At 45.6% G+C, this 112,264-nt stretch overlaps 2 protein-coding genes across 2 annotated transcripts; both read left to right on the top strand.

The window, feature by feature from the left end:
* The first annotated feature begins 7,832 nt into the window (after positions 1 to 7,832).
* On the top strand, positions 7,833 to 26,022 carry LOC144119756 (uncharacterized). Its single transcript, XM_077652299.1, has 5 exons — positions 7,833 to 7,852; positions 8,319 to 9,024; positions 23,599 to 23,654; positions 24,122 to 24,812; positions 25,902 to 26,022. Coding segments are annotated over exons 1-5 (1,458 nt in total). The 5' UTR covers positions 7,833 to 7,849; the 3' UTR covers positions 25,904 to 26,022.
* A 15,502-nt stretch (positions 26,023 to 41,524) lies between these two features.
* Positions 41,525 to 111,854, top strand: LOC144119757 (uncharacterized). The gene is made up of 11 exons (XM_077652301.1): positions 41,525 to 41,641; positions 42,104 to 42,821; positions 59,409 to 59,464; positions 59,933 to 60,623; positions 77,244 to 77,299; positions 77,768 to 78,458; positions 86,641 to 86,654; positions 96,372 to 97,093; positions 110,264 to 110,300; positions 110,763 to 111,435; positions 111,780 to 111,854. Coding segments are annotated over exons 1-11 (3,663 nt in total). The 5' UTR covers positions 41,525 to 41,638; the 3' UTR covers positions 111,782 to 111,854.
* The last annotated feature ends 410 nt before the right edge of the window (positions 111,855 to 112,264 follow it).

The raw sequence follows: 112,264 nt of genomic DNA on the forward strand, positions 1-112,264 counted from the left end.
TTACAGAGGCAATTGCGCTTAGAAACTATCTACTCAGACTATTCAGACTCGTGACGTTGTCACCGAAAACAGCGGGTTGTCACCGCAAATAATTAAATGGCAGCAGAGCAAAGCCTCTGAGACCGGTGTTAAAAAGTGTGAACGCCTGTAATTACCGGCAAAGTCTGCATGCAATGGTTACACCTGTATTGCGCTTCTTTGCCTTTTCTTGGATCTGAAAGCTCCACTTTGGATTAGAGGGGTCTCTTTGTTATTACAATTCCGTACCCTATCAATAAAACCAACTTCCATTTATCATCAATGTCCCCTTAAATACACGAAACTGTGTTTAAAGAATGGTTCGTTTCCGGTTTGGTCACGTTATCGCAATTTAGAAGTGCGTCTTGAGAACAATAGTGCTTATGTTTTCATTCAGCTGCATGATCAAGCATTTCCTATAGTTTTCCTTTATCTTCCTTTGCTTCGCGGAGTTGTCCGAAATCAAACGTTTGCACTTGTGGAGGTGCAAGTGCAAGTGCTGTTGTTGTTGTTGTTGTGAACAACAGTTCACAATTGGCAGCGAGAGCCTAGAAATTGTGCCGGAATACGTCTACTTAGGGCAGGTAGTGACAGCTGATCCGGATCATGAGAGGGAGATAACTAGAAGGATAAGAATGGGGTGGGGCGCATATGGCAAATTCTCGCAGATCATGAGTGGCAGTTTACCAATTTCCCTCAAGAGGAAAGTGTACAACAGCATAATCTTACCGGTACTCAACTACGGGGCAGAAACGTGGAGGCTAACGAAAAGAGTTCAGCTTAAGTTAAGGACAACGCAGCGAGCCATGGAAAGAAAAATGATAGGTGTAACGTTAAGAGATCGGAAGCGGGCAGAGTGGGTGAGGGAACAAACACGGGTTAATGACATCCTAGTCGAAATCAAGAGAAAGAAATGGGCTTGGGCAGGGCATGTAATGCGAAGGCAAGATAACCGCTGGTCTTTAAGGGTAACGGAGTGGGTTCCAAGAGAAAGTAAGCGTAGCAGGGGGCGGCAGAAGGTTAGATGGGCGGATGAGATTAAGAAGTTTGCAGGCAAAGGGTGGATGCAGCTGGCAAAGGATAGGGTTAATTGGAGAGACATGGGAGAGGCCTTTGCCCTGCAGTGGGTGTAGTAGGGCTGATGATGATGATGGTGATGATGATGATGATGATGAAGTGCAAGTGCAAGTGGGTTGCGCACCCGTCTAGGCTGCTGGTTGGTTCGAAACCCACCGCCGGACACCCGCCGCTAAAAATCGGTACAGGCGTCCCCCGGCCGGGCGTCCGGCTTTCTCTTGGGGCGTTCGCTTGGGAGAAGCTCGCTAAACCCCGCTGCGACCCCTCAAGGACCAAGCGCAGTTTCGAAGGACCACGTAGCTTGGTAAATGTGGTGCCCTTCAGCCAACGCGGTTCGAATGAGAGAAAAGCCTCGATGCGCTGTCACTGGGCGCGCGCACGCCCTAGCACAACGGCATCTCCTCGTAAAGGAGGGCAAAGTAGCCCTTTCGCTGATAAGGTAACTCCCTAAGCACCACGGTGTCTCCGCGACGACGCCTCCCCTCTCGTGAGATGCACACACAGTAGCCTGCAGTTCTTTCCACATAACGCAAAATTCTCGCTGAACCTTGATCCGCTGGCACGTAGCAGCATCAGCCTCATCATGTATACTGGTGCCTCGCGCCCAGAAGTTCGAAACCGTTAATAGATTACTATTCTCCGCAGCAAAAAAAAAAAAAAAACAATAAACACGGTGTGGCCTTTTGTGCTGGCAGATCGGCCCTCGTAAAATTATGCCTGCACAATGCTCAAAAGTTTTTCTTGAACAGGCAGATAGGCTGAGAGCAGCAGTGTTCATCGAAGCGTCCTTCTCAAGTCTGTGCAAGAGAAATTCTATCGGGTCCCACGCGGCAAGCAGTTGGCGCAAGCGTGCAAGGAAGAAGATTGTTGCGATCCCGTACATTCGCCTTCCAATCTATCAGACTACATACTATTAACACTCCTTTTCCCGTCAAAATTTTGCTGTATCCAGCAATTAACCGCCTGTGTGTTGGCCACTCCCCCGTAGTGGGTATGTGACAGCAACGTCGGAGGCCTTCCTTCCTTCATAGAACATCATATTGGCTGATACAATTAGGTGAACTCTTTCATGTCGACGTTATTTTCTCTGCCTTCGCCAAGCTTTGCCCTCTGTGCGCCGCCGTCGAAAAATTGGTAGGGGTTTAACTTAGTTAAACCGATCAGACATGCGGAAGCAGATAGTGATTATTCAATTGCTGGAGCCACTTAAACGTCATCTCAAGGGCTTGACGCGTTGTATTTTATAGTTTAGTGTCCGTATAAGCAGAATTGCTCATTCTGTACTTAACATTCATGAATGGCGGTGTGCCCTGATTTCACTACCAGCGCAGTGGGGCAGCGGTTCAGTGATGCGCCACTGCACTCGCAGGTGGCTGCTCCTATAACCGCCACCCGTAGCAATTTTGCGACCAAAGTTGTTAAGGTATGCACAGATAGTACCCGGTTGAAAACCCGGCGTAGTGAAGCTTTCGCTTCAAAAACAAGCAGACGCAACAATCTGATCCATCAGTACAGTCTGTGGCGTCAAGCATGTTAACAAATGTGTTGAATGCTGTAAAATTCCAGTCACCAAAATTCTGGCGAGGTGCGAGTTGAGTTTCCCCTTCCGGTGGCGATGAGAGGATACTACTTGATGATGAAATCGGGGTTTCTTGATGACCCGGTGGTTCTACTCGCAAACATTCACATTACTCAAGGAAAGGAGAAGGTTAACTATTTATTTACAACATAGGAAAAAAACGAGAAGAAACAAAGCAAGGAGAAAACTATTTACATGACTAAATCGTGGATCAGACGAATTCAGCCTGCGCTCAACCCAGAGCGCTTGGTTTTAAACCCTCTGTCTCCGCCCTTAGCGGGGACAGCAACCAATAAGATAACAAACGACCCATCTCGCCAATCAGTGGTCAGGGAAAGGAAAATAAGGATTTTCGCCAACTAATCACAGATTGGGGAAAGAGTGCTGATTAAACATTTGGGAAAGGAGAGGTTGCAATCAAATAGACAAACAGCACAAACGCGACCACCCTGTCCCACGGCGCCCACGGCCCAGCCGTTACCACTTTCTTTCGCACACGCGACAAAACGATCCCTAAAGTGTTTACTGAATACACCGCACGAGACGAACACAGTCGTTACGGGAATAGTGGGTTTCCGGTCACTCGGCTAATACTCCGCCGTATCTCGTGCGCCCCCGAAACCTCGTCAACCCCTTAACAACCACATGTCGACAGCTGTACATGGTTAGCGTTTTTCCCGGTGGGTCATCCCCGTGACGGCGCGGCGTAAACGAGGACGTCCGCCGCACGAAGGGGAGGCAGGAACGGGACGGGCCCCTTTGTTGGGGACTTCCGACCCCACTGGAGCGGCCTTCCTTGCGAACACAACATCAACGAGTTCGCGGAAAGGTCAGCGAACTCCACAGTGCGGCCATGCTTACATGGGCCAAACCGGCCGCTGATTAAACATAGGCCTTATGGAGCATAACGGTTATTTTAACCGAGGTCGCTATAATCTGGCAGACCACTGCAGTGAATGTGATCAGCTAGGAAAACGTAAGCTTCGGGCGCCAGAAATTTGAGAACACCACTGTTTTTTTTACACGCCTGAACACTCTCACACGCGAGCTAAAAGAAACGTATTACATAGCAAAATCAGTTGACACGTGCATCAGCACCCCTTCAGTCACCCTAACAAGCCATAAAATAGCTTTCGTTGATGGCACTTGATTTTATCTCCTGTATTTCTTCTTTTGGTTCCGATATTCACTGCTTTGTAATACGCGTGTAATCCGCTCCTAATTAGGAAACCTGGTGCTGCTTCATTCAATATTGGATTCTTGTTTACTTTTGTACCTTCGCCTCTTTTGTACATACATTGCTAATTTTTGCCAAATAAACGTTCAGTTGCGGGTGAGCGTTTGTGTCGTGCTGTCGTTTTCTTCCCTGCGTCTTCATCTTCTCGCTCGTTAACCAGGAACACCTACCAACAAGCCCAACCTGCCACGTTAACTCAATCGTTTGCCCTCGTTACCAGAGCGTTTTTCTTGTGGTTCAGAACCACATTACGAAACGTATCTCTGAGGAGTTACTGCAGAAAAATAGACATTTGATCTTCTTGGTAAGATGTCACACTGAATCTACCAGCGCGAATGAAAAGTACAAAAAACGAGACAGAAAAAGCGCTGCTCTTGCGATTGAAGTTTATTGAAGCATACATAGATGACATAGCCAAGCCAAGCAACACTACAGAACACACAATAACCAATTTTTTACAGAAAATGACATGACATGAACACCTCCGTAACTGCTCTCATGAAGAAAGTAAGCCACGCTGCAAGATAGCATGATGTACAGTTCACTGACAGATTCGTCACCTAGTCGCAAGATATGCCTATAGCCTCAAAGATTTCCCGGCTAATCTGCAATATATGAACAGGGAAAAAGGTTGTAGCGGAAAGTTAGCGGTAGCAGCCTTTATACGCTTTAGAGTGATCGACCAAGTTGATTCTCTGTCATTCCCTAAATACCCCTCGTGCTCTACTTAATGTAAACTAATACACCTGCCAGCTCGTCGACCTACCTTCACCCTTCGGCAACACAACGGCATTTGATAAACCACATTCATTTTGCAAGGGCGCTTTAACTCATGTTTCGCCCGACAGGAATCACTCAAAGCACATTCGCTGCTTAATGCTCAGCGATGTCACAAATTCTAGAAAACTTATACGAAGCAGTGAACACCAGTGCCACGGCATACCTTTTTCGACATTTACACAAATTACGCGACAACATACGTACTGTATTTGATAGAAAAAACCGGTCAACTCGTTGTGTTTGTTAGCCGTGTAGGAATGCAGTTATGGCTGCTCATAAGCTGCAAATTCCTGTAAGGTAAGAAAAATCCTTGCACTCACCTGTCGGGACATTTTGGTCCGTAGGAGTGCTGTAAGAGTTCCACAGTGCGTCTAAGATGCGAGCCCCGCTGCTAGGCTATTTTTGGAAAAGGAGCTGCAGGATGCAATGCCGCCTGTCTTTTTGGCTCCTCGCTGTCCAGCTCTAGTTAGTTCTCGCAAATCTCTGCAGAACAGCTTCATACCTTTTAGCAATTTATCGCCCCCTCTAGTAGTAACATGGCTGGGAAATTAGCCGAGAAGCATGTTCTTGGCAATTACACCCGTGCTGTGAAAGTATACATTCATCAGGACAGAGTCCAGGGTGGACACCGCAATTCCTTCCTGTGCGGAGATTCAAAGAAGGATGCTCGCGCAGGCTTGTAACATAAGCACTACCTTCGTACGATGTATCCTCGAAATTTCCGATCATGGCCGGCGTCCGCACGCGGCTAGATAAGGGAGCTTGGGCGTTGGTGCTAGAAAAATCGGGGCCTGTGCGTTACAAACAAGGGAAATAGGTAACGGTTTGCATGCGGCAGTGCGACGACGACAAATAGGTCCGGCATTATTGTAAGATAAGGCCAACGCCGCTGCAGTTGAACAAAATTTGCTTGCCATTGAGCGTTCGCCAATAAGAGGGGTTGCGTCTGTGGAGGCGCTATAGAGATACATGGAATATTAGTTAAGTGCGACGGACAACAAGGGCAGTCAGACAGCAAACAGACTAGATGCCAATGTTAGCAAAGTGTATTACAGCCGACAGCCTGTATTATAGGAATATTATCGAAGTGGCATCGAGTTCACCTGGCTGCAAGTTAGCAGGTGTCTTTGGTTGCAGTTTTTCGCGTTATAGTAGCAGCATATGCTGACATGAAAGCTGTTGGCACGGTGCTCCAGCATCCTCGCATAAAAAACATCCCAGCCGTATCTGAGAGGCGCGTGTACTGCTGAGAAATGCGGCGGCTCTTCGCCTATTCGACGCGTCGGGTTTCCTAAATTAGTATCAGACGTCTCGCAGTTCTTGTAGAGAAGGAGTTTAAAAGCTTCTTCGGGGGTGCCTTTGAAGAAGTCTCCAAACTCATCACTCTCAGATGTGGGGTCGTCAGCCTTGATGAGGAAAACTAAGATGTCTAAAATGATACGTTTATGGTTTGTTTGGGTTTAACTTGCCAACGTGACTCAGGCTATGAGGGACGCCATAGTGAAGACCTCCGAAAAATTCGACCACTGGCGGTGCATACGATTTCGTGGTGGTCACGGCTGCTCAAACGCCCATGCATGCTAACCCAGTACTCGATATCCACTGTATCTGTGCCGGAGAATGTACCGGGATCTGAAAAGTGGCAAATGATGACCGTAGGGACTGCGGATGTTCGTGTGGTGTATATGACGTTCGAAACAGGCAGCAGAGCTTGGTAACTGAAGGCACCAGCGGACTTCAGTGTTAGGGCTAGCATGAGACTGCTCCTCTACACACAATATACTAAAATAATACGTTTGCACAAGGCAAATATATACAATGAAAGCGACGGCAAAAACACTGCTAAACAGCTATAATAAAGAGCGCCGAAACCAAGCAGGCACTTCATCCTCTTCTTTCTTCAATCCTACGGCCGTGATAATATGCAGCAAAGTATCTAATATAAATACTGTTTCTAGAAAGAAGACGGCGCAATGCACGGATACACAGAATAGGAACACAATCGCGCACCGACTCGCCCAGCTCTCCTCTCAACTGGTATCATAATATATGTTTGCTTTCAAGGAATGAACATATGCTGGCTATATGAACAGAACACACCTGCTTGAGTTCTTCATCAGCACTGGCATCAGACTGAAACGAGTGCAGTTTTAGCTAGTTTTTATAAAAAGTACAAACACGTTGATATCGGCGGCGATTACGTCGTGAGATGTCAATTGAACCAAACTTCTTTGACTCCTGCCCCTTCAGTCCCGTTCCTGACTTCGAGGCGGACACAAAACACTTGCTATGCACAAGCCACTCTTTGCTTGCTCTCCGGCAGAAACACGTGCCCTGATGCGGACCACACCAAAGGCGTCCACGAGAGGTATAAAATTGGATTTTTGGGCCGTACCACTGGATGTTACCGGACTTTATTATGGAGTGCAATGTGCACATATATTTGTAGATACTTTATTGCAGGAGGCACACTGTCGCAATGAAAAAACCCCAACTGCTTTCTGTTTAATTCAACTTTGTTTTTCGCCATTTCCTTCACCAATGTCCACGAGAACTCCCAACCTCCGGTGCTAATCAAGGTAAACCAGCGAGAACAGGACACTGGAAAAAATTGACGGAGAGGAACAACAAAAACAAAAACCCTAAAGGTTTTCAGCAAGAGAAATATTCCTTAAGGGAGGAGTGAACTGCGAAATAATGTGTTAAATTACAGAAAAAAACTAAATGCGTGCTAGAGCATCAAGGGCAGAGAAACAGAAATCTTTATATTCATCGCGTGTAAATGAAAAAAAGTTAAGAAAATAAGAAAAAATTGAGTATACCACACCGACACCGATGGAGCGCTTTTCGAGAAGCTGTCTTGCATAGGATCGGAATTTGAGTACTGAAATCGTCGCTGCCATGGCTTGCGTCCTTGTCAAGGTGAGGGCGGGGTACTCCATTACTGTTCGGAGCGCGTACGGTCTCTCAGTATGCAGACTCTACAGCGCAACCTTGCAGAATAACAAGGTCATTAAAATTCGAACCGTTCTTTTATTTCAGCTGAAGTTTCCTGTTGCCGCTTTCTTGCGCAAAGCACGCTGGAGCTCCATTTTGTATAAAAAGCCCCACCAACCAAGACCACTCAGCAGTTGGCTCAACCGCAGCTGAAAGTCACCATGGTAAGCACAACCCTTTGATTGCTTTAGATTCCCTGTATCGCTTGTGAAGAAACATGGCAAACTGATTGAGATAATCCATTATGCCAGAAACGCGAGCTTTTTATCCAAAAGAGCGGCCCCTAATATCTAAACCTAGGTCCTCACTGATTTTTGCAGGAGCTGTATACATCCTTCTTGAATGCATATTTCAATTATGAAATTTATTCGCCGCTGCTGGTAACACCTGGTTAAGCAGTTAGGACATATAATTATTTCTTTCTATGTCGCTACCAGACGGGCGTTGTTTTAAAAGATAAGCTTTCCAAGTTCTTATTTTGCCAGCTACGCAGTCTGCAGCCAGGTGATCTAGGTAATATTTTAATGTTTTATACGAACCTCCCCAGAGCTAAACAGCATCCCAAAGTTCGCAGTTTCCGAGTTCAAAGAAGATCCCTGCAAACAGAAATATCCCAATTTTTTTTTCCAGATCCGTGCTTGCGTCCTCTTGGCTCTTGCCACCAGCGCTCTTGCTGGCTACACCGGCTACGGCCTGGGGTATGGCCTTGGCTACGGCGGCCTCGGCTACGGCCTTGGATACGGAGGCTTGGGCTACGGCCTCGGCTATGGAGGCTACGGCTACGGTCTTGGCTACGCTGGCTACGCTCCATCTGTGGCCACCGTTGCCCATGCTCCAGCTGTCGCCACTGTCGCCCACGCTGCCCCAGCCGTCGCTAGCTACGCTGTCGCCCCAGCTGTGACTCGCGTTGCCGCCTACCACGCTGCCCCAGCTGTTGCTACCTACGCCGCTGCTCCAGCCGTGACCAAGGTGGCCACCACCTACGCCGCTGCCCCAGCCGTCACCACTGTCGCTCACGCTGCTCCAGTCGCCACCTACGCCGCTGCCCCAGCCGTCGCCACCGTCGCTCACGCTGCTCCAGTCGCCACCTACGCCGCTGCCCCAGCTTTCGCTGCTGTCCACGCCGCTCCAGCTGTTGCCACCACCACCGTTGCTCACGCTGCTCCAGCTGTCGCTGCCTACCACGCCGCTCCAGTCTACGGCTACGGTGTTGGCACTCTCGGCTACGGTGCCGGCCACTACGGTTTCGGACATGGTCTCCTCGGCTACGGCCTGAACTACGGCTACGGCCTCGGCTCTCCATTCCACTACGGCGCTCTTCTCCGCAAGAAGAAGTGTGAGTATGAGTTTATATCTGCGTTAATACGACAAAATATAGGTTGGTCCGCAAAACTTTCCGGCTTTGTTATGAAACTCCGTCATCGGACGACAAAGATCGCGCACCCTTGTGACGTCATCAAAACTTGTCCACTTCAAACTGCCCGCACTGACTGGTGGCAGCTCAATGCAATTGCCATCTGTGGACGTTGGCGCTGGGCATGTACCATATCGAAGCTTGGAAAGAGCAACCGGGGTCTCAGCCTCATCAGAGGCAGCGTTTTACCCAGCCACCTGCCTAGGAAATGGCACATAGCTTAACCGCTGCACAACTGTGTCAGTAGTGGTATGAGAACTCCCAGCAATCTATAAATGCGATTGAGATGGTCGGGTAATCGCCAGCGCGTGACCCCGACAGGACGAATCTCAGGGAACCGCAAAATGTGAAAATCTGAGGGCCAACACATTTTTAAATAGTCCTAAACTCCATTAGTGGGAATTTTTCGGTAGATTCAGGTCGATTGTTCAGTCAGATTAGGATGATCACGTAAGATACTCCAATAGGAGATACTTGAATACTCTAGGAGGTGTTGAGTAATGCATACTATGTAACGCAAGCGAGCCGGTTTAAACAGGAGTTTTAGCTTGTAAATCTCAAGTACCTCAGACCCTGATTTTCAATATCATAGCAGGCAACATAAACGCTGAGATATTTTTTAGGAATGTGGTTAAGAATCACCCCGAATTCTTTCTCACGCCTTTCGCTGACACATAGCGCAGGAAAGGCATCTAATCGTCACTCTAATAGGAACGCTGCTGTTCCGCATGAGGAACTTCGTGACCAACGCGTCAATTTTAAGACAAGTTATTTTGCTGTGTACCCTAACTATTAACCTTGTAAATGCAGATGAATGCGTTTGTTTGCTTTGCTGGTAGCTCTTATAGACATAATGGTCTAAAATATCTACTGCACTTACGGTTTAGGATCAAGTTTTTCTCAGGGTTGCATACTACAAATGCTGTCGGCTTATGTAATGTCTAACAATGAATTTTTTTTCCTTCGTTTTCAGAATTCTTCCAGCTGCAACTCATTCGACTAACAAAAACACAAGTTATGGCTGCCTGTTCTCTCTATGCGTGAGCTTCGTGCAAGGCGCTGAAGGAGAAATAAAATTATTTTCTACAAAACTACATTCCGTGTGTCTAAGTTTTTCGCTCATATTGCACCTGTATTTATATCATTTGTTCTTCATATCTGAACTCAATTCTGCTTTTTCTTCTCGTGGTGTGCAAGAGTGTAGCGAGAAAGTGTCTTGACGCTACATTAAGGGTCGAAAAATTCTTGGGGGTCAAGGGTCGTTGTTACGTTTCTTTTATCCCATGAAAAAAGATCACAACCACACTGTAGGGACAGCTTGGTTATACGTACCGATTCTGCCGAAGCTTGCGTCATGTCGACCAAGGCAATTAAGTTATTTCCTCAAGGCAGTGGACATCGGTACATCAGTCACTTGGCATCTTGAAGATGGTTGCTTGGCAGAGTCCGCTGAGCGTTTTGGTAATAAGCGTACACAGCGACAATACATAACAAAGAAAACATAGAAATTGTGATCGGTACAATAAACAAAGCAAAATAATCAAATAAATATAAGCCGGGAAAATGAAATAGAACTGTGGCTTTACATTTATCACTATTTATTTTATACCTGGAGCATAGAGAGAAGCCTACATTAAGCGGTCATATTCAGCTGATGTAGAACTAATATCTTTAAGAGCGAATGTTGTTATAGGTTTGATTTACCTATCTAGCCCTCAATTTTTTCGTGAAATCAAAAGCTTGAGCCGTAGGAGCTTAATTACTTGACTAATTGCTTTAGCTTACCTAGCTTACCTCAAAAATAAAATTGCAAAATAAAAGTTCATATAATCCTTTTCAACTCAATTGTATAGACGCTACAATGGCTAGATGGCAAATTTAGAGAGGAAAATCTATCTCTCCACGTGTGAGCGAGTGAAGGATAAAAGGAAGTGGCGTGTGGCAAAGTGGCTTGGCAGGTTATGATGAGAGCTGTTGAATGTACCACCAAAAGTTGGCGGCCACGGGAAGATCCACACAGAGGGTGGCTACCGTGGAAGGAGGAGGTTCTGGTGAGGGCGTAAGAATGCGCCACCTGATGGTGGTACCACGGCAGAATGTAAGGTCATGTGGATACAGAAAAGGTATAGCAGCTTTCGTTCAGTACACATCCAACGCCGGCAAGTAAAGCTGTACAAATTTTTAAGGTGCTCAAAATATGCCTTTACTTGATCCTTCAAAGTATCAATAGTAAAACTTTGAAAATGCCAGTGCTATATGAATATCGAATTATGAAATTTTACTTTCATTAAGCAACACTTTTCATCTAACTACTTATGTTGCAGCTCTAAAACTTGTGGCTGCTGTTTATCTAAGCATGTGAATCTCGTTGACTAAACACAGCCACTTTCGTTATTTTGAATTGCGTTACAATATAGTGGTTATACAATTTCTCCACTTCTTCGAAAACAGTTTCGTTTATAATTAAAATTTTTTGAAGCAAATGCGTCTGCTTCTTTTGATTACGTACTACATGAATTTCATAAAGTTAAAGAAACACATCGAGGTGAATATAAGGTTGTTTGCGGAGGAAACATTCCTTGAGTGCACGAACAGTCTGATTTCAGAAACGGCTGTTTTTTCAGATCGATTGTGCTTTCGCAACTATAAATTGCGCCTCCAGTTTTGCCTTTACTGGAGGCCGTCCCTAGGGGCCTTTCTTCAACTATAGTAGGATACAAATTAAAAAAACAACAGTTGTTAATACCGCGACACGGTCCGCGGCACGCTGTATTACTCCGCTAGCCAGTCACAAAAGTACACGAAATCAAATTTTTAATGTTTGACATTATTAAACATGCCAGGTATCAATATTCAATAGTTTATAACTTTTTCTTGTGATTAGCTGTTTGTTTAGGCGACAAGAGAAGCTTTATCAATGTACTCCTTTTTTGTCGTGAAGGAATTCAGTGCGCCGGTCACTGCAGACCTTAGTTGTATCTCACTATACCTCTCTTGCTTTTTGGGGAAGATTAGAAATGTCTGAGCTTGTTATCAGGGTTACGACTATGCTGCTCAGAGCCTTATTACAAAACATTTAACAAAGGACATTTTGGTTTGCTCGTAGCGTGTTTTTATTTCGCGAATTGACAAAAAAACGAGGAGTCTCTGTCTTCGTACTGTGTTCGAAAAATAAAACGCTGCAAGAAGCGTTCTTAAACTACTAAATCTTCGGTCTGCGACAAGCTACAGAGAAAAACGATTGCTCTACAGCTATAAAAAATATTTTCAATGAGCCAAAGCAGAAATTTAGGCATTTATACTTTAATTCCAGAATGTTATCTTTGACTTAGATGAAACAGTTTTCGAAGCGAGTTTTATTCTTGAAAGAAAAAAGGAAAGTGCCAACGCATCCTGCTTGACCCCGCAGCCTATTTAAAAGTGAATTATACCCCTGCCACACTAGGATATTTAATGTCATTCGATTCGAATGACATTAGCGTCTATAATGTCAGTAATCGGCTCCTACACAAGAACGCTTCATGTCATTAGCTTCGAATGACGTTCACCGTAGAATGAGTTTGAAGCACTTTTTAGCGTTCTTCTAGCGCCGCCACGTTGGCTGAGTGGTTATGGCGCTCGGCTGCTGGCCCGAAAGGCACGGGTTCGATCCCGGCCGCGGCGGTCGACTTTCGATGGAGGCCAAAATCTAGAGGCCCGTGTGCTGGGCGATGTCAGTGCACGTTAAAGAACCTCAGGTGGTCGAAATTTCCGGAGCCCTTCACTACGGCGTCTCTCATAGCCTGAGTTGCTTCGGGACGTTAAACCCCCATAAACCATAAACCATCATTGGCGTTCTATCTCGAACTCAATATCTACTCAGGATACCTGACACGTAGCTGAAACAAACAATTCGAGAAAATTGGTGACGGCCTAGTTCTGCTAGGCCAGCATATACGTGGCGTAAATAAATGAAATGAAATGAAACACACTCTCGCGATGTGCATTGCACATCGTTGTCTTCATCAACTAATACCACAATCAAACTAATGTACACACTCTCGCGCTGTCCACTGCACATCGTCGTCTTCAGCCACTAATAATACAGTCGAACTGAAATAGTCGCCAGAAGTGCCGACGACCCAGCAAAGCAAAACCATGATCTAACCAGGCTAAACACATGCTTTTGCACCTCTACTAGGTTTCACTAAGTTAACACGCTATCACTTCTTTGCCACAGCTTTCATCGTTTTTTTTCTTTAAAGCATAAAATACTTTTTCGTGCTATTCTCGGAAAGTTAAGGCGAACATCGTTCGAATTTAAAGCTGAAGATGAGGGGAGAATGTCGTCCCGAGAATAAGACTAAGCTTTCCCGAATTTTTTTTAAACTCTTGATTGAAAGGTTTAATGCAGAAAAAATCTTATGCTCCAAACGGGACTTGAACAAATGGTTGCTAGTTTTATTTTACTTAAGGCTATAACAGCTTTTGCTGCAAAAGCAGACTCCTGTCGACTGGCTCGAACTGGATCACTATCACTGTCGCGTGCCGACGGAAGGAAGTTTATTGATGTAGATTACAAAGATTTAAATAATAGGCGTGCGTTGCAGAAACCACACCTACCGAAATGATGAAGCAAGCTGCTGCAGTCGCAGGTAACCTCGATGCCGCCCTGTAACCTGGCAGGCAGGTGTTCGAAGATTAGGTAAAGCATAATTGCTCATATCATAACTAGAAGCCAGTTCGACACTAAGAACAGCATTGCTAAAGTGCGGCGCCAATTTGTTATGGAGCGAAACATAAGAAAAAAATCAAATAAAAGGCATCCTACGAGAGTTAAATTTCATTAGCTTACGAGTGCACAATATCCTCGAGAGATGCACCAAGAAGGACTCCTTCAAAACTTTGTGACCGGCGCTTTTTTTCGCCCCCGCATTTTTGTGCGTTTCCCGCAGGCCTTCGCTTCGTTTGTGACAAACTTTGCGTGTGGCCAACTCATCGGCTGCAGAGAACGTCCATAAATCTACAGCAGCGAACGCTAGCGTTCATTCAGCTTTCATCCAGCTGACCGACCTCGCATGAAGCGCGTGATGCCATTGCAAAATAAATTGTACGGGAAAACAGAATTCAGTCAACTTACACCCCTTTAGTGCAGCACACAGCTGGTGCTGTTTCGCACGTTGTGTTGGTCGAAAACGGGACTTTTAACACGCAAACAATTGCACAATGTCTCAACGTGTAGGCTGCAGTGAGCCAAAGAAGCGTAAGTTGACCACATGCTCAGCCGGAGCGCAATGTTTCGCAGAACTTAGATTAATCTAAAAAATTATCACCACTCTGCATTTCTGCACCAGTGGCCTCCAGCAGAACGAAGGCGCGCTGTCTTTTTTTCTTTATTGAGAGCTGGTGGTACAAGCACACGGTACTTCTCAGATATTTCAGCATATCGCCAATCATATCCAACTTTCCACTGCGCGGAAATTACCGAATTCAACGCGCTCGCGACAAAGTTGACAAGTTGACGATGTGCGCGCACGTGAGTCTGTGCGTGCTAAAAAAGAAAAAAAAAACAGAAATTTTCCAGTCTCAGTACAATCGTGGCCTGCGAAAAGTGGCTCAATTAGATGAATTCACTAAGAAAGACACCGCTTCACAGGCCTACTAGCAATCACAGGAGAAGGTGAATGCCATTCACAGATCGCTGTTGTGAACTTCTTACATACAACACCCACACGTAGCCTAATTGCACAAAGTTAGTGCCTAATAACGATGATGATGTCCTCAGGCTTAATGGTACATACCCACGGTGGGTGATTTGCCAGGGTGCATTGCGGATACAGACGCACAAATAGAAAAAGATTGCAGTATTTGGATAATTATGTGTCTAACAATGGAATGTGTTCAAAAAAATGAAAAAACAACGGAAAAGAAAAAGCAGTGAACTCTAAATCTAGCAGAGGAATAAGTCTGATGTAATTATTCAGTCGTGAATATAAGCCCACACTGGTTACAGGGAATACCCCTTGGCGGTATTCAAGCGAGGGGGATATCCAAGTAAACTTTACGGAGCGATGCGAATCCCCGGGAAAAGATTAAAAAGTGACCTACGGACTCAATTTCGCCACAACTTTCATGAAGAGAGAGAGAGGGTTTATTGATAAGAAAGGCAGAGAGGTTGGCCTGAAAAATAAATATCTGGCCTGCTACTCTGCTCTGGGGGACGTTCTCTATAATGGGCACAACTTGCCTCCTTTCGGAATTGACGAGGAGGGCGACGGCTAGGTACTGGGCCCTGCCAGACACCCGCCACATCCCCCTTAAACGGCTAGATCCGACGATGACCTTTTCAGTTCTTCGCTGAATACCTCGCCCTATTGCATGCGTTATCCGTAGACTACGTTTAAATGTCGCATTCACGCGCAAATACTTGCACTTAATAGGACAAACGGACTCCCCGGAATGTACCACATGTGGCGCGCTAGAGACTATAGAACATGTTTTAGTGGCGTGTCCAGCGTATGCACGTGAAAGACTCATAATCGCATCTGCTCTGAAGCCTATGGACACATCGCTCCTCTCTGAGGATTTTATCCTCGGCGCTTGGCCAGATAGTTTTAGAACTGTAAAGGCAACGCGAGCGCTCTCACGCTTTTTGAGCGACACGGACCTTGTCTCGCGTTTGTGATGTCAGAAAGTGGGCCTTTTTTTTTAAGTAGTTTTTCATCTGCCTCCTCCCATCATCATCGTTCCCCACTCATGAAGGTTGGTGATAGACAACACAAATCGACTAAAATAAAGATTTAGTCCCGGTATTCTGCAGCGCAAGAGGGTCATGGACACCTCACATCGCCTTGAACTATGCATCCGCACAGTACGAGGAAATGCCAGTCGCTTAAAATCCGCCGAAGCAATTCAAGGTTTATGGCTCAAGCTGTGGAGACATTTGAATTATTGAAAGCGTGCTATAGTCGAGTGGACTGTATCTGGGAGGAACGAGGCAATAGATAAACCGAGGGTGGACCAAATATCGAGCGCGAATTCCTGCACTCGGCCTTTCTCCTCCTCGTCTGTTCAGTGCTCATTTAATTGTGAGACTCTCCCAGTTGGTTTCCACGCTCGGCGCGCTGCTTACTGCATATTTCGGAGCCTATTGACGGCGAGACATCTTCCCTCGCGAAAGCGCTGTGGACACGTCCAAGCCGTAGTTGCACTGATCAAGGCGTGGCGTTCGCCACGTGAAGTTCGCGTTTACGCAATTTTCTGTCTTATAATAGGTATGTTTTCGCCAAAAATGAGATATTTGTTATCACATGACGTCAACCAATTAGTCTGGCATGACCTAATGCATTTTTAAGTGTTCTTTTAAAGCAACTGGGCCGTTGCAACATGTCACGCATGCGACGTGAACATGACGTGAAGCGCTAGCAGCGCGGGAAAATGTGTCGAAGAAGACAATGTGGCGCCACGGCATACTGCTCTAAAACGCTGCGACTTTGCCCACGGGCGGACACCACCGCCACCGTTCTGTCGACTACCCCGTCGACGCGGCAGCAATAAATGTGGCCGCGGTAGAGCAGTCCACCGCTATACGTTGGGCGCGACCTAAGATCACACTTTTTTTTCTGGGGGGGGGGGGGGGGGGGGGGGGCTGTATTTCTCTTTCAAAACTAGATATTTTTAAAGTGCCTAAAACATGCGTCTAAATGGCGCCGTCAGTGATTCAATAATAAAATTTGGAGCATAGAGACATTCTAGAAAGATATATTTATTAATTTTTAATTTTGATTAGGCAACATGTTTGAAGCAACTACTTAATATATGAGCAATGAATCTTGGCAAAAATCAGCGTAGCTTAGAAACTGATATAAAATAATTCCTCATACCGTTATATCGGGCTCAATTTCTATATGCTTATTATGCAACTTTTGCACTTGCTATCAACACAAAAGCGCTCGCAACTAACAAAACCTTTTATCGAACACAATTTTGTGAGTTCAGTACATGCACCAAAGATTCAGTGCAATAAGAGAAAATAATCGAGGTGAATGTATATATTGGCCTTGGAAGAAATTTAGCTTAAATAGACGCTTAAAAGTAGTCCATACAATTAAGGTCCAGAGTAGAAATCTATTCTCTGCTTTGTTTGAATATGTTGACGTTTCTCCTGCACAACAAAAAAACACAATAATTACCGAGGCGATTTCACTTAGAAACTATCGACTCAGCCTATTCTGACTCGGGACGTCGTCTCCGAAGACGGCGGGTTGTCACGACATTGAAGTAATGGGAATCAGAGCACAGCCCCTGAGATCGGTGCTAAAAGTGTGGACGCATGTAATTACCGGCAAAATCTGCATGCGATGGTTATACCTGTATTTCGTTTCTTGGCGTTTTCTTGGATCTGAAAGCTCCACTTTGGATTAGAGGGGTCTCTGTTACTATAATTTCGTACCCAATCAATAAAACCAACTCGGATTTATCATCAATGTCCCCTTAAATACATGACACTGTGTTTTAGATTGCTCCGTTTTATGTTTGGTCACGTTATCGCCATTCTAGAGTGCGCCTTGAGAACACTAATGCTGATGTTTTCATTGAGCTGCCTGATCAAGCATTTCCAGGAGTTTTCCTTTATCTTCCTTTCCTTCGCGGTGTTGTTCAAACCCAAACGTTTGCACTTATGCAGGTGCAAGTGCAAGTGCAAGTAGGTTGCGCACCTCTCTAGGCTGCTGGTTGGTTCTAAACGCACCGCCGAACACCCACCGCTAAAATCGGTACAAGCGTCCCCGGCCTGGCGCCCGGCTTTCTCTTGGGGCGTTGGCTTGGGAGAAACTCCGTAAACCCCGCTGTGACCCTCAAGGGCCAAGCCCAGTTTCGAACGACAACGTAGCTTGGTAAAGGTGGTGCCCTTCGGCCAACGCGGTTTGAATGCGAGCAATGCCTCGATGCGCTGTCACTGGGCGCTCGCACACCCTAGAACAACGGCATCTCCTCGTCATGGAGGACAAAGCAGCCTAAGCGCCACGGGGTCCCAGCGACGACGCTTGCCCTCTCGCGAGATGCACACACAGTAGCCTGCCGTTCTTTCCACTGAGAGCACGACTCTCGCCGAACCTTCGTCCGCTGGCACACAGCAGCATCAGCCTGATCATGTCTGCTGGTGTTTCGCGATAAGAAGTTCAAAACCGTTCATGAATTGCTCTTCTGCGCAGCCAAAAAAAATTAAACACGGTGTGGTTGTTTCTGCCCTCAGATCGGCCCTAGTAAAATCATGCCTGCACTGTGCTTAAAAGCTTTTATTGAAAAGGCCGCTAGCCTGAGAGCAGTAGCGTTCCTGGAAGCGACCCTTTCAAGTCTGTGCGAGTGAATCTCTATCGGGTACCACACGGCCAGCAGTTGGCGCAAGCGTGAAAAGAAAAAGATTGCTGCAATCCCGTACATTCATAGAACTTCACATCTGCTGAAACAATAAGGTGAACGCTTTCATGAAGACATTATTTTCTATGCCTTCGCCAAGCATTGCCGTTTGTGAGAGGCGGTCGAATAATTGGTAGCGGTTTAACTTTGATAAACCGATCAGACATGCGGAGGCAGGTGGTGATTATTCAATTGCAGCAGGCACTTAAGCGCCATCTTAAGGGCTTGACACGTTGTATTTTTATTGTTTAGTGTCCGTATAAGCAGAATTGCTCATTCTCTATTTAACATTCATGAATGGCGGCGTGTCCTCATACCACTAATAGAGCAGTGGGGCAGCGGTTTAGTGATGCGCCACTGCATTGGCAGGTGTCTGCTCCTATAACAGCCACCCGTAGCGACCGAGCGACCCAAGGTGTTCAGGTATGCACAGATAGTACCCGGTTCAAAACCTGGCGTAGTGAAGCTTTCGCTTCAAGAACGAGCAGACGCAACAACCTGATCCATCAGTACAGTCTGTAGCATCAAGCATGTTAACAAATGTGTTGAATGCTGTAAAATTGCAGTCAACAAAATTCTAACGATGTGCCGTTTTTCTTACATCGGCCAAACCGGCCGCTGCTTAAACATAGCCCTTATGGAGCATAACAGTTATTTTAACCGAGGTCGCTATAATCTGGCAGACCACTGCAGTGAATGTGACCAGCTAGGAAAACGTAAGCGACGAGCGCCAAAAATTTGAGCACACCACTGTTCTTTTTACAAGCCTTAACCAACTCACACGCGAGCTAAAGGAAGCGTATTACATCGCAAAATCAGTTGACACGTACATCAGCACCCCTTCAGTCACCCTAACAAGCCCTTAAATAGCTTTCCTAGATGGCACTTGATTTTATCTCCGGTATTTCTTCTTTTGGTGCCGATATTCGCTGCTTTGTAATACGCGTGTAATCCGCTCCTGATTAGGATCCCTGGTGCTGATTCATTCAATATTAGATTCTTGTCTCTTGTACCTTCGCCTCTTTTGTACATACATTGCTGTTTTTTACCGAATAAACGTTCAGTTGCGGGTGAGCGGAGGTGTCGTGCTGTCGTTTTCTTCCCTGCGTCTTCATCTTTTTCTCGCTCGTTAACCATGACCACGTACCAACTTTCCCAACCTGCCACGTTAACTCAATCGTTTGCCCTCGTTACCATTGCGTTTTCCTTGTGGTTCAGAAGCACATTACGGAACGTATCTCTTAGGTGTTACTGCAGAAGAAAAGACATTTGATCTTCTTGGTAAGATGTCGCACTGAATCTGCCAGCGCGAATGAAGAGGACAAAAAACGAGACACGAAAAGCGCTGCTCTCGCAATTGAAGTTTATGGAAGCATACATAGATCACATATCAAGCCAAGCAACACTACAGAACACACAATAACCAAATTTTCCCGGCAAATAATATGACATGAACCCCTCCGTAAACAGCTCTGATGAAGAAAGCCAGCAACGCTGCAAGGTAGCACGATGTACAGTTCCCTGACAGATTCGTCACCTAGTCGCAAGATAGGCCTATAGCCTCAATGATTTCCCGCCTAATCTTCAATAAATGAACAGGCAAGAAGTCTGTAGCGGAAAGATATGTTTAGCAGCCTTTACGCCCTTTACAATGATCGCCCAAGTTGATTATCTGTCATTCCCTAAAGACCCCTCGTGCTCTACTTATTGTAAACTAATACACCTGCCAGTTCGACCTACTTGCACCCTTCGGCAACACAACGGCATTTTATAAACCACATTCAATTTGCAAGGACGGTTTAACTCAAGTTTCGCCCGACAGGAATCACTTACTCAAACCACATTCGCTGCTTAATGTTCAACCATTTCACAGATGCTAGAAACCTTATTCGGAGCAGTGAACACCAGTGCCACGGCATACCTTTTTCGACATTTACACAAATTACACGACAACGTATGTACTGTATTTGCTTGAAAAGACCGATCAACTCGTTGTGTTTGTTAGCCGTGTAGGAATGCAGTTATGGCAGCTCATAAGCTGCAAATTCCTGTCAGGTAAGGAAAATCCTTGTACTCACCTATCGGGACATTTTGGTACGTAGGAGTGCCGTAAGGGTTCTACAGTGCGTCTCAGATGCAAGCCCCGCTCCTAGGATATTTTTGAAAAGGCAGGTGCAGGAGGCAATGCCATCTGTCTTTTTCGCCCCTCGCTGTCCAGCTCTAGTTAGTTCTCGCAAATCTCCGCACAACAGCTTCATACCTTTTAGCAATTCATCGCCCCCTCTAGTAGTAACATGGTTGGGAAATACTCTGTTCGTTAGCCGAGAAGCCTGTTCTTGGCAATTAGACCCGTGCTGTGAAAGTATACATTCATCAGGACACAGTCCAGGGTGGACACCGCAATTCCTTCCTGTACGAAGATTCAAAGAAAGATGCTCGCGCAGGCTTGTAACAGCAGCACCACCTTCGTACGCTGTATCCTGAAAATTTCCAATCATGGCCGGCGTCCTCACGCGGCTGGATATGTGCTGAGGCAAAATGGAGTGGCTGGATAACGGATCTTGAGCGTTGGTGTTAGAAAACTCGGGGCCTGTGCTTTAGAAACGAGGGAAATAGGTAACGGTCTCCATGCGGCAGTTCGACAAGGACCAAGAGATCCGTCATTATCGTAAGATAAGGCCAATGCCGCAGCAGTTGAACAAAATGTGCTTGTCTTTGCGTGTTCGCCAATAAGACGGGCTGCGTCTGTCGAGGCGCTATAGGGATACGCGGAATATTAGTTAAGTGCGACGGATAACAAGAGCAGTCAGAGAGCAAACAGACTAGATGCCAATGTTATAAAAGTGTTTTATAGCCGACAGCCTGTATTATAGGAATATTATCGGAGTGGCCTCGAGTTCACATGGCTGCAAGTTAGCAGGTACCATTGGTTGCATTTCTTCGCGTTCTAGTCGCGGCATATGCTCACATGAAGGAAGTTGGCACAGTGGTGCTGCATCCTCGCATAAAAAAACGTCGCAGCCGTATCTGAGAGGCGCGTGTACTGCTGAGAAATGCGGCGGATCTTCGCCTATTCGGAGCGTCGGTTTTCCTAGATTAGTATCACACGTCTCGCAGTTCTTGTAGAGAAGCAGATTAAAGGCTTCGTCGGCGGTGCCTTTGACGAAGTCTCCAATCTCATCGCTCTGAGATGTGGGGTCGGCAGCTTTGATGCGCAGAACTAACATGTCTAAAACGAGAGGTTTATGGTCTAGTTCGCTTTAACTTGACAACGTGACTCAGGCTATGAGGGACGCCATAGTGAAGCCCTCCGGAAATTTCCACCATCGGCGGTGCTTACGACTTCGTAGTGATTTTGCACGTAGCAGGCGAGCTCGTTCCTATCTGGAGATTGGCGATTGACGGGTTTACTCAACATATCGGAATGCATCAACTTGCAGACGCCCCAGCTCGTTATTTCGTCTTTGTGACTTTTAACCCGCACGCTAGCCATGAATTTCAAATAGAATATGACGTACGCCACCACGAGTGTGGGATTCCACTAGTCAGGGCTGCTCACACGCCCATGCATGCTGACCCAGTACTCGACATCTACTGTATCTGTGCCGGAGAATGTACCAAAATCTGAAAAGTGCGAAATGACGACCGTAGCGACGGCGGATGTTCATGTGGTGTATATGTCGTTCGAAAAAGGCAGCAGAGCTTGGCAACTGAAGGCACCTGCGGACTTCAGTGTTAGGGCTAGCATGAGACTGCGCCTGCACAACAACATATTAAAATAATAAGTTTACACAAGGCAAATATATACAATGTAATAGACGGCCAAAAACAGTGCCAAACAGTTATGATAAAGAGCGTTGAACCCGAACAGGCACTTCATCCTCTTCTTTCTTCAAACCTACGACCGTGACAACATGCGGCAAAGTATCCAATAGGTATGACGATTCTAGAAAGAACACCGCACAAAGCACGGATACACAGAAATGGAACACAATCGTGCACCGACTCGCCCAGCTCTCCACTTAACTGGTATCATGATATATGTTTTCTTCAAGGAATGAACAAATGCTGGCTACATGAAATGAACACACCCCCTTGAGCTCTTCATCAGCACTGGCATCAAATTGAAAAGAGTGCAATTTTAGCAAGTTTCTATAAAAACCACAAACGTCTTGAAATCGGCGGCTATTACGTCGTGAGATGCTAATTGAATCCAACTTCTTTCACTCTTGCCCCTTGTGCCCCGTTCCTGTGTTCGAGGCGGACTCAAAACACTTGCTTTGGACAAACTCCTCTTTGCTTGCTATCCGGCAGAAACACGTGCTCCGGTGCGGACCACCCCCAGGACGTCAACCAGAGGTATTAAAATGGATTTTGGGCCATGCAATTGGATGAACTGGACTTTCTTAGGGAGTGCAGTGTGTACATATATTTGTAAATACTTTAATCCAGAAAGCACACTGTCTAAATAAAAAAAACCCAACTTCTTTCTCGGAAATTCAACTTTGTTTTTCGCCATTTCCTTCACCAATGTCCACGCGAACTCCCATCCTCCGGTGTTACTCAAGGTAAAGCAGCGAGAGCAGGACACTGGAAAAAATTGACGGAGAGGAACAACAAAAACAAAAACCCTAAAGGTTTTCAGCAAGAGAAATATTCCTTAAGGGAGGAGTGAACTGCGAAATAATGCGATAAATGACAGAAAAAAAAAAACAAAATACGTGCTAACGCATCAAGGGTAGAGAAGCAAGAATCTTTATACTCATCGCATCTAAATGAAAAAAAAGGTAAGTAAATTAGAAAAAATTGAGTATATCACACCGACACCGATAGAGCGCTGTTCGAGAAGCTGTCTTGCATACGATTGGTATTGAAGTACTGAAATCATCGTTCCTATGACTTGCATCCTTGACAAGGTGAACGCGGGGTACTCAATTACTGTTCGGAGCGCGTACGGTCTCTCAGTATGCAGGCTCTGCACCGGAAACGTGCCGAATAACAAGGTCATTAAAATTCAAATCCTTTTTTTTATTTCAGCTGAACTTTCCTGTAGCCGCATTCTTGCGCAAAGCACGCTGGAGCTCCATTTTGTATAAAAAGCCCCACCAACTAAGCCCACTCTGCAGTTGGCTCAACCGCAGCTCAAAGTCACCATGGTGAGCACACCCCTTTGATTGCTTTAGATTCCTTGTATGGCATGTGAAGAAACATGACAAAATGACTGAGATAATGCATTACACCAGAAACGCGAGCTCTTTATCCAAAAGAGCGGCCCCTAATATCTAAACCTAGGTCATCACTGATTGCTGCAACAGCGGATAACATCCTTCTTGAATGCATGTTTCAATTATGAAATTTATTCAGCGCTGCCAGCAACACCTATGAAAGCAGTAACGACATATAATAATGCCTTTAAATGTCTCTACTAGACGGGTGATAATATAAAAGATAAACATTCCAAGTTATTATTTTGGCAGCTACGCTGTCTGCAGCCAAGTGACGTAGGCATAACATACTTTCTATACGCGCCTTGACAGACCTAAACAACCACCCACAATTCGCAGTTTAGGAGTTAAAACAAGCCCTCTGCAAATAGAAATATCCCAACAAATTTATTTTCCAGATCCGTGCTTGCGTCCTCTTGGCTCTTGCTACCAGCGCTCTTGCTGGCTACACCGGCTACGGCCTGGGCTATGGCCTTGGCTACGGTGGCCTCGGCTACGGCCTTGGCTACGGAGGCTTGGGCTACGGCCTCGGGTACGGAGGTTATGGCTACGGTCTTGGCTACGCTGGCTACGCTCCATCTGTGGCCACCGTTGCCCACGCTCCAGCTGTCGCCACTGTCGCCCACGCTGCCCCAGCTGTGACCACCGTCGCCCACGCTGCCCCAGCCGTGGCTAGCTACGCCGTCGCCCCAGCTGTGACTCGCGTTGCCGCCTACCACGCTGCCCCAGCTGTCGCTACCTACGCTGCTGCTCCAGTTGTTGCCGCTGCTCCAGCCGTCACCACTGTCGCCCACGCTGCCCCAGCCGTCGCCACCGTCGCTCACGCCGCTCCAGTCGCCACCTACGCCGCTGCCCCAGCTTTCGCTGCCGTCCACGCCGCCCCAGCTGTTGCCACCACCACCGTTGCTCACGCTGCCCCAGCTGTCGCTGCCTACCACGCCGCCCCAGTCTACGGCTACGGTGTTGGCACTCTCGGCTACGGCGCCGGCCACTACGGTTTCGGCCATGGTCTCCTCGGCTACGGCCTGAACTACGGCTACGGCCTCGGCTCTCCATTCCACTACGGCGCTCTTCTCCGCAAGAAGAAGTGTGAGTACGAGTTTATATGCCATTAATACGACATAATATAGGTTAGTCCGCAAAACTTTCCGGCTTCTTTGTTATGAAACTCCATCATCGGACGAGAAAGATCGCACGGCCTTGTGACGTCATTAAAATCTGCTCATTGTGGCAGGTGGCATCGTGCACGCCTAATGGTGTTCAAAACATCCGCCATGACTCGTGCCAGTTCAATGCAATTGCCACCTGTGGACCTTGGCACTGGGCATGAACCATATCGGAGCTAGGAAAGAGCAACCGGGGACTCAGCGTCACCAGTGGCAGTGTTTTAGCCAGCCACCAGCCGAGTAAATGACACATTGCTTAACCGCTGCACAAGTGTGCCAGTAGTACTATTAGAACTCCCAGCGATCTATAAATGCGATTGAGATGGTTGGGTAATTGCCAACGCACGACCCCGACAGGACGAATCGCAGAGAACTGCAAAATTTGAAAATCTGAGGGCCAACAAAATTTTTAATAGGTGCTACATTCCATCAGTGGGAATTGTTCGGTAGATTGAGGCCGATTGTTCAGTCGGATTGGGGTGATCACATGAGATAATAAAATGGGAGGTACTTGAATATCTTAGATGTTGATTAATGCTTACTATATATCGCAAGTGAACCGGTTCAAACAGAAGTTTTAGCTTGTAAATCTCAATAACTTCAGACCCCGATTTTGAACATCATAGCAGCCAGCATAAATGCTATATTTTTTTAAGAATGTGGTTAAGAAGCACCCCAAATTTCAGCACGCCCTGTGCTGAAACATAGCGCAGGAAATGCATCTAATCGACATCCTAATAGGAACGCTGCTGTTCCGTTCCGCATGAGGAACTTCGGGACGAACGCGTCAATTTTAAGACAAGTTCATTTGCTGTGGATCCTAACTATTACCCTTTTCAATGCACATGAATGCGTTTGTTTGCTTTGCTGGTAGCTTTTATAGACATAATGGTCTAAAATATCTACTGCGCTTATGATTTAGGATTAAGTTTTTCTCAGTGTTGCATACTACAAATGCTGTAGACGTCTGTTATGTCTAACAATGGATTTTTTTAATTTCCTTCGTTTTCAGAATTCTTCCAGCTGCAACTCATTCGACTAACAAGAATACAAGATATGGCTGCCTATTCCCTCTATGCGTGAGCTTCGTGCCCGGCGCTGAAGGAGAAATAAAGTTATTTCCTACAAAACTACATTGCGATCAAGTCTCAAAGTATTTAGCTCATATCGCACCTGTATTTTCATCATTTTTTTTCTGCATATCTACATTCAACTCTGCTTTTTCCTCTGGTGGTGTGCATGAGTGTAGTGAGGAAGTGTCTTGACCTTACATTAAGGGTCGAAAAATTCTTGGGTGTCAAGGGCCGTTGTTACGTTTCTATTATCCCATGAAAAGGGACGACAACCACACTGTAGTAACTGCTTGGTTATACGTACCGTTTCTGTCGAGGCTTGCATCATGTCGACCAAGGCAATCAGGATCTTTCCTCAAGGCAATGGACATCGGGACGCCAGTCACTGGGCATCTTGCAATTGGTTGCGAGGCAGAATCCACTGAGCGTTTAGGTAATGAGCTTACACAGCGGCAACACATGACAAAGAAAACAAAGAAATTGTGATCAGTACAAAAAACAAAGCAATAAAAATCATATAAATATAAGCTGGAAAAATGAAATACAACGGTACCTTAACATTTATACTTATTTATCTTATTCCTGGAGCATAGAGAGAAGCCTACATTAAGCGGTCATAGTCAGCTGATGTAGAACTAATATCTTTAAGAGCGAAAGCTGTTATAGGTTTGATTTACCTATCTAGCCCTCAATTTTGCCGTGAAAGCAACAGCGTGAGCCGTAGGAGCTTAATTACTTGACAAATTGCGTTAGCTTACCTGGCTTACCTCAAAAATGGAATTGCACAATAAAAGTTAATTTAATCCTATTCGATTCAATTGTATAGACGGCAACATGGCTAGGTGGAAAATTTAAGAGTTGAAAATCTCTCTCTCCACGTGTGAGCGAGTGAAGGAAAAGAGGAGGTACGGGTGTCCCAGTGGCTTGGGAGGTTATGATAAGAGGTGAGGAATGTGCCACCGAAAGTTGGCGGCCACAGGAAGGTCCACACAGAGGGTGGCGTCCGCGGAAGAGGAGGTTCTGATGAGGGCGCAAGAATGCGCCACCTGACGGTGGCGCCATGGCAGAATGTAAGGTCATGTGGATACAGAAAACATAGAGCAGCTTTCGCTGAGTCACATCCAAAGCCGGCAAATCTAGCTGCAAAAATTTTTAAAGTGCTGGCAATATGTCTTTTAATGAGCCTTCAAAGTATGGTAAAACCTTGAAAATGCCAGTGCCACGGCCAATCAATGGAGGCGCGCCTGTGCGCCCATTGAGCGGCCGTGCCAGTGCTATATGAATATCGAATTATGAAATTTTACTTTCATTAAGCAACACTTTTCATCTAACTACTTAAGTTGCAGCTATAAACTTTTGCCTGTTGTTTACCTAAGCCTGTGTACCTCATTGACTAAACACAGCCCTTTTCGTTATTTTGAATTACGTTTTAATATAGCGGTTATACAATTTCTCCACTTCTTCGAAAACAGTTTCGTTTAAAATTAAAAAGTTTTATAGCAAACGCGTTTGGTTTCTTCCATTACGTACTCCATCAATTTCAAAAAGTTACAGAAACACATCGAGGTGAATATCAGGTTGGTTGCCGAGAAAAGTTTCCTTGAGTGCACGAACAGTCTGATTTCAGAAACGGCTGTTTTCAAATAGGTTGTAATTCGCAACTTTGAAATGCGCCTTGAGTAGAGCCTTCATTGGAGACTGTCCATGGGGCATATCTTCAGGTATAGTAGGAAACAAATTGAAAAAAAAAGCAGTTGTTAATACCGCGACACGGTCCGCGGCATGCTGTATTACTCCGCCAGCAAGTCACGAAAGTAAACGAAATCAACTTTCTAAAGTTTGACTTTATTATAAATGCCAGGTATAAAAATTCAAAAGTTTCTAACTTTTTTTCGTGATTAGCTTCATATTTAAGTGACAAGAAAAGCTTTAACAATGGACTACATTTTTCTCGTGGAGGAATACAGTGCGCCGGTCCTGAATGTGTTTGGAGCATCGCTGCAGACTTTAGTTGTAACTCACTATACGTTTCTTGCTTCTTGGGGCAGATTAGAAAGTCTGCGTTTGTTATCAGGGTGACGACTATGCGGCTCAGAGCCTTATTGCAAAACATTTAACAAAGGACATTTTGGTTTGCTCGTAGCCTGAGTTTCTTTCGTGAATTGACAGAAAAACGAGGCATCTCTGTCTTCATACTGTGTTCGAAAAGTAAAACGCTGCAAGAAGCTTTCGTAAGCTACTAAATCTTTAGTGTGCGACAAGATACAAAAAAAAAACGATTGCTCTACAGCTTTAAGAAATATTTTCAATGAGCCAAAGCAGAAATTTTCGCAAATATACTTTAATTCCAAAATGTTATCTCTGACTTACATGAAAAAGTTATCGAAGCTAGTTGTTTCATGAAAGAAAAAAGAAAAGCGCAAACGCATCCTGCTGGACATCGCAGCCTACTTAAAAGTAAATTATACCCCGGCCACACTAGAATATGTAATGTCATTCGAATCGAATGACGCTAGTGTCTAATGTCAGTAATCGGCAGCTACACAAGAACGCCTCATGTCATTAGCTTCGAAGGACGTTCACCGAAGAATGAGTTTGAAGCACTCATTGGCGTTCTTCTAGCGCCGCCGCGGTGGCTGAGTGGTTATGGCACTCGGCTGCTGGCCCGAAAGACGCGGGTTCGATCCCGGCCGCGGCGGTCGAATTTCGATGGAGGCGAAATTCTAGAGGCCCGTGTGCTCTGCGATGTCAGTGCACGTTAAAGAACTTCAGGTGGTCGAAATTTCCTGAGCCCTTCTCTACGGCGTCTCTCATAGCCTGAGTCGCTTTGGGACGTTAAACCCCCTAAACAATAAACCATGATTGGCGTTCTATCTCGAACTAAATATCTACTCTGGATACCTAACACGCAGCTGAAACAAGCAATGCGACGGCCTAGCTCTGTTAGGCCAGGATATACGTAGCGTAAGCGCGGCGACTTCTGGTTCGGAAGAGTCAATATATGAGAGGTACGCATTCACTACATGCGCCTATATTCCCGGTTAACCCTTGAGCCGTTGTGGCGGAGTGGTGGCATCTCCGCCACAAGCGCCAAAAGCCTTGTCTCGAATCCTAGCCTCGACGCAGGGTTTTTTTTTTTATTCAGTGAGTGCGCAAGGGGTTGACCACGTGGCTGGTTACGTAGTGCGGAGCACCTCCCGGCGGCGCCGTGGCTGGTTACGAGGTGCGGTTTCCAGAGGATGTACAGACCGGCGAGTCGCGCCAGCTGTGCCCTGTCTGACATCACTGCTCCTCGCGCATGCGCAGCACGGCTCTCCAGGAGCCACGCGAAACTGCTCAACCTGGGCCAGTGTAGCTTACGCTACAAAAATTAATGTGCGCACCGTCGAAGTTGAAAGTTTTATTCATTTAAGTTTGCTAAAAAACTGGTAAATTTGGTGTGAAACTATTCTCAGTTGAGGCTGCCGTGGGTAGTTATTACTCCCGGTCTCAGCAGCGGCCAACGGCAGCGGCAGAGCGTGAAGTATGTCCTTACCCGTGACCGTCGATCATTATGGGTGCTGCGTTTCTTGTTGGTTGGCGTTCCACGTGAGTTAAGCTAGGCTGTAAAGCTGTAACATTTATGGCTATAACGTTGTACAGCATGACCAAATAATATTTGAAGCCTATAATATTGCAAACCAATGTTATCACCGCTTTAAAAATACTACACAATTTCAAATACCTTTTATGCGCTAATTGTAACGTTTATTTTTCACTGAACGCCATCACTATCATTTGCGAATGACATCTTTGTTTAAAGTGTAGCACCGAAAGAGACTGAATACCCCTAGATGCATCGAATGCCATTCATTTCGAAAGATGTTAAATGGTCCAGTGTGACAGGGGTATTAGTGTGGTTGTCCCGATGTTAAAACATCTTTCTATATTCATACAAGCACGTCGTTTGGAGGCGATCACCAGGAATTCTGCAATTTGTTGTATATCTGGGAATGGAAAACTTTTTTTTCACGAATTTGTCCACATATAGACCCTTATACTACAAAATCTGTTTCTGCTCAAGCCCTGTAGCCGCAGGAGCCCGAATGAAAGTCATGAAACACAATTTGAAATAGTTTGATTTACCTGCTGAATGGTCTCGGTAAATTAAAGCCCTCATCGGTTCTAACACGGGAAGCGGAATGTATGAGGCCAAAAAATAGCTTTGCAAAACTCGACTCGTTTGAAGTGTTCGTATCATAAAGTTTCGCGAGATATAACTAGCAAAAAAAGTAACGTGACAATTTCCGAGGTATCCTGAGGATGAAGGAAGGTACTCCTTAATTTTATGATATGTAAAGCATTCAAGCAGCAATTAACAGACGCGGCCTGAAATTCTGTGGAATTGGGCAGTAAATAATGCAGCCTGAATTTGTTCCCTTGTCCAGTTTCATGGTTGTTTTTCTAGGTTGCTCAGTAGATATAAATCATTCACGCACCCATTTCTTATAAACGCCAGGCTTGCAATAATAACTAAGGTGCTCGTAGCGTGAGAAGATTAATGATGTTCCCCAATAATAGAAAACGAACAATCGCACTGCTCCAATGTAACTGTTGTCTACCACCCAGAGATTTCTACATCTTGAACACGCTGAAAATCAACTATTGAGAATCATTATTTTCGAGCGCGTTTAGCGTTTCTACTGAGGAGGCATCCAAAGCTCCAGCGTAAAACGCAGTGAACTGTCTCGACTATCAACATAGGTCATAACGCAAAGTTTCTGGTCATTCAGAAATTCAAGCGCGAAGGACTCTACAAATTGCAATATTGCTTGGCTTATGGACACTTCAAGTAACCCAAAATATAAATCTTCAGTACCCAACGTGATAAAGTTAACCTCAAAAAGAAATGGGGGTTCTGTATTTCCCGCTACTTGAAACTTTAAGAAAGAACTGCACAAGATGTCTTAAATGCGAAGCAATACTTCATCAGGTCAAAGAGGCTCAACGAGTTTGTGTCCACCTTCAACTCGACGATGACCTTAGCCAAACCATAAATAAACAAAATAAAAATTGTCGCGACTAGGACTTCAACCGGCGGCTATGCGAACAGATCAGCCTCGCTGACCACTCCACGAGAGAACTATGCTTTCGCCGCAGCCAACAGCGCCTCAAGATAAACTGCAATTCTATGTAATGCAATAGTCCTGAGGGTAAAATAAATGAAATCAAATGAAACACACTTTCGCGCTGTACATTGCACAACGTTGGCTTCAACAATGAACAATACTGTCGAACAAAAATAGTCGCCAGAAATGCCGACGACGGAGCAAAGCAAAACCATGATCTAACCAGCCTAAACACATGCTTTTGACCTCTGCTCGGTTTCACTATGTCAAAACGCTATCACTTTTTTTTGCCACAATTTTCATCGTTTTTTTCATTTTAGCATAAAATACTTATAAGTGCCATTCTCGGAAAGTTAAGCGAACATCGTTCGAATTTGAAGCTGAAGATGAGGGGAGAAAGTCATGTCGAGCATAAGACTGAGCTTCACCGAATTTTTTTGAAACTCTTGATTGAAAGATTTAATGCAGAAAAAATCTTATGCTCCAAATGGGTTTTGAACAAATGGTTGCGAGTTTTATGTTACTTAAGGCTATAACAGCTTTTGCTGCAAAAGCGGACTCCTGTCGACTGGCTCGAACTGGGTCACTCTCACTGTCGCGTGCCAACGGAAGGAAGTTTATTGATGTAGATTACAAAGATAGGCGTGCGTCGCAGAAACCACACCTGCCGAAATGATGAAGCCAGCTGCTGCAGTCGCACGTAACCTCGATGCCGCCCTGTCACCTGGCAGGCAGGTCTTCGAAGCATATGTAAAGCATACTTGCTCATGTCATAACTAGAAGTCAGCTCGACACTAAAAACAGCATTGCTAAAGTGTGGCGCCAATTTGTTATGCAGCGAAACATAAAGAAGAAAGCAAATAAAAGGTGTCCTACAAGAGTTAAACTTCATTAGCTTACGAGTGCACAATATCTTCGAGAGATGAACCAAGAAAGACTCCTCGAAAACTTTGTGACTGGCGCATTTTTTCGCCCCGCATTTTCGTACGGTGCCCGCGCTCGTTCGTTTCCTTTGTGATAGCATTTGCGTGTGGTTAAATCATCGGCTGCAGAGAACGTTCATAAATGTACCGGAGCGAAAACTAGCGTTTTTGTAGCTTCCATCCACAAGGCCGACCTCGCATGAAGCGCTTGATGCCATTGCAAAGTAAATTGTACGGGAAAACAGAATTTAGTCAACTTACACCCCTTTAGTGCAGTACAAAGCTGATGCTGTTTCGCACGTAGTGTCGGTCTAAAACGTGACTTTTAACATGCAAACAACTGCACAATGTCTAAACGTGTTGGCTGCAGTGAGCCAAAGAAGCGTAAGTTTACCACATGCTCAGGCGGAGCCCAATGTTCCGCAGCACTTAGATTAATCTAAAAAATATATCACCACCCTGCATTTCTGCACCAGTGGCCTCCAGCAGAACGAAGGCGCGCCGTCTTTTTTTCTTTATTGAGAGCTGGTGGTACAAGCACACGGTACTTCTCAGATATTTCAGCATATCGCCAATCATATCCAACTTTCCACTGCGCGGAAATTAACGAATTCAACGCGCTCGCGACAAACTTGACAAATTGACGACGTGCACGCACGAGAGTCTGTGCGTGCTAAAAAATAAAAAAAGCAGACACTTTCCAGTCTCAGTACAATCGTAGCCTGCGAAAAGATGCTCAATTAGATGGATTCACTAAGACGTAGACCGCTTCACCGGCCTACTAGCAATCACAGCAGAGCGTGAGTGCCATTGACAGATCGCTGTTATAAACTTTGTTCATACAATCCACACGCGGCCTAATTGCACAAATTGCGAGCCTAAATATAATGGTGATGTCCTCAGGCTTAATGGTACATACCCACGGTGGGTGATTGGCCAGGGTGCATTGCGGGTACAGACGCACTAATAGAAAAATATTGGGGTGTTTGGATAATTTTGTGTCTAACAATAGAATGTGTTCAAATAAATGAAAAAAAGAAACGGAAAAGAAAAAGCAGTGATCTCTAAATCTAGCAGATTAATTTATCTTATGTAATTATACAGTCGTGAATATAAGCCCACACTGGTTACAGGGCATACCCCTTGGCGGTATTCAAGCGAGGAGGATATCACAGTAAACTTTACGGAGCGATGCGAATCCCCAGAAAAAGAGGAAAAAGTGAACTACGGACTCAATTTTGCCACAACACTCAAAAAGGTTGGTGATAGACAACACCGATCGACTTAAATAAAGATTTAGTCCCGGTATTCTGCAGCGCAAGAAGGTCTTGGACACCTTACATTGCCTTGAACTATGCATCCGAACACTACAAGGAAATGCCAGGCGCTTAAAATCCGCCGCAGCAATTCAAGGTTTATGGCTTAAGCTGTGGAGACATTGGAATTATTGAAAGCGTGCTATAGTCGAGTGGACTGTATCTGGGAGGAACGGGGCAATAGGTAAACCGAGGGTGGACCAAATTTCCAGCGCGAATTCCTGCATCTGGCCTTTCTCCTCCTCCTCGTCTGTTCGGTGCTCATTTAATTGTGAGACTCTCGGAGTTGGTTTCCACGCTCGGCGCGCTGCTTACTGCATATTTCGGCGCCCATTGACGGCGAAACATCTCCCCACGCGAAAGCGCTGTAGACACGTCAAGGCCGTAGTTGCACTGATCATCGCGTGGCGTTCGCCAGGTGAACTTCGCGTTTATGGAATTTTTTCTCCTAAAATAGGTATGTTTTCGACAAAAATGAGATATTTGTTATCACATGACGTCAACCAATCAGTATGGCATGACTTAGTGCATTTTTCAGTGTTCCTTTAAAGCAACTGGGTCGTTGCCACGTGTTCCAATGCATACGACGTGGCCCTGACGTGAAGCGTTAGCAGCGCTGGAAAATGTGTCCAAGAAAACAATGGGGCGCCACGGCATACTGTTCAAAACGCTGAGACTTTGCCCACGGGCGGACACCACCGCCACCGCTCTGTCGACTACCACGTCGATGCAGCAGCAATAAATATGGTCGCGGTCATGCAGTCCACCGCGATACGTTGAGCGCGAGGTAACATCAGACATTTTTGTGCGGGGGAGGGGGGGTGGGGTGCTGTATTTCTGTATGAAAGCTACACTTTTTTAAAGCGCCTAATAAATGCGTCTAAATGGCCCATTCAGTGATTGAACAATAAAATTTGGAGCATAGAGACATCCTAGAAAGATATATTTATTAATTCTTACCTTTGATTAAGCAACGTGTTTGAACCAACTGCTTAATATATGAGCAATGAATCTTGGCAAAACCCTGCGTGTCTTGGAAACTGATATAAAATAATTCGTCTTATCGTTATATCAGCCTCAATTTCTATATACTGATTATGCAACTTTTGCACTTGCTATCAACACAAAAGCGCTTGCTACTAAGAAAAACTTTTACCGAACACAATTTTGTGAGTTCAGTACATGCACCAGAGCTTCTGTGCAATAACAAAAAATCACCGAGTTGAATGCATATAATGCTTTTGGAAGAAATTTTGCTTAAAAAGACACTTAAAGGAAGTCCATCCATTTATTGTTCAGAGTAGAAATCTATTCTCTGCTTTGTTTGGATGCGTGGACGTTTCTCCTGCACAACAATAAACAATAATTACTGATGCAAATTCAGTTAGCAACTATCGAGTCAGCCTATTCAGACTCGTGAAGTAGTGATCAAAAACGACGGATTGTCACCGCATTGAAGTAAATGGCAGCAGAGCAAAGGCTCTGAGATCTGTTCTAAAAAGTCTTTACGCATGTAATTGCCGGCAAAATCTGCATGCGATAGTTACACCTGTATTTCTTTTCTGGGCCTTTTCTTGGTGCTGAAAGCTCCAGTTTGGATTAGAGGGGTCTCTTTGTTATTACAATTCCGTACCCTATGAATTAAGCCAACTCTAATTTATCATCAATGTCCCCTTGAATACACAAAACTGTGTTTTTAGAATGCTCCTTTTTATGTTTGGTCACGTTATCGCAATTCTAGAGTGCGCCTTGAGAACAATAGTGCTTATCTTTTCAATGAGCTGCTTTAACAAGCAAGCCTTTCCAGGTGTTTTCGTTTATCTTCCTTTCCTTCGCGAAGTTTTTCGAAATCAAACGTTTGCACTTGTGCAAGTGCAAGTGGGTTGCGCACCATTCTAGGCTGCTGGTTGGTTCGAAACCCACCGCATAAAAATCTGTACAAGGGTCCCCTGGCCTGGCGCCCGGCTTTCTCTAGCGACGTTCGCTCGGGAGAAGCTCGTAAGCACCACTGCCACACTCAAGGGACAAGCCCAGTTTCGAACGAATATGTAGCTTGGTAAAGGTGGTGCCTTTCGGTTAACGCGGTTCGAACGCCAGGAAAGCCTTGATGCGCTGTCACTGGGCGCGCGCACGCAGTAGCACAACGGCATCTCCTCCTCAAGGAGGACAAAAAAGACCTTTCGCAAAGAAGGTAAATCCCTAAGCGCCACGAGGTCTCCGCGACGACGCCTCCCCTCTCGCGAGATGCACACACAGTAGCCTACAGATCCTTCGGCTCAGTGAACAACTCTCGCCGAACCTTCATCCGGTGGCACATAGCAGCTTCAGTCTGATCATGTCTGCTGGTGTTTCGCGCCCAGAAGTTCAACACCGTTCATGAATTATTCTTCTGCGCAGCCCCCCCCCCCAAAAAAAAAAAAAAAACAGTAAACACAGTGTGGCAATTTCTACCCTCAGATCGGCCCTCGTAAAATCATGCCTGCACAATGCTCAAACCCAAGCAGCACATTTTGTCGGCCCAATATTGCAACAGGGTGCTTCCATCCTGGTCCTTTGTAGGGCCGGCATTTGCGCACACGGTTCCAATGTCGGGCCAATTACCTGTGCTGCTTGCAAAAGCTTTTCTTGAACAGGTAGCTATGCTGAGAGAGACAGGGTTCCTGGAAGTGGCCCTCTCATGTCTATGCGAGAGAAGTTCTACCGGGTCTCACACGGCCAGCAGTTGGCGCAAGCGTGAAAGGAAAAAGATTACTGCAGTCCCGTACATTCATAGAACTTCATATTGGCTGAAAAAAATAGGTGTGCGTTTTCATGTTGACGTCATTTTCTTTGCTCCCGCCAAGCTTTTCCCTCTGTGCGCGCCCGTCAAATAATTTGTACGGGTTCAACTTCGTTAAACCGAGTAGACGTGCGAAAGCAGGTGGCAATTTTTCAAATGCAGGAGGCATTTAAGCTGCGCCTTAAGGTCATGACGCGATTTTGTTTATGGTTTGATCCCCGTATAAGCAGAATTTCTCATTCTCTACTTAACATTCAAAAATGACCGCGAGTACTCATACCACTACCAGCGCAGTGGGGCAGTGGTTAATTAATGCACCATTGAACTGCCAGGTGGCTGCTCCTATCACAGTCACCCGCAGCGATTGTGCTACCCAAGGTGTTCAGGTATATGTACAGACGGTACACGGTTGAAAACCTGGCTTGTTGAAGCTTTCGCTTCAAAAACCAGCTGTCGCGACACCCTGTTCCGTCAGTAAAGTCTGTGGCGTCAATCATGTTAACAAATGTGTTGAATGCTGTAATATTGCAGTATACAAAATTATGACGAGGCGCGGCCATGCTTATATCGGCCAAACCGGCCGCTGCTTAAACATATGCCTTATGGAGCATAACAATTCTTTTAACCGAGACGGCTATAATGTGGCAGACCACTGCCGTTGAATGTGACCATGCTATGAAAACGTAAGCGACGTGCACCAAAAATTTCAGAACAGAACTGTTATTTTTATACGCCTCAACCAATTCATACGCGAGCTATGGGGAACCTGCGCTGCCAAGGTGGCACTGCAGTTGTTGCATTCGGTGACTCAAAACGGCTTTTGTCAGCCGCTTGGGCCGCTGCAATGTGAGAACACATTCTTCGCGATTAGATACCCGCGTTTGTTTGGCTGACAGCATTCATATCCTAGCTTCTCTCGGCGTAGCACAGATAGCTGGCGCACGGCTCGTGCGCCTTCGACAGAACGCGGAGGCTCACGCCAATAAGCGCCTGAAGGTGGCGCGGAAAAGTACTAAGAGAACTACCCAAAACTGCTTGCTCTTCTCGTTAGGCAGTGTGTAATGGCACTGCAGTCGGCACCGCAAACTTCAGCGCAAGTTCCCTATAGGAAGCGTATTACATCGAAAAATCGATTGTGATGTGCATCAGCACCCCTTCAGTCACCCTAACAAGACATGAAATAGCTTTCCTAGATGGCACTTGATTTTATCTCCTGTATTCCTTCTTTTCGTGCCGACAGTCGCTGCTTTGATTAGGATCCCTGGTGTGGCTTCATTAAATTTTAGTTTCCTGTTTTCTTGGTATCGTCGCCTCTTTTATACATACGTTGCTGTTTTTTACCGAAAAAACGTTCAGTTGCGGGTGAACGGTTGTGTCTTGCTGTCGTTTTGTTCACCTGCGTCTTCGTCTTTTTTGCGCTCATTAGCCATGAACAGGTACCAACTAGCCCAACCTGTCACGTTAACTCAATCGTTTGCCCTCGTTAACAGGGCGTTTTTTTTGTGGTTCATAACGACATTACGAAACGCATCTCGTAGGAGTTACTGCAGAAGAATAGATATTTGATCTTTTAGGTAAGATGTCATACTTAATCTGCCAGCGTGAATGAAAAGGACAAAAAACGAAACACGAAAAGCGCTGCTCTCGCTATTGAAGTTTATTGAAGCATACATAGATCACATAGCCAAGCCAAGCAACACTACAGAACACACAATAACGAAATTTTTACGGCAAATGACATGACATGAACGCCTCCGTAAACTGCTCTGATGAAGAAAGCCAGCCACGCTACAAGTTAGCACGATGTACATTTCGCTGACAGATTCGTCACCTAGTCGCAAGATATGCATATCGCCTCAATGATTTCCCGGCTAATCTGCAATAAATTAACAGGAAAAAAGTCTGTAGCGGAGAGATATGGGTAGAAGCCTTTACACCCTTTACAATGATCCACCAAATTGATTTCCTGTCATTCCCTAAAGACCTCTCGTGCTCTTTTTATTGTGCACCAATACACCTGCCAGTTCAACCTACCTGCACCCTTCGACAACATAACGACATTTGATAAACCACATTCATTTTGCAAGGACGGCTGATCTCATGTTTTGCCCGACAGGAGTATCTGACTCAAACCTAATTCGCTGCTTAATGCTCAGCGATGTCACATATTCTAGAAAACTTATTCGGAGCAGTGAACATCAGTGCCATGGCATACCTTTTCGCGCATTTTACAAATTACGCGAAAACTTATGTACTGTAATTTCTAGAAAAGTCCGATAAACGGCTTGTGCTTGTTAGCCGTGTAGGAATGCACTTATAGCAGCTCATAAGCTGCAAATTCGTGTAAAGTAAAGAAAACACTTGTCCTCACCTATCGGCATATTTTGGTCCGTAGGAGTGCCGTAAGGGTTCCGCAGTGGTTTGGAGAAGAAAACCCCGCTTCTAGGCTATTTTTTGAAAGGGAGCTACAGGAGGCTATGCCACCAATCATTTTCTCTCCTCGCTGTCCAGCTCTAGCTAGCTCTCGCTAATCTCCGCACAACAGCTTCATACCGTTGAGGGTTTTATCGCCCTCTCTAGAAGTAACATGGCTGGGAAAGACTGTTCGTTAGCCGCGAAGCCCGTTCTTGGCATTTAAACCCGTGCTGTGAAAGTATACATTCATCAAGAAAGACGCCAGGGTGGACACCGCAATTCCTTCCCGTGCGGAGATTCAAAGAAGGATGCTCGCCCAGGCTTCTAACAGCAGCACCACCTTCGTACGCTGCATCCTCAAGTTTTCTGAGCATGGCCGGCGTCCGCACGCGGCTGGATAAGGGAGCTTGGGCGTTGGTGCTAGAAAAGTAGGGGCCTGTGCGTTAGAAACGAGGGAAATAGGTAACGGCCTGTATGATGCAGCGCGCCGACGACCAAGAGGTCCGTCATTATCGTAAGATAGGGACAACGCAGCTGCAGTTGAAAAAAATTTGCTTGTCATTGCGCGTTCGCCAATCAGCCGGGTTGCGTCTGTGGAGGCGCTATAAGGATACACGGAATATTAAGTGCGACGGACAACAAGAGGAGTCAGGAAGCAAACAGACTACATGCCCATGTTAGCAAAGTGTAATATATCCGACAGCCTGAATTATAGGAATATCATCGGAGTGGCCTCGATTTCACATGGCTGCAAGTTAGCAGCTGCCATTAGTTGCAGTTCTTCGCGTTCGAGCCGCGGCATATGCTCACATGAAGGCAGTTGGCACGGTGCCCCTGCATCCTCGCATAAAAAACGTTCCAGCCGTATCTGAGAGGCGCGTGTACTGCTGAAAAATCCGGCGGCTGTTGGCCTATTCGACGCGTCGCGTTTCCTAGATTAGTATCAGACGTCTCGCAGTTCTTGTAGACAAGGGCATTAAAAGCTTCTTCGGCGGTGCCTTTGAGGAAGTCTCCGACCTCTCCGCTCTCAGATGCGTGGTCGTCAGCCCTGATGCGCAAAACTAAGATGTCTAAAATGAAAGGTTTATGGTTTATTTGGGTTTAACTTGCCGACGTTACTCAGGCTATCAGGGACGCCGTAGTAAAATGCTCCTGAAATTTCGACTACCGGTCGTGCTTTAACGTGCACTGACATCGCACAGTACACGGTCCACTAGAATTCCGCCTCCACCGAAATTAGACCGCCGCGGCCGGGATCGAAGCCGCGTCTTTCGGGTCAGCATCGGGTCGCCATAAGCACTAAGCCACCGAAGAATGCCTAAAATAAAACTTACAACTTCGTGGTGATTTTGCCCGCAGCAGGCGCGCTCTTTCCTCTCTGGAGATTGGCGATTGACGGGTTTCCTCAACATATCAAAATGCTTCAACTTGCAGACGCCCCAGCTCATTATTTCGTCTTTGTGGCTGTCAAACCGCACGCTAGCCGTGCCTTTCAAATAGAATATGACGTAGGCCAGCATGAGAGTGAGATTTCACTAGTCACGGCTGCTTGCACGCCCATGCATGCTGACTAAGTACTCGACCTCCACTGTATCTGTGCCGGACAATGTACCGGGATCTGAAAAGTGCGAAATGATGACCGAAGGGACGGCGGATGTTGGTGTGGCCTATATGTCGTTCGAAACAGGCAGCAGAGCTTGGTACATGACGGCACCGGCGGACTTCAGTGTTAGGGCTAGCCGCAGCCTGAACCTCCACCACAATATACGAAAGTAATATGTTTACACAAGACAAATACATGCAATGAAAGAGACGGCCAAAAGCAGTGCCAAACAGCTATGATAATGTGCGTCGAACCCGAGCAGGCACTTTATCCTCTTCTTTCTTGAAACCTACGGCAGTAACAATATGCAGCAAAGTATCCAATAGGTATACTGACACTAGAAAGAACACGAGCGCAAAGCACGAATACACAGAACAGGAACACAATACAGCACCACCTCCCCCAGCTTTCCACTCTACTGGTATCATGATATATGTTTGCTTTGAAGGAATGGACAAATGCTGGCTACTTGAACAGAATACGCCTGCTTGTGTTCTTCATCAGCACTGGCATCAGAGTGAAACGAGTGCAGTTTTAGCAATTTTCTATAAAAACCACAAACGCCTTGATATCGGCGGCAATTACGTCGTAAGATGCTAATTGAACCAAACTTCTTTGACTCCTGCCCCTTCTGTCCCATTCCTGTCTGCGAGGTGGACACAAAACTCTTGCTTTGGACAAGCCCCTCTTTTCTTGCTATCGAGCAGAAACACATGCGCGGTGCGGACCACCCCCAGGCCGTCCACCAGAGGTATAAAAATGCATTTTTGAGCCGTACCACTGGATGTTACTGGACTTTCTTAAAGAGTGCAATGTGTACATATATTTGTGAATACTTTATTCCAGAAGGCACACTGTCGAAATAAAAAAAAAACCCAACTTCTTTCTGGGCAATTCAACTTGATCTTTTGTGATTTTTTCCACCAATTTCCACGAGAACTCCAAACCTCCTGTGCTAATCAAGGTAAACCAGCGAGAGCAGGACACTGGAGGAAAATGATGGAGAGGAATAACAAAAATAAAAACCTAAACGTTTTCAGCAAAAGAGATATACCTTAAGAGAGGACTGAACTGAGAATAATGGGTTAAATTACAGAAAGGAAAACAGAACGCGCGCTAGGGCATCAAGCGCAGAGAAGCAATATTCTTTATATTCACCACGTATATAAAAAACAGTAAATAAGAAAGAATTGAATATACCACACCGACACCGATGGAGCGCTGCTCGAGAAGCTGTCTTGCATACGATCGTCATTTAAGTACTGAAATCGTCCTTCCTATGACTTGCGTCCTTGTCAAGGTGAGGGCGGGGTACTCCATTACTGTTCTGAGCGCGTACTGTCTCTCAGTATGCGGACTCTGCACCGCAACCTTGCCGAATAACAAGGTCATTAAAATTCGAACCGTTTTTTTTTCAGCTCAAGTTTCCTGTAGCCGCTTTCTTGCGCAAAGCACGCTAGAGCTCCTTTTTGTATAAAAAGCCCCACCAACTAAGACCATTCAGCAGTTGGCTCAACCGCAGCTCAGTCACCATGGTAAGCACCCTTTTGATTGCTTTAGATTTCTTGTATCGCTTGTGAAGAAACATGACAAAATGATTGAGATAAAGCATTATGCCAGAAACGTGAGCTCATTATCCAAAAGAGTGGCCCTAATATCTAAACCTAGGTCCTCACTGATTGCGGCAACAGCGGTTAACATCCTTCTTGAATGCATATTTCAATTATGAAATTTATTCGGCGCTGCCGGTAACATCTATGTGAGCAGTAAGGACATATAATTATGTCCTTAAATGTCGCTACCAGACGGGTGTTATAAAAGATAAGCATAACAAGTTCTTATTTTGGAAGCTACGCTGTCAGCAGCCAGGTGATGTATGTGTAGCTTTAACGTTTTATACGCGCTTCCCAGGAGCTAAACAACCACCCACAGTTCGCCGTTTCGGATTTCAAAAAGCCTTCTGCAAATAGAAATATCCAAACAATTTTATTTTCCAGATCCGTGCTTGCGTCCTCTTGGCTCTTGCCACCAGCGCTCTTGCTGGCTACACCGGCTACGGCCTCGGCTATGGCCTTGGCTACGGTGGCCTCGGCTACGGCCTTGGCTACGGTGGCCTCGGCTACGGCCTTGGCTACGGAGGCTTGGGCTACGGCCTCGGCTACGGAGGTTATGGCTACGGTCTTGGCTACGCTGGCTACGCTCCATCGGTGGCCACCGTTGCCCACGCTCCAGCTGTCGCCACTGTCGCCCACGCTGCCCCAGCTGTGAGCACCGTCGCCCACGCTGCCCCAGCCGTGGCAAGCTACGCCGTCGCCCCAGCTGTGACTCGCGTTGCCGCCTATCACGCTGCCCCAGCTGTCGCTACCTACGCTGCTGCTCCAGTTGTTGCCGCTGCTCCAGCCGTCACCACTGTCGCCCACGCTGCCCCAGCCGTCGCCACCGTCGCTCACGCCGCTCCAGTCGCCACCTACGCCGCTGCCCCAGCTTTCGCTGCCGTCCACGCCGCCCCAGCTGTTGCCACCACCACCGTTGCCCACGCTGCCCCAGCGGTCGCTGCCTACCACGCCGCCCCAGTCTACGGCTACGGTGTTGGCACTCTCGGCTACGGTGCCGGCCACTACGGTTTCGGCCATGGTCTCCTCGGTTACGGCCTGAACTACGGCTACGGCCTCGGCTCTCCATTCCACTACGGCGCTCTTCTCCGCAAGAAGAAGTGTGAGTATGAGTTTATATCCGCGTTAATACGACAGAATATAGGTTAGTCCGCAAAACTTTCAGGCTTCTTTGTTATGAAACTCCGCCATCGGACGAGAAAGATTGCGCTGCCTTGTGATGTCATCAAAACCTGCCCACTGCGGCAGGTGGCGACCTACGCGCCATATGGTGTTCAAACAATCCGCCACGACTGGTGGCAGTTCTATGCAATTGCCACCCGTGGATTTTCGCGCTGGGCATGAACCCTACCGGAGCTTGGAAAAAGCAACCGGGGTCTCAGCCTCACCAGTGGCACTGTTTTAGCCAGCCACCTGTAGAGTAAATGAGAGATAGCTTAACCGCTGCACAACTGTGCCAGTAGTACTATGAGAACTCCCAGCGATCTATAAATGCGATTGAAATGGTCGGGTAATCGCCAACGCTTGACCCCTACTGGACGAATCGCAGAGAACCGCGAAATTTAAAAATCCGAGGGCCAACAAATTTTTTAATTAGTCGTAAAGTCCATCAGTGGGAATTTTTTGGTAGATTGAGGTCGATTGTTCAGTCAGATTGGGGTGATCACATAAGATAATTCAATGCCGAGTACTTGAATACTCTAGAAGGTGTTGAGTAATGCATACTATGTAACGCAAGCGAGCCGGTTTAAACAGGAGTTTTAGCTTGTAAATCTCAAGTACCTCAGACCCCGATTTCGAATATCATAGCAGGCAACATAAATGCTATGATAATTTTTCTTAAGAATGTGGTTAAGAAGTACCCCAAATTCTTTCGCACGCCCTGCGCTGAAACATAGCGCAGGAAATGTATCTAATCGTCAGTCTAATAAGAACGCTGCTGTTCCGTTCCGCATGAGCAACTTCGTAACCAATGCGTCAACTTTAAGACAAGTTCATTTGCTGTGGACCCTAACTATTAACCTTGTAAATGCAGATGCATGCGTTTTTTGCTTTGCTGGTAGCTTTTATAGAGAGAATGGTCTAAAATAACTACTGCACTTACGGTTTAGGATTAAGTTTTTCTCAGTGTAGCATACTACAAATCCTGTCAGTGTCTGTTATGTCTAACTATGAATTTTTATTTTCCTTCGTTTTCAGAATTCTTCCGGCTGCAACTCATTCGAATAACAAGAACACAAGTTATGGCTGCCTGTTCTCTCTATGCGTGAGCTTCGTTCAAGGCGCTGAAGGAGAAATAAAATTATTTTCTACAAATCTACATTCTGTGTCTCTAAGTTTTTCGCTTGAATTTCACCTTCATTTTTGTCATTTTTTATTCTGCATATCTACATTCAATTCTGATTTTTCGTCAGGTGGTGTACAAGAGTGTAGCGAGGAAGGGTCTTGATGCTACCTTAAGAGCCGAAAAATTATTGGGGGTCAAGGGTCGTTGTTACGCTTCTAGTATCCCATGAAAAGAGACGACAACAACACTGTAGTGACAGCTTGGTTATGCGCACCGTTAGTGTCGAAGCTTGCATAATGTTGACCAAGGCAATCAGGTTCTTTCATCAAAGCAATGGACATCGGGACTGTCAGTCAGTCGGCATCTTGCAGTTGGTTGCGTGGCAGAGTCCACTGAGCGTTTAGGTAATTAGCCTACAAAGCGACAACCCATGACAAAAAAACAAAGCAATTGTGATAGGTAAAATAAACAAAGCAATAAAAACCAAATAATTATGTGCCGGAAAAATGAAATACAATTGTGTCTTTACATTTATTGTTATTTATATTATGCCTTGAGCAGAGAGAGAAGCCTACATTAGGCGGTCATAGCCAGCTGAAGTAGAACTAATATCTTTTAGAGGAAGCCGTTATAGATTTAATTTACCTATACAGCCCACAATTTTGCCGTGAAAGCAGCAGCTTGAGCCGTAGCAGCTTAATTACTTGCCAAGTTCTTGTAGCTTACGTAGCTTTCCTCAAAAATGAAATTGCACAATAAAAGTTCATTTAATCCTATTCGATTCAATTGTATAGATGACACCCTGGATATGTGGCAAATTTAAGAGTGGAAAATCTCTCTCTCCACGTGTGAGCGAATGAAGGAAAAGAGGAAGTGACGGGTGGCCCAGTGGCTTGGCAGGTTATGATAAGAGCGGAGGAATATGCCACCGAAAGTAGGCTATCACGGGAAGACCCACGCAGAGGGTGGCTACCGTGGAAGGAGGAGGTTCTGATGAGGGCGTAATGCGCCACCTGAGGGTGGTGCCATGGCATAATGTAAGGCCATGTGGCTATACAAAAGGTAGAGCAGCTTTCGCTGAGTCACATCCAAAGCCTGGAAGTCTATCTCTAAAAATGGTGGTGGCAAATGGTGGTGGCAAATGGTTGCAAATGGTGGTGGCAATATGCCTTTGCATGTGCCTTCAAAGTATCGATAGTTAAACTGTAAAAATGCCAGTGCTATATAAATATCGAATTATGAAATTTTACTTTAATGAAGCAATACTTTTAATCTAGCTACTTAATTTGCAGCATGAAACTTGCGCCTGTTGTTTATTTAGGTGTGTGTATCTCGTTAACTAAACACAGCCATTTTCATTATTTTGAATTACGTTTTACATAGTGGTTATACAATTTCCCCACTTCTTCGAAAATAGCTTTGTTTAAAATTGAAATGTTTTATACCGAATACGTTTCCTTCCTTACGTCTACATGAATTTCATAAAGTTACAGAAACACATCTAGGTGATTACCAGGTAGGTTGCGGAGAAACCTTTCCTTTAGTGCATTTCAGAAACGGCTTATTTTTTTCTGATCGGTTGTGCTATCGCAACTCTACATTGCGCTTCCAGTAGTGCCTTCATTGGAGGCCGTCCCAAGGGGAATTTCTTCATCTATAATAGTATACATATTAAAAAAATATCAGCAGCTGTTAATACTGCGCCACGGTCCGCGGCACGCTGTATTCCTCCGCTAGCCAGTCACAAAATTAAACGAAAAAAGCTTTAAAATGCTTGAATTTAATAAACAAGCCATGCATCAGAATTGAAAAGCTTATAACTTTCTTCTCATGATTAGCTTCTTGTTTAGGTCACAAGAGAAGTCTTAACAATGACTAATTTTTTTGTCGTCGAGGAATTCAGTGCGCCGCTCCTGGATGTGGGTGGAGCTTCACTGCAGCATTGAGTTGTATGTGACTATGCCTTTTTTGCTTGCTGGGGGCAGAGCATGAAAGTCTGCTCTTGTTATCAGGGTGACGACTATGCGGCACAGAGCCTTACTACAAAACATTTATCAAAGGATATATTGGTTTGCTCGTAGCCTGAGTTTCTTTCGTGAATTGACAGAAAATCGAGGCATCGATGTCTTCCCAGTGTATTCGAAAAGTAAAATATTTCAAGAAGCTTTAGCAAACTACTAAATCTTCAGTGTGAGACAAGCAACAGAAAAAAAACGAATGCTCTATAGGTATAAGAAATATTTTCAATAAGCTTAAGAAGAAATTTAGGCATATATACTTTAGTTCCAGAATGTTATCTCTGACTTGTAAATGAAAAAGTTGGAAAGAAAAAATGAAAGTGAAACCGCATCCTGCTTGACCTCGCACCCTTTTTAAAAGCGGATTATACGCCTGTCACACAAGCATATTTAATTGTCATTTGCATCGAATGACATTAGCGTCTAATGTCTTTAATCGGCTGCTACACAAGAACGCTTCACGTCATTAGCTTCGAATGACGTTCACCGTAGAATGAGCTTGAAGCACTCATTCGCATTCGGTCTCGAACTAACTATCTACTCTGGATTGATTGTAAAACATTTTATTCGCCGGGAAGAGCTTGGATACCTGACACGTAGGTGAAACTAGCAAAGCGAAAAAATTGATGACGGCCTAGCTCTGTTAGGCCAGGATATACGTAGCGTAAGCGCGGCGACATGTGGTTCGGAAGAGTTAATATATGAAAGGCGCGCATTCACTAAATACGCTTTTATTCCCGGTTAACGCTTGAGCCGCTGCGGCGGAGTGGTGGCGTCTCCGCCTCAAGCGCCAAAAGCCCTGTTTCGATTCCCAGCCTCGACGAGGGTTTTTTTTTTATTATTTTTCACTGAGAGCGCAAGGGGTTGACCACGGGGCTGGCTACGTAGTGCGGAGCACCTGACGGCGGCGCCATGGCTAGTCACGTGGTTCGTCACGCGGTTGGTCACGTAGTGTGGTTTCCAGAGGAGGTGCAGACCGGCGAGGCGCGCCAGCTGTGCCCTGTCTTGCATCAGTGCTCCTCATGCATGCGCAACACGGCTCTTCAGGAGCCGCCGCGAAACTGCTCAACCTCGGCCAGTGTCGCTTTGGCTACAAAAAATAATGCGCGCACCGCTGAAGTTGAAAGTTTATTCATTGAAGTCTGCTAAAAAAAAGTAAATTTGGTGTGAAACTATTCTCACTAGAGGATGCCGTGGATAATTATTACTCCCGGTTTCAGCAGCGGCCAACGGCAGCGGCAGAGCGTGAAGTATGTCCTTACCCGTGACCGTCGATCATTATGGGTTCTGCGTATCTTGTTGATTGGCGGTCCACGTGAGTTAAGCTAGGCTGTAAAGCTGTAACATTTATGGTTATAACGTTGTACAGCATGACCAAATAATATTTTTTAAGCGAAATTTATTGCACCAGGGCGCCAATAATGGGTGAAGGTGTGATGAATGATGCAGTAGACGTTAAATGAATCGAAAAAGGTTAGCTGATTTGATGAAGTCAAGTAGAGAACGATGGTACGGTCCCTGCGTCCAGGCAATGTATGAAGCAGGGTTGCTTGGTGAAAGACCTGCTACCATCAGGTGCCGAATCCTTGCAGGCTTGAGAGCTGGGGAGTCCCAGAGTAAGTGATGAATGTCGGCCTCAATGTCCTCGTGTTTACATATGGGACACCCTGGCCGAGGAAACAATTCTCGGTTTTGAGGCCACTTCCGAATAATATTTGAAGACTATAATATTGCACAGCAATGTTTTCACCCGCTTTAAAAATACTACACGATTTCAAATACATTTTGTGCGTTAAATGTACCATTTGTTTTTTCACTGAACGCCATCACTATAATTTGCGAATGACATTTTTGGTTACAGTGTACCACCTAAAGAGACTGATTGCCCTTAGATGCATCGAATGCCATTCATTTCGAATGACTTTCACTCTTCCAATGGGACAGGGCTATTAGTGTCGTTGCCCCCATGTTAAAATATCTTTCTATATTCATACAAGCACATTATTTGCAGGTGTTCGCCACGAATTCTGCAGTATTTTTTGTCTATCTGAAAATTGAACAACAAACGTTTTTCATGAATTTCTCCACATATAGCCCCTCATACTACAAAATGTTTTTCCTCTCAAGCCCTGTAGCCGCAGGATCCTGTATGAAAGTCACGATACGCAATTTGAAATAGTTTGATTTACCAACTGAAGGGTCTCGGTAAATTAATTCCCTCATCTCTTCCAACATTGGAAGCGGAATGTATTATGCAAAAAATAGCTTAACAAAACTCGACTAGTTTGAAGTGTTCTTATCTTAAAATTTCTGGAGATATAACTAGCAAAACAAGTAGCATGACTATTTTCGAAAAAGCATAAAAATGAAGGAAAGGACTCCTTACTTTCAGGATAGGTAAAGCATTCAAGCCGTAGTTACCAGACGCGGCCTGAAATTCTGTAGAATTGGGCAGTAAATTATGCTGCCTGAATTTGTTGCCTTGTCCAGTTTCATGGTTGTTTTTTTATATTACTCCGTAGATATAAATCATTCACGCAACCATTTCTTATAAACACGCACGCGTGCAATAATAACTAAGGTGCTTATATTGTGAGGAGCTTGATGATGTTCCCAAATGATAGAAAACGAACGATCGCACTGCTCTAATTTTACTGTGGTCTAAGTACCACCCATCTTCAACATGTTGAAAATAAACCATTGAGGATCATGATTTTCCAGCTTGTTTAGCGTTTCTGATGAGGAGACATCCCCAGCTCCTGCGTAGAATGCAGTGAATTTTATCGAATATCAACATACGTCATGACGCAAAGTTTGCGGCCATTCAGAAATTCAAGCGTGAAAGACATTAGAAATTGCGAAATGGCTTGGCTTATGGACGCTTTAAGTAACCCAAAAAATCAATCTTGAGTACCAAACGTGGTAAGCGTAACCTCACAAAGAAATTGGGGTTCTGAATCTTCCTCTGCTTGAAACTCGAAGAAGCAATTGCACGAGTGTATTTTAGTGCGAAGCAATACTTCATGCGGTCAAAGCGGCTCAGCGAGTTTGTGTCAAGGTTGACCTTGATGATGACCTTAGCCAAATCATTATTATATAAATAAATATTACCGTGTCTGGAATTTTAACATGCGGCTGCGCGAACAGATCAGCTTCGTTGTCCACTGCACGTGAGCACTATGATATCGCCGCAGCAGATCACGCCTGAATTTAAACTTCAATCCTCCGTAATGCGAAGGCCCTTAAGGTAAACTAACTGAAATGAAACACACTCTCGCGCTGTGCATTGCACACCGTTGTATTCATCAACTAATACCACAATCGAACTAATATGCACACTCTCGCGCTGTGCATTGCACATCGTCGTCTTCAACAACTAATGCTCCTGTCTAACTAATATACTCGCCCGACGAGTGGACGACCGAGCAAAGCAAAACCGTGATCTACCCAACCTAACCAAATGCTTTTGTACCTCTACTTGGTTTCACTATGTTAAAACTCAACCACGTTTATGCCGCCGCGGTAGTTGAGTGGTTATGGCGCTCGGCTGCTGGCCCGAATGATGCGGGTTCGATTCCTGCCGCGGCGGCCGAATTTCTATGGAGGAGGAGGTCTAGAGGCCAGTGTACTGTGCGATGTCAGTGCACGCTAAAGAACCCCATGTGGTCGAAATTTTCATGCCCCTTCACTATGGTGTCTCTCATAGCCTTAGTCGCTTTGGCAGGTTAAACCTCCATAACCCAAACCTACCACTTTTTTTGCCACAGCTTTCACCGTTTTTTTCTTTGAAGGATAAAATACTTTTAGGTGCCATTCGCGGAAAATTAAGTGGAACATCGTCCGAATCTAAAACTGAAGATGAGTTCAGATCGTTCTGCCGTGCATAAGACCGAGCCTTCCCGAAGTTTTTTAAACCACTTGATTGAAAGGTTTAATGCAGAAAAAATCTTAAGCTCCAAACGAGATTTGAACAAATGGTGGCTAGTTTTATTTTACTTAATGCTATAACAGCTTTTGCTGCAAGGACTACAGTCGACTGGCTCGATCTAGGACGCTAACTTTCGCGTCCTTGCTCAAGGAAGTTTACAGTAGTAGAGTACAAAAATTTAAATATTGGGCGTGCGTTACAGCAACCACTCCAACCGAAATGATGACGCCAGCTGCTGCAGTCGCAGGTAACCTCAATGCCGGCCTATGACTTGGCAGGGAGGTCGTCGAAGCTTATGTAAAGGGCACTTGCTCATGTGATAACTAGAAGTCAGTTCGACACTAAGAACAGTATTGCTAAAGTGTGGCGCCGATTTGTTATGCAGCGAAACATAAGGAAAAAATAAAATAAAAGCATCCTACAAGAGTTAAATTTCATTAGCTTAAAAGTGCACAATATCCTCGAGAGATGAACCAAGAAAGACTGCTTAAAAACCTTGCGACTGGCACTTTTTTCCGCTCTCGCATTTGCGTGCGCTGCCTGCTGTCGTTCGCTTCGTTTGTGATAGCGTTTGCGTGTGGTTAACTCATTGGCTGCAGAGAACGTCCATAAATATACCAAAGTGAACGCTGGCGTTATTGTAGCTTCCATCCACCTGACCTACCTCACATGAAGCGAGTGATGCCATTGCAAAGTAAATTTTGCTGAAAAACAGAATTCAGTCATCTTACACCCCTTTAGTGCAGTACACAGCTGATGCTGTTTCGCACGTAGTGTCGGTAGAAAACGTGACCTTTAGCATGCAAACAATTGCACAATGTCTCAACGCGTACTCTGCAGTAAGGCAAAGAAGCGTAAGTTGATCAGATGCTCAGGCGGAGTGCAATGTTTCGCAGCCCGTAGATTAATCTCGAGAAAAATATCACCGCAATGCATTTCTGCACCAGTAGCCTTCAGCAGAACGAAGGAGCGCTGTCTTTTTGCTTTAATGAAAGCTGGCGGTACAAGCACGCGGTACTTCTCGGATATTTTTCAGGATGTCGCTAATAATATCCACCTTTCCAGTGCGCGGTAATTAAATAATGCCACGTGCTCCCGACAAACTTGACAAGTTGACGACGTGCTCGCACGCGCGTATGTGCGTGCTAAAAAATGAAAAAAGCAGAGAATTTCTTGTGTCAGTACAATCGTAGCCTGCGAAAAGTGGGTCAATTATATGGATTCACTAAGAAAGAAACAGCTTCACCGGCCTACTAACAATCACAGGAGAGCGTGAATGCCATTGACAGATCGCTGTTATGAACTTTGTGCATACAACCCACACACGCAGCCTAATTGCACAAAGTGCGAGCCTAATAATGATGATGATGTCCTCAGGCTTAATGGTACATACCCACGGTGGGGGATTGGCCAGGGTTCATTGTGGATACAGACGCACTCGTGGACAAGGCGTGGAGTGTTTGGATAATTTTGGTCTTATAATGGAATGTGTACAAAGAAATAAAAAAAAGAAACGGAAAAGAAAAAGCAGTGAACTCTAAATCTAGCAGATGAATTTATCTTATGTAATTATGCAGTCGTGAATATAATCGCAGACTGATTACCGACCATAGCTCTTGGCGGTACTCAAGCGAGGGGGATATCCAAGGAAACTTTACGGAGCAATGCGAATCACCGGAAAGAGAGGAAAAAGTGACCTACGGACTCAATTTCGCCACAACACTCATGAAGGTTGGTGATAGACAACACCGATCGACTTAAATAAAGATTTAGTCCCGGTATTCTGCGGCGCAAGAGGGTCATGGACACCTCACATCGCCTTGAACTATGCATCCGCACACTACAAAGAAATGCCATGCACTGAAAATCCGCCGCAGCAATTCAAGGCTCATGGCTTAAGTTGTGGAGACATTGGAATTATTGAAAGCGGGGTATAGTCGAGAGGACTGTATTTGGAAGGAACGAGGCAATAGGTCCACCGAGGGTGGACCAAATATCCAGCGCGAATTGTTGTTGTTGTTGTTGTCGACAGCGCGAATTCCTGCATTTGGCCTTTCTCGTCCTCGTCTGTTCTGTGCTCATTTATTTGCGAGACTCTCCGAGTTAGTTCCTACGCTCGGTACGCTGCTTACTGCATATTTCGGTGCCCTTTGACGGCGAAACATGTTCCCTCGCGAAAGCGCTGTAGACATGTCAAAACCGTAGTTGCACTGATCAGCGCGTGGCGTTCGCCACGTGAACTTCGCGTTTACGCAATTTTCTGTCCTATAATAGGTATGTTTTCGTCAAAAATGAGATATTTGTTATCACATGACGTCAGCCAATTAGTCTGGCATGGCCTAATGCATTTTTCAGTTTGCCTTTAAAGCAACTGGGCCGTTGCAACATGTCACGCATGCGACGTGACCCTGACGGGGAGCGTTAGCAGCGCGGGAAAATGTGTCGAAGAAGAGAATGTGGCGCCACGGCATACTGCTCTAAAACACTGCGACTTTGCCCACGGGCGGACACCACCGCCACCGCTCTGTCGACTACCATTTCGGAGCAGCAGCAATAAATGTGGCCGCGGTAGTGCAGTCCACCGCTATACGTTGGGCGCGACCTAATATCACACTTTTTTTTTTCGGGGGGGGGGGGGGGGGGTATTTCTCTTTGAAAACTAGATATTTTTAAATCGCCTAAAACATGCGTCTAAATGGCGCAATCAGTGATTCAATAATAAAATTTGGAGCATAGAGACATTGTAGAAAGATATATTTATTAATTTTAATTTTGATTAAGCAACATGTTTGAAGCAACTAAATAATATATGAGCAATGTATCTTTTCAAAAATCAGCGTATCTTGGAAACTGAAATAAAATAATTCCTCATACCCTTATATCAGCCTCAATTTCTATATGCTTATTATGCAACTTTTGCACTTGCTATCAACACAAAAGCGCTCGCAACTAACAAAACCTTTTATTGAACACAATTTTGTGAGTTCAGTACATGCACCAAAGATTCAGTGCAATAAGAGAAAATAATCGAGGAGAATGTGTATAATGGTTTTGGAAGAAATTTAGCTTGAATAGACACTTTAAAGTAGTGCATCCAATTAATGTCCAGAGTAGAAATCTATTCTCTGCTTTGTTTGAATATGCTGACGTTTCTCCTGCACAACAGAAAAGCACTATAATTACCGAGGCAATTTCACTTAGACACTATCGATTCAGAATATTCTGACTCGTGACGTCGTCTCCGAAGACGGAGGGTTGTCACGGCATTGAAGCAAAGGGCAGCAGAGCACAGCCCCTCAGATCGGTACTAAAAGTGTGGACGCATGTAATTACCGGCAAAATCTGCATGCGATGGTTACACCTGTATTTCGTTTCTTGGCCTTTTGTTGGATCTGAAAGCTCCACTTTGAATTAGAGGGGTCTCTGTTAATATAATTCCGTACCCAATCAATAAAGCCTTCTCTGATTTATCATCAACGTCCCCTTAAATACATGACACTGTGTTTTACATTGCTCCATTTTATGATTGGTCACGTTATCGCCATTCTAGAGTGCACCTTGAGAACACTAATGCTTATGTTTTCATTAGGCGGCCTTATCAAGCATTTCCTTGAGTTTTCCTTTATCTTCCTCTCCTTCGCGGTGTTGTTCAAACCCAAACGTTTGCACTTATGCAGGTGCAAGTGCAAGTGCAAGTAGGTTGCGCACCCCTCTAGGCTGCTAGTTGGTTCGAAACAAACCGCCGAACACCCACAGCTAAAAATCGGTACAAGCGTCCCCCGGCCTGGCGCCCGGCTTCCTCTTGGGGCGTTGGCTTGGGAGAAACTCCGTAAACCCCGCAGTGTCCCTCAAGGGCCAAGCCCAGTTTCGAAAGACAACGTAGCTTGGTACAGGTGGTGCCCTTCCGCCAACGCGGTTTGAATGCGAGCAAAGCCTCGATGCGCTGTCACTGGGCGCGCGCACACCCTAGAACAACGGCATCTACTCGTCAAGGAGGACAAAGCAGCCCTTTCGCAGATAAGGTAACTCCCTAAGCGCCACGGTGTCTCCGCGACGACGCTTCCCCTCTCGCGAGATGCACACACAGTAGCCTGCCGTTCTTTCCACTGAAAGCACAACTATCGCAGAACCTTGGTCCGCTGGCACACACCAGCATCAGCCTCATCATGTCTGCTGGTGCTTCGCGCCCAGAAGTTCAAAACCGGTCATGAATTGCTCTTCTGCGCAGCCAAAAAAAATTTAACATGGTGGCCGTTTCTGCCCTCAGATCGGCCCTAGTAAAATCATGCCTGCACAGTGCTTAAAAGCTTTTCTTGAAAAGACAGCTATCCTGAGAGCAGTAGGGTTCCTGGAAGCGACCCTCTCAAGTCTGTGTGAGTGAATATCTATCGGGTACCACACGGCCAGCAGTTGGCGCAAGCGTGAAAAGAAAAAGATTGCAGCAATCACGTACATTCATAGAACTTCACATCTGCTGAAACAATAAGGTGAACGTGTTCATGTAGACATTATTTTCTCTGCCTTCGCCAAGCTTTGCCGTCTGTGCGCGGCCGTCGAATAATTGGTAGCGGTTTAACTTAATTAAACTGATCAGACATGCTGAGGCAGGTGGTGATTATTCAATTGCAGCAGGCACTTAAGCGCCACCTTAGGGGCTTGACACGTTATATTTTATAGTTTAGTGTCCGTATAAGCAGAATTGCTCATTCTCTATTTAACATTCATGAATGGCGACGTGTCCTCATACCACTATTTGAGCAGTGGGGCAGCGGTTCAGTGATGCGCCACTGCATTGGAAGGTGTCTGCACCTATACCAGCCACCCGTAGCGATCGCGCGACCCAAGGTGTTCAGGTATGCACAGATAGTACCCGGTTGAAAATCTGGCGTATTGAAGCTATCGCTTCAAGTAGGAGCAGACGCAACAACCTGATCCATCAGTACAGTCTGTAGCATCAATCATGTTAAAAAATGTGTTGAATGCTGTAAAATTGCAGTCAACAAAATTCTAACGAGGTGCGGTCATTCTTACATCGGCCAAACCGGCCGCTGCTTAAACATCGGCCTTATGGAGCATAACAGTTATTTTAACTGAGGTCGCTATAATCTGGCAGACCACTGCAGTGAATGTGACCAGCTAGGAAAACGTAAGAGACGGGCGCCAAACATTTGAGAAAAACACTTGTCTTTTTACAAGCCTTAAGCAACTCACGCGAGCTAAAGGAAGCATATTACATCGCAATATCAGTTGACACGTACATCAGCACCCCTTCAGTCACCCTAACAAGCTCTGAAATAGCTTTCCTAGATGGCACTTGATTTTATCTCCGGTATTTCTTCTTTTGGTGCCGATATTCGCTGCTTTGTAATACGCGTGTAATCCGCTCCTTATTATGATCCCTGGTGCTGCTTCATTCAATATTAGATTGTTGTTTACTTTTGTACCTTCGCCTCTTTTGTACACACATTGCAAATTTTTACCGAATAAACGTTCAGTTGCGGGTGAGCGGATGTGTCGTGCTGTCGTTTTCTTCCCTGCGTCTTCATCTCTTTCTCGCTCGTTAACCATGACCACGTACCAACTTTCCCAAACTGCCACGTTAACTCAATCGTGTGACCTCGTTACCAGGGCGTTTTCCTTGTGGTTCAGAACCACATTAAGAAACGTATCTTTTAGGAGTTACTGCAGAAGAAAAGACATTTGATTTTCTTGGTAATATGTCGCACTGAATTTGCCAGCGCGAATGAAGAGGACAAAAAACGAGACACGAAAAGCGCTGCTCTCGCAATTGAAGTTTATGGAAGCATACATAGATCACATATCAAGCCAAGCAACACTACAAAACACACAATAACCAAATTTTTACGGCAAATTACATGACATGAACCCCTCCGTAAACAGCTCTGATGAAGAAAGCCAGCCACGCTGCAAGTTAGCACGATGTACAGTTCCCTGACAGATCCGTCACCTAGTCGCAAGATAAGCCTATAGCCGCAATGATTTCCCGCCTAATCTGCAATAAATGAACAGGCAAGAAGTCTGTAGCGGAAAGATATGGGTAGCAGCCTTTACACTCTTTACAATGATCGGCCAAGTTGATTCTCTGTCATTCCCTAAAGACCCCTCGTGCTCTACTTATTATAAACTAATACACCTGCCAGTTCGACCTACCTGCACCCTTCGGCAACACAACGGCATTTGATAAACCACATTCAATTTGCAAGGACGGTTTAACTCATGTTTCGCCCGAAAGGAATCACTTACTCAAACCACATTCGCTGCTTAATGTTCAACCATTTCACAGATTCTAGAAACCTTATTCGGAGCAGTGAACACCAGTGCCATGGCATACCTTTTTCGACATTTACACAAACTACACGACCACATATGTACTGTATTTGCTTGAAAATGCCGATCAACTCGTTGTGTTTGTTAGCCGTGTAGGAATGCAGTTATGGCAGCTCATAAGCTGCAAATTCCTGGCATGTAAGGAAAATCCTTGTACTCGCCTATTGAGACGTTTTGGTCCGTAGGACTGCCGTAAGGGTTCCACAGTGCGTCTGAGATGCAAGCCCCGCTCCTAGGCTATTTTTGAAAAGGCAGGTGCAGGAGGCAGTGCCACCTGTCTTTTTGGCCCCTCGCTGTCCAGCTCAAGTTTGTTCTCGCAAATCTCCGCAGAACAGCTTCATACCTTTTAGAAATTTATCGCCCCCTCTAGTAGTAACATGGCTGGGAAATACTCTGTTCCTTAGCCGAGAAGCCTATTCTTGGCTATTAGGCCCATGCTGTGAAAGTATACATTCATCAGAACAGACCCCATGGTGGACACCGCAATGCCATCGTGTGCGGAGATTCAAAGAAGGATGCTAACGCAGGCCTGTAACGACACCGCCACCTTCGTACGCTGTATCCCAAAATTTTCAATCATGGCCGGCGTCCTCACGCGGCTGGATATGTGCTGAGGCAGAATGGAGCGGCTGAATAACAGAGCTTGAGCATTGGTGTTAGAAAACTCGGGGCCTGTGCGTTAGAAACGAGGGAAATAGGTAACGGTCTGCATGCGGCAGTGCGATAAGGACCAAGAGGTCCGTCATTTTCCTAAGATAAGGCCAACGCCGCAGCAGTTGAACAAAATTTGCTTGTCTTTGCGTGTTCGCCAATAGGGCGGGATCCGTCTGTCGAGGCGCTATAGGAATACGCGGAATATTAGTTAAGTGCGACGGATAACAAGAGCAGTCAGAGAGCAAACAGACTAGATGGCAATGTTATAAATGTGTATTATAGACGACAGCCTGTATTATAGGAATATTACCGGAGTGGCCTCGAGTTCACATGGCTGCAAGCTAGCAGGTACCATTCGTAGCAGTTCTTCGCGTTCTAGTCGCGGCATATGCTCACATGAAGGCAGTTGGCACGGTGGTGCTGCATCCTCGCATAAAAACGTCGCAGCCGTATCTGAGAGGCACGTGCACTGCTGAGAAATGCGGTGGATCTTCGCCTACTCGAAGCGTCGGTTTTTCTAGATTAGCCTCCAACCTCATCGCTCTGAGATGTGGGGTCGGCAGCTTTGATGCGCAAAACTATGATGTCCAAAACGAAAGGTTTATGGTCTATTTGGCTTTAACTTGCCAACGTGACTCAGGCTATGAGGGACGCCATAGTGAAGGATTCCGGAAATTTCGACCATTGGCGGTGCTTACGACATCGTAGTGATTTTGCGCGCAGCAGGCGAGCTCTTTCCTATCTGGAGATTGGCGACTGACGGGTTTCCTCAACATATCGAAATGCATCAACTTGCAGACGCCTCAGCTCGTTATTTCTTCTTTGTGGCTGTCAAACCGCACGCTTGCCGTGAATTTCAAATAGAATATGACGTACGCCACCACGAGTGTGGGATTCCACTAGTCACGGCTGCTCACACGCCCATGCATGCTGACCCAGTACTCGACATCTACTGTATATGTGCCGGAGAATGCACAAAAATTCGAAAAATGCGAAATGACGACCGTAGGGACGGCGGATGTTCATGTGGTGTATATGTCGTTCGAAAAAGGCAGCAGAGCTTGGTAACTGAAGGCACCTGCGGACTTCAGTTTAGGGCTAGCATGAGACTGCTCCTCTACACACAATATACTAAAATAATAAGTTTACACAAGGCAAATATATACAATGAAATCGACGGCCAAAAACAGTGCAAAACAGCTATGATAAAGAGCGTTGAACCCAAACAGGCACTTCATCCTCTTCTTTCTTCAAACCTACGACCGTGACAACATGCAGCAAAGTATCCATTAGGTATGACGATTCTAGAAAGAACACCGCGCAAAGCACGGATACACAGAAAAGGAACACAATCGTGCACCGACTCGCCCAGCTCTCCACATAACTGGTATCATGATATATGTTTGCTTCAAGGAATGAACAAATGCTCGCTACATGAAATGAACACAAACCCTTGAGTTCCTCATCAGCATAGGCATCAAACTGAAAAGAGTGAAATTTTAGCAAGTTTCTATAAAAACCACAAACGCCTTGAAATCGGCGGCTATTACATCGTAAGATGCTAATTGAATCCAACTTCTTCGACTCTTGCCCCTTGTGCGCCGTTCCTGTGTTCCAGGCGGACACAAAACACTTGCTTTGGACAAACTCCTCTTTGCTTGCTATCCGGCAGAAACACGTGCTCAGGTGCGGACCACCCCCAGGGCGTACACCAGAGGTATAAAAATAGATTTTAGGCCATACAGTTGGATGAACTGGACTTTCTTAGGGAGAGCAGTGTGTACATATATTTGTAAATACTTTAATCCAGAAAGCACACTGTCTAAATAAAAAACCCAACTTCTTTCTCGGAAATTCAACTTTGTCTTTCGCCATTTCCTTGACCAATGTCCACGCGAACTCCCATCCTCCGGTGCTACCCAAGGTTAAGCAGCGAAAGCAGGAAACTGGAGGAAAATGACGGAGAAGAATAACGAAAATAAAAATCCTAAAGGTTTTCAGCAAGAGAAATATTCCTTAAGAGAGGGGTGAACTACAAAATAATGCATTAAGTTACAGAAAAAAAGTAAAATGCGTGCTAGCGCAAAAAAGGGCAGAGAAACAATATTTTTTATATTCATCGCGTGTAAACGAAAAAAGCTAAGTAAATAAGATAAAAAAATTGAGTATACCACGCCGACATCGATGGAGCGCTTTTCGAGAAGCTGTCTTGCATACGATCGCGATTTAAGTACTGAAATCGTCCTTCCTATGACTTGCGTCCTTGTCAAGGTGAGGGCGGGGTACTCCATTAATGTTCGGAGCGCGTACGGTATCTCAGTATGCAGACTTTGCACCGCAACCTTGCCGAATAACAAGGTCATTAAAATTCGAACCGTTCTTTTATTTCAGCTGAAGTTTCCCGTAGCCGCTTTCTTGCGCAAAGCACTCTGGAGCTCCATTTTGTATAAAAAGCCCCACCAACTAAGCCCACTCAGCAGTTGGCTCAACCGCAGCTCAAAGTCACCATGGTAAGCACACCCCTTTGATTGCTTTAGATTCCTTGTATCGCTTGTTAAGAAACATGACAAAATGACTAGGATAATGCATTATGCCAGAAACGCCAGCTCTTTATCCAAAAGAGCGGCCCTAATATCTAAACCTAGGTCATCACTGATTGCTGCAACAGCGGATAACATCCTTCTTGAATGCATATTTCAATTATGAAATTTATTCGGCGCTGCCGGTAACACCTATGTAAGCAGTAACGACATATAATTATGCCTTTAAATGTCGGTACTAGACGGGTGATATTATAAAAGATAAACATTCCAAGTTATTATTTTGGCAGCTACGGTGTCTGCAGCCAAGTGATGTAGGTATAACTTTAACGTTCTAAACGCGCCTCCCCAGACCTAAACAACCACCCACAGTTCGCAGTTTCGGTGTTAAAACAAGCCCTCTGCAAATAGAAATATCCCAACAAATTTATTTTCCAGATCCGTGCTTGCGTCCTCTTGGCTCTTGCCACCAGCGCTCTTGCTGGCTACACCGGCTACGGCCTCGGCTATGGCCTTGGTTACGGTGGCCTCGGCTACGGCCTCGGCTATGGCGGTCTCGGCTACGGCCTTGGCTACGGAGGATACGGCTACGGTCTTGGCTACGCTGGCTACGCTCCATCTGTGGCCACCGTTGCCCACGCTCCAGCTGTCGCCACTGTCTCCCACGCTGCCCCAGCTGTGACCACCGTCGCCCACGCTGCCCCAGCCGTGGCTACCTACGCCGTCGCCCCAGCTGTGACTCGCGTTGCCGCCTACCACGCTGCCCCAGCGGTCGCTACCTACGCTGCGGCTCCAGTTGTTGCCGCTGCTCCAGCCGTCACCACTGTCGCCCACGCTGCCCCAGCCGTCGCCACCGTTGCTCACGCCGCTCCAGTCGCCACCTATGCCGCTGCCCCAGCTTTCGCTGCCGTCCACGCCGCCCCAGCTGTTGCCACCACCACCGTTGCTCACGCTGCCCCAGCGGTCGCTGCCTACCACGCCGCCCCAGTCTACGGCTACGGTGTTGGCACTCTCGGCTACGGTGCCGGCCACTACGGTTTCGGCCATGGTCTGCTCGGCTACGGCCTGAACTACGGCTACGGCCTCGGCTCTCCATTCCACTACGGTGCTCTTCTCCGCAAGAAGAAGTGTGAGTATGAGTTTATATCCGCGTTAATACGACAGAATATAGGTCAGTCCGCAAAACTTTCCGGTTTCTCTGTTATGAAAATCCGCCATCGGACGATTAAGATTGCACTGTCTTGTGATGTCATCAAAACCTACCCACTGTGGCAGGTGGCGACCTACGCGCCATATGGCGTTCAAACAACCCACCACGACTGGTGGCAGTTCAATGCAATTGACACCCGTGGACGTTCGCGCTGGGCATGAACCATACCGGAGCTTGCAAGGAGCAACCGTTGTCTCAGCCTCACCAGTGGCAGTGTTTTAGCCAGCCACCTGCAGAATAAAGATGACTTGACTTGACTTGACTTAACCGCTGCACAACTGTGCTAGTAGTACTATGAGGACTCCAAGCGATCTGTAAATGCGATTGAAATGGTCGGGTAATTGCCAAAGCGTGACCCCTACTGGACGAATCGCAGAGAACCGCAATATTTGAAAATCCGAGGGCCAACAAATTTTTTAATTAGTCCTAAAGTCCATTAGTGGGAATTTTTTGGTAGATTGAGGTCGATTGTTCAGTCAGATTCGGGTGATCACATAAGATAATTCAATGGCAAGTACTTGAATTCTCTAGAAGGTGTTAATTTATACTATGCAACGCAAGCGAGCCGGTTCAAACAGGAGTTATCGCTTGTAAATCTCAAGAACTTCAGACCCCGATTTTGAATATCATAGCTGGCAACATAAACGCTATGATAATTTTTTTAAGAGTGTGGTTAAAAAGTACCCCAAATTCTTTAGCACACCCTGCGCTGAAACATAGCGCAGGAAATGCATCTAATCGTCACTATAATAAGGACGCTGCTGTTCCGTTCCGCATGAGGAACTTTGTAACCAACGCGTCAATTTTAAGACAAGTTCATTTGCCGTGGACCCTAACTATTAACCTTGTAAATGCAGATGCATGCGTTTTTTTGCTTTGCTGGTACCTTTTATAGATAGAATGGTCTAAAATAACTACTGCACTTACGGTTTAGGATTGTTTTTCTCGGTGTTGCATACTACAAATCCTGTCGGCGTCCGTTATGTCTAACTATGAATTTTTAATTTTTCTTCGTTTTCAGAATTCTTCCAGCTGCAACTCATTCGACTAACAAGAACACAAGTTATGGCTGCCAGTTCTCTCTATGCGTTAGCTTCGAGCAAGGCGCTGAAGGAGAAATAAAATTATTTTCTACAAAACTACATTCCGTGTCTTCGCTCATATTGCACCTGCATTTTTATTATTTTTTATTCTGCATATCTACATTCAATTCTACTTTTTTGTCAGGTGGTGTACAAGGGTGTAGCGAGGAAGTGTCTTGATGATACCTTAAGAGCCGCAAAATTTTTGGGGGTCAAGGGTCGTTGTTACGTTTCTATTATCCCAAGAAAAGAGACGACAACCACACTGTAGTGACAGCTTGGTTACGCGCACAGTTAGTGTCGAAGCTTAAATAATGTAGTCCAAGGCAATGAGGTTCTTTAATCAAGGCAATGGACATCGGGACGTCAGTCACTGGGCATCATGCAGTTGGTTGCGTGGCAGAGTCCACTGAGCGTTTAGGTAATGAGCCTACACAGTGACAACACATGACAAACAAAACAAAGAAATTGTGATGGGTACAATAAAGAAAGTAATAAAAACCAAATAATTATGGTGCCAGAAAAATGAAATACAACTGTGTGTTTACATTTATTGTTATTTATTTTATGCCTGGAGCAGAGAGAGAAGCCTACATTAAGCGGTCATAGCCAGCTGACGTAGAACTATTATCTTTAAGAGAGGAAGCCGTTGTAGATTTAATTTAGCTTTACAGCCCTCAATTTTGCAGTGAAAGCAACAGCGAGTTCATTAGGAGCTTAATTACTTGCCAAGTTGTCGTAGCTTACGTAGCGTTCCTCAAAAATGGAATTGCACAATAAAAGTTCATTTAATCCTATTCGATTCAATTGTATAGACGCCACCATGGCCATGTGGCAAATTTAAGAGTGGAAAATCTCTCTCTCCACATGTGAGCGAGTGAAGGAAAAGAGGAAGTGACGGGTGGCCCAGTGGCTTGGCAGGTTATGATAAGAGCTGAGGAATGTGCCACCGAAAGTAGGCTGTAACGGGAAGACCCACACAGAGGCTGGCTACCATTGAAGGAGGAGGTTCTGATGAGGGCGTAAGAATGCGCCACCTGATGGTGGTGCCACGGCATAATGTAAGGCCATGTGGCTGCACTAAAGGTATAGCAGCTTTCGCTGAGTCACATCCAAAGCCGGGAAGTCTAGCTCTAAAAATGGTGGCGGCAAATGATGGTGGCAAATGGCTGCAAATGGTGGAGGCAATATGCCTTTGCATGTGCCTTCAAAGTATCAATAGTAAAACTTAAAAAATGCCTGTGGTATATGAATATCGAATTATGAAATTTTACTTTAATGAAGCAACACTTTTAATCTAGCTACCTAAGTTGCAGCATGGAACTTGTGCCTGTTGTTTATTTAAGCGTGTGTATCTCGTTAACTAAACACAGCCCTTTTCATTATTTTGAATTATGTTTTACATAGTGGTTATACAATTTCCCCACTTCTTCAAAAACAGTTTTGTTTAAAATTAAAAATTTTTTACCAAATGCGTTTTCTTCCTTCGATTACGTCTCCATGAATTTTATAAAGTTACAGAAACACATCGAGGTGATTACCAAGTTGGTTGCGGAGAAACATTTCCTTGAGTGCATTAACAGTCTGATTTCAGAAACGGCTTATTTTTTTCAGATCGGTTGTGCTATCGCAACTCTAAATTGCGCCTCTAGTAGTGCCTTCATCGGAGGCCGTCCCTAGGTGCATTTCTTCATCTATAATAGGATACAAATAAAAAATTATCAGCAGTTGTTAATACTGCGCCAAAGCCCGCGGCACGCTGTATTCCTCCGCTAGCCAGTATCAAAAGTAAACGAATCAGCATTATAATGTTTGACTTAATTAAACAAACCAGGAATAAGAATTCAAAAGCTTATAACTTTCTTCTCGTGATTAGCTTCTTGTTTAGGTCACAAGAGAAGTCTTAACAAGGGACTACTTTTTTCGTCGAGGAATTCTGTGCGCCGCTCCTGGATGTAGGTGGAGCTTGACTGCAGCCTTTAGTTGTATCTGACTATACCTTTTTTGCTTGCTGGGGGCAGAGCATGAAAGTCTGCTCTTGTTATCAGGGTAACGACTATGCGGCACAGAGCTTTACTACAAAACATTTATCAAAGGACATATTGGTTTGCTCGTAGCCTTAGTTTCTTTCGTGAATTGACAGAAAATCGAGGCATCGGTGTCTTCGCAGCGTATTCGAAAAGTAAAATGCTTCAAGAAGCTTTAGTAAACTACTAAATCTTCAGTGTCCGACAAGCAACAGAAAAAAACGAATGCTCTATAGCTATAAGAAATATTTTCAATAAGCCAAAGAAGAAATTTAGGCATATATACTTTAGTTCCAGACTGCAATCTCTGACTTGTAAATGAAAAAGTTTGAAAGAAAAAATGAAAGTGCGACCGCATCCTGCTTGACCTCGCAGCCTATTTAAAAGCGGATAATACGCCTGTCACACAAGCATATTTAATTGTCATTTGAATAGAATGACATTCGCGTTTAATGCCTTTAATTGGCTACTACACAAGAACGCTTCACGTCATTACCTTTGAATGACGTTCACCGTAGAATGAGCTTGAAGCACTCATTCGCATTCGATCTAGAACTAACTATCTACTCTAGATACCTGACACGCAGGTGAAACTAGCAAAGCGAAAAAACTGATGACGGCCTAGCTCTGTTAGGCCAGGATATACGTAGCGTAAGCGCGGCGACATGTGGTTCGGAAGAGTTAATATATGAAAGGCGCAAATTCACTAAATGCGCTTTTATTCCCGGTTACCCCTTGAGCCGTTGCGGCGGAGTGGTGGCGTCTCCGCCTCAAGCCTCAAAAGCCGTGTTTCGATTCCCAGCCTCGACGCAGGGATTTTTTTTTTCCCTGAGTGCGCAAGGGGTAGACCATGTGGCTGGCCACGTGGTTCGTCACGCGGTTGGTCACATTACCAGTCACGTGGTTGGTGACGTGATGCGGTTTCCAGAGGATCCGCAGAGCGGCGAGGCGCGCCAGCTGAGCCCTCCCTGTCTGACGTCACTGCTCCTCGTGCATGCGCAGCACGGCTCTCCAGGAACCACGCGAAACTGCTCAACCTCGGCTAGTGTAGCTTACGCTACAAACATTTTGTGCGCACCGCACATTATTATAAGTCTGCTTTATAAGTCTGCTAAAAGTCTGCTATAAGTCTGCTTTATAAGTCTGCTAAAAAAATGATAAATTTAGTGTGAAGTTGTTCTCACTGGAGGCTGCCGTGGGTAATTATTACTCCAGGTCTCAGCAGCGGCCGACGGCAGCGGCTGAGCGTGAAGTACGGCCGTACCCGAGACCGTCGATCATTTTGGGTTCTGCATTTCTTGTTTGTTCGGCGTTCCACGTGAGTTAAGCTAGGCTGTAAAGCTGTAACTTTTATGTCTATAACGTTCTACAGCATGACCAAGTAATAATTTTTAGGCGAAATGTATTGCCCCAGGGCACCAATAATGGGTGAAGGTGTGAACAATGATGCAGTTGACATTAAATGATTGGAAAAAGGTTAGCTGATTTGATGAAGACAAGTTGAGAACGATGGTACGGTCCCTGCGTCCAGGCAATGTATGAAGCAGGGTTGCTTGGTGAAAGGCCTGCTACCATCAGGAGCCGGATCCTTGTAGGCTTGAGAGCTGGGCAGTCGCAGAGTAAGTGATGAATGTCGGCCTCAATGTCCTCGTGTTTACATATTGGACACCCTGGCCGAGGAAACAACTCTCGGTACTGACGCCACTTCCGAATAATATATGAAGACTATAATATTGCAGAGCAATGTTTTCACCCGCTTTGAAATACTTCACAATTTCAAATACATTTTATGCGTTAATTGTACCATTTGTTTTTTCACCGAACGCCATCACTATCATTTGCTAATGACATTTTTGCTTAAAGTGCAGCACCTAAAGAGACTGAATGCCCCTAGATGCATCGAATGCCATTCATTTTGAATGACGTTCACTCTTCCAATGTGACAGAGCTATTAGTGTGGTTGTGCCCATGTTAAAATATCTTCCTATATTCATATTAGCACGGCGTTTGCAGGTGTACGGCAGGAATTCCGCAGTTTTTTTTTGTCTATCTGAAAATTGAAATACAAACTTTTTTCATGAATTTGTCCACATATAGCCCCTTATACTACAAAATGTGTTTCCGCTCAAGCCCTGTAGCCGCAGGATCCCGTATCAAAGTCACGATACGCAATTTGAAATAGTTTGATTTACCAATTGAAGGGTCTCGGTAAATTAATGCCCTCATCTCTTCCAACATGGGAAGCGGAATGTATTATGCAAAAAATAGCTTAACAAAACTCGACTAGTTTGAAGTATTCTTATCTTAAAATTTCTCGAGATATAACTAGCAAAACAAGTAGCATGACTATTTTCGAAAAAGCATAAAAATGAAGGAAAGCACTCCTTACTTTCAGGATAGGTAAAGCATTCAAGCCGTAGTTACCAGACGTGGCCTTAAATTCTGTAGAATTGGGCAGTAAATTATGCTGCCTGAATTTCTGGCCTTGTCCAGTTTCATGGTTGTTTTTTTTTATATTACTCAGTAGATATAAATCATTCACGCAACCATTTCTTATAAACACGCAGGCTTGCAATAATAACTAAGGTGCTTATATTGTGAGGGGATTGATGATGTTCCCAAATGATAGAAAACAAACGATCGCACTGCTCTAATTTTACTGTGGTCTAAGTACCACTCATCTTCAACATGTTGAAAATAAACCATTGAGGATCATGATTTTCCAGCTTGTTTAGCGTTTCTGATGAGGAGACATCCCAAGCTCCTGCGTAGAATGCAGTGAATTTTATCGAATATCAACATACGTCATGACGCAAAGTTTGCGGCCATTCAGAAATTCAAGCGTGAAAGACATTAGAAATTGCGAAATGGCTTGGCTTATGGACGCTTCAACTAACCCAAAAAATCAATCTTGAGTACCAAACGTGGTAAGCGTAACCTCACAAAGAAATTGGGGTTCTGAATCTCCCTCTGCTTGAAACTCCAAGAAACATCTGCACGAGTGTATTTTAGTGCGAAGCAATACTTCATGCGGTCAAAGCGGCTCAGCGAGTTTGTGTCAAGCTTGAACTTGACGATGACCTTAGCCAAATCATTAATAAATAAATAAATATTACCGTGTCTGTAATTTTAACCTGCGGCTTCACGAACAGATCACTTCGCTGGTCCCTCCACGAGAGCACTATGATATCGCCGCCGGTGATCACGCCTGAAGTTAAACTGCAATCCTCTGTAATGCGAAAGCCCTTAAGGTAAACTAACTGAAATGAAACACACTCTCGCGCTTTGCATTGTTCATCGTTGTATTCATCAACTAATACCACAATCGAACTAATATGCACACTCTCACGCTGTGCATTGCACATCGTCGTCTTCAACAACTAATGCTCTTGTCTAACTAATATAGTCGCCCGACGAGTGGACGACCCAGCAAAGCAAAACCGTGATCTACCCAACCTAACCAAATGCTTTTGTACCTCTACTTGGTTTCACTATGTTAAAACTCAACCACGTTTAAGCCGCCGCGGTAGTTGAGTGGTTATGGCGCTCGGCTGCTGGCCGGAATGACGCGGGTTCGATTCCTGCCGCGGCGGCCGAATTTCTATGGAGGAGGAATTCTAGAGGCCCGTGTACTGTGCGATGTCAGTGCACGCTAAAGAACCCCATGTGGTCGAAATTTTCATGCCCCTTCACTATGGTGTCTCTCATAGCCTTAGTCGCTTTGGCAGGTTAAACCTCCATAACCCAAACCTACCACTTTTTTTGCCACAGCTTTCACCGTTTTTTTCTTTGAAGGATAAAATACTTTTAGGTGCCATTCGCGGAAAATTAAGTCGAACATCGTCCGAATGTAAAACTGAAGATGAGTTGAGATCGTTCTGCCGTGCATAAGACCGAGCTTTCCCGAAGTTTTTTAAACCACTTGATTGAAAGGTTTAATGCAGAAAAAATCTTAAGCTCCAAACAAGATTTGAACAAATGGTGGCTAGTTTTATTTTACTTAATGCTATAACAGCTTTTGCTGCAAGGACTACAGTCGACTGGCTCGATCTAGGACACTAACTTTCGCGTCCTTGCTGAAGGAAGTTTACAGTAGTAGAGTACAAAAATTTAAATAATTGGCGTGCGTTACAGCAACCACTCCAACCGAAATGATGACGCCAGCTGCTGCAGTCGCAGGTAACCTCAATGCCGGCCTATGAATTGGCAGGCAGGTCGTCGAAGCTTATGTAAAGGGCACTTGCTCATGTGATAACTAGAAGTCAGTTCGACACTAAGAACAGTATTGCGAAAGTGTGGCGCCGATTTGTTATGCAGCGAAACATAAGGAAAAAATAAAATAAAAGCATCGTACAAGAGTTAAATTTCATTAGCTTAAGAGTGCACAATATCCTCGAGAGATGAACCAAGAAAGACTGCTTGAAAACCTTGCGACTGGCACTTTTTTTCGCTCTCGCATTTGCGTGCGCTGCCTGCTGTCGTTCGCTTCGTTTATGATAGCCTTTGCGTGTGGTTAACTCATTGGCTGCAGAGAACGTCCATAAATATACCGGAGCGAACGCTGGCGTTATTGTAGCTTCCATCCACCTGACCTACCTCACATGAAGCGAGTGATGCCTTTGCAAAGTAAATTTTGCTGAAAAACAGAATTCAGTAAACTTACACCCCTTTAGTGCAGTACACAGCTGATGCTGTTTCGCACGTAGTGTCGGTAGAAAACGTGACCTTTAGCATGCAAACAATTGCACAATGTCTCAACGCGTACTCTGCAGTAAGGCAAAGAAGCGTAAGTTGACCAGATGCTCAGGCGGAGTGCAATGTTTCGCAGCACGTAGATTAATCTCGAGAAAAATATCACCACAATGCATTTCTGCACCAGTAGCCTTCAGCAGAACGAAGGAGCGCTGTCTTTTTGCTTTAATGAAAGCTGGCGGTACAAGCACGCGGTACTTCTCAGATATTTTTCAGGATGTCGCTAATAATATCCACCTTTCCAGTGCGCGGTAATTAAATAATGCCACGCGCTCCCGACAAACTTGACAAGTTGACGACGTGCTCGCACGCGCGTCTGTGCGTGCTAAAAAAGGAAAAAAGCAGACAATTTCTAGTCTCAGTACAATCGTAGCCTGCGAAAAGTGGGTCAATTATATGGATTCACTAAGAAAGAAACCGCTTCACCGGCCTACTAACAATCACAGGAGAGCGTGAATGCCATTGACAGATCGCTGTTATGAACTTTCTGCATACAACCCACACACGCAGCCTAATTGCACAAAGTGCGAGCCTAATAATGATGATGATGTCCTCAGGCTTAATGGTACATACCCACGGTGGGGGATTGGCCAGGGTTCATTGTGGATACAGACGCACTCGTGGACAAGGCGTGGAGTGTTTGGATAATTTTGGTCTTATAATGGAATGTGTACAAAGAAATAAAAAAAAGAAACGGAAAAGAAAAAGCAGTGAACTCTAAATCTAGCAGATGAATTTATCTTATGTAATTATGCAGTCGTGAATATAATCGCAGACTGATTACCGACCATAGCCCTTGGCGGTACTCAAGCGAGGGGGATATCCAAGGAAACTTTACGGAGCAATGCGAATCACCGGAAAAAGAGGAAAAAGTGATCTACGGACTCAATTTCGCCACAACACTCGTGAAGGTTGGTGATAGACAACACCGATCAACTTAAATAAAGATTTAGTCCCGGTATTCTGCGGCGCAAGAGGGTCATGGACACCTCACAACGCCTTGAACTATGCATCCGCACACTACAAAGAAATGCCATGCACTGAAAATCCGCCGCAGCAATTCAAGGTTCATGGCTTAAGTTGTGGAGACATTGGAATTATTGAAAGCGCGGAATAGTCGAGAGGACTGTATTTGGAAGGAACGAGGCAATAGGTCCACCGAGGGTGGACCAAATATCCAGCGCGAATTGTTGTTGTTGTTGTCGACAGCGCGAATTCCTGCATTTGGCCTTTCTCGTCCTTGTCTGTTCTGTGCTCATTTATTTGCGAGACTCTCCGAGTTAGTTCCTACGCTCGGTACGCTGCTTACTGCATATTTCGGTGCCCTTTGACGGCGAAACATTTTCCCTCGCGAAAGCGCTGTAGACATGTCAAAACCGTAGTTGCACTGATCAGCGCGTGGCGTTCGCCACGTGAACTTCGCGTTTACGCAATTTTCTGTCCTATAATAGGTATGTTTTCGTCAAAAATGAGATATTTGTTATCACATGACGTCAGCCATTTAGTCTGGAATGGCCTAATGCATTTTTCAGATTTCCTTTAAAGCAACTGAGCCGTTGCCACATGTTGTCACGCATGCGGCGTGACCCTGACGTGGAGCGTTAGCAGTGCGGGAAAATGTGTCGAAGAACACAATGTGGCGCCACGGCATACTGCTCTAAAACGCTGCGACTTTGCCCACGGGCGGACACCACCGCCAGCGCTCTGTCGACTACCATTTCGGCGCAGCAGCAATAAATGTGGCCGCGGTAGTGCAGTCCACCGCTATACGTTGGGCGCGACCTAAGTTTCGGGGGGGGGGGGGGTGTTGTATTTCTTTTTGAAAACTAGATATTTTTAAAGCGCCTAAAACATGCGTCTAAATGGCGCAATCAGTGATTAAATAATAAAATTTGGAGCATAGAGACATCCTAGAAAGATATATTTATTATTTTAATTTTGATTAAGCAACATGTTTGAAGCAACTAATTAATATATGAGCAATGAATCTTTGCAAAAACCAGCGCAGCTTATAAATTGAAATAAAATAAATCCTCAAACAGTTATATCAGGCTCAATTTCTATATACTTTCTTATGCAACCTTTGCACTTGCTATCAACACAAAAGCGCTCGCAACTAACAAAACCTTTTATCGAAAACAATTTTGTGAGTTCAATACATGCACCAAAGATTCAGTGCCATAAGAGAAAATAATCGAGGAGAATGTGTATAATGGCTTTGGAAGAAATTTAGCTTAAATAGACACTTAAAAGTAGTGCATCCAATTAATGTCCAGAGTAGAAATCTATTCTCTGCTTTGTTTGAATATGTTGACGTTTCTCCTGCACAACAAAAAATACTATAATTACCAAGGCAATTTCACTTAGAAACTATCGATTCAACCTATTCTGATTCGTGACGTCGTCTCCGAAGACGGCGGGTTGTCACGGCATTGAAGTAAAGGGCTGCAGAGCACCGCCCCTGAGATTGGTGCTAAAAGTGTGGACGCATGTAATTACCGGCAAAATCTGCATGCGATGGTTGCACCTGTATTTCGTTTCTTGGCCATTTCTTGGATCTGAAAGCTCCACTTTGGATTAGAGGGGTCTTTGTTATTATAATACCGTACCCAATCAATAAAGCCAACTCCGAGTTATCATCAATGTCCCCTTATGTACATGACACTGTGTTTTAGATTGCTCCGTTTTATGTTTTTTCACGTTATCGCCATTCTAGAGTGCGCCTTGAGAACACTAATGCTTATGTTTTCGTTGAGCTGCCTGATCAAGCATTTCCAGGAGTTTTCCTTTATCTTCCTTTCCTTCGCGGTGTTGTTCGAACCCAAACGTTTGCACTTATGCAGGTGCAAGTGCAAGTAGGTTGCGCACCCCTCTAGGCTGCTGGTTGGTTCGAAACCCACCGCCGAACACCCACCGCTAAAAATCGGTACAAGCGTCCCCCGGCCTGGCGCCCGGTTTTCTCTTGGGGCGTTGGCTTGGGAGAAACTCCGTAAACCCCGCTGTGACCCTCAAGGGCCAAGCCCAGTTTCGAACGACCACGCAGCTTGGTAAATGTGGTGCCCTTCGGCCAACGCGGTTTGAATGCGAGCAAAGCCTTGATGCGCTGTCACTGGGCGCGCGCACGCCCTAGCACAACGGCATCTCCTCGTCAAGGAGGACAAAGCAGCCCTTTCGCAGATATGGTAACTCTCTAAGCGCAACGGCGTCTCCGCGACGACACCGCCCCTCTCGCGAGATGCACACACAGTAGCCTGCAGTTCTTTCCACTGAAAGCACAACTCTCGCCGAACCTTGGTCCGCTGGCACACAGCAGCATCAGCCTCATCATGTCTGCTGGTGCTTCGCGCCCAGGAGTTCAAAACCGGTCATGAACTCCTCTTCTGCGCAGCCAAAAAAAAAATTTAACACGGTGTGGCCGTTTCTGTCCTCAGATCAGCCCTAGTAAAATCATGCCTGCACAGTGCTTAAAAGCTTTTCTTGAACAGGCAGCTAGCCTGAGAGCAGTAGGGTTCCTGGAAGCGGCCCTCTCAAGTCTGTGCGAGTGAATATCTATCGGGTACCACACGGCCAGCAGTTGGCGCAAGCGTGAAAAGAAAAAGATTGCTGCAATCCCGTACATTCATAGAACTTCACATCGGCTGAAAGAATAAGGTGAGCGCTTTCATGTAGACATTATTTTCTCTGCCTTCGCCAAGCTTTGCCGTCTGTGCGCGCCCGTCGAATAATTGGTAGCGGTTTAACTTAGATAAACCGATCAGACATGCGGAGGCAGGTGGTGATTATTCAATTGCAGCAGGCACTTAAGCGCCACCTTAAGGGCTTGACACGTTGTATTTTATAGTTTAGTGTCCGTATAAGCATAATTACTCATTCTCTATTTAACAATCGTGAATGGCGGCGTGTCTTCATACCACTATTAGAGCAGTGGGGCAGTGGTTCAGTGATGCGATACTGCATTGGCAGGTGTCTGCTCCTATAACAGCCACCCGTAGCGATCGAGCGATCCAAGGTGTTCAGGTATGCACAGATAGTACCCGGTTCAAAACCTGGCGTAGTGAAGCTTTCGCTTCAAAAACGAGAAGACGCAACAACCTGATCCATCAGTACAGTCTGTGGCATCAAGCATGTTAACAAATGTGCTGAATGCTGTAAAATTGCAGTCAACAAAATTCTAACGAGGTGCGGTCATGCTTACATCGGCCAAACAGGCCGCTGCTTAAACATAGGCCTTAGGGAGCATAACAGTTATTTTAACCCAGGTCGCTATAATCTGGCAGACCACTGCAGTGAATGTGACCAGCTAGGAAAACGTAAGCGACTTGCGCCAAACATTTGAGCACACTACTGTTCTTTTTACAAGCCTTAACCAACTCACACGCGAACTAAAGGAAGCTAATTACATCACAAAGTCAGTTGACACGTACATCAGAACCCCTTCAATCACCCTAACAAGCCCTGAAATAGCTTTCCTAGATGGCACTTGATTTTATCTCCGGTATTTCTTCTTTTGGTGCCGATATTCGCTGCTTTGTAATACGCGTGTAATCCTCTCCTGATTAGGATCCCTGGTGCTGCTTCATTCAATATTATATTCTGGTTTACTTTTGTACCTTCGCCTCTTTTGTACATACATTGCTGTTTTTTTGCCGAATAAACGTTCAGTTGCGGGTGAGCGGAGGTGTCGTGCTGTCGTTTTGTTCCCCGCGTCTTCATCTTTTTCTCGCTCGTTAACCATGACCACGTACCAACTTACCCAACATGCCACGTTAACTCTATCGTTTCCCCTCGTTACCAGGGCGTTTTCCTTGTGGTTCAGAACCACATTACGGAACGTATGTCTTAGCAGTTACTGCAGAAGAAAAGACATTTGATCTTCTTGGTAAGATGTCTCACTGAATCTGCCAGCGCGAATGAAGAGGACAAAAAACGAGAAACGAAAAGCACTGCTCTCGCAATTGAAGTTTATGGAAGCATACATAGATCACATATCATGCCAAGCAACACTACAGAACACACAATAACCAAATTTTTATGGCAAATGACATGACATGAACCCCTCCGTAAACAGCTATGATGAAGAAAGCCAGCCACGCTGCAAGTTAGCACGATGTACAGTTCCCTGACAGATCCGTCACCTAGTCGCAAGATAGGCCTGAATGATTTCCCGCCTAATCTGCAATAAATGAACAGGCAAGAAGTCTGTAGCAGAAAGATACGGGTAGCAGTCTTTACACCCTTTACAATGATCGGAAAGTTGATTCTCTGTCATTCTCTAAAGACCCCTCGTGCTCTACTACTGTAAACTAATACACCTGCCAGTTCGACCTACCTGCACCCTTCGGCAACACAACGGCGTTTGATAAACCACATTCAATTTGCAAGGACGGTTTAACCCATGTTTCCCCGAGAGGAATCATTTCCTCAAACCACATTCGCTGCTTAATGTTCAACCATTTCACAGATTCTAGAAACGTTATTCGGAGCAGTGAACACCAGTGCCACGGCATACCTTTTTCGATATTTACAGAATTTACTCGAAAACATATGTACTGTATTTGCTTGAAAAGACCAATAAAATCATTGTGTTTGTTAGCCGTGTAGGAATGCAGTTATGGCAGCTCATAAGCTGCAAATTCCTGTCAGGTAAGGAAAATCCTTGTACTCGCCTATCAGGACATTTTGGCCCGTAGGAGTGCCGTAAGGGTTCCACAGTGCGTCTGAGATGCAAGCCCCGCTCCTAGGCTATTTTTGGAAAGGCAGGTGCAGGAGGCAGTGCCACCTGTCTTTTTGGCCCCTCGCTGTTCAGCTTTAGTTAGTTCTCGCAAATCTCCGCACAAGAGCTTCATACCTTTTAGCAATTTATCGCCCCTCTAGTAGTAACATGGCTGGGAAATACTCTGTTCGTTAGCCGAGAAGCATGTTCTTGGCAAGTAGACCCGTGCTGTGAAAGTATACATTCATCAGGACAGACCCTATGGTGGACACCGCAATGCCATCGTGTGCGAAGATGCAAAGAAAGATGCTCGCGCAGGCTTGTAACAACACCGCCACCTTCGTACGCTGTATCCTGAAAATTTCCAATCATGGCCGGCGTCCTCACGCGGCTGGATATGTGCTGAGACAAAATGGAGTGGCTGGATAACGGAGCTTGAGCGTTGGTGTTAGAAAACTCGGGGCCTGTGCTTTAGAAACGAGGGAAATAGGTAACGGTCTCCATGCGGCCGTGAGACAAGGACCAAGAGGTCCGTCATTATCGTAAGATAAGGCGAACGCTGCAGCAATTGAACAAAATTTGCTTGTCTTTGCGTGTTCGCCAATAAGACGGGTTCCGTCTGTCGAGGCGCTATAGGGAGACGCGGAATATTAGTTAAGTGCGACGAATAACAAGAGCAGTCAGAGAGCAAACAGACTAGATGCCAATGTTATAAAAGTGTTTTATAGCCGACAGCCTGTATTATAGGAATATTATCGGAGTGGCCTCGTGTTCACATGGCTGCAAGTTAGCAGGTACCATTGGTTGCATTTCTTCGCGTTCTAGTCGCGGCATATGCTGACATGAAGGCAGTTGGCACAGTGGTGCTGCATCCTCGCATAAAAAACGTCGCAGCCGTATCTGAGAGGCGCGTGTACTGCTGAGAAATGCGGCGGATCTTCGCCTATTCGGAGCGTCGGTTTTCCTAGATTAGTATCACAGGTCTCGCACTTTTTGTAGAGAAGCAGATTAAAGGCTTCTTCGGCGGTGCCTTTGAGGAAGTCTCCAATCTCATCGCTCTGAGATGTGGGGTCGGCAGCTTTGATGCGCAAAACTAAGATGTCTAAAACGAGAGGTTTATGGTCTATTTCGCTTTAACTTGACAACGTGACTCAGGCTATGAGGGACGCCATAGTGAAGGCCTCCGGAAATTTCCACCATCGGCGGTGCTTACGACTTCGTAGTGATTTTGCGCGCAGCAGGCGAGCTCGTTCCTATCTGGAGATTGGCGATTGACGGGTTTCCTCAACATATCCGAATGCATCAACTTGCAGACGCCCCAGCTCGTTATTTCGTCTTTGTGACTTTCAACCCGCACGCTAGCCGTGAATTTCAAATAGAATACGACGTACGCCACCACGAGTGTGGGATTCCACTAGTCAGGGCTGCTCACACGCCCATGCATGCTGACCCAGTACTCGACATCTACTGTATCTGTGCCGGACAATGTACCGGGATCTGAAAAATGCGAAATGACGACCGTAGGGACGGCGGATGTTCATGTGGTGTATATGTCGTTCGAAAAAGGCAGCAAAGCTTGGTAACTGAAGGCACCTGCGGACTTCAGTGTTAGGGCTAGCATGAGACTGCGCCTGCACAACAACATATTAAAATAATAAGTTTACACAAGGCAAATATATACAATGAAATCGACGGCCAAAAACAGTGCCAAACAGCTATGATAAAGAGTGTTGAACCCGAACAGCCACTTCATCCTCTTTCTTCAAACCTACGACCGTGACAATATGCGTCAAAGTGTCCAATAGGTATGACGTTCTAGAAAGAACACCTCGCAAAGCACGGATACAGAGAAGAGGAACAAAATCGTGCACCGACTCGCCCAGATCTCCGCTTAACTGGTATCATGATATATGTTTGTTTCAAGGAATGAACAAATGCTGGCTACATGAACAGAACGCACCCCCTTGAGTTCTTCATCAGCACTCGCATCAAATTGAAAAGAGTGCAATTTTAGAAAATTTCTATAAAAACCACAAACGCCTTGAAATCGGCGGCTATTACGTCGTGAGATGCTAATTTAATGCAACTTCTTTGACTCTTGCCCCTTGTGCCCCGTTCCTGTGTTCGAGGCGGACACAAAACACTTGCTTAGGACAAACCCCTCTTTGCTTGCTATCCGGCAGAAACAAGTGCTCCGGTGCGGACCACCCCCAGGGCGTCCACCAGAGGTATAAAAATGGATTTTTGGGCCGTACCATTGGATGTACTGGACATTCTTAGGGAGTGCCGTGTGTACATATATTTGTAAATACTTTAATCCAGAAAGCACACTGTCTAAATAAAAAAAACCCAACTTGTTTCTCGGAAATTCAACTTTGTCTTTCGCCATTTCCTTGACCAATGTCCACGCGAACTCCCATCCTCCGGTGCTGCTCAAGGTAAAGCAACGAGAGCAGGACACTGGAGGAAAATGACGGAGAGGAATAACGAAAATAAAAACCCTAAAGGTTTTCAGCAAGAGAAATATTCCTTAAGAGAAGAGTGAACTGCAAAATAATGCGTTAAATTACAAAAAAAAACAAAATGCATGCAAGCGCATTAAGGGCAGAGAAACTATATTCTTTATATTCATCGCGTATAAATGAAAAAAGCTAAGTAAATAAGATAAAAATTGAGTATACCTTACCGACATCGATGGAGCGCTTTTCGAGAAGCGGTCTTGCATACGATCGGGATTTAAGTACTGAAATCGTCGCTGCTATGACTTTCGTCCTTGTCAAGGTGACGTCGGGGTACTCCATTACTGTTCGGAGCGCGTACGGTCTCTCAGTATGCAGACTCTGCACCGCAATCTTGCCGAATAACAAGGTCATTAAAATTCGAACCGTTCTTTTATTTCAGCTGAAGTTTCCTGTAGCCGCTTTCCTTGCGCAAAGCACGCTGGAGCTCCATTTTGTATAAAAAGGCCCACCAACTAAGACCACTCAGCAGTTGGCTCAACCGCAGCTCAAAGTCACTATGGTAAGCACACCCCATTGATTGCCTTAGATTCCTTGTATCGCTTGTGAAGAAACATGACAAAATGACTGAGATAATGCATTATGCCAGAAACGCGAGCTCTTTATCCAAAATAGCGGCCCCTAATATCTAAACCTAGGTCATCACTGATTGCTGCAACAGCGGATAACATCCTTCTTGAATGCATATTTCAATTATGAAATTTATTCGGTGCTGCCGGTAACACCCATGTAAGCAGTAACGACATATAATTATGCCTTCAAATGTCGCTACTAGACGTGTGATATTATAAAAGATAAACATTCCAAGTTATTATTTTGGCAGCTACGCTGTCTGCAGCCAAGTGATGTAAGTATAACTTTAGCGTTCTATACGCGCCTCCACAGACCTAAACAACCACCCACAGTTCGCAGTTTCGGAGTTCAACAAGCCTTCTGCAAAAAGAAATATCCCAACAAATTTATTTTCCAGATCCGTGCTTGCGTCCTCTTGGCTCTTGCCACCAGCGCTCTTGCTGGCTACACCGGCTACGGCCTCGGCTATGGCCTTGGCTACGGTGGCCTCGGCTACGGCCTTGGCTACGGAGGCTTGGGCTACGGCCTCGGCTACGGCGGTTATGGCTACGGTCTTGGCTACGCTGGCTACGCTCCATCTGTGGCCACCGTTGCCCACGCTCCAGCTGTCGCCACTGTCGCCCACGCTGCCCCAGCTGTGACCACCGTCGCCCACGCTGCCCCAGCCGTGGCTAGCTACGCCGTCGCCCCAGCTGTGACTCGCGTTGCCGCCTACCACGCTGCCCCAGCTGTCGCTACCTACGCTGCTGCTCCAGTTGTTGCCGCTGCTCCAGCCGTCACCACTGTCGCCCACGCTGCCCCAGCCGTCGCCACTGTTGCTCACGCCACTCCAGTCGCCACCTACGCCGCTGCACCAGCTTTCGCTGCCGTCCACGCCGCCCCAGCTGTTGCCACCACCACCGTTGCTCACGCTGCCCCAGCTGTCGCTGCCTACCACGCCGCCCCAGTCTACGGCTACGGTGTTGGCACTCTCGGCTACGGCGCCGGTCACTACGGTTTCGGCCATGGTCTCCTCGGCTACGGCCTGAACTACGGCTACGGCCTTGGCTCTCCATTCCACTACGGCGCTCTTCTCCGCAAGAAGAAGTGTGAGTACGAGTTTATATGCGCATTAATACGACATAATATAGGTTAGTCTGAAAAACTTTCCGGCTTCTTTATTATGAAACTCCGTCATCGGACGAGAAAGACCGCATGGCCTTGTGACGTCATTAAAATCTGCTCATTGTGGCAGGTGGCAACGTGCACGCCTAATGGTGTTCAAACCACCCGCCATGACTCGTGCCAGTTTAATGCAATTGCAACCTGTGGACGTTGGCACTGGGCATTAACCATATCGCAGCTAGGAAAGAGCAACCGGGAACTCAGCCTCACCAGTGGCAGTGTTTTAGCCAGCCACCTGTAGAGTAAATGACACATTGCCTAACCGCTGCACAAGTGTGCCAGTAGTACTATGAGAACCCCCAGCGATCTATAAATGCGATTGAGATGGTTGGGTATTCGCCAACGCATGACCCCGACAGGACGAATCGCCGAGAACCGCAAAATTTGAAACTCTGAGGGCCAACAAAATTTTTAATTAGAGCTTGAGTCCATCAATGGGACTTTTTTGGTAGATTGAGGCCGATAATTCAGTCAGATTGGGGTGATCACATGAGATAATCCAATGGGAGGTACTTGAATACTTTAGATGTTGATTAATGCATACCATATATCGCAAGCGAGCCGGTTTAAACAGAAGTTCTAGCTTGTAAATCTCAATAACTTCAGACCCCAATTTTGAACATCTAGCAGGCAACGTAAATGCTATATGTTTTTAAGAATGTGGTTAAGAAGCACCCCAAATTCTTTAACACGCCCTGTGCTGAAACATAGCGCAGGAAATGCATCTAATCGACATTCTAATAGGAACACTGCTGTTCCGTTCCGCATGAGGAACTTCTTGACCAACGCGTCAATTTTAAGACGAGTTAATTTGCTGTGGATCCTAACTATTAACCTTGTCAGTGCACATGAATGCATTTGTTTGTTCTGCTGGTAGCTTTTATAGACATAATGGTCTAAAATATCTACTGCACTTATGGTTTAGGATTAAGTTTTTCTCAGTGTTGCATACTACAAATGCTGTCGACGTCTGTTATGTCTAAGAATGGATTTTTAAATTTCCTTCGTTTTCAGAATTCTTCCGTCTGCAACTCATTCGACTATCAAGAACAAAAGTTATGGCTGCCTATTCCCTCTATGCGCGAGCTTCGTGCCCGGCGCTGAAGGAGAAATAAAGTTATTTTCTACAAAACTACATTGCGAGTCTCTAAGTACTTCGCTCATATCGCACCTGTAATTTCATCATTTTTTTCTGCATATGTGCATTCAACTCTGCTTTTTCCTCTTGTGGTGTGCATGAGTGTAGTGATGAAGTGTCTTGACGCTACATTAAGGATCGAAAAATTCTTGGGGGTCAAGGGTCGTTGTTACGTTTCTAGTATCCCATGAAAACAGACGACAACCACACTGTAGTGACAGCTTGGTTATACGCACCGTCAGTGTCGAAGCTTGCATAATGTTGACCAAGGCAATCAGGTTCTTTCATCAAGGCCATGGACATCGGGACGTCAGTCACTGGGCATCTTGCAATTGGTTGCGTGGCAGAATAAACTGAGCGTTTAGGTAATGAGCTTACACAGCGAGAACACATGACAAAGAAAACAAAGAAATTGTGATCAGTACAATAAACAAAGCAATAAAAATCATATAAATATAAGCTGGAAAATGAAATACAGCAGTACCTTAACATTTATAGTTATTTATTTTATTCCTGGAGCATAGAGAGAAGCCTACATTAAGCGGTCATAGTCAGCTGATGTAGAACTAATATCTTTAAGAGCTAAAGCTGTTATAGATTCGATTTACCTATACAGCCCTCAATTTTGCCGTGAAACCAAAGTGTGAGCCGTAGGAACCTAATTACTTGACAAATTGCTTTAGCTTACCTGGCTTACCTCAAAAATGGAATTGCACAATAAAAGTTCATTTAATCCTATTCGATTCAATTGTATAGACGCCACCATGGCTAAGTGGCAAATTTAAGAGTGGAAAATCTCTCTCTCCACGTGTGAGCGAGTGAAGGAAAAGAGGAGGTACGGGTGGCCCAGTGGCTTGGGAGGTTATGATAAGAGCTGAGGAATGTGCCACCGAAAGTAGGCTGTCACGGGAAGACCCACACAGAGGGTGGCGACCGCGGAAGGAGAAGGTTCTGATGAGGGCGCAAGAATGCGCCACCTGACGGTGGTGCCACGGCAGAATGTAAGGTCATGTGCATACAGAAAAGATTGAGCAGCTTTCGCTGAGTCACATCAAAAAGCCGGCAAGTCTAGCTGTACAAATTTTTAAAGTGCTGGCAATATGTCTTTTAATGAGCCTTCAAAGTATCAATAGTAAAACTGAAAATGCCAGTGCCACGGCAACTCAATGAAGGCGCGCCTGTGCGCCCATTGAGCGGCCGTGCCAGTGCTATATGAATATCGAATTACGAAATTTTAGTTTCATTAAGCAACACTTTTCATCTAACCACTTAAGTTGCAGCTGTAAAACTTTTGGCTGTTGTTTACCTAAGCCTGTGTATCCCATTGACTAAACACAGCCCTTTTCGTTACTTTGAATTACGTTGTAATATAGCGGTTATACAATTTCTCCACTTCTTCGAAAACAGTTTCGTTCAGAATTAAAAAGGTTTATAGCAAACGCGTTTGCTTCCTTCGTACGTACTCCATTAATTTCAAAAAGTTACAGAAAAATATCGAGGTGAATATCAGGTTGGTTGCCGAGAACAGTTTCCTTGAGTGCACGAACAGTCTGATTTCAGAAACGGCTGTTTTCAAATAGGTTGTGGTATCGCAACTCTGAAATGCGCCTTGAGTAGTGCCCTCATTGGAGGCTGTCCCTGGGGCATATATTCAGCTATAGTAGGACACAAATTAAAAAAAATAGCAGTTGTCAATACCTCGACACGGTCCGCGGCACGCTGTATTACTCCGCCAGCCAGTCCCAAAAGGAAACGACATCAACTTTCTAAAGTTTGACTATATTATACATGCCAGGTATAAAAATTCAGAAGTTTATAACATTTTTCGTGATTAGCTTCATGTTTAAGTGACAAGAGAAGCTTTAACAATGGACTACATTTTTCTCGTGAAGGAATTCAGTGCGCCGGTCCTAAATGTGGATGGAGCTTCGCTGCAGACTTTAGTTGTAATTTACTATACCTTTCTTCCCCCTTGGAGCAGATTAGAAAACTCTGCGCTTGTTATCAGGGTGACGACAATGCGGCTCAGAGCCTTATTACAAAACATTTAACAAAGGACATTTTGGTTTACTCGTAGCCTGAGTTTCTTTCGTGAATTGACAGAAAAACGAGGCATCTCTGTCTTCATACTGTGTTCGAAAAGTAAAACGCTGCAAGAAGCTTTGGTGAACTACTAAGTCTTCGGTGTGCGACAAGCAACAGAAAAAAAACGATTGCTCTATAGCTATAAGAAATATTTTCAACAAGCCAAAGCAGAAATTTAGGCATATATATTTTAGTTCAAGAATGTTATCTCAGACTTGCTAAGCGAAAAATTTTGAAAGAAAAAAATGAAAAATGGCCAGGCTTAGCTTGGTTAAGCCAAAAATGCGTTGCATATCTCGATGGAGTTCCGTGCTGCTCCGTTGACTCGATAGGCTATTGACTCGATCGCCATTGAAACTGCCCGTGTAGCAGCACTCGATCGCCTTTGAGTCGATAGACTATCGGTTCGAGGGCCCTCGAAATGCCCGTGTGACAGGGGTATAAGACAGTCCCAACGAAGGAGCGCGGCTCTTTTATACATATGCCGTGACGTCAATCACTGCGCAGCGCCCCTAGCGGGAGGAGCTTGAGTCAGGTGGTGGCTTTGGCCGCGCGCGACCGCGCCAGTTGGGGCCCAGCTTTTTCTCCGTGACGTCACGCGCCGGCGCAGCGCTCCTAGCGGGAGGAGCGGGAGTCAGGTGGTGGCTGCGGCCGCGCGCGACCGCGCGAGTTGGGGCCCATCTTTTCCTCCGTGACGTTACGCGCCGGCGCAGCGCCCCTGGCGGGAGGAGCGGGAGTCAGGTGGTGGCTGCGGCCGCGCGCGAACGCGCGAGTTGGGGCCCAGCTTTTCCTCCGGCTGTCGTGACGTCACGTCACGTGGTTTGGTGGCTGCCCGGCCGCACCCTAGGGCTGAACTGAGTGATTGCAATATGCAACGCATATAAGTGCAAAGTCTTCCTGCTCGACCTCGCAGCCTGTTTAAAAGCGAATTATACCCCTGTCACACACGCATATTTAATGTCATTCGAATCGAATCACATTAGCGTCTAATGTCTTTAATCGGCTGCTACAAGAGAACGCTTCATGTCATAAGCTTCGAATGATGTTCACCGTAGAATGAGCTTGCAGCTCTCATTGGCGTTCTCCTTGCGCTGCCGCGGTGGCTGAGTGGTTTTGGCGCTCGGCTCCTGGCCCGAAAGACGCGGGTTCGATCCCGGCCACGGCGGTCGAATTTCGATGGAGGCGAAATTCCAGAGGCCCGTGTGCTGTGCGATGTCTGTGCACGTTAAAGAACCTTAGGTGGTCAAAATTTCCGGAGCCCTTCACTATACGGCGTCTCTCATATCCTGAGACGCATTGGGACGTTAAACCCCCATAAACCATAAACCATGATTGGCGTTCTATCTCGAACTAAATATCTACTCTGGATACCTGACACGCAGCTGAAACAAGCAATGCGAAAAAAATTGATGACGGCCTAGCTGTGTTAGGCCAGCATATACGTGGCGTAAACGCGGCGACGTCTGGTTCGGAAGAGTTAATATTTGAGAGGCGCGCATTCACTACATGCGCCTATATTCCTGGTTAACCCTTGAGCCGTTGTGGCGGAGTAGTGGCGTCTCCGCCGCAAGCGCCAAAAGCCTTGTCTCGAATCCTAGCCTCGACGTAGGGTTTTTTTTTTATTCAGTGAGTGCGCAAGGGGTTGACCACGTGGCTGGTTACGTAGTGCGGAGCACCTCCCGGCGGCGCCGTGGCTGGTTACGAGGTGCGGTTTCCAGAGGATGTACAGACCGGCGAGTCGCGCCCGCTGTGCCCTGTCTGACATCACTGCTCCTCGCGCATGCGCAGCACGGCTCTCCAGGAGCCACGCGAAACTGCTCAACCTCGGCCAGTGTAGCTTACGCTAAAAAAATTAATGTGCGCACAGCCGAAGTTGAAAGTTTTATTCATTAAAGTCTGCTAAAAAATGGTAAATTTGGTGTGAAACTATTCTCACTAGAGGCTGTCGTGGGTAGTCAAATACTCCCGGTCTCAGCAGCGGCCAACGGCAGCGGCAGAGCGTGAAGTATGTCCCTACCCGTGACCGTCGATCATTATGGGTTCTGCGTTTCTTGTTGATTGGCGGTTCACGTGAGTTAAGCTAGGCTGTAAAGCTGTAACATTTAGGGCTATAACGTTGTACAGCATGACCAAATAATATTTGAAGCCTATAATAATGCACACCAATATTTTCACCGCTTTAAAAATACTACACAATTTCAAATACCTTTTATGCGTTAATTGTATCGTTTATTTTTCAGTGAACGCTATCACTATCATTTGCGAATGACATTTTGGTTTACAGTGTAGCATCGAAAGAGACTGAATGCCCCTAGATGCATCGATAGCCATTCATTTCTAATGACGTTAAATTGTCCAGTGTGACAGGGGTATAAGTGTGGTTGTCCCGATTTTAAAACATCTTTCTATATTCATACTAGCACGTCGTTTGGAGGTGTTCACCAGGAATTCTACAATTTTTTGTATATCTAGAAATTGAAAACTAACTTTTTTAATGAACTTGTCCACATATAGTTCTTATACTACAAAATATTTTTCCGCTCAAGCAATGTTGCCCCAGGATCCCGCCTGAAAGTCACGAAACTCAATTTGAAATAGTTTGATTTACCGAGTGAATGGTCTCGGTAAATTAATGCCCTCATCGGTTCTAACACAGGAAACGGAATGTATAAGGCCAAAAAACAGCTTTACAAAACTCGACTCGTTTGAAGTATTCGTATCATAAAGTTTCGCGAGATATAACTAGCAAAAATGTAGCATGACAATTTCCGAGGAATCCTGAGGATGAGGGAAGGTACTCCTTATTTTCAGGATAGGTAAAGCATTCAAGCAGCAATTTCTAGACGCGGCCAGAAATTCTGTGGAATTGGGCAGCAAATTATGCAGCCTGAATTTGTTCCATGGTCCAGTTTCATGATTCTTTTTCTAGGTTGCTCAGTAGATATAAATCATTCACGCATCCACTACTTATAAACACACATGCTTGCAATAATAACTAAGGTGCGCGTAGTGTGAGGAGATTGATGTTCCCCAGTGGTAGAAAACGAACGATCGCACTGCTCCAATTTCACTGTTGTGTACCACCCAGAGATTTCTCCATCTTGAACATGTTGAAAATCAACCATTGAGAATCATGATTTTCGAGCGTGTTTAGCGTTCCTACAGAGGAGACATGCAAAGCTCCAGCGTCGAACGCAGTGAACTGTCTCGACTATCAACATAGGTCATGACGCAAAGTTTCTGGCCAATCAGAAATTCAAGCGCGAAGGACACTACAAATTGCAAAATGGCTTAGCTTGTGGACACTTCAAGTAACCCAAAAAAATAAATCTTCAGTACAAAACGTGATAAAGTTAACCTCACGAAGAAACGGGGGCTCTGAATTTCCCGCTACTTGAAACTTCAAGAAACAACTGCACAAGTGGTCTTAAGTGCGAAGCAATACTTGATAAGGTCAAAGCAGCTCAGTGAGTATGTGTTAACCTTCACCTTGACGATGACCTTAGCCAGACCATAAATAAACGAAATTAATATTGTCGCGACTATGATTTAAACCAGCGGCTGCGCGAACAGATCAGCTTCGCTGGCCCCTCCACGAGAGCACTATGCTTTCACTGCAGCCCATAGCGCCTCAACTCAAACTGCAATTATCTGTAATGCGAAAGTCCTGAGTGTAAAATAAATGAAATGAAATGAAACACACTCTCGCGCTCTGCATTGCACATCATTGTCTTCATCAACTAATACCACAATCAAACTAATGTACACACTCTCGCACTGTGCATTGCACATCGTCGTCTTCAACCACTAATAATACTGTGGAACTAAAATAGTCGCCAGAAGTGCCCACGACCCAGCAAAGCAAAACCGTGATCTAACCAGGCTAAACACATGCTTTTGCACCTCTACTCGGATTCACTATGTTAAAACCCTATCACTTCTTTGCCACCGCTTTCATCGTTTTTTCTTTAAAGCATAAAATACTTTTTGGTGCCATTCTCGGAAAGTTAGGGCGAACATCGTTCGAATTTAAAGCTGAAGATGAGGGGAGAATGTCGTCCCGAGAATAAGACTAAGCTTTCCCGAATTTTTTTTAAACTCTTGAATGAAAGGTTTAATGCAGAAAAAATCTTATGCTCCAAACAGGATTTGAACAAAGGGTTGCTAGTTTTATTTTACTTAAGGCTATAACAGCTTTTGCTGCAAAAGCGGACTCCTGTCGACTAGCTCGAACTGGGTCACTCTCACTGTCGCGTGCCAACGGAAGGAAGTTTATTGATGTAGATTACAAAGATAGGCGTGTGTCGCAGAAACCACACCTGCCGAAATGATGAAGCCAGCTGATGCAGTCGCACGTAACCCCGATGCCGGCCTATGACTTGGCAGGCAGGTCTTCGAAGCTTATGTAAAATATACTTGCTCATGTGATAACTAGAAGTCAGTTCGACACTAAGAACAGCATTGCTAAAGTGTGGCGCCAATTTGTTATGCAGCGAAACATAAAGAAGAAAGCAAATAAAAGGCCTCCTACGATAGTTAAATTTCAGTAGCATATGAGAGCAAAATATCCTCGAGAGATGAACCAAGAAACACTCCTTGAAAACTTTGCGACTGGCGCTTTTTTTCGCCCCCGCATTTTCGTGCGGTACCCGCGCTCGTTCGTTTCCTTTGTGATAGCATTTGCGTGTGGTTAACTCATTGGCTGCAGAGAAAGTCCATAAATCTACCGGAGCGAACACTAGCATTTTTGTAGCTTCCATCCACCAGACCGACCTCGCATGAAGCGCTTGATGCCACTGCAAAGTAAATTGCACGGGAAAACAGAATTCAGTCAACTTACACCCCTTTAGTGCACTACACATCTGATGCTGTTTCGCACGTAGTGTCGGTCGAGAACGTGAGTTTTAACACGCAAAACAATTGCACAATGTTTCAACGTGTAGGCTGCAGTGAGCCAAAGAAGCGTAAGTTGACCACATGCTCAGGCGGAGCGCAATGATTCGCAGCGCTTAGATTAATCTAATAAATTATCACCACCCTGCATTTCTGCACCAGTGGCCTCCAGCAGAACGAAGGCGCGCAGTCTTTTTTTCTTTATTGAGAGCTGGTGGTACAAGCACACGGTACTTCTCAGATATTTTTCAGCATATCGCCAATCATATCCACCTTTCCACTGCGCGGAAATTACCGAATTCAACGCGCTCGCGGCAAACATGACAAGTTGACGATGTGCACGCACGCGCGTCTGTGCGTGCTAAAAAGAAAAAAGCAGAGACTTTCCAGCCTCAGTGCAATCGTAGCCTGCGAAAAGTGGCTCAATTAGATGGATTCACTAAGAAAGAAACCGCTTCACTGGCCTACTAGCAATCACAGCAGAGCGTGAATGACATTGACAGATCGCTGTTGTGAACTTTTTGCATACAACACCCACACGTAGCATAATTGCACTGTTTGAGCCTAAATATAATGATGATGTCCTCAGGCCTAATGGTACATAACCACGGTAGAGGATTGGCCAGGGTTCATTGCGGATACAGACGGACTCATGAGCAAGGAGTGGAGTGTTTGTTAAATTTTTGTCTTATAATGAAATGTTTACAAAGAAATGAAAAAAAGAAACGGGAAAGAAAAAGCAGTGAGCTCTAAATCTAGCAGAGGAATAAGTCTGATGTAATTATACAGTCGTGAATATAATCGCACACTGGTTACAGGACATACCCCTTGGCGGTATTCAAGCGAGGGGATATCCATGTAAACTTTACGGAGCGATGCGAATCCCCGGAAAAAGAGGAAAAAGTGACCTACGGACACAATTTCGCCACAACATTCAAAGGTTGGTGATAGACAATCCCGATGGACTTAAACAACGATTTAGTCCCAGCATTCTGCAGCGCATGCGGTTCATGGACACCTTACATTAACTTGAACTATGCATCCGCACACTACAAGGAAATGCCAGGCGCTGAAAATCCGCCGCAGCAATTCAAGGCTCATGGCTCAAGATGTAGAGACATTGGATATATTGAAAGCGTCCTATAGTCGAGTGGACTCTATTTGGGAGGAACGGGGCAATAGGTCCACCTAGGGTGGACCAAATATTCAGCGCGAATACCTGCATCTGGCCTTTCTCCTCCTCGTCTGTTCTGTGCTCATTTAATAGCGAGAAACTCTGCAATCTCCGAGCTGGTTCCTACGCTCGGCGCGCTGCTTACTGCATATTTCGGCGCCCATTGACGGCGAAATATCTTCCCACGCGAAAGCGCTGCAGACACGTCAAAGCCGCAGTTGCACTGATCAACACGTGGCGTTCGCCACGTGAACTTCGCGTTTATGCAATTTTCTCTGCTAAAATAGGTATGTTTTCGTCAAAAATAAGATATTTGTTATCACATGACGTCAACCTATCAGTATGGCATGACTTACTGCATTTTTCAGTATTCCTTTAAAGCAACTGGGTCGTTGCCACGTGTTGTCATGCATACGACGTGGCCCTGACGTGAAGCGTTAGCAGCGCTGGAAAATGTGTCGAAGAAAAGAATGGGGCGCCACGGCATACTGCTCTAAAACGCTGCGACTGTGCCCACAGGCAGACACCACCACCACCGCTCTGTCGACTACCACGTCGATGCAGCAGCAATAAATATGGTCGCGGTCACGCAGTCCACCGCGATACGTTGAGCGCGAGGTAACATCAGACATTTTTTTGCCGGGGGGAGGGGGGGGGGGGTGCTGTATTTCTCTTTGAAAGCTACACATTTTTAAAGCGCCTAATACATGCGTCTAAGTGGCCCATTCAGTGATTGAATAATAACATTTGGAGCATAGAGACATTCTAGAAATGTATATTCATTTTTACCTTTAATTAAGCAACATGTATGAACCAACTGCTTAATATATGAGCAATGAATCTTGGCAAAAACCAGCGTGTCCTGGAAACTGATATAAAATAATTGCTCTTATCGTTATATCAGCCTCAATTTATATATACTGATTATGCAACTTTTGCACTTGCTATCAACACAAAAGCGCTAGCTACTAACAAAAAGTTTTACCGAACACAATTTTGAGAGTTCAGTACATGCACCAGAGCTTCTGTGCAATAACAGAAAATCACCTAGTTGAATGCATATAATGCTTTTGGAAGAAATTTTGCTTAAAAAGACACTTAAAGGAAGTCCATCCATTTATTGTTCAGAGTAGAAATCTATTCTCTGCTTTGTTTCGATACGTGGACGTTTCTCCTGCACAACAATTAACAATAATTACTGATGCAAATTCAGTTAGCAACTATCGAGTCAGCCTATTCAGACTCGTGAAGTAGTGACCAAAAATGACGGGTTGTCACCGCATTGAAGTAATTGGCAGCAGAGCAAAGGCTCTGAGATCTGTTCTGAAAAGTCTGGACGCATGTAATTACCGGCAAAATCTGCATACGATAGTTACACCTGTATTTCTTTTCTGGGCCTTTTCTTGGTTCTGAAAGCTCCACTTAAGATTAGAGAGGTCTCTTTGTTATTACAATTCCGTGCCGTATCAATTAAGCCAACTCTCATTTATCATCAATGTCCCCTTAAATACACAAAACTGTGTTTTTAGAATGCTTCGTTTTGTGTATGGTCACGCTATCGCAATTCTAGAGTGCGACTTGAGAACACTAGTGCTTATCTTTTCATTGAGCTGCCTTGTCAAGCAAGCCTTTCCTGGTGTTTTCCTTTATCTTCCTTTCCTTGGCGAATTTTTTCGAAATCAAACGTTTGCACTTGTGCAAGTGCAAGTGGGTTGCGCACCATTCTAGGCTGCTGGTTGGTTCGAAACCCACCGCCGGGTACCCACCGCTAAAAATCTGTACAAGCGTCCCCCGGCCTGGCGCCCGGCTTTGTCTAGGGACGTTCGCTTGGGAGAAGTTTGTAAACACCGCTGCGACCCTCAAGGGCAAAGCCCAGTTTCAAACGACCACGTAGCTTGGTAAAGGTGTTGCCTTTCGGTTAACGCTGTTCGAACGCGAGGAAAGCCTTGATGCGCTGTCACTGGGCGCGCGCACGCCCTAGCACAACGGCATCTCCTCCTCAAGGAGTACAAAGCAGCCCTTTCGCAAAGAAGGTAAATCCCTAAGCGCCACGAGGTCTCCGCCACGACGCCGCCCCTCTCGCGAGATGCACACACAGTCGCCTGTAGATCTTTCGGCTGAACGAAAAACTCTCGGCGAACCTTCATCCGCTGGCACACAGCAGCTTCAGCCTGATCATGTCTGCTGGTGTTTCGTGCCCAAGAGTTCGAAACCGTTCATGAATTATTCTTCTGCGCAGCGAACAAAAAACAATAAACACTGTGTGGCCTTTTGTGCCGTCAGATCGGCCCTCGTAAAATCATGCCTGCACAATGCTCAAACCCAAGCAGAACATTTTGTCGGCCCAATATTGCAACAGGGTGCTTCCATTCTGGTCCTTTGTAGGGCCGGCCTTTGCGCACACGGTTCCAATGTGGGGCCAATTACCTGTGCTGCTTGGGAAAGCTTTTCTTGAACAGGTAGCTATGCTGAGAGAGACAGGGTTCCTGGAAGTGGCCCTCTCATGTCTATGCGACAGAAGTTCTACCGGGTCTCATACGGCCAGCAGTTGGCGCAAGCGTGAAAGAAAAAGGATTACTGCAATCCCTTAAATTCATAGAACTTCATATTGGCTGAAAAAAATAGGTGTACGTTTTCATGTTGACGTCATTTTCTTTGCTCCCGCCAAGCTTTTCTGTCTTTGCATGCCCGTGGAATAATTGGTAGGGGTTCAACTTCGTTAAACCGAGCAGACTTGCGAAAGCAGGTGGTGATTATTCAATTGCAGGAGGAACTTAAGCTCCGCCTTAAGGGCAGGACGCGTTGTATTTTATGGTTTAATGCCATTATAAGCAGGATTTCTCATTCCCTACTTAACATTCATAAATGGCCGCGAGTCCTCATACCACTACGAGCGCAGTGGGACAGTGGTTAATTAATGCACCACTGAACTGCCAGGTGGCTGCGCCTATCACAGTCGCCCGCAGCGATTGTGCGACCCAAGGTGTTCAGGTATGCACAGACGGTACCCGGTTGAAAACCTGGCGTATTGAATCTTTCGCTTCAAAAACAAGCGGTCGCAACACCCTGTTCCGTCAGTAAAGTCTGTGGCGTCAAGCATGTTAACAAATGTGTTGAATGCTGTAATATTGCAGTAAACAAAATTCTGACGAGGCGCGGCCATGCTTACATCGGCCAAACCGGCCGCTCCTTAAAAATATGCCTTATGGAGCATAACAATTCTTTTAACCGAGACGGCTATAATGTGGCAGACCACTGCCGTTGAATTTGACCATCCTACGAAAACGTAAGCGAAGTGCACCAAAAATTTCAGATCACCACTGTTATTTTTATACGCCTCAACCAATTCATACGCGAGCTTGGGCCACTGCAAACGCGAGAACACATTCTTTGCGATTAGATACCCGCGTTTGGCTGACAGCATTCATTGCCTATCTTGTCTCGGTGTAGCCCAGATAGCTGGCGCACGGCACGCGCGCCTTCGACAGAGCGCGAAGGCTCACGACAAAAAGCGCCTGATGGTGGCGCAGAAAAGTACTAGGAGCACTAATTAAAACTGCTTGCTCTTCTCGCTAGTCGGTGTGTTATGGCGCTGCAATCGGCACCGCAAACTTCAGCACAAGTTCCCCATAGGAAGCGTATTACATCGGAAAATCCATTGTGACGTGCATCAGCACCCCTTCAGTCACTCTAACAAGCCATGAAATAGCTTTCCTAGATGGCACTTGATTTTATCTCCTGAATTCCTTCTTTTGGTGCTGACATTCGCTGCATTGTAATACGCGTGTATTCTGCGCCTGATTAGGATCCCTGTCGCGGCTTCATTAAATTTTAGTTTCCTGTTTTCTTTGTATCTTCGCCTCTTTTATACATACGTTGCTGTTTTTTACCAAAAAAACGTTCAGTTGCGGGTGGGTGGTTGTGTCGTGCTGTCGTTTTGTTCTCTGCGTCTTCGTCTTTTTCGCGCTCATTAACCATGAACACGTACCAACTAGCCCAACCTGGCACGTTAACTCAATCGTTTGCCCTCGTTACTAGGGCGTTTTACTTGTGATTCATAACGACATTACGAGACTTATCTCGTAGGAGTTACTGCAGAAGAATAGATATTTGATCTTCTAGGTAAGATGTCATACTGAATCTGCCAGCGTGAACGAAATGGACAAAAAACGAAACACGAAAACCCCTGCTCTCGCAATTGAAGTTTATTGAAGCATACAAAGATCACACAGCCAAGCCAAGCAATACTACAGAGCACACAATAACCAATTTTTTACGGCAAATGACATGACATGAACGCCTCCGTAAACTGCTCTGATGAAGAAAGTAAGCCATGCTGAAGTTAGCATGGTGTACAGTTCACTGACAGATTCGTCACCTAGTTGCAAGATATGCATATAGCCTCAATGATTTCCCGGCTAATCTGCAATAAAAGAACAGGAAAAAATTCTGTAGCGGAGAGATATGTGTAGCAGCTTTTGCACCCTTTACAATGATCCACCAAATTGATTTCCTGTCGTTCCCTAAAGACCACTCGTGCTCTACTTATTGAGCACTAATACACCTGCCAGTTAGAGCTACCTGCACCCTTCGACAACACAACGGCATTTGATAAACCACATTCATTTGGCAAGGACGGCTGATCTCATGTTTTTCGCCCGACAGGAATATCTGACTCAAACCTCATACGCTGCCTAAACCTCAGCGATGTCACAGATTCTAGAAACCTTATTCGGAGCAGTGAACACCAGTGCCACGGCATACCTTTTTCGACATTTACACAAATTACACGGCAACATATGTACTTTATTTGCTTGAAAAGACCGGTCAACTCGTTGTGTTTGTTCGACGTGTAGGAATGCAGTTATGGCAGCTCATAAGCTGCAAATTCCTTTCAGGTAAGGAAAATCCTTGTACTCGCCTATCGGGACATTTTGGTCCGTAGAAGTGCCGTAAGCGTTCCACAGTGCGTCTGAGATGCAAGCCCCGCTCCTAGGCTATTTTTGGAAAAACAGGTGCAGGAGGCAATGCCACTTCCTTTTTGGCCCCTCGCTGTCCAGCTCTAGTTAGTTCTCGCAAATCTCCGCACAACAGCCTCATACCTTTTAGCAATTTATCGCCCTCTCTAAAAGTAACATGGCTGGGAAATACTCCGTTCGTTAGCCGAGAAGTCTGTTTTTGGGAATTAGACCCGTGCTGTGAAAGTATAGATTCATCAGGAAAGACCCCAGGGTGGACCCCGCAATGCCATTGTGTGCGGAGATTCAAAGAAGGATGCTCGCGCAGGCTTCTAACAGCAGCACCACCTTCGTACGCTGCATCCTCAACTTTTCCGATCATGGCCGGCGTCCCCACGTGGCTGGATAAGGGAGCTTGGGCGTTGGTGCTAGAGAAATCGGGGCCTGTGCGTCAGAAACGAGGGAAATAGGTAACGGTCTGCATGATGAAGTGCGCCGACGACCAAGAGGTGCGTCATTATTGTAAGATAAGGCCAACGCCGCTGCAGTTGAATAAAATTTGCTTGTCTTTGCGTGTTCGCCAATCAGCCGGGTTGCGTCTGTGGAGGCGCTATAGGGATACACGGAATATTAGTTAAGTGCGACGGACAAAGAGAGAAGTCAGGAAGCAAACAGACTACATGCCCATGTTAGCAAAGTGTATTATAGCCGACAGACTGTATTATAGAAATATTATCGAGGTGGCCTCGAGTTCACATTACTGCAAGTTAGCAGGTGGCATTGGTTGCAGTTCTCCGCGTTCGAGTCGCGGCATATGCTCTCATGAAGGCAGTTGGCATGGTGGTGCTGCATCCTCGCATAAAGAACGTCTCAGCCGTATCTGAGAGGCGCGTGTACTGCTGAGAAATGCGGGGGCTCTTCGCCTATTCGAAGCATCGTGTTTCGTAGATTAGTATCAGACGTGTCGCAGTTCTTGTTGAGAAGGAGAATAAAAGCATCGCCGCGGGTTCCTTTGAGGAAGTGTCCAACCTCATCGCTCTCAGATGCGTGGTCGTCAGCCTTGATGCGCAAAACTAAGATGTCTAATATGATAGGTTTATGGTTTATTTGGGTTTAACTTGCCGACGTTACTCAGGCTATGAGGGACGCCGTAGTAAAATGCTCCTGAAATTTCGACCACCGGTCGTGCTTTAACGTGCACTGACATCGCACAGTACACGGTCCACTAGAATTCCGCCTCCACCGAAATTCTACAGCCGCGGCCGGGATCGAAGCCGCGTCTTTCGCGTCAGCAGACGGGCGCCATAAGCACTAAGCCACCGAAGAATGCCTAAAATAAAGCTTACAACTTCATGGTGATTTTTCCCGCAGCAGGTGCGCTCTTTCCTCTCTGGAGATTGGCGATTGACAGGTTTCCTCAACATATCAGAATGCTTCAACTTGCAGACGCCCCAGCACGTTATTTCATCTTTGTGGCTTTCAAACCGCACGCTAGCCGTGCCTTTCAAATAGAATATAACGTAGGCCAGCAAGAGAGTGAGATTTCACTAGTCACGGCTGCTCACACGACCATACATGCTGACCCAGTACTCGACATCTAGTGTATTTGTGCCGCACAATGTATCGGGATCAGAAAAGTGCGAAATGATGACCGTAGGGACGGCGGATGTTGGTGTGGCCTATATGTCGTTCGAAACAGGCAGCAGAGCTTGGTACATGAAGGCACCTGCGGACTTCAGTGTTATGGCTAGCCGCAGCCTGAACCTCCACCACAATATACGAAAGTAATATGTTTACACAAGACAAATACATGCAATGAAAGAGACGGCCAAAAGCAGTGCCAAACAGCTATGATAATGTGCGTCGAACCCGAGCAGGCACTTTATCCTCTTCTTTCTTGAAACCTACGGCAGTAACAATATGCAGCAAAGTATCCAATAGGTATACTGACACTAGAAAGAACACGAGCGCAAAGCACGAATACACAGAACAGGAACACAATACAGCACCACCTCCCCCAGCTTTCCACTCTACTGGTATCATGATATATGTTTGCTTTGAAGGAATGGACAAATGCTGGCTACTTGAACAGAATACGCCTGCTTGTGTTCTTCATCAGCACTGGCATCAGAGTGAAACGAGTGCAGTTTTAGCAATTTTCTATAAAAACCACAAACGCCTTGATATCGGCGGCAATTACGTCGTAAGATGCTAATTGAACCAAACTTCTTTGACTCCTGCCCCTTCTGTCCCATTCCTGTCTGCGAGGTGGACACAAAACTCTTGCTTTGGACAAGCCCCTCTTTTCTTGCTATCGAGCAGAAACACATGCGCGGTGCGGACCACCCCCAGGCCGTCCACCAGAGGTATAAAAATGCATTTTTGAGCCGTACCACTGGATGTTACTGGACTTTCTTAAAAAGGGCAGTGTGTACATATGTTTGTGAATACTTTATTCCAGAAGGCACACTGTCGAAATAAAAAGAAGCCCAACTTCTTTCTGGGTAATTCAACTTGATCTTTCGACATATTCTACACCAATTTCAACGAGAACTCCTAACCCCCCGTGCTAATCAACGTAAACCAGTGAGAGCAGGACACTGGAGGAAAATGACGGAGAGGAATAACAAAAATAAAAAATTTAAACGTTTTCAGCAAGAGAAATATTCCCTAAGAGAGGACTGAACTGCAAAATAATGGGTTAAATTACAGAAAGGAATACAAAACGCGCGTTAGGGCATCAAGGGCAGAGAAGCAATATTCTTTATATTCAGCGCGTATATAAAAAAAACAGTAAATAAGACAAAATTGAATATATCACATCGGCACCGATGGAGCGCTGTTCGAGAAGCTGTCTTGCATGCGATCGTCATTTAAGTACTGAAATCGTCCTTCCTATTACTTGCGTCCTTGTCAAGGTGAGGGCGGGGTACTCCATTACTGTTCGGGGCGCGTACTGTCTCTCTATATGCAGACTGCACCGCAAACTTACCGAATAACAAGGTCATTAAAATTCGAACCGCCTTTTTATTTCAGCTGAAGTTTCCTGTAGCCGCTTTCTTGCGCAAAGCAAGCTGGAGCTCCATTTTGTATAAAAAGCCCCATCAACTATGACCACTCAGCAGTTGGCTCAACCGCAGCTCAGTCATCATGGTAAGCACCCTTTTCATTGCTTTAGATTTCTTGTTCCGCTTATGAAGAAACATGAAAAAATGATTGAGATAATGGATTATGCAAGAAAAGTGAGCTCATTATTCAAAAGAGTGGCCCCTAATATCTATACCTAGGTCCTAACGATTGCGGCAACAGCGGTTAACATCTTTCTTGAATGCATATTTCAAGTATGAGACTTATTAGGCGCTGCCGGTAACACCTATGTAAGCAGTAAGGACATATAGTAATGTCTTTAAATGTCGCTACCAGACGGGTGTTATAAAAGATAAGCATTCCAAGTTCTTATTTTGGCAGCTACGCTGTCTGCAGCCAGGTAATGTAGGTATAACTTTAACGTTTTATACGCGCCTCCCAGGAAAGTAACAACGACCCACAGTTCGCCGTTTAGGAGTTCATACAAGCCCTCTGCAAATAGAAATATCCCACGAATTTTATTTTCCAGATCCGTGCTTGCGTCCTCTTGGCTCTTGCCACCAGCGTTCTTGCTGGCTACACCGGCTACGGCCTCGGCTATGGCCTTGGCTACGGTGGCCTCGGCTACGGCCTTGGCTACGGAGGCTTGGGCTACGGCCTCGGCTACGGAGGTTATGGCTACGGTCTTGGCTACGCTGGCTACGCTCCATCTGTGGCCACCGTTGCCCACGCTCCAGCTGTCGCCACTGTCGCCCACGCTGCCCCAGCTGTGACCACCGTCGCCCACGCTGCCCCAGCCGTGGCTAGCTACGCCGTCTCCCCAGCTGTGACTCGCGTTGCCGCCTACCACGCTGCCCCAGCTGTCGCTACCTACGCTGCTGCTCCAGTTGTTGCCGCTGCTCCAGCCGTCACCACTGTCGCCCACGCTGCCCCAGCCGTCGCCACCGTCGCTCACGCCGCTCCAGTCGCCACCTACGCCGCTGCCCCAGCTTTCGCTGCCGTCCACGCCGCCCCAGCTGTTGCCACCACCACCGTTGCCCACGCTGCCCCAGCTGTCGCTGCCTACCACGCCGCCCCAGTCTACGGCTACGGTGTTGGCACTCTCGGCTACGGTGCCGGCCACTACGGTTTCGGCCATGGTCTCCTCGGCTACGGCCTGAACTACGGCTACGGCCTCGGCTCTCCATTCCACTACGGCGCTCTTCTCCGCAAGAAGAAGTGTGAGTATGAGTTTATATCCGCGTTAATACGACAGAATATAGGTTAGTCCGCAAAACTTTCCGGCTTCTTTGTTATGAAACTCCGTCATCGGACGAGAAAAATTGCACTGCCTTATGATGTCATCAAAACCTGCCCACTGTGGCAGGTGGCGACCTACGCGCCATATGATGATCAAACAACCCGCCACGACTGGTGGCATTTCAATGCAATTGCCACCCGTGGACGTTCGCGCTGGGCATGAGCATACCGGAGCTTGGAAAGAGCAACCGGGGTCTCAGCCTCACCAGTGGCAGTGTTTTAGCCAGCCACCTGCAGAGTAAATTACAGATAGCTTAACCGCTGCACAACTGTGCCAACAGTACTACGAGAACTCCCAGCAATCTGTAAATGCGATTGAAATGGTCGGGTAATCGGCAACGCGTGACCCATACTGGACGAATCGCAGAGAACCAGAAAATTTGAAAAGCCGTGGGCCAACAAATTTTTAATTAGTCCTAAAGTCCACCAGTGGGAATTTTTTGGTAGATTCAGGTCGATTGTTTAGTCAGATTGGGGTGATCACATAAGATAATTCAATGGCAAGTACTTGAATACTCTAGAAGGTGTTGAGTAATGCATGCTATGTAACGCAAGCGAGCCGGTTCAAACAGGAGTTTTAGCTGGTAAATCTCAAGAACTTCAGACCCCGAATTTTAATATCATAGCAGGCAACATAAACGCTATGATATTTTTTTAAGAATGTGGTTAAGAAGTACCCCAAATTCTTTCGCGCGCCCTGCGCTGAAACATAGCGCCGGAAATGCATCTAATCGTCACTCTAATAAGAACGCTGCTGTTCTGTTCCGCATGAGGAACTTCGTAACCAACGCGTCAATTTTAAGACAAGTGCATTTGCTGTGGACCATAACTATTAACCTTGTAAATGCAGATGCATGCGTTTTATGCTTTGCTGGTAGCTTTTATAGATAGAATGGTCTAAAATAATTACTGCACTTACGGTTTAGGATTACGTTTTTCTCAGTGTAGCATACTACAAATCCTGTCAGCGTCTGTTATGTCTAACTATGAATATTTAATTTTCCTTCGTTTTCAGAATTCTTCCAGCTGCATCTCATTCGACTAACAAGAACACAAGTTATGGCTGCCTGTTCTCTCTATGCGTGAGCTTCGTGCAAGGCGCTGAAGGAGAAATAAAATTATTTTCTACAAAACTACATTCCTTGTCTCTAAGTTTTCCGCTCATATTGCACCTGCATTTTTATCATTTTTTATTCTGCACATCTACATTCAATTCTGCTTTCTTGTCAGGTGGTGTACAAGAGTGTAGCGAGGAAGTGTCTTGATGCTACCTTAAGAGCCGAAAAATTATTGGGGGTCAAGGGTCCTTGTTACGTTTCTAGTATCCCATGAAAAGAGACGACAAGCACACTGTAGTGACCGCTTGGTTATGCGCACAGTTAGTGTCGAAGCTTGCATAATGTTGACCAAGGCAATCAGGTTCTTTCAAGGCCATGGACATCGGGACGCCAGTCACTGGGGATCTTGCAGTTGGTTGCGTGGCAGAGTCCACTGAGCGTTTAGGTAAGGAGCCTACACAGCGACAACACATGACAAAGAAAACAAAGAAATTGTGATGGGTACAATAAACAATGCAATAATAACCAAATAATTATGAAAAATGAAATACAACTGTGCCTTTACATTTATTGTTATTTATTTTATGCCTGGAGCAGAGAGAGAAGCCTACATTAAGCGGTCATAGCCAGCTGACGTAGAACTAATATCTTTAAGAGAGGAAGCCGTTATAGATTTAATTTACCTATACAGCCCTCAATTTTGCCGTGAAAGCAACAGCGTGATCCGTATGAGCTTAATTACTTGCCAAGTTGTCGCAGCTTACGGAACTTTCCTCAAAAATGGAATTGCACAATAAAAGTTCATTTAATCCTATTCGATTCAATTGTATAGACGCCACCATGGCTATGTGGCAAATTTAAGAGTAAAAAATCTCTATCTCTACGGGTGAGCGAGTGAAGGAAAAGAGGAAGTGACGGGTGGCCCAGTGGCTTGGCAGGTTATGATAAGAGCTGAGGAATGTGCCACCGAAAGTAGGCTGTCACGGGAAGACCCACACAGAGGGTGGGTACCATGGAAGGAGGAGGTTCTGATGAGGGAGTAAGAATGCGCCACCTGAGGGCGGTGCCACGGCATAATGTAAGGCCATGTGGCTACACAAAAGGTATAGCAGTTTTTGCTGAGTCACATCCAAAGCCGTGAAGTCTAGCTCTAAAAATGGTGGTGGAAAATGGTTGTGGCAAATGGTTGCGAACGGTGGTGGCAATATGCCTTTGCATGTGCCTTCAAAGTATCAATAGTAAAACTTTAAAAATGCCAGTGCTATATGAGTATCGAATTATGAAATTTTACTTTAATGAAGCAACACATTTAATCTAGCTACTTAAGTTGCAGCATGGAACTTGTGCCTGTTGTTTATTTAAGCGTGTGTATCTCGTTAACTAAACACAGCCCTTTTCATTATGTTTAATTACGTTTTACATTGTGGTTATACAATGTCCCCACTTCTTCGAAAATTGTTTTGTTTAAAATTAAAAAGTTTTATACCAAATGCGTTTTCTTCCTTCGATTACGTCTCCATGAATTCCATAAAGTTACAGAAACACATCGAGGTGATTACCAGGTTGGTTACGGAGAAACCTTTCCTTGAGTGCATGAACAGTCTGATTTCAGATACGGCTTATTTTTTTCAGATCGGTTGTGCTATCGCCACTCTAAATTGCGCCTCCAGTAGTGCCTTCATTGGAGGCCATCCCTAGGGGCATTTCTTCATCTATAACAGGATACAAATTAAAAAAAAAATATCAGCAGTTGTCAATTCTGCACCACGGTCCGCGGCACGCTGTATTCCTCCGCTAGCCAGTCACAAAAGTAAACGAAATCAGCTTTATAATGTTTGACTTCATTAAACAAGCCATGCATCAGAATTCAAAAGCTTATAACTTTCTTCTCGTGATTAGCTTCTTGTTTAGGTCACAAGAGAAGTCTTAACAATGGACTACTTTTTTGTCGTCGAGTGAAGTGAACTGAAAAAACCTTTATTGTCCAACAGAATGAGACCACCTCATCCAGACCTCCCCTGTCCCATACCCTCAGTTGAGGGAGGAGGATCAGGAGAGATCCGGCCGCATAGGGTAGTCGCGTCAGGTGCTGGCCAGGATCTCTTGTATCCCGGCGGCCTCTTCAGCCAGTCGGTCGGCGGTGAGCTGGAGCTCAGGGTCCGTGCTCCGGAGCAAGGTCTCACAGGCGTCTCTACTATTAATGCTCTTTGCCCTGCCTGGGGATTGGCTACACTCTCATATTATGTGGTCGAGGGTCCCTCTCGTCCCGCACTTCTTGCATTTATCGTCCTCTATTTCTGGAATGATATGTTTGCTTAGAATTGGGTGTGGGTAGACATCTGTTTGTAGACGCCTCCACGCCACCACCTGTTGATTGTTGAGGTCTTTGCTGGGGGGGGGGGGGGGGGAGTACCTGCGATGTTGTCTATAATATTCTGTAACTTCCTGACAGGAGATTAGTCTCCCTTCTCTCCCGTGATCTGCGAACGGTGGCCCGTCTTGTGCAGCTCGGTGGTAGAGATCTCGAGCTACCTCGTGGGCCGCCTCGTTGCCACGGACAGATTCGTGCGCGAGGGTCCAGATTATATTGATTGTTCTATTCAATCTCGCTTGTATTAAAATTTTGGCGGCGAGGGGAGAGACTCTCCTTCTACTAAAATTTTGGACTGCAGCTTTGCTGTCGCTTATGACGTATTTAGCTTTCGAACCGACGCAAGCTAGTGCTATTGCGACCTCCTCCGCCGTCTCGGTGTTTGTCCCTAGGATAGTTGCGACCGTGATGGGGCTACCCGCTCCGTTCACTACCGCGAAGGTCGTGTACTGACTATGTCTATCGCCCGCTGCGTCTACGTGGGCGACCTCCTCCTGAGGCTTGTCACCGCAGATGCGTTCTGTCACCTCTGCCCGCATTTCTCTTCTTTCCTGGTTTATTTCTGGGTGCATGTTCTTGGGTAAGGGGGGAATCCTGAGATTGCTCCTAATCTCCATGTCGATATCCTCCCTCTGTCTAGCTCCCCTGTCTGTTTGGAGTCCGACTTTGGCTAGTGCGGCTCTTCCCTCATGTGTTGTGCTGAGTCTCTCTAGCTGTGATGTCTGGACTGCTTCTGCGAGATCTGTAAGCGTGTTGTGTATGCCCAGTGCTAGAAGTTTTTCTAAGGATGTGCACATGGGCAGGCCTAGAGCTTTCTTGACGCACTTCCTTATGAGAGCGTCAATTTTGTTCCTCTCTGCTGCGTCGTCGAGGAATTCTGTGCGCCGCTCCTGGATGTGGGTGGAGCTCCACAGCAGCATTTAGTTTTATCTGACTATACCTTTTTTGCTTGCTGGGGGCAGAGCATGAAAGTCTCCTCTTGTTATCAGGGTGACGATAATGCGGCACAGAGCCTTACTACAAAACATTTATCAAAGGACATGTTGGTTTGCTCGTAGCCTGAGTTTCTTTCGTGAATTGACAGAAAATCGAGGCATCGATGTCTTCGGAGCGTATTCGAAAAGTAAAATGTTTCAAGAAGCTTTACTAAACTACTAAATCTTCAGTGTCTGACAAGCAATAATAATAATATTAATTGGTTTTTGGGGGAAACGAAATGGCGCAGTATCTGTCTCACATATCTCGGTGGACACCTGAACCGCGCCGTAAGGGAAGGGTAAAGGAGGGAGTGAAAGAATATAGGAAGAGAGAGGTGCCGTAGTGGAGGGCTCCGGAATAATTTCGACCACCTGGGGATCTTTAACGTGCACTGACATCGCACAGCACACGGGCGCCTTAGCGTTTTGCCTCCATAAAAACGCAGCCGCCGCGGTCGGGTTCGAACCCGGGAACTCCGGATCAGTAGTCGAGCGCCCTAACGACTGAGCCACCGCGGCGGGGTCCGACAAGCAACAGAAAAAAAACGAATGCTCTATAGTTGTAAGAAATATTTTTTCAATAAGCCAAAGAAGAAATTTAGGCATATATACTTTAGTTCCAGACTGTTATCTCTGACATGTAAATGAAAAATTTTGAATGAAAAAAAATGAAAGTGCAACCACATCCTGTTTGACCTCGCAGCCTATTTAAAAGCGGATTCTACGCCTGTCCCACAAGCATATTTAATTGTCATTTGAATCGAATGTCATTAGCGTCTAATGTCTTTAATCAGCTGCTACACAAGAACGCTTCACCTCATTAGCTTGGAATGACGTTCAACGTAGAAGGAGCTTGAGGCACTCATTCGCATTCGATCTCGAACTAACTATCTACTCTGGATACCTGACACGCAGGTGAAACTAGCAAAGCGAAAAAATTGATGACGGCTTAGCTCTGTTAGGCCAGGATATACGTAGCGTAAGCGTGGCGACATGTGGTTCGGAAGAGTTAATATATGAAAGGCGCGCATTTACTAAATGCGCTTTTATTCCGAGTTAACCCTTGAGCCGTTGCGGCGGAGGGGTGGCGTCTCCGCCTCTAGCGCCAAAAGCCCTGTTTCGATTCCCAGCCTCGACGCAGGGCTTCTTTTATTCACTGAGTGCGCAAGGCGTTGACCACGCGGCTGGCTACGTGGTACGGAGCACCTGAAGGCGGCGCCGTGGCTGGCAACGTGGTTCTTCACGCGGTTGGTCACATTACCAGTCACGTGGTTGGTCACGTGATGCGGTTTCCAGGGGATGCGCAGACCGGCTAGGCGCGCCAGCTGTGCCCTGTCTGACGTCACTGCTCCTCTCGCATGTGCAACACGGCTCTTCAGTAGCCGCCGCGAAACTGCTCAACCTCGGCCAGTGTCGCTTTGGCTACATAAAATAATGCGCGCACCGCTGAAGTTGAAAGTTTATTCATGGAAGTCCGCTAAAAAAATAGTAAATTTGGTGTGAAACTATTCTCACTAGAGGATGCCGTGGATAATTATTACTCCCGGTCTCAGCAGCGGCCAACGGCAGCGACAGAGCGTGAAGTACGGCCCTACCCGTGGATCATTATGGGTTCTGTGTTTCATGTTGGTCGGCGATCCACGTGAGTTAAGCTAGGCTGTAAAGCTGTAACTTTTATGTCTATAACGTTCTACAGCGTGACCAAATAATATTTTTAAGCAAAATTTATTGCCCCAGGGCGCCAATAATGGGTGAAGGTGTGATGAATGATGGAGTAGACATTAAACGAATGGAAAAAGGTTAGCTGATTTGATGAAGTCAAGTAGAGAACGATGGTACGGTCCCTGCGTCCAGGCAATGTATGAAGCAGGGTAGCTTGGTGAAAGACCTGCTACCATCAGGTGCCGAATCCTTGCAGGCTTGAGAGCTGGGCAGTCCCAGATTAAGTGATGAATGTCGGCCTCAATGTCCTCGTGTTTACGTATGGGACCCCCTAGCCGAGTAAACAATTCTCGGTACTGAGGCCACTTCCGAATAATATTTGAAGACTATAATTTTGCAAAGCAATGTTTTCACCCGCTTTAAAAATACTACACAATTTCAAATACATTTTGTGCGTTAATTGTACTATTTGGTTATTCACTGAACGCCATCACTATAATTTGCGAATGACATTTTTAGTTACAGTGTAGCACCTAAAGAGACTGAATTCCCCTAGATGCATCGAATGCCATTCTTTTCGAATGAAGTTCACTCTTCCAATGTGACAGGGCTATTAGTGTGGTTGTCCCTATGTTAAAATATCTTTCTATATTCATACAAGCACGTCGTTTGGAGCTGTTCGCAGGAATTCTGCAGTTTTTTTTTCTCTACCTGAAAATTGAAAAATAAACTTTTTTCATGAATTTTTTCACATATAGCCCCTTATACTACAAAATGTCTCTCCGACCAAGCCCTGTAGCCGCAGGATCCCGCACGAAAGTCACGAAACACAATTTGAAATAGTTCGATTTACCGACTGAATGGTCTCGGTAAATTTATGCCCTCATCTGTTCCAACATGGGAAGCGGAATGTATGTTGCCAAAAAATAGCTTTACAAAACTCGACTAGTTTGTAGTATTCTTATCTTAAAATTTCTCGACATATAACTAGCAAAACAAGTAGCATGACTATTTCCTAGAAAGGCTAAGAATGAAGGAAGGGACTCCTTATTTTCAAGATAGGTAAAGCATTCAAGCCGTAGTAACCAGACGCGGCCTGAAATTCTGTAGAATTGGGCAGTAAATTATGCTGCCTGAATTTGTTCCCTTGTCCAGTTTTTAGGTTGTTTTTTAGGTTACTCAGTAGATATAAATCATTCACACATCCATTTCTTATATGCACGCACGCTTGCAATATTAACTAAGGTGCTCGTAGTGTGAGGAGATTGATGATGTTCCCAAATGATAGAAAACGAACGATCGCACTGCTCCAATTCCACTGTGGTCTAAGTGCCACACAGATATTTCTCCATCTTCAACATGTTGGAAATGAATCATTGAGGATCATGATTTTCCAGCTTGTTTAGCGTTTGTGATGAGGTGACATCCCAATCTTCAGCGTAGAATGAGTGAACTTTCTCGAATATCAACATAGGTCATGACGCAAAGTTTGCGGTCAATCAGAAATTCAAGCGTGAAGGACACTACAAATTGCGAAATGGCTTGACTTATTGGCACTTCAAATAACCCAAAAATTCAATCTTGAGTACCAAACAAAGAGTAACCTCACAAAGAAATTGGGGCTCTGAATTTCCCTTTACTTGAATCTTCAAGGAACAACTGCACGAGTTGATTTTAGTTCGAAGCAATACTTCAACGATCAAAGCGGCTCAGCGAGTTTGTGTCAAGGTTGACCTTGATGATGACCTTAGCCAAATCATTATTAAATAAATAAATATTATCGTTTCTGGAATTTTAACCTGCGGCTGCGCGAACAGATCAGCTTCGTTGTCCACTGCACGTGAGCACTATGCTATCGCCGCTGCAGATCACGCCTGAAGTTAAACTTCAATCCCCTGTAATGCGAAAGCCCTTAAGGTAAACTAACCGGAATGAAACACACTCTCGCGCTGTGCATTGCACATCGTCGTCTTCAACAACTAGTACTACTGTCTAACTAATATAGTCGCCCAACGTGTGGACGACCCAGCAAAGCAAAACCATGATCTACCCAACCTTAACTCATGCTTTTGCACCTCTACTCGGTTTCACTACGTTAAAAACCTACCACGTTTTAGCCGCCGCGGTGGCTGAGTGGTTTTGGTGCTCAGCTGCTGGCCCGTAAGATGCGGGTGCGATTCTGGCCGCGGCGGTCGAATTTCTATGGAGGCGAAATTCTAGAGGCCCGTGTACTGTGCGATGTCAGTGCATAGTTAAAGAACCCCAGGTGGTCGAAATTTCCATACCCCTTCACTACGGTATCTGCCATAGCCTGAGTCTCTTTGGCACGTTAAACCTCCATAAACAAAACCTACCACTTTTTTTGCCACAGCTTTCACCGTTTTTTTTGTTTGAAGGATAAAATACTTTTAGGTGCCATTCGCGGAACATTAAGCCGAACATCGTCCGAATCTAAAACTGAAGATGAGTTGAGATCGTTCTGCCCTGCATAAGACCGAGCTTTCCCGAAGTTTTTTAAAGCTCTTGATTGAAAGGTTTAATGCAGAAAAAATCTTAAGCTCTAAACAGGATTTGTACAAATGGTGGCAAGTTTTATTTTACTTAATGCTATAACAGCTTTTGCTGCAAGGACTCCTGCCGACTGGCTCGATCTAGGACCCTATAACTTTCGCGTCCTTCCTGAAGGAAGTTTGCAGTAGTAGAGTACAAAGATTTAAATAATGGGCGTGCGTTGCAGCAACCACTCCAACCGAAATGATGATGCCAGCTGCTGCAGTCGCAGGTAACCTCAATGCCGGCCTATGACTTGGCAGGCAGGTCTTCGAAGCTTATGTAAAATATACTTGCTCATGTGATAACTAGAAGTCAGTTCGACACTAAGAACGGCATTACTAAAGTGTGGCGCCAATTTGTTATGCAGCGAAACATAAAGAAGAAAGCAAATAAAAGGCCTCCTACGATAGTTAAATTTCAGTAGCATATGAGAGCAAAATATTCTCGAGAGATGAACCAAGAAAGACATCTCGAAAACCTTGCGACTGGCTCTTTTTTTCGCTCTCGCATTTGCGTGCGCTGCCCGCTGTCGTTCGCTTCGTTTGTGATAGCTTTTGCGTGTGGTTAGCTCATTGGCGTCAGATAACGTCCATAAATCTTCTGGAGCAAACGCTAGCGTTCTTGTAGCTTCCATCCACCTGACCTACCTCACATGAAGCGAGTGATGCCACTGCAAAGTAAATTTTGCTGAAAAACAGAATTCAGTAAACTTACACCCCTTTAGTGCAGTACACAGCTGATGCTGTTTCGCACGTAGTGTCGGTAGAAAACGTGACCTTTACCATGCAAACAATTGCACACACGCAGCCTAATTGCACAATGTGGGAGCCTAATAATGATGATGATGTCCTCAGGCTTAAGGATGGGGGATTGGCCGAAGTGCATTGCGGATACAGACGCACTCGTGGACAAGGCGTGGAGTGTTTAGATAATTTTTTCTTGCAATGGACTGTGTATAAAGAAATGAAAAAAGGAAACGAACTCTCATTCTAGCAGAGGAATTTTTCTGATGTAATTATAGAGTGGTGAATATAATCGCAGACTGGTTACAGGGCATACCCCTTGGCGCTTGGCGCGAAGGAGAGGAGAATCATAATCGATAGAGGAAGCCCTACTCCAGCGAGGGGGATATCCAAGTAAACTTTACGGAATGAAGCGAACCACCGGAAAAATAGGAAAAAGTGACCTACGGACTTAATTTCGCCACAACACTTATAGAGGTTGGTGATTGACAGCACCGATCGACTTAAAAATTTAGTCCCGGTTTCTGCAGCGCAAGAGGGTCATGGACACCTCACATTGCCTTGAACTATGCATCCGCACACTACAAGGAAACGCCAGGCGCTGAAAATCCGCAGCAGCAATTCAAGGCTCATGGCTGAAGCTGTGGAGACATTGAAATTATTGAAAGCGTGGCATAGTCGAGTGGACTCTATTTGGGAGGAACGAGGCAATATGTCCATTGAATGTGGACCAAATATCCAGCGCGAATTCCTGCACTTGGCCTTTCTCCTTCTCTGTTCTATGCTCATTTAATTGAGAGACTCTCCTAGTTGGTTCTTACGCTCGGCGCGCAGCTTGCTGCATATTTCGGCGCTCATTGACGGCATAATATCTTCCTTCGCGAAAGCGCTGTAGACACATAAAAACCGTAGTTGCACTGATCAACGCGATGCGTTCGCCACGTGAACTTCGCGTTTGCGCAATTTTCTGTCCTATAATAGGTATGTTTTCGCCAAAAATTCGATATTTGTTATCACATGACGTAAACCAATCAGTCTGGCATGACTTAATGCCTCTTTCAGTGTTCCTTTAAAGCAACTGGGCCGTTGCCACATGAAGTTGTCACGCATGCAACGTGGGTGACGTGAAGCGTTAGCAGCGCTGGAAATGTGTCGAAGAAAAGGATATGGCGCCACAGCATGCTGCTCAAAACGCTGCGACTTTCCCCACGGGCGGACACCACCGCCAGCGCTCTGTCGACTGCCACGTCGACGCAGCTGCAATAAATGCGGTTGCGGTCGTGCAGTCCACCGCGATACGTTGACCGCGAGCGTGATGGCGAGACCACGACCCCATATTAGCATGCTTTCGCTAGTCGCGCGGGTTGGCACGCACTAAAAGCGGCGAAGGTAGCCGAACGTGCAGTCTCTCGCTATGAAAGCCTAAGAAAAGAAAAGCAAAGAACCAGACGACGGAAGCTCCAGGACTCGAGTGGGGCTTTTAACATCTATGAGACGTCCTAATTAAAATGCGCTACGAGGTTTCTGTAATGGTTTTCATGGTTACACCTCCTTTCGACGACGAGATGCACTGAATACTTGTTAGCATGAAAAATAGCCACTGCTCAGTAAAATTTCTACTGGCTATAAAGTGGGGTTTCGCAAGAGGTGTGGAGAAACCAAACCACGATCAATTAGGCAGAGCAGGAAGGGTGAGCGGCAATCAGAGGAAGCCATCAGTGTCAAGTTGTCACTGAAGATGGTGTTCGCGATGCCTTTGTACCAAGAGTAAATTTTAGCAGCTATCTACTCCAATGAGGATGAAATAGTAATATTCGTCTTCTCCAGGGAGTGCTGCCAAAGAACATAGTTCCAAAGTATCGTGTACAATGACAGTCCCTCAATGAATATTTTTTTTTATCTACCGAACGCGCCTTTCACAACAACAGCCAAAGAGCACCCAGCTCTTCGCTGGATCAGCTGGAATACAATTGCTAAAGCCAGCAATTATTCTGTGTATGTTGCTGTTTTGAACATTTCTGAACACCAGCCACATGAAAAACTCCGTAGTTAAGCAGAGTGAATCCTTCCGTGAACAGTAGAATGTGGTTTAGAAGAGTTTTATCAAATATAAATCTCTCGCAAGAACACATGCATCGACATTGGCAGCTAATATATTTAAAAATGCTCAATGAACGCAGTTTCTTTATATGCAGTTACAATGCAAACTGTACCGCGTTTTTCAGTACGCTGATTATACGGTCTTAGTTGCTAGACACAAGGACTATAAGATAGCATTACCTTTTATCCAACACGACTGAGAGTTAGTTTTGGAATGGTTCAACAATAACTTAATTAATGTGAACAATAAAAAGACACAATTAGTATTTTTCGTAAATATTTAAAAGGCATTCCTAACGATGTGTCAATTCGATTGCACCGACTCAATTGCGCTCATTGCTAATGACCATCAATCATGCCTGTGTCAACAGTCAAATAATTAGGAGTATTCTTCGATTCCGACATATCATGTAATACCCACTTGTCTTTTGTTTGTTCTCATCTCCGGAAAGTTGCATGTTTGCTGCACTCTTTTAAGACCCTTTGCCCTATGTATGTACGCAAGAAAATTGTAAACGCCTTAGACTACGTTGTGTTACGCTATGGTATTCGCTGCTTTTATTTCTGCTCTGCCTTTTGGCGAAAGAAGGTGAACATCATACTGAAATCTACCCTTAAATCAGTATTACATGGTAGGGCACGAGATGAAAATTGCAGCGTTTCTGAACTTTTACATATTCCTGAGTTTTCTCATCTTTTTTCTGAAGCAGTAGTTCTTAAACACATCTGGACGAGCAGTTTTTGTACACCATATGACCCTGCTAAAGATCTAAGAACTCGCGATCGTTCTCTCGTGCCTAGAGTAAGAAGCCGTTACGGCTAGTGTCTTCGAAAACTTTATATTCCTTTTGTTCTTAACCGGTTACCCCCAAAATATTTTCTGCTAAAACCTAAACGATAGTCAAAGCTTGTCTTTTGGAATTACGGTGTTAGTTTCAGTATTCTGTTTTCATGCTATGTTTTTACATGTTTTTATTTTTTCTCCTTATGTGTGTATTTTGCGTTCGCTCTTTTCGAATCCATTTTTCTCTTCACATCTTTTTTTTCGACTTCTCTGTTCGGTGCATGATTTATATGCTGTCTGCTGCCAGGCAGTGCACAACAAGCCTTCTGAGGCATTGGCAGGCTCACATTTGTAATGAAAAGAAGAAATAAAATAAATAATATTGATAATAATTACCTTTAGCGTACCTATCAAAAAAAGTCCACAAAACTTCTGAACTCCCCTTTCCTTTAGGCTAAAAGAGTTGAAAAAAAAGAAAGCTAAATTTTTGCTAGCGCACCAAAAGCAAATACCAAATACCTCGCCGAATACCTTACCTGCGAAACCAATACTGATGAACGTTTCATCAAGGAGCGCTCGTGCATAAGAAGATGGTCTAAGAAGTGGAATCATCCTTGCGCTTACTTGCGTCCTCTTCAAGGTTAGGGCGCGGTACTTCATTAGGCTTCGTGCCGCGTACGGCCTCTTAACATACAGCCATCGAGGCTGTGTGCAGGCACGTGCGGAATAATAAAATACCGAAATTTGCGACATTTTTTGGTTTGCCCTAAATTTTCCTCGAACCGGTCATGCGCGCAAAACTTGAGAGAGGCCTTTTTGTATAAAAGCACTCGCGAACTCAGCTCAGCCAGCAGTCAGCTCAAAAGCAGCTCGAAGTCAGCATGGTAAGCTACTCAAGCTTTAACTGCATGCGAAGAACAGTGGGCAATTCATTCGGATCGTTGACTGAGCCAGACACGCGAGAGCCTTCACACAACCACTCCCCCCTCCCCCGCCCCCCACCCACCCCCCTTAGCCCCTACTGATAGCTAAACTACGTCTATGTGGCGTGCGGGACAAGCTTTTCTTAACATATATTCATCCAGAGCTGTCGATTAATAAGTTTCTCCAGCGTTTCCTGCAGCAACAAGCTGCAGTGTAAGATCACCTCATGGTGCATGTTCATATCAGCCCCGCAACGATGTCAATACGAAAAAAAGACGCCTAGTCTATTCAGAGGAGCTCGGCATACCATGGGCAGATCCTGCACGTCATGCTATATCCGATAAATATTCCAAATGACTGCATAACGCTCCAATATCTTTTAATTGAATAACTCTAAGTAAACGCAAAATTTATTTTCCCAGATCCATGCTTGCGTTCTCCTGGCCCTTGCCACCAGCGCCCTCGCTGGCTACACCGGCTACGGCCTCGGCTATGGCCTTGGCTATGGTGGCCTCGGCTATGGCCTCGGCTATGGCGGTCTCGGCTACGGCCTTGGCTACGGAGGTTACGGCTACGGTCTTGGCTACGCTGGCTACGCTCCATCTGTGGCCACCGTTGCCCACGCTCCAGCTGTGGCCACCGTCGCCCACGCTGCCCCAGCCGTCGCTAGCTACGCCGTCGCCCCAGCTGTGACTCGCGTTGCAGCCTACCACGCAGCCCCAGTTGTTGCCGCTGCTCCAGCCGTGACCAAGGTCGCCACCACCTACGCCGCTGCTCCAGCCTTCACCACTGTCGCCCACGCTGCCCCAGCCGTCGCCACCGTCGCTCACGCTGCTCCAGTCGCCACCTACGCCGCTGCCCCAGCTTTCGCTGCCGTCCACGCCGCCCCAGCTGTTGCCACCACCACCGTTGCCCACGCTGCTCCAGCTGTCGCTGCCTACCACGCCGCCCCAGTCTACGGCTACGGTGTTGGCACTCTCGGCTACGGTGCCGGCCACTACGGTTTCGGCCATGGTCTCCTCGGCTACGGCCTGAACTACGGCTATGGCCTCGGCTCTCCATTCCACTACGGCGCTCTCCTCCGCAAGAAGAAGTGTGAGTATATCCCTGCTTACTACCCCGCGCATTAAAAACAAGCACACGAGGTGCCTCAATCCCGGCAGTGTATTAGAAACGCTGCTTTTTCGCATGGCGATGTTGGAAATGAATGTAGCAAGTTTAGGAAAACAAAGAGTTCACAGGCCTATTCAGCGCTCAGTGCCTTCTCAGCGAAGAAGCATCCCTCCGTTTGCCGAGGGTCCTTGCATATAGTATATAAGAGGCCACACTGACTGCAAGTCCACTAAGGTGTGCCTTAAGTGTACCTCGTTGTTGCATTCACCAACTGCTATCGGTCTTTGTGTTGTTTAATACAGCTATTTATTTTTGTTCTTTTTCAGAGATTTTTCACCTGCAACTCATTGGAATATCCAGAACACCATTCATGACTACCCATTCCCTTCATTCGTGAGCGTTGAGGGAGAAATAAAAACAGTTTGCACAACAGTAAATTCTTTGTCTCTATTTTTTGCCAGTAGTGTCGCAGCTTAATGATCCGACATTGCTTTTTCAACCTATATGGAAAACGGCTTGGAGATCTGGCAACACCGCACGTGCTGCTTCCGTTCTCTATGCTGGTTTCGGTGGAGCTTATGCGTTGTCTGGTATGTGTTATTTTTTGATAATAGTATAGATTTCATGAGTCTCAAGAGTATGATTTCGGAAGCCATGCCACAACCATTGCGCTGTCTATACCGCTGATATTTCATCGAACGAAGCTCCTTCATTGCCGTTTAATCAGCGCTAATGGTGTGTGTCGCTTTTTAGCATTGCTAGAAGTTTGACGCTGAAGATGGCAAGAATCTGCACTGGTATGTCAAAATTG

The sequence above is a fragment of the Amblyomma americanum genome, chromosome 2, assembly GCF_052857255.1.
Source record: "Amblyomma americanum isolate KBUSLIRL-KWMA chromosome 2, ASM5285725v1, whole genome shotgun sequence".
Taxonomy (NCBI): domain Eukaryota; kingdom Metazoa; phylum Arthropoda; class Arachnida; order Ixodida; family Ixodidae; genus Amblyomma; species Amblyomma americanum.

Bases quoted from the DNA above. Each gene is read 5' to 3' on its own strand.
- LOC144119756 (XM_077652299.1), top strand. The intron at 9,025-23,598 runs GTGAGTATGAGT...TTGTATAAAAAG, and splicing joins TCTTCTCCGCAAGAAGAAGT to CCCCACCAACTAAGCCCACT. The intron at 23,655-24,121 runs GTGAGCACACCC...TTTATTTTCCAG, and splicing joins CGCAGCTCAAAGTCACCATG to ATCCGTGCTTGCGTCCTCTT.
- LOC144119757 (XM_077652301.1), top strand. The intron at 42,822-59,408 runs GTGAGTATGAGT...TTGTATAAAAAG, and splicing joins TCTTCTCCGCAAGAAGAAGT to CCCCACCAACTAAGCCCACT. The intron at 60,624-77,243 runs GTGAGTATGAGT...TTGTATAAAAAG, and splicing joins TCTTCTCCGCAAGAAGAAGT to GCCCACCAACTAAGACCACT.